At 39.8% G+C, this 144179-nt stretch overlaps 1 protein-coding gene across 1 annotated transcript; it reads left to right on the forward strand.

Annotated features, from left to right (window-relative positions):
• The first annotated feature begins 13905 nt into the window (after positions 1-13905).
• Positions 13906-106132, forward strand: LOC102235152 (vertebrate ancient opsin-like). The gene is made up of 4 exons (XM_023336001.1): positions 13906-14333; positions 29314-29642; positions 89773-90006; positions 105012-106132. The coding sequence occupies exons 1-4, from the start codon at positions 13961-13963 to the stop codon at positions 105294-105296; spliced, it is 1221 nt and encodes a 406-aa protein (XP_023191769.1). The 5' UTR covers positions 13906-13960; the 3' UTR covers positions 105297-106132.
• The last annotated feature ends 38047 nt before the right edge of the window (positions 106133-144179 follow it).

Genomic DNA, 144179 nt, shown 5'->3' on the forward strand with positions numbered 1-144179 from the left:
TAAGAAATTTATAAAAAGCAAAAAACACCAGTAGCTCAGAGGCCATGTGTGATTATTTGGAAACGTGTATTCCTTCGAGGTCGCCGTGTGTGCACTTGTTGTTTGCTCTCACGTCTTTTTATGTGAAATTGTTCTTAATGACTTACACATCTTAATAACCTGCCATAACCTTGATAAATATGAAGAAAGTTCTATGTGACATTTTTGTATGATATGTATGATATATATGCATGACTGGACACTGTCAGGGACTTGGGTCGTTTTGGATGTTTCTGGGTTTTCAGTTCTGATCATCGATCGATTCACTTCTAGACTTAGTTTGCTTAGATTACAATTAGTTTTGTAAAAGTATTTATGCTTGGTGAAATTGTTCACAATTTGTCACATTAGAAACATAACATGTTATGTATTTTATTGTATTTTATTGCACTGTAATGAGATACAGTAACACAAAGTACAGCGTAATTGTCAAAGTGACCGTATTCAATTCAAACCATTTTCCATTTAAATGGAGGTAGCATGTGGAGGGTGCAGCATTACTTTTCTTCCAGACGCAGTGATTTTTATGGCTGCTGCTCCATACATTACTTGTTGCTTTTGCAGGAATCTCATTAAAGGTCGCTCATTTTATTTAGGGGCATTGTGGTAAAGAGGACTAAATGCTTACTGTTTGAGAAAACGTGAAAACCGCCTGTCACATTTCGATCCTGCCCTACTCTGTGTCGGTTTAATCACATAAAATCATAACAAAACACAGTAAAGTTCATGGTTGTAACAACCAATTGTGGAAATGTTCAAGGGGTGTGAATACTTTTGAAAGAGACCGAATCTTTCTTTTCAACGTGTCATTTCAGGCGCAACGTTTCCGAAGCGCGTCGCCCTCTCTCTGTAGCTCCGCCTCATCCAATATTCCAGCCAGGATATCTCCTCACCAACAACAAATATTAAATCATTCTCAGAAACACAAACTCCAAAACAATGAAAGCGCCTGGTTTCGGTGACGGGAAGCTCAATTTTGCGGCCTCAACCCGCAAACGTATTAAATGCTGAATCGATAAGAGTTTGTCGCCGACAAAGAGCAAAGGAAAAATTGAAACATCTCAGCGTGACATTTTGAAAACCGTGAGAAAAGCGGGGGGGGGGGAGAAAGGAAGTGATTAAAAGGAGCACAAGTTGATTATGAATCAGTTAAAAAGTTGTCGGGGTGGAAAGGTTGTGGCCCAAAAGGTCTTCTCCTGTTTTCAAGTCTAAAAACTTTGAAGATTTGATGGAGAAAAGACTGTTTTAGTTTTTTCTTTAATGTTCACACACCATTCACTCAAATCAAACAGAACTTATTTTTTTCAGCAGATTGAGTCGTCTTCAGGGATCGTATCTTTTCAGCAGGAAAGTTTAAAGGTGACATTTTCATGGAGCGCAGAGCTGCAAGAAAGATTTTACGTCTCTTCATTTAAATATTGTCTGATGAGACGACTCCCAAAGGAGGGGAGAGATTCTCTCCAAAGCATAGCTGGAACAATAACACAAAGGTTTCGAAAGAAAAAAGGCCTAAAGTGCCTCTGATGAATCACGGCTGTGCAGCTTTTTAAAAATCGGTTCTGATTTCCTCTGCACGGCCCACGGCCTCAATTCCCAGTTTAAAAATCCACCTGGACTCTTTTGGTATTTCGTCAGTCTTTTGGACGCTTGCCGATTTTAAGGGGGCAGAGTCGTGCAAAATGGACTTTCTTGAGCTTTATCGTCTCGTCAAAAACACACCTGGAGTGTTGCCTCGACTCTTTCGTGCAAGTTTCAGAAATCCTTCAATCTCCCGTGGCAACCATTCAGCTGATGCAAAACGTCTGGGTGGACTTAGCTCCGCCTTCGAGGACAATCCTCCTCCTCAGAGTGCCGGTTTCCGAGCTAGCGACGCCGCCACTCAGCTCCTTCAGACTAGCCAGCAGAAATGAGCCAACGCCTGGTGGAGCTGAGCATCTGCTGAGCTCGTTATAGGAGCTACTTCTCACTGAAATGCTGGTAAAAACGTTAAACCACGAGCAATGTGGTGATGACTTCCCGAAGGCGGAGTTTCAGAATGAGCACGAGTTCCTTAAAGAGACAGAAGCCCAATTTCAAAGTGTTAAATTATGAAGTTAAACTTCCTTTAAGTGATATTTGATATATACAACATTTCTATAACAACTGAAGGTTGCATAGTTTTGATTGTGCTATAAAATAGCACCTTGTTCCCAGATTCATTTTGTTGTTGTTGTGAGAAATCTTTCAAACTATTTATAATTTCTCTTCCTAATCAAACCAAACTAAGACTAGAACATATGAATCCTATCTACAAAAATGACACTTGCTTGGATGTCCTTCTGTAGCTCTGTGTGCTAGCAAACTCGCGCTCCCATTGTTTTAATCACGTCACTTTAATAAGCCGCAGTTTGGCTCGGGAATATTGCTGCTCCGCAGAACTGATCTGACATTTAGGTGACATTCCTCAAGGGTGTACTCACTCCTGTTGTGTATTGTAACATATTCAAATGCCATCTCTTAATAGGATCCTGGCAGATTTGAAATGACTCAGATTAATGTCCTAATCTATAATAACCTAGTGCTGTTCAGGTGTGACGGGTTGGAAATCAGGGTTTTGCAGAAGTACAAGGAGACTAACCCCCCCCTCCACGTCCTCATATGCAGCTTATTACTCAGAATTGGCTCCATATCTGAGGGTCTACAGACATGGAGCCACCTGGTCGCCTGCTGGTTTGTCCAGCAGGTCGTTCAGATCCGGTCTGAGCTGATCTCTGTTTTCTGAAGTAATCACTTCGGATAAAGGAGACGCATTCTAATATGGTGTTATTTAGCATCTCTTGGTGCGCAGTCCTGCGACTGGTTTAAAAACAGATTGCGGTTTAAGAGATTTGTCCCAGAAACTAGGAAGGAGGCATTATTAGAAGAGTTATTCATACAAGAGTCCATTTAAAAAGAGAGTAGAGCACATATTTATTATTAGGACACAAAAACATCTGGTTCTTACCAACTTATCAAATTACTTGAAGCGACACTATGATGTAAAACAAAACAAAAAAAACTCAAAAAACATTCATGAAAGAAAAACTAAGCATGATTCAGTAGTTTGTAGAGCTACGTTTTAGTCTGGCTTTTATGGAATTTTTTCTGGAAAATTTTTCTGGAATTTGTTGTATTTTGTTCGGGCTGCCACTTGTAAAGTTACACAGTAAATAATTAACTAGCAATACTCAGGTTTATTTAGCCTGTTAAAAAAAAGAAAATCCATGAGTTCATTTTTCAAAGTCAAAATTTCACAATTACTCATACATTAATGAATTTCAGAGTTAAAATCTAAACATTTAATTTGCAAACTAAACATTTAGCATTCAAACTAAATATTTGTGTTTAGTTTGCAAACTGAATATTTGATCCCAAACCAAATTTTTAAATATCAACCAAATATTAGGCTTTAAAACTAAATATCGAGTTCAAAATCTAAATATCTAGCTCCAAATCAAACATTTATTTTGCCAACTAAGTATTTGTCCCAAACCAAAATAAATAAATATATAATATTTAATATGAAAATGTAACTGTTCAGTTCGGAAAACAAACATTTAGTTACCAACTAAATATTTAGTTATAAAAATGAATATTTTATTTATGAATGCAAACTAAATGTTAATTCGCTCACTAGATAATTTTTTTTTTGAAAGCTAAATATTGACTTTCAGAACTAAATATTCTGAAACATTTATTTAGGAATAAACCAAATCATTAATATTTAGTTTAGTTATAACCAAATACTAATGATTTGGTTTGTAACTCTGATATTTATAAATGTAGGAATTACACGGTGAAAATGTGAATTTGTTTTCTGCAGCAGGCTAAAAAAAATAAAATTATGTTTTACCGTTAATGTTTTACTCTGTAACTTCACAAACGGCACCCCATTGGCTCGTGTGTAGGAACTTTGACCTTTGTCTGCTTGTTGTAAGAGCAAAATTCATCATTTTCACGCTCGTTTTCAGCGTTCGTAAACTCGTGCACACTCGGTTCCCTTGCCCCGGCGCCTGCGGGCCTATAACCGAATAGTGAGAATTACGTCTTTAAACAGCACATTTACTCAGCGGTGCCGACACCCACATGATTTATTAAAGCTCTCTGCCATTAACAGATGTGCAGGTCCGGGAGAAAGCCAGCACAAATCTCACTTAATGAGCAGAAACACTGTACAGCTCATTTTGTGGAGCACGATACCGTCGTCCTCACGGGATCTAGTTGGCTTAAATTATTCCTAACAACGGGACATAACTGAAAACCAGAAGCGAGGGACTGTAATATTTTATTTTTAAGACAATCTCTCGTCGTCCTCCGCGGCCCTAAACCCCGAGTCGGGGTCAACATCCAAGGACGAGCTCCTCATTTGACACCTGTGGGTTTGCAACAGAGATCCTGCGCCGCATCGTGATTTGCTTCTCACTGTCTATTCCCGGACACCGCTTCCATCATCCCAGATAAATTTCCCCTTCCCGTATCGTGTCACGGCGGGCGGCGTGTCGAGCGTTTAAAAGCGAGGGTCTCCAGTGACACGAGTGGCCAGAGGAACACCGGGGGGCTGCGAATGGACTCGCGCTCTGAGACGGGCGGATCATAAATTTAGATGGTCTACAGGATCCCGTCTCTCCTCCAGGCTTCTCTTGAGTTGAGCTGCAAGGCCCCAAACAAGGTCAACGACGGAGGATGGAGGCCTGGAACGTGAATAAGACCTGGGTCGGGTGGAACGGCATAAATGTGGGACTGATGGGTTTCAGACTCAAAGAAAATGTCTCCCACTGGCCGTCAGATTGCCGAACAATCCCATCGCTAAGACTGCCTGAGACTGCTTGAAAATGCTAAGTAATATATATTTAGATAATTATAGGCACACCTTGTCTTTGTGTGTGTTCTCCGGTGACATTTCATCGGCAATTTCACCGACGTGTCTCTGTGCGATGACAAAAGTCTGATCTGAAATTGTGACGGATTGGTGATGTACTTTGAAATCAGATGTTTGCATAGAAAGAACCACACGCCTTTTCCTCACACTGTCTGAGGTGAAAGTAATACAAAAAAAAATCACCTTGAAGAAAAATCTCTTTCATTATTCTGCAATTTGGCAAATAGGAAAATATTTTTTTAACCCTAGCTCACCTAAAACTGGAAAAGTTTATTCTGATTTCACAAGAGACTGTGTGGAAAAAAGAGCATGTATATATATATATATATATATATATATATATACAGTATATGTATATGTACTGTATATATAGTGCATGTAAATCTTTGGTTTCAACTGTATCGAGAATACTGATACCAAGTCCGTTTCAGATCAGTATCGGTTGACACTAGCGTAGTAGGGTTGATTTTTTTTTTTTTCTTGAAAACATATTTTATTTTTGCATTGTAGTTTCTCAACTCTCCCTCAAAAATTTTTTTGATTTGCTCTCAAAAGAAATTTTTTTGTTGCTCTTTTTTCATTTCATAAAAATGCACAATTAGTTTCCCCCCCCAGATCCCTCTCTGTCTTCATTTAAATCTAACCTTCAAACTAATTTCTTCAAACTGGTTCATTCTGCTTAATGTCATTTCTATCTACCATTAATTGTGTTTGACACATTGATCAATTACATCAATATATTAGCGATACAGGCCCTGTAGAGCTCAATAAAGTAAATTTTACATAATGCTTCCCCTTTATGTCATAATACGACCCAGCGTCATATTTTATATTGATCCACTGTGACACCAGAACCAATAAGAATGGCAATATATGCTTATGTCTCCTCTAATGTGTATTAAAAATCATTATTCAAGCAAACCAATAAGAAAGTTTGTGAAAAACACGACTTTTGCTTCAGTGCTTTAGCAGATCCATCTCCAGTCAAACCCTCCTTGTGCCTGATGACCTTCAAATCGCCGGTTTTCAGCCTGTCATCCCTTCCTCCTCGACTCTGTGACACCTTTGTTTGTTTTCTGCGCGCGACAGCGGCAGGATGTTGGCACCATTTGCATCCCCTACACACTCCGGTTGCATGTTATTCAGATGCAGGCCTCTGACGCCTGGTGACTCTTTGACCTTGCAACGTCTGGCCTTTGGGGCGCGTCGTGTGTTGCTTTAAGCCCGGCAGCGAGGCTCCCTTTAGTCTCGCCGTGTGCAACGGATAAACAAATCAAGCGCACCCTGTCCAGGCTCAGCAGTCCAGAGTACAAGACGGGTTTTCAGGGCCTCGCATAAATATTCACATCGTCGACTTCTCCACACTTTGTCGTGTTGCGACTACGAACTTTATTTAATCTCATTATTAATTCATGCATCATGTAACACGCCGACACAGAGGGGTTCGAAGTGGAAGGAGAGCAAAACATAGTGTCAGAACTGTTAAAGAGTGACTGAAACCATGGTTTTACTGCTACGAAAAGATCTTCAGTTTTCCAGTTTTCAAAGTGACTGCCTTTCTTTCAACAAAGAAATCACACAAAACCTTGATTCACACATTCTTTTCCTATTAAAAAAAAAAATTATACTGCTTGTATTTTATTTGTTTAATGGAAATAGTTGATGCTTTGTTGTTGTTTCTGAGCAGGAACAGAATTCCCATTAAAAGATCTTAGAGTTTAAGGTGTTGTTATTACTATTATTATTTTTTACATTTTTTGGCTCTCCAGTAGCCACGTAGCGAAAGGTTTGGACACTCCCGGCTTAGACCCAAAGCGCATGTCAGAAAGGCCCAGTCAAAGTCCGGACCTAAAATCCAGCTGAACATCTGTAGAAAAAGGGCAGAAACTGACGTGTCGCGTTCAAACCGACTCAGTCTGGAGCCGTTTCAGAAAGTCAGTTTGCAAAAGATTTCCAAAAATCTCCAGATGTGTCTCTATTCAAAGTTAGTCAAAAAAAAGAAGACAAAATGTGTCAACATTTTAGACAAAAGGAACTGACCTGAAGACCGTAGAAGCGAAATAAATTCGATTTCACCCAGAGGATTTACGCTTCCTTAACGGTGAATACAAAAAAGAGGCAAAACACTGAAATCATGTACGCTTCCTTCACACAAGGTTCCTGCATTGCAGTAAAAACATGGCGCGTCCATCTTCTCCCTGCTTTGCAGAAATCTTTTTTCTTCTAGCAAAAAATAATAATAAAAAAAACACACATAATGCATAAAACATGGTAAGATCTGTCATTCTGCTGCTGTGGCATAGACCAAGGCATCTATAAATACATGTGCTGCCACAGCGGCTCCAAAAAGAAGCAAAACAAACAAAAAAAAATTCACAATGATTTCAGCTTAATCCCAACTCTAACTAGAGAGGTGCTGAAATTTTTTTTTATTTTTTTTTATTTCAATTCATTTAAAGAGAAATGTGAATTTTGAGGGATTTCAGTCTTGTTTCAGTTTACTTGCAAGGCGAGTATTCACTGCTTTGTTTCGACGCCGCTAAACGTTTGGGAGCTGAAGCTGCGGGAAGGAAATGTTCTTTTTTCTTTTCTCTCTTTACTTGTGAATTCAAACTCAGAACCGAGTCTCAACGCGGCGGGTGTTCCACCACGGCACAAAATATTCCAGTTTCACAATAAACGCTCAGAAATGTTCACCTGTCCCGTACAACTCTTAACTGAGTCGTAATGCTAAACTATCATGGCTCAGTAGTGGCAGAAATCCTGAAAACATGGCGCGCTGCCTTGCATCAGGCTGCTTTGGTCCAGTTTCTCCAAAGGACATTGTTCCAGGAATCCTGTGGCTGATTTGGGATTTACTTCGCCAAAATAAATCGTGCGACTTTACAACTCTACAAAACAAGCTGCACTCGCAGCATTCCTTTGATTGTCCCGTCACGAACCATAACTGCTGAGGCCGACGGCGTCTTCGATGGGAATGGTGTGTTTAAATTTTGTTTTAATAGCTGCAAGTGATTCCTCCTTTAAAGTTTTCCGTCTGTGAATATTTCGGGACGCACCGATCCATTGTTTTCACTTCCGCTACCGATATCTGAGGGTCAGCGTCAGCCGATAGCGATCCGATGCAGAAAAACAGTTGAACTGACGTGAAGGATTTTCATAGAGTTGCTCATAGGGCCTCTAATCGGTTTCTGCTTTACCTCTTAAACCGACGGGAGAAGCAAAGATCCACTTTTTTAAAAGTGGAGGGTGGAGTCTGTGGTGTGCTTCAGCCCCTCCAGGTCCGATTTAGATCATCTCAGAACCTTTGTAAGGGCTAGATCATCCTTATTAGGTCCTGATACTAAAAATAAAAAAACACAATTGGAAGGTAGTTTGATTGTGGTTTACAACATTTAATATATTCCTTACAAAGCAGCTGTAAAGAAAATCTGGTTTATTAGCAGAAGCGAGACGGATTCCACTTCTGGGAAATGTGATATTAAATCTGGGTTTAAAGTTGGCTTCATCCATCAGGCTTTCTAATAAGGAAAAAAAAGTTGAACTGACAATGAAATCAGTGAGTCCTTCCCCACTTTTCTTTTCTTTCCCACATCAGAGGAATTTCTATTCGGTATACAAGCGGTGCTGTGACGCCAGATTTTCAGCCGTTCCCAAACTGAAAATGCTTCCTCCTTGGATCGGGTGATTCAGCCGTTTGATTCTGGTGTTTTGGACCACTGACCACATCTAAGAGCTGCAGGACACCAGACCTCCAGGCCTGGATTTGAACAAAGACCCCCCCAGACCAACACAAAGTAGTGCGTACATTTTTAAGTGGAAGGAAAACTCTACATGATTTTTAAAGTTCGGGGTCATGTGGTCTCATCTGACCTCGTGACCTTCTCCCAGGCCTCCTCGGGATCATCCATATGGTCACTGGCAGACTTCAGACAGGCCTGGACATGAGCTGCCTTGAGCAGGGGAAACTTGGACGCTGCAGAATGTTAACTGGGCTGACCCCTCACCTTTCTCGTGATCATCGATGCTCGGCAAGGCGATATCTCACCTGGATCCGCAGTCCGAGGTAAACTGACAGTAATCTGATGTTTCTTCCATTTTCTAATCTTTGCATCAACAGTTGTCGCCTGCCTTTACCTGGAGTCCGCCCCAGCTCTGTGCAGCTCTACATGTTTCATTCCCGGACAACGCTTGGTGGAGAAGTTGGAGTTGGATTGGTTGAGTGTGTGGACAGGTGTCTTTAAACAGGTAATAAGCTCAAACAGGCACTACAACAATATTATGGAAAAGGATTACAGCGTCTGGGAAAAGAAATCTGCCTTTGATCTCAGAAAATTAAAGTCAAAAAGTCCTTTTCTTTCCAGTGGCCCTAATCTTCTTCAGTAAAATACTGACTTACTTTAAGATATATAAAAAAACCGGTAACACTTTATTTGACGGGGTGTGCATAAGACTGACATAACACCTGTCGTGAATATGAAGGAGTATTTAAGAATGTTTATCACTGTTGTCATGACGTGTCCTTCGGTAAACGATGACGCTTTGAATGCAAAGTTGTTTTAAAAGTTGCATTAAAGGGCCAACTTCGCATGACTTAGTAAATAATGACACTTGAATGCAAATTTGGCACTTTTAATGGATTTTCAAGGCGACTTGCAGAGCAACGTTGCATTAAAAGTGTCATTATTTACCGAATGACTTCAACATTCATAAAGACTACAGGTGTTATGTCAGTCTTATGCGCACCCCGTCAAATAAAGTGTTACCAGAAAAAAAACTGAAGAGCTGGGGATTTTAAGCATAACAAGACAGCAAATCAAATGAAAGTGCATGTGACGTACAGTTAGCTTCACTTCACCGCGAGCTTTGACTTGCCTGCCCTTCGTGTTTCTGCTCATCACCTCCGCACACACCAGGCTGACCTAAACACCCTGTTAAATACCAGCGCTCCAGTGTCCCTGTCCAAGAAAAACGAGGATGGTATTCACAGCGGCGCCCACGTCTCTTAACTCAACTCAATTAGGCCCGAATACGAGCAGGAAATGTCACCGTCCACTGCTGGTGGGTAATTACCTTCGTCCCAGTGTGACGAGGGGCCTGTTTGGTGGGGAAGACTCCGGATCATTCCACGATGGCGACGATAAAGTTTCCCTCTCGAAATCTTGAACTTTTGTTTTGTATTCAAAGAGTAATAGAGGGCACATTCTTATTACCATAATTGGGGGAAGTCGCTGTTTCACCGAAAGCCAACAGGGATTGGAAGTCAATTAGCAGTAAATTGCTGACATTTTGAACTTGCGCTCGACTCGTTTTAAAGCTAAGCGGGAGATCCCGGCACGCTGGTCTGCTCCTGATGCCGTATTCAGCCTTCTCGCTCCGTGAACCTTTTCACGTTCCGTCACGGTGTAGCCAAAAACTTCTCTTTTTTAATGTTGTGATTTTGTTTGAATTTGTGGAAAATTTAAATTAACACAGGACGGCTGCAAACTCTCGACACTAAATGAGCGTAGCCGGAGGAACGGCAGCTAGGCGGGGAATCTACAAGGGACAGAACAAACGCCAGTCATCACCAGGCGTCCCACAAAGCTGTTGTTGCAAAAAGTCAATTTCCCCGCTGTGTGGGCTAATAAAGATAAGTCTGGTGTTTGACCTAACTGATACGGCTGCAGTGGGTCTTTGCCCTTTTTCCTTGTAGGCGTCTGGAGACAGGCCTCCTGCAGGTGTTATGTTTTGCCCAGATTGGTGCTCTGCTGCTTTAAAGCTGCCATGCATGCAGCAGAGAGGAGGCTTTTTCCCCTCTCCCTTCTCAGAACCCCATTTGGTTTGGTTTGTATCATAAGGTCGGGGTTTGTTAGGTTTGTTTTGCATTTGCTTATTTCTGGTGGGTTATGGGGGTTTTGCATGAATCTATTTTGGTTTCTCATTTCAGGCATTTCCCTTTTCAGGTTTTATTACTTTAGTACAATTTAATAAATTCAATTTTCATTTGATCAGAAAATCCTTGCGTGGTCTCCTTTAATGTTACCCCACCAAACGAGCCTGGTGGACGTGACATAACGTGCCGGAGAGCGTCGTCTGTGTGAACAAAACACTTGTGGAATAGAAACAGAAACGCTGACCCCTCGGTCCGCTGAGGAATTTTAAAGTCCATATGGAGTCGGATCCAAAAAGTTTGTCCATCCCTTCTCCGTTCGTCCTCTCTTTGGTTGCCTTTTCCTTCACAGAAAACAGACCTTATTAGAACGGTTGACGGCGTTCTGGGGATTGAAGCCGTTATATGTAACTTTTATAAATACTTTAAAAAAACGAGAAGTCCTAAGACTGTCACAAGCTCCTCCTCCTCTTCCCAGTGCTACTACTTCCATCTAGGGAAATGCAACGCGCCCGGTAAAAAGCAACCAATCAGAGCCAGGAGGCGGGTCCTGGCACTGTCAATCATGCTTGTGTACGCGTTGCTAAATGTGCTAATGGCAGTGGAGCAACTTACAGGAAATCTGTTTACCTGCCGTCAGCGGCGGCCATGCTAACTGGCTTGAGCTGTAGAGTTAGCAGAGAGCAAGGAGGAGGGTGTGAGCAGCGCCTACATGAACTGATTGACTACGCTAAAACCCTCCCCCTGGCTCTGATTGGCTGTTTCTGATGACGTGTTTTATTTCTGTAGTTGGCCCTTGATTTGGTAGAGAACTTGTTTTGTTTTTCACAGATTATCTATCTCATACGTCACAGTGACAATTTTAACCAATATGTAAAATAAACACATACATATATATATATTTTTTTTTTTAAAAGGCTACGTATTCCAGCTTTTGTGTTCCATACAACTTGTCAGAAGTGGGATCTCAGACACGGGAATGATGTCGCGCTTCAGTCGAACATGTTCTGGCGGTGTATAAAAATTGCGCCTGGTGATTGAGTTTTCAAAATTTTCCAGCCAAAAGACGCAACTAGAACGGCCCCGAAGTTTGAATTCTGATTCGGAGAGTCTGAGGTCTCTCCTGAGGTCCATACCTTACATTGCTGCCGTACATATAAAACATACAGCGAGAGTCGGAGGTATAAAATATGCAGTAGTATTTCTGGCAGCTCATGTTTCATTAAGCAATTGACACACACACACACACACACACGCACACACAACACTGTACAGACTCTATATGAATACATGTTATTCTCATGTTCAAGGGGGGGGGGGGACAAAAATATGTGTAAACCTGTCTCAGATGAGAAACGTTTTTGTTCTTTTGGTCTTCTTGCAAAACTAGATGAAAGTCTCGCAACGGAATCCGTTTTGGGGGAAAGAAACCAAAACAGTGTCGACGCACGGAGGAGGGCCTGATCGCGTATGCTTGGAATTTATATTTGTAGAAAACTTGATTTTTCTTAGACTTTTTTTTTTTTCCTTTGCCAAAATGTAAGTTTAAGTCTTGGTCTTCTGGACTTCTCTTCATACTTTTCACAATGCCATTTTAAAGTGCATCAAATGTAGCTAATTACTAAAAGTAAACTTTGTGTACACTGCCTCGTTTTTAGGCTAAAGTAACTATACTGGCAGTAGACGCGTTTAAGTCGCTTTTTGCTAAAGGTTGTGTTGATTTAACACAAAAAAGCAAAACACACTGAGGCTTCTGAGTCTAATATGACAACGTGTTTACAAGTTTACGGGGTATGAATGCGGGAATCAATGTATGTTTGAAAGATATTCAAGAGTCTATAATAGGCCTGCTGGAATAACAAATATTTCTGAACAATAAATTGCCCCAGAATTTTCGCGATAAACGATAATGTAGTTGTTTTGAGCTCATTTTCAAGTAATGTAATGGTTATGGCATAATAATCCAAGAAGACATTCTCACAGATCAATAAGCTGTAATTTCTGACAAACATTTAACATCGAAGCCAGAAGACATTTTAAATATCTGAAGTAAATAAAACAGAAGCGACAAATAAAACCAATTACAGTATATATATATATATATATATATATATATATATATATATATATATATATATATATATATGAGTCTGTGGACAAAATTGTCCTTCAGAAAAGGGCCAGTTGAGACCAGTGCACCAGACTGGAGACTTTTATCATCCAGTATTTGGTAGAGAGAGACGAGTAAAACGATGAATTATGCAAATGGATATTATTAAGCTCGTTTTAATTTAGCACGCGATTCATTGATTTGTTGCGACACGTCTACTCTATAATGCAAAGTCATCTGTACTGTGGTACTGACGAGGCTGGGACCGTGTTCAGCACCCTGGACAGCGCCAGGAGAAAGAGGAGCAGCTCCTGAAACTTTTAAGGCGGACTCGGTTAATCGAGGCCTCGGCACATCAGCCGTCTGCACAGAATCCTCCCTGAAGCGCTGGATGGTCCCGCAGCTGGATTTCCAAGCGGCTCTTTCGTTAATTTGTTTTGGGGTTTTTTTTTTTCTCGTTTTTTTTAATTTTATTTATTTTTTATTTCTGTTTCCCGCCCAACCGGTCCAGTCCTCCCCCCACCCCCGCCCCTCCACTCCGGGAACGTCAGCTGCCGCAGAGCGGGGCGGCGGTGATTTAAATACGGTCCGAGAAGGGAAGGCGACTGGATGAGATACGGCAGCGTCTCTGGGAAGGATGAGAGTTAAGAGACTGCCACACGGTGGAGCAGAGCTTAACTAAACTTTTCTCCTGCAACATTTTTACAACACCTCTCCAGATCCCCCCCCCCTCCCCTCCCCCTCCCCCATTTCTCCTCCCGTCCCCACGAACCGACCAAAAAGAAAAAGAAAAAAGTTTGAAATTTCCCACCTGAACAGCTTATGATCTGAAATCTGCAGGTTTCTCCAACTTGATTTTGACTCTTTATAAAATTTTATTATTATTATTATTCTTTTGTAAAGGAAAGCGAGTGGGTTCATCTATTTCTCCACAAAAACAAACTTCAAAAAAAAAAAAAAAAAAAAAAAAATCAGAAATGTCGCCGCCTCATTAGTCGCCGCGGCCGCCCGGTGTGTTTCCGCCGCAGTGACACGGACCGCCATGCTCGCGTCCAACGCGAGCCTCGGCGGCTGCGCGGAGTTCAACAGCGCCCTGTGCGCCGGAGCCGGGGAAGGGCAGCCGGGGGGCGGTTCGCTCCGGACCACCCTCAGCCCGACGGGGCACCTGGTCGTGGCCGTGTGCCTCGGCTTCATCGGAGCGTTCGGACTCCTCAGCAACCTGCTGGTGCTCGTCCTGTTCTGCCGCTACAAGATGCTGCGCTCCCCCATCAACCTGCTGCTGATCAACATCTCCGTCAGCGACCTGCTGGTGTGCGTGCTCGGGACTCCGTTCAGCTTTGCGGCCAGCACGCAGGGACGCTGGCTCATCGGAGCGGAGGGATGCGTGTGGTACGGCTTCGCCAACTCCCTCTGCGGTGAGTGAAATGCGCAATATTGGAGAGAAACAAAGAGAAAACAAATCATAATCTGCGGGGTTTGTTTTGTAGCCTTCTTCTTCTTTTTTTTTTTTTTTTAACCGGGTTTATGTCACTTGGATTGAAAATCTCATTTTCCAAGAGAGAGAACCTGTCCAGGAGGAACATTTACCTAAAACCACTCGTATCAAAACCGAATAATGTTTGTTTCGCGTCTTTGTGTTTTGTTGTAAATCCACCTTTCGTGTCGCGTTGTTTCCGGTTTGGATGTGATTTGTTTGGGCACTCCGGGCAAAACGTCTTCGCAACGATACCGACTTGTGGTCGTAAACTGTTAAAACGATTAGAAGAAACACTTTCAGCTCGGGAAACTAACGGGCGGGGGAAGAGACCAAATTGGATGATTTCTTTTTATTATTATTTTTTTTTTTAATTATTACCGAGTTCAGCTGGCACGTGCAGGCGTCGATTTGATCGCATACGAAGCTGAAAACATGCTTAATTTAAAAAAAAAAAGTTATGGTTGCATATCCAGCGCTGATTATCTTCTCTTAATAAAAATAACATTAGGTGCATAGGCGGTAAATTTCTGCAGTTGGAGGCTTAACGGGTGCATGAATACTGTCATCTGTAGCAGAGAATACTTCATAAAAAAATCAAACTTATTATTATTGTTATTATTATTATTAGGAAACATGAACTATTGGGACGCGTCGCTGGTGTGTAAAGTGTTGCCTGGTCTGGCTCCGCCCCCACTGACTAATTTCATTAAACAGAACCAGAAGTTGTCCAGGAGGATCTGTAAAAGAAACAACTTTACAATTTACGGGAAGTTCTCCAAATCCTTACAATTCTGCTTGGTGATTAAACTTGTGATGACTTGGACATCAGTGTGTTAAACTTAAGTCTTGAACTTTTTCAGTCGTTATTTTACAACTTAGAAAATCCTGCTATGTATTTATATATCATTTTAAACCTCTTTTCATCAACCTCCCAGAATTGAAACTCTTTGGCAAAAAATCTCCAACGTTTCCGTGATGAAGCTTTAGGACTATGGTGCTTCCGTTGAAAACCGAGTTTATGTCAAAGCGTGAAACGGTTCCAGTTCAGATCCTAAAGCGAAAGATTCCAGTCAGGCCCAAATCAACCTCAAACTAATTTAGTTCCCTTTAATAAAAACTACTCATATTTTCACATTTAGACTCAGTGACAGACTTGACCCTAATCTAATCCAGCAGAGTCGTTTTAACGGGTCCGTTTAGGGATGCTGTGTGAAATGTTGGGCAGCTGAAACGCATTAAGTCGCTGCAGCCACTGAGATTGTAGAAATCTGTCGCCGCGCCTCTTCTGCGGATGCGGCCGATGGACAGACTGTCGACTCGTTTCCAGTCACCAGTGCGTTCAGAGACGTCGTCAGGAACACAGATTGTTTGGCTACTTAGTCTGACGATGCCTGGTGTGCTGCTGGCTCTGGCGATGACCTGTTAGCAGGTCCTCCGGTTGAATAAAGGTCCACTGAGGGCATTCTGAAGCTTGTAAAAATGACATCAGTCTACCTCATAACTCAGGTGTGCTGAATGATGATGAAACTCGGATTGTGGGCCGTTTACTCGTATAAAAACCATGTCGAGATGGAGAAGAGAAACGTGATCGGAATCGGTGATCGGGTGTCAAACACCATGTTTGTGTGCGAGATGCTAAGCTACATCATGGTAAAACAGACGGATGCTAAAGCACAGCAAAAGAAAAAAGTATGACCAGCCTGACAGAAGTTGGGGTTCAAAGGTCACTACTACAATTTGCCACACCAACAATAAACCCACTGACTTTGTAAATACTGATTCAGGGGCGTCTCCAGAAAGTTTTCAAAGGGCTGGCCAGATGATGATAAACAATCATTCATGGTGATTAAACATCATAAATGAGTATTTAAATCAAAGTTTTCTCTTGCCTCATTTATAGATGAATCTTTTTCCATCTACATGCATATTGTTTTATTTAAAATTTAGGTCACATTGTAAATTACCTACAATATTACATTTATGTATATATTAACATTTTTATAAAATAATTTTAAAAATCATTTATGGTTATATTTGTATTTAGCATTTATAGCGCAGTAGCTTGTGAACAAATAATACTAGTCTATAAATCCATGTTTTTTTAAGTAGCTACATGTAAACCAACCAAGATGTGTTTTTGGGTTTTTTTAAAATAATACACCAAAAACTTTTCCTGCTTTTCTATGTTTAAACATTTTTCTCCAGCTCACGTAAAGTTTTATCTTCTGTGACCTCTGTGACCTCAGCTACTTCTGCTCATTTCTGGCGTAAATAAACAATCACAGTAAAAAAAACAAACCCCAAAGTTGATCGTAACATGATTTATTTATAACATGATGTTCTTTATTCCTGCATTTTTTTTTCTCCAGCTCAAAATAAACCTTCCAAAGCAAGATCTGTTTTTTTTTTGAGTTAATTATATATGTGCTGCTGCTAATTTTTAAAAAACATAACTTGCTATTCTTCTTCACTTCTTCACTTAAAGGTTTTAAGCACTTCTTCTTACTTGTTTTGTTTTTTTTCTTATGATTTCTTTAAAAGATTTCCACTGAGACAACCTTGGAAGAGCAGGCGGTCTGTGATATTGATTTTTAAGCTCTGTTTTATCCTCTCTCTCTCTGACATTAGTACATTATAAGATTCTCAAAGTCTTTTTTTTCCCCCCTCTTGCTGCTCTTCAGTGGATGTTTGACAGGTTGTACACAAGTCTGGAAGGCTTTAGGATAAAGCAGGGCAAGAAGGAAAAGATGAATTTTGTATCAACTTGATTCCCCTCTGCGTTCGGTTCTGTCTGCTCAACGGTTGTCCAGTTGTAAGGCAGATCAGGTGAAAAAACACCTGCGCAGGAATCGTTAATGAGCCCTAAGGCAACTTTTACGAGGCAAAAGTTCGATTGTAAGAGAACCTGAGATAATTTGATCACCAGGAGTTCGTAGCTGAATGGCGCCCTGCGTGTGCGCCGTCTTCTTGTTCTCCAAAAAACAATCTAAAAATGATCGACAAAAGGAGTAAACATCTAGTTAGTCTCAAAGTTTTTCAAAGGAATCCGCAGTCTGAATAATTATTTTTAGGTTTGATCAGGCGGCGTTTCAGAAAGGGACGCACCGATTTGCTTTTTTTCACTTCCGATACCGATATCTCAGGTTTAGAATCGTCCGATACCGATCCGAATTGACTAATAATGGGTTTTTTTTGGAAACACAGTCGAAAATATACTAAATTATAAACGTATCTCACACCTCTGAACTAGTGCAGCACACTTGGATACACCAACAGCGTCACAAGCTTGGTCAAACGTGTGAAAACAACACGACTTTAATTTGTTCAGTCCGCATAATTAGGAGTAAAACAGACAATGTAAAGTAAATAAGTAAACTGACAAAGACAAAAGGTCAAACGTGTAAAAAGTAAACTGCAATAAAATTTCCTTCAAATGGTTCAGAAAGTGGAATTAGGAGTTCCACATATAAAGTAAAAATAAATAATAAATCATGATGTCACTCAGAGCACAAAGCATAGAATTAGACTAAATAGATCTGCCCCCACGACTGACGTCAAAACCCAATCTAGAATTTCTTTTCAATATCGGTACCGATACAGATCGTATCGGATTGCTGCATCTCTAATTGGATGATCAATTACAGTTTAGATTGGTGGGGAAAAAATAAGAACACAAATAAACACATTTTAGCTAAACTCAGTGTACCTGAGTTTCACAGCCATATTAGTTTTTAGTTTTATTTATTTCAAATACCGTAAGAAAATGTATTTGATAACTACTTGTTTGAAAAGTAGGCAGCCAGACGTATAAACTTACTTAAACGGACAGGTAAGACTTGCTGATGCTCACAAAGTAACAAAAAGCTGTAAGAGCATCAAAAGTCATGTCTTTACTCTTTCATAAATACAGAATAATATTAGAAATAAATAGAAAATCAATGTAGCAGAAGTGGCAGTGATAGGCAAATGTTAACTAATGAAACATATTCCTTACAGTAAAGTTAGTAAAATATTGCAAGTTAGACTGAAATAATTTTCTTTGGAGAATCTGAGGTAACTTTCAATATTCAATATTTCTCTGGTCTTGTTTTCAGCAGTTGTGCTCACTTTCTTCTGAAATCCTGACGTTCATTGACCAAAAATGAAAACATGTCAATCTTTTTTTTTTTCCCTTTTTCTTTTTTACAAGTTTGAGAAATATTTTTTTGGTCAAATATTTTTGAGCTCCTGAAGCCTCAGCCTCTGTTGGTAACGTGAGAGCGGCTGAAGGTCGGTGCTTTTCAGAGCGTCTGTTCTCCCAAAAGTCAAACACTCAGGCTAACTACACATCGGAACTTCTAAATCTTTTCTAATTTTAGATGTTTGTTTAACTAGTAGGAAAGAGATTCATCTTGCAAGAATGTTGGAGCCGTTTGAAATATTTCACATGTTGTAACGTTACGGCCACAAACTTGATCGATTTTGCAAGCATCTGACATAGCAAACCAGTGGATGAACACAAAGATAATTTATCTTTGTCTGCTCAACATTAACTTAAGCGCCCAACATTTTGTCAGCTGTAAATCATAGATTTAAAATATTAAAAGGATCTTGCACATTTTTTGTAAAGAAAGGCCTAGAACAGGGGCCGGCAACCAATGGCTCCGGAGCCACGTGTGGCTCTTTCATCCTTCTGTTGTGGCTCCCAGTGACTTTGGGAAATAGAATATTTTATTACAATTAAATCATTAAAAAATTATAAATTAAAGTCATACTAAAATAAATTTCTAAATCTGAAGATTATGGTAAACTTGTAACATTAACACAAAAAGTTTTGAACATTTTTAGCACCCAAAATATACGTCATGTCCGCCGATGTGCGACAGGCATTCCTGTCTGGCAGACCGCATTTTTTTTAGCGCACTGATTTATTGACTTTTTGATCCTTGCCTGGAAGATACAGCATGAATAAATCCAAGAAAAGGAAACATTCTGAAGATGGCAGAACATTTAGTGCTACGTGGACAGATCATTTTGCTTTCAGCGCTGATGAAACTGGTTCACCAGGCTGCTTAATATGTGGCGAAAGACTGGCAAACAACAAGAAGTCAAATGTTGAAAGACATTTCGAGAACAAACTCTCTGTCTTTGCTAAAAAATATCCCGAGGGAGAGGAGAGAAAAAAGGCCGTTTCAGAGCTGATGCGAAAGGCTGAAGTGTACGGAGCCCCCTAGGGGACATGGGGGATTCTTTTTCTTTTGCGTTCCCTCGCAAAACTGTACTGGTCAGTTATGCAGCATAATTGAATACTGTAAGCCTTTCTTACAGTGGGTGCCGTATTTTCTGCTTTAATGGTTATGTGAGGTTTTTCCATGAATGTTAGTATCTTTTTGTGAAATATCTGAAGTTTTATATCTTTCTTTAGGATAGAAAGGCGCCACAAACCTACGATATAAACAGAAACTTTCCGTAAGTAGGAAAGAAATAAAAACACATTATAATTTGGACTATTTCTGAGTTATTATCATAAATCATCTGACAGTTTTGATTGTGTCTCTGTTGTGTTCTAGTCTGAATGGTTTAAAGAGCTGCTTTCAGTGCCGCTCCATCTTAGCCTTAACAGACATAAACATGCAGTAAAAAATGAATCGATTTTCAATCAGTGTTTTGCACCAAACAGTTAATAATAATAAACAAGTTTTCACTGAGGCTCTGTAAGAGCCATATGAATGAAATAAGTAATTATTGATATGACAGGAGCAGGAGGCTTTGACACTTAGGTGTGTCGACGTGGGAGTGACGTCACCAGGTATGAATGGGAAGGATACTGGCCTTGTGTGTATGAGGAAGCGGTGAGCGGGGCGGTCAGTCCTGGCAAAGTTTGGAGCCTGATCATCAAAATGGAATAAATCGATAATTGTGACAGAACAAAGAAGAGGTTTGGAGTTGATTGATACACGGACAGATGAGATTCCCCGAGTTAACCCAGAGTTAATCCCTTTACCATCATTAGTTTGTCGTGTTTTTAATAATAAAAACTGTTTGGTGCAAAACACTGATTGAAAATCGATTTTTTCCTTTGTACATGCCTAATTTCATGGGTCAATTTTGGTCAGTCAATTTGAAAACGGCTGTCTACGGGAGTGTGTTTCGATTCTTGAAGGCATGTTTGAGGAATCCTTAAATCTTAAATCTCCCGTTCAAAATGTGCTAAATGTTAGAAATGAAAGTTTCTCGACCTTTGACAGGGCATACTTGTACTATTATGCCGTTGCCTTTATATTACTTGAAAATGAGCTTAAAATGAAAATACTATTTATCGCGATAACCTCTGGGACAATTTATCGACTAGCAAAGGTTATCGTGACAGCTGTAGTCGAATGTTGAAGGTGAACTTTTCCCCGACATGAACTCTGATGGAGCGCAGCAGGCAGAGCTCTTAATCTGGACGTTTGTTCAACAATGGCGTTTCATTTTGATGATCGTCCTTCAACGCTAGATTTGGTTTTTTCCTTTCACTTCATAATTCATAATTCTATGCCAATATGTATTTGTCTCGCATGGAATTGCAATAAAAGTTTTGTAACAAATTTTAACTTGACCGTGCATTTTGTAAAGGATATCAAAATATTCATTCGGTATGAACTTAAACCCTGATATTTTAATTCTTTTTTAATTCCATGGAATTAACTCCTGCCACTTTCACTTTTCCAACAAGAAGTTGTGAATTTTAACACTTTTCATGAGTCGTGTCACAGTGAAAGAAAACCCAGTCGTCCGATTACTCGTTCATTCATTTGGCGCCAAGACACGATAAACATCGTCTCAAGGCACTTTATGAAAAAAATCATTTCGATTCAATTGCACGTCAATTCCAGTTGATCCAGGTTACCAGACAACATTAAGCTCAATTAAACATTCAAAGTAGTTACAAAAGTTTCCATCTAAGGAAGCCCGGCGGGTCAGTTAAAACACGAGCTCTGACTATGTCCACAGTCTGTAACTGAAGGAGGACCGACATCCACAAGGAGCCAATTTCTTGAAGTCTGCTCACCGGAACTTTTTAAATTTTTAACAAACTGAAACCTTTCCGAAACACAGACGGAACGCCGAGCATGTGAAAGACGGCGAGAGCTGCCAGACATGGTTAGAGCCGACATTGGTTAGGAGCCAGTAATTCCTCAATGGGCTCATAAAACAGGAGCGAAGGGGAGAAATGAAGGTGGATCTGAGAAAGGAAAGAAGAAGAAGAAAAACTGATTGTTTGGATGAATGATGCTTGTCAGCGAGCTGTAGCAAAGCGACTGTGTCCATCTTCACTGAAAATCGACGACGCTTCCTCCAGTGATCAATGCTCCTCCGTCGTGAGAGACGCCGCGAGGCGCCAGGACGGTGCGTTCGTGCGCCCTCGTTCAAATAGATTTCTGCTCTTCCTCCTGCTTGTGAGATCCTCCGCTCTGGCAACTGACATTTTGCAACGAAATTCACCTTTTTCTCCTTTGCAATAATCCCCGCTTTGTAACTTTTTTTTTTTCTTTTTTACTCTTTCACCTCTCGTCAGCTCCTGTTTGGTATTCTCCTTCTGCCTGTCTGGCTGAGCTAATATTTTCTCCCTCAGTTCTGAGGAGGAATGGCTCCGAATTCCCATTTCTGTCTCTGCGAGCGTGTACCTGCATGCAGCCGGCCGCCTTCTGCCACAAGTGGACTCTGCAAGCCACCAGTGAATTAACCTTGCACCACTGAGCCAATGTGCAGCATACTGAATCAGTGCATACATACACACACACACACCCACACACACACGCAGGCGAGAAGAGAAATGGCTCGAAACAAGAGAGGAAGTGATTATAGATGTACATGGTGTTGGCAGAAGCAGCACCTGACCTAAGTGAAGTTAATTTGTTGTGGCGGTGCGGAGCACAAAGAAGCAAAAGCAGAACAGCAGCGCGCTGGCAGAGCAGCCAGAATGACGAGCCGGGCAACGGGAAATGAAATATGGTTTTGAAAAAAAAAATGGAGTGGAAAGTAGAGATGCGAATCTTTCAGAAATCGGCTTTGATTCTGATTTTTAGTGTGTTAGTGATTTTCACTATTTGATTCAGAAGTGATTTTTGAGAAACAATTTTTGATTCAGAAAATGTTTGATTTCGAAACAGTTTTTAATCCGGAAAAGATTTTTGATTTGGATCATCAGAAATTATCTTGAAGTCAGAAACGATCATTGAGTCAGAAACGATCTTGGAGTCAGAAACGATCATTGAGTCAGAAACGATCTTTGAGTCAGAAACTAGTTTTTCTATTTAGACTTGCTAGAGATTCTGTTTAAATGACGTGGCTGACAAGAGAAAGTCAGTGTAAACAAATACATTTGTTTAAAACTCTTCCATAAGGTTCCATGGTGCATCAAATTCCATCAGCTTACCGGTATACTGAAACAAAAATAGGTTTGAGTGTCAAATTCTGCGTCTTAAATCCCCAGTGTTAGGTTAGCTTAGCTGCCTGGCTTTTTCTCAAGTTAAAAATAGTAATTATTCAAAATTCATACAGTTGGAGAGACGGCCTTCTACAGTGTCAGAGTGGAAGCGTAATGCAGCATACACTCAAATCGGAGCGGCAGTGACGTAGAACATAGGGATGTTTTGAATCGATTCAGAATTACCAGGATGAGGAATTTCACTTTTCTTTAGAATACATTTTTTTTCTGCACCTGTAACATAAAGTGTTAAGAGTGATGATAATGCTGAATTTGTGTGCCAAGCAATTCCAAATGTTCGAATGCTTTCAGATTGATGGATGTACCTGTGATGACTCAGGAAAAGAGGCTGGCGTGAGACTTCCAGAACAATCCCATCTTTCCTCAGTCTTGTGTTTTCCCATCGAACCGTCTTTGGATGGATCAACACTTCTTCTAAGTAGCTGACATGAAGACGCACAGGCATGGCGACTGGGGCAGTTCTAGAAACAGTCAGCTGTTTTGATTTTATTATCACGCCGTAAAACAATAAGACGTCCTACGATTCAACTGCTGCGTCCCATTTAGTCAGAGTGTTGCCTTTCACAACCATATTACATTCCCTCGGATAAAAGTGTTTTTGTCTCCCACATAGCCTGCTGCGTAACCAGACACATGATGAAATCCTGAAGAGTGAAAGTACTCTACGTAACCAGCTGAGAGAAAAGTGTTTTAGAAACTGAGGAGTTCCCATTAGCAACAGTATGAAGCCTGGGAGCAGAAAGTCTCAATTTGAAGTTTATTTTTGCATTCAGTCAAAGTTGACACTTATGGACTGCAGGGATGAGTGTGATTGTTACGACCACTTCATTCTAGTCCGTCTGCGGTTGTCGTTTGGTAATGGCAGCGGAGGAAGTGAACAAAGTCAGTCTGTGTTGGCCGCACTTCCAAATATCACGCAGTTAAACTCGGAGCTAGAGGAAGGTTTAATCTAGGGCTGCAACTAACGATTATTTAAGTAATCGATTTTTCTGATGATTAGTTGATTATTCATATAAAAAAAACTATCACATTTTAGACTTTTCACCCAACAACTGAAGTCTTTTTTTATACAATATTTGAAATGCAGTGAAAGACGCAAGTAAACTATTAACTTCCATTTGTTTATGGAAATATTACATATTATCGTTCTTTTAGTAAACGCTTGGTCATTGGTAGCAGAGGACGCTGAGGAAGCTCAGCCGTTTCTGCTTGACTTAGCATCACTACACTGAAGGGCTAAAGTGTTGATTTTATTTTGTACTAACCAACTAATCGGCTAGCAAAAGGTGGTGTGTAATTTTTTTTTTTTTTTTTACTGAATTTAAACCAGGATGAAGCTAAAAACTATGCGACTGGAGGAGTTGTGGTTAGAACGTATTTACAGTAAAAATAGTTTTAAATCTTAAACGCAAAATGTCTATTTTGTATAGTTTTGGATTAATTACAGCTTTGACTGTTCTGTTAGAAAATGTTTATTTTGTTTTGAGTGTTTACTCCAAGTAACGATTAAGCGATTACTAAATTAGTTCATGATGATGTGAATAATCGATTCTTCACGATTAATCCGATCAATTGTTTCAGGTCTATTTAAGACGTTTTATAGCTGGCAAAAATGTGGTGGCCCTACTCCCTACGCAGATGGTTGTTTTACTGCGCATGCAATTTCTGGAACGCTTTTCTTAGTGTAGCTTCTTTTACGATTGATATGGCGCATTACAAACATCACGGCTAAGTGTTAGCAATTAAGGGAAAATCATAAACAATTGTTTAAACTTTCGACAGAACCTTGAGGAAGCAATCATTTCTCAATATCCGAGAGTCCAGACCCTCTGAACGAAGCGAAGCGTAGAACGAGAGGCTGGTTTTCATAGGGCCAAAACTTCCAATCTGATATTGTTATTCATCAGTCAGACTAAAGGGAACACATTTAAAAACTTTCATATTTTCCCAAAAGTTACAGAAGATTTTTCTAACATTGAGGGCCACCAGACTATTCTCCAAAGAAAATGTTTTATAACCCAACAGCGCTTCCACCCTCCTAAACACTCAAGTGATTTTTGCGTCCGCAGTACTCTTGTAATTTAGCAATGACGCTCGGCTGTTAACACTCCCGCTAAGTCTCCGGTTTGACGATGACACCAGCTTGTCCGTGCGCTGCGAGCAGACAGTTCTGCCGTTGTCTTATTTCACACCTGACTGAGAGGAAGCGGCGGAGGACGAGCTGGAGAAGCTAAGCGCAGAGCCGGGCGTCTTTCGTCAAAAACATATTACGTCTCAAACAGTTTTCAAGCTGCTCGCAACGAGTCACGGCAGATCAAACAGAAGCTCGTTTCTGACGCTGTGTTGACTCTTTGCTTCCACGGAAACTGAACTAATAGGAGCCATGAGCAATAGAGGAAAAGACAACACGAGTTTAATACAAGAGAGCAAACAGACCAGCGCAACTGTGACGCTGCCATGTTGGTCGTTTTTTTCCACTATGCAATAAAAATATTCAAGTTCCCTTTTTTTTTTTCCACAGTTGTCTCATCTATAACCCAAATGTCAAACAATCAATCAATCAAATGTTATTTGTATAGCACATTTCAGCAGCAAGGCATTTCAAAGTGCTTTACATCATTACAAACACAGAAACACAAAGCAACATAGAATCAATAATCAAAACACGACATTAAGTCAAGATCCATCAATAAATTTGTAATTGATTATGTTTCAAATACAATCCTAGACAGGTGGGTTTTTAGTCTAGATTTAAAGAAAGTCAGTGTTTCAGCTGTTTTACAGTTTTCTGGAAGTTTGTTCCAAATTTATGGTGCATAGATGCTGAAAGCTGCTTCTCCTCGTTTGGTTCTGGCTCTGGGGATGCAGAGCAGAACCAGAACTGGAAGACCTGAGAGGTTCTGGAGGGTTGATACAACAACAGCAGATCTTTAATGTATTGTGGTGCTAAGCCGTTAAGTGATTTATAAACTAACAACAGTATTTTAAAGTCTATTCTTTGAGCTACAGGGAGCCAGTGGAGGGACTTTAAAACTGGTGTTATGTGCTCTATCTTCCTGGTTTTAGTGAGAACGACCAACATAAAGCATTGTAATAGTTGGTGGAAGGAAAACAATACATAAATTTAAGTTAAATAAAGGAACTATTACATTTTCATTAGTATTGGGGAATGATTGACACAAAACAAGCTCTCACATTTTGCTGAAAAGTTACTTGTAAGTTAGTTTTGTCTTGTTTCAAGTGTACTAACCTACTTGCGTTAGAAAGTAGACCAAAACTACTTTGTATGATTTTGTACTTTTGCAGTCAGATTTTTCAAACTCTGAAAGGTTTGGTGTAGATAATGCCTCGTCACTGCCGTACGCCTAAATAAAATCTATTGCTAGAAAGTCCGGTTCCTTTGGGGAGGTGTGAACGCGCAGTCGAATTCTGACACGGACCAAAACGGCAAACACCGGTCCGCCTATAAGCTCAGTTTGGTTGACGTAAACTCTGTTACGGCTTGAATGCACATGTGAATAAAAGCTGACCAGAAACCACTCTTAAATCAGGAAGCAAACTATAACGCTGGGCATTCTGGGTAAATACAACCAAAACAAACAGCGAGTCTGTCAGGACTCTGGGTTTTTGGGTTGGTTTTGCTTTCCATTTTGTTTTGCTTCATGTTTTAGTTCACTTTAGTTTAGCCCTTCATGATCCTTTTGATATTATTATTTGAGGTATTTAGTCTAATTAGAATTGTCTTATTGCTTTCCTTGTTTTCAGTCCTTTATAGTGTTTCTAGTTAGGTTTTATTCTTTAGTTACCTTAGCATGCTTTCACGACTATAGTTTAATTCTATTTTATCCTTCTAGTTATGTCAGGTCTAAATACCTACTAGAGAAAATTCTTATTTCAGCCTCCCTGCAGTGTTTCTAGTAATGTTTATTTCTTATTTCATCATCCTAGGTTCAGTTATTCTTCCATGTCCTAGTCTATATTTCTTTAGTAATTCTAGTTAGGTTATTTCTTTGTTTAGATCTTCTAGTTTCTCTAGCTCTATGTTCCTTAGTTCTTACTGTTGTTAGATCAGCCTTGTTTCTATTTAGGTTTGGTTATGATTTCCCTCATGTCTTTCTCTCCTAGTTCATCAGGTTTTCTTTACTCTTAGTGTCTTTTGTATTAGTAGTATTTTTCAGTTCCCCGTTTCCTCCCTTTTGTGTTCCCAGCAAATCTCCTTAGATTCCCTGTGCCACCTTCTCCCCGCCCCTCAGCTCCTGTGCCAATTACTCACACCTGCAATCACTCCTCTCATCTAACTGGGCCATTGTTCCATTTACTCCCTCCCAGTATTTAAGCTCCTCTGTCCCAGTCACAACTTGCCAGTCTGTCTCGTCACTACCCATGTTTCCCTTCCTGGATTACCTGTTGTTCCCTCGTGTTTCCAGTTTGTTTTGTTCTTGTGTTCTTGGATTTTTGATTTTTTGTCGGTTGATTTTCTTCATTAAAACATCCACTTATTTCTACGTTTACTGCCTGCTACGTTTGGGTCCACCGCCACACCTTGACAACGACGAAGGCAAAAAAGAAATCCTACAACCGCTAAAATTTGATGAAGAAGGAAGTTGCGCTCAGGCTGAGTTTTTTTTATGAATTTATTTATTTTGTTGCTTCTGTCAGTGATTCTCGGTGCAGCGCCACCACAGGTGAGGAGGTGAGTAGGCTTTTCAGTTAGTTTGGATTGTTTGACAGTGCAGTGTGAAAGGGAACCACACCATGTGGAAATGTAGCAAAGGTTGTGAATGTGATCAAACCGAAGTTACTGGACTATCAAGCGTGAAAACACCCTAAACTTGAGGCCATAATGTGACAAAATATGGAAAACTTCTGCAAGGTGTTATGTGATCAGATGGCAAATTGTTACCACTTTGACTGGTGAGCTAAAATTTGTTTCCATCTCATTGTAATGGCTCTCACTTCCTGTTATTTTCCTCTTCCCCCTTTTGTGCTGAGTGGCCGGCAGACTGCTTTTGTAGAGGTGCTCCCACTTTAAGTCTCCTTCGCTGCCATTGAAAATCAATGGGCTTTACTGACAGCCCCGTGGATCATTATAGCTTCAAAACAAATAGCGTGCAGGATGAAAAGGCCAAAGGACTGGAGTAAACACTGAGCTCAACGCCCTCGCTCTTCAGTGTCAGAACCACAATGCAATAGAGACGCGGGGAGAGCCAGAAAAGGCACAATGAAGATGTTCACTGAGCGATCAAAAGAAGACATTAAAGACTTTATAACGTGTCGTTTTTGACGAGCTCCTACAAGAGACAGCTCGGGTTTTTGCCATTGTTTGATTTACAACAACTGGGATCCGGTGCAGACAGCAGAAAGTGAACGAAAAATGCCGGCCTGTTAGAAACAGTTGAACCGCTCCGCACACCCAATTTAAAAGAAACATCATAAATCCCGTGTTGGCAGCGTCTTTTATTTATTTTTTTATTATTATTTCAGAGAGAGCTGTGAAATCTTTTCAAGGCAGTGGGAGGATACACACTTGGACATGCAGTGCGATTCAGTCTCCAGTTTATGATCCAATTGAACAGACAGAAGAACAAAAACATTGTCTGCCGTACTTTCTGCCGGGCCCATGTGTTTTGTTTTCCGTTGCTCGCCGTTTGTCTGAAGTTAATCCATTCCGTCTTCACTGCAAAAACACAAAGTCTTACCAAATATTTTTAGTCTAGTTTCTAGTGAAAATATTTTAGTACACTAGAAATAAGACAAAACTAACTTACATTTCATCACAATGTAGGCAATTATTTTAAGTCAACAATTCCTTATTGTTGATGAAGAAGTGTTAGTTCCATTAGCAGATTATTTAACTTATAGTAAAGCATTTATCCCTTGTGTGGAACTAGTAATCTTACATCAATATTAAGGAATTATTGACTTAAAACAAGCTCCTATATCTTACAGAAAAGTTACTTGTGAATTTGTTTTATCTGGTTTCAACTCTGGGTGTTTTCACATCTGACAATCCGGTGGGGTCTGATTAGATTTGGGACCAAAATTGCGTTCCACACAAACGACCCAAACCCTTTGAAAAACCTGTTCACCTCCTCGCCTGTGGTGGCGCTGCAACCAAAAACTACTGAAGGAAACATCCAACGTTTGTTTTAGTTGTATTTACCCAGAATGCTCTGTGCTGTAGTTCTCTTCAGTGCACTTCTTTTTTTGGGGAGTGGGGGGAGGGGATTGTCTCAAAGTTCGATTGCACATTCACACCTCCCCAAACAAATCAAACTTTCTAGGCAAATGAAGTAGAGTTGATTAAAGTGGACTGAATAGGGCTAGCGTGAATACACCCTAAGATATTTGCAGTAGAAACTTAACAAAAATACTTGGATTTTTTGTTTTGGTGATGGTGAGACTACATTTTAAAATAACTATGTAACCTTTCTGTGTCCTGTAGGAATCGTGTCCCTGATCTCCTTGGCTGTCCTCTCCTATGAGCGCTACAACACCATGATAACCCCGACCGAGGCCGACTCCTCTAACTACCGCAAGACCTCCCTGGGCATCCTTTTGTCCTGGGTCTACTCTCTCTTATGGACCCTTCCACCGCTCTTTGGCTGGAGCCACTACGGTCCAGAGGGCCCCGGAACCACCTGCTCAGTCGACTGGACAGCAAAGACTGCGAATAACATGTCTTACATCATCTGCCTGTTTGTGTTCTGCCTCATCGGACCTTTCCTGGTGATCGTCTACTGCTACGGGAAACTGTTGTACGCCATCAAACAGGTGAGTCACACAGGACAGCCGATGGGTACCTTTCTTAATTATATGGACATTTTAATTGACCATGTAATTGCCCAGTTTGACATTTTGGAAAATACATTTGCTTAACAAACAGGATTTCTCCCAGGATAAACCCCCAGGCCTTACTTGCCACCCTACCACGCTAGGTGTTTATTTTGAACAGGGTTTTTTATAGACCAGCGACAGTAAAGACAGTGACAGTTAAATGCGTCAACTAACTTATAGTCTAACCTACAGTTGATGTATTGAACTGGGCCAATTGTGCCATCCCTGCACCTACCCATTGGCCTCACATGCTATTAATTATAATGCCTGCTTTGCATTTACAATTTTTTGTAACTTTTAACACTTTTAGCTGAAAAGCACGGTTAGCTGCTGTTGGATTGCCCTAGAATCTCTACCACCAGGCTTGATAAAGCATGTTCTCTGGGGGAGAAAAAAAACTCTCGTTTTTTTAATAAAACATTTTGCCAATAGGACAAAGTGGTTTCCAGCCATATCAAAACTGGTTTATACTGCAAAACTGCAAAGGAAACCCTTTTTTTCCCGCATTACACGAGTCATGTGATCAACAACCGGATGTTGCCACTGGTGCAAACCATGAAGAAGAAGACAACATCAGAAAGTAGTTGGAGGATGATGGCGTGATAATGACTCATCGGGTAAACAAACTTATTCAGGGCGTGCCGTGGTGGCGTAGTGGTTAGCGCGACCCGTATTTGGAGGCCTTGAGTCCTCGACGCGGCCGTCACGGGTTCGACTCCCGGACCCGACGACATTTGCCGCATGTCTTCCCCCCTCTCCTTCCCCGTTTCTTATACTGTCGTATAAGGGACACTAGAGCCCACAAAAGACCCCCTGGAGGGGTAAAAAAAACCAACTTATTCAGAAGTTATTTTTATTGTGTTTCTTATTAGCGGAATATTAACAAAGTTTTGCACACATTTGTATATAAACGCAGTCAGTGGCTGAAACATATTTTACACAAACAAAGGCTAAAGTTGTCCGAAACTTAGCCAACATTTCTGCCCTTGGTCTTGTCTGCTAGTGGAAATGACAGCAATTACATGAAAATAGTACTGCTCAAGTTTCATTTATGTACTAAATAAGCACATTAGCTTTAGAAAAATATTTCTTTTTATTCTGAAGGCAAAATAGTAATTTCAATTCAGCTTAAGTTAGCCCCAACTCCTAACAGATGCCATCTCAAGGCACTTTACAACATAGATGCAATTCATATGCAAAAAGTTATTCCACTCAATCAAATCACATTGACAAACTTATATTCAACTAAATGCATCCCAATTTGAGTCTAGTTATACAAGAAGATATATAATATATAATAAACTGATCAAGTTCAGTTTGATCAAGTTCAGTTTATTATATGGGAAAGAAATCTAGATGGGGTGTCTGTGACGCTGTTCCCAATCAATAAGAGCAGATCTATTCAGTCACTGACTGAACAAATGAAAGTTACTTTTTACATGTTTGACCAAGCTTGTGAAGCTGTTGGTGTGTTTTGAGTGTGCTCTTCTGGTGCAGGGTTATCAAGTAAATTTGTTATTCAAAAAATTAGGTCAAATCAGCTCTGTTTTTCTCTTTCCAAACCTCAGATATCTGTACCAGTTCATCCCTGGTAGTAAATGCTTGATTTGTCCAGCAAAAGGACAGTGCAAATGACATCCTACTTAAAGAGACATTAAGTTTTTGTTCCTATTAAGTCAGCCGATGGCCGCCTCCATGAAGGTTTCACAGCTAAACATAAATGCTGGAACAGATGTTAACTTTTATGATGAGAAAACTTTTTCAAATAGAACGCAAAGAGCTAATGGCAGTAATAGTGCAGATAATGCACAATCGGAGCAGAATAAGAGAAAGTAATAGTGAGTGAGGTCAAGTGGTCAGTGTGTCCTCAAGCAGCCTAAGCCTATGCAAACATAACTACAGTTGTGTTAGCTACTCAAGCTAAAAGCTTTACTCAAAAGAAAGGTCAAACGCTTATTTTATGCTAGTAACGGTAAAAAATATATACTGTATATATTCTTTCTATACTTTGACATACAGTATATTTCAGACTTTCCAAACAGTACAGGATGTGTGTTCTGGTTTGTTACGTTAAAAAGACATACTAGCTGTTCCACCGTTGTTATGCGCTAAATGAAGCTATCCCGCTTGATGAAAAAAAAAAGATAGCTGAAATCACCTTGTTCTGTTTGAGCTGTATTGTGAGGAAGCACAGTACTTCATGAACTCTCACGTTGAGGTGACAGTCAAGTTATTGTCCTTAATCTCCAATATCGTTTCTTCTTGTTCCCAAATGTACTCTTAACAAATAAATCCATGCTAGCGCTCACTTGAAGCCACAGCCCATCAACTAAACCCCAGAGTTGGCCGACGACGCAGCTTGTGCAGCAGATTTAGTCAGGTTTGTCTGAAAGAGTAATGGAATTTTTAATAGAACTTTGATTTAAATGGAAAGTCACAGTCACACCATTTGGTTCACACATTTATTGGAATCCCTTTAAAGGAAAAAGTAGATTAATATGGTTGGAAGTCGAGCAGTCTGTTTGATTCGGCTGATGATTGTTCCCTAGCATGATTCAATCATTGCGTTGCCTCTATTCTGTCCTGCCTCGTGTTGCTGTTGCCTGAATCAGTTGGGGAAGTATATAAAGGTCACTGGTACCAATTGTTACCAAAGCGTAAAGGTACATCAGGTAAGTGTGGCTAATGTCATTTTGACATAAACGTTCGAATTCTGGCAACATTTATAGAGATTTTGGTTTAATTAACCAGATGAAATCTAAATACTGCAAGTCTTGTTGTATATGTGAGAAAAGTCGCCCCCCCAAAAAAGAAGCCGTTCTAGTTTATAAAACAAAGAAGAGCTTAAATCGTCCAGTTTCAGTCGCCAACTTCTTGATGCATATCTGGTCGAAAGACGCCGATTAAACCGGACGACAAAGTTCTGTTATGTTACAGGTTGCTTCAGTGAAGGAGCCAATGATTCAGCCAGGGGTTTTCACAGTGTCTACAAAAGGCCAAAGAAAGTCATAAATTCAATTTTGAAACGTCCACCCTGCCTGAGCAGTGCTTTAAATTCCATTTATTTCAGTCTTGAACTCCTTTCATTCATTTGTTTTCCCTTCAACAATATTTTCATGGAAGACATCTTTAAAAATAAATGTCTGGCTTACTGCTTCAAAAACTATTGGGCAATCTTCGGCTTCAGTATAGACTAAGGTTTGTACTGTAGTAGTCATAAGCTTGACTTGACTGTCAAACGATTGAAAAAACTTTTTGGGAAACCTGTTCCCCTCCTCGTCTGTGGTGGCGCTGCAACAAGAACCATTTAACACAAAAACCTCAGTAAAAGACTTGACCCAAACTCCTTCTTCACAAAATGTGACAAAATGGAGTGCGTCAGATTTTAGTGGGTGTAGGATTTCTCTCCCTTTTTTTTCCTTTTGGTAAAGGACCACAAAGTGTTTCAGCCGCTAGCACTAGACTCATTGTTTGTTTTGGCTGTATTTACCCAGAATCCCTTGTGCTAAAGTTCACTTCTTGCTTTTGGAGCGTTCTCCAGTCTGCTTGGCATTCACATATAAATTCGAACTGCACCAGAGTTCACTTCAACCAAACCAAGACCTACGTTTTTAGGCGGACCAGAGTTCGATTGTGCTGTCACACCTCGGACCTTCTATGCAAACGAACCAGAGTTCAATTAAAGTGGAATAAACAGGGCAGAGCGTGAACCGCAGCAGAGTGACATCTCGAAGTCACAGAATCTCTATGACAACCATTACACTGTTCATGTACAAATCTCTCCCAAAACTTTATTCTGTTACATGCTACGTATGTAAAGGTGGATTTGAAGAAGAAAAAAAAAAACAGGACTTTAACTGAAACTGCATACTTTGGTCTGATGAGAGTAAAATTGAGCTCGGTGAAGAATGAGTGATGCTGAGGGTTTGTTTCTGTTCTGAAGACTCTTGTAAAGCACCAGAACATTTCACATTACGAACATTTGTTTGTCTCCACCAGAAACCTTCAAATTAATCATCATTAAATCATTAAAACAACATCAAAGAAACCAGTCTGAGAAAACAAAGTCAAACTTCTTCCATAGAAACTAGGGACTCTGAATGATTTAGAGAGATCTTTTAAGAGGAATAGTCAAAGGTTTATCTCTGTGTGCTCCAACATTGTGGATCAAGTGCTGTGTACTGGGAAAGCCGGGTTACTTAACGGTTTGTGATTTTGTTAGAAGCAATTATTTCTTATCATGGAATTTGTTTTACTCTGAATAAATATATCCTGATTAAAGTTTGTTTCTTTTTAAAAAAAACAAAAAAACAAAACATCTTGAGTGTAAGGTTATGCCACTGGAATAAATGATTAACTTATTATTAATGCTGCTAAAAGAGCCAGCACTGTATTTATCGCTTCCCGATTCGGAGACGCCACCGTTTGAAATCCTCCGAGGGATTCTCAGACACTTGATGAATATTTGACCTGATGCGGCGCATAAATATTCAGCAGCAGTCGCCTCGCTCCGAGTAGCGGATCAGACCATGTTTTCCCAGATTTGCACCTTTTTCCCCCTCGGCTACAAACCGTAGCACGAGTTAAACCAGTGTTTGGGTTTCCGCGCTGACTCACTCACCCCCCCACACACACACACACACACACACCCACACACACACACACACGTCCCGACGGCGGGTTTCCCCAGACAAACGGTGAGAAGTGAGTCTGTGGTAGATTCATGGGAACGATGTTCTCCTTTGGTTCAGATGATCAGTGCTGCCTGGTGTCAAGATATAAGGCAAGGAGATAAATTAAATTTACAGAGCCTGATGACATGGAAGGTAAAAACAAACCAAAAAAAATGTGTGAACAAACATGACTTTTGATGAACTCTTTCTCACGAAATAGGTCTTTCCCATGAGACATGAAGTCGTGGGCACAAGTTATCATGGTGCATTCACATCAATGCATTATGCATGTCAAAAACTTGTCCAACGCTTCGAGTTTGACGTGTGCGCACTTTGAATGCAGACACTTGACATTTCACTCTACACCACGTATGTCAAACTCGAGGCCCGTGGGCCAAATCGGCCCTTCGTAGCTTTTTATGTGACCCTCTAGCTTCTATACTAAACACTAAGTGTGCTTAAATATTATGTTATCAATCAAATCATTGCAGTTTTTATCTGTTTATTGCCAAATTATATCAATCAGTCCCTCCAGTTTCTTGGGAATTATCGTGGAAATTCACATAAAATCAACAAATCCCTGCACTTTTTTGCACTAATACATAACATTGAGCTTATTGCAGATTTTTCTCAAAAATTGTCAAAAACTTTCTTTCTTGTACTAAACAGCTGCCTCAGCCTTAATTGATGTCAGATTATAGTCTATGATCTAAATAAAAAGTTGCATTTACCATCATAAATAAATTAAATTGAAAATATTGCAAATATCTCCAAATTAGTACCACAAACACTTTGATTTCTATTGCAAAAAATCACAAAAAAGATCACAAAATCCTGGAGGAACTGAAAATTTGTTCAATAGCATTTAATTTTAAGAATTCATTGATATTCTAACAGTTTGTGATCAGGTTTTATCAATACACACAACCGGCCCTTTAAGAGCATTCATGATCTTGATTTGACCCAAAATGAAAACTAGTTTGACACCGCTGCTGTACACCTAGCGTTTTGCGCGTCTGGTTTACATTCAAAGTCTATGTGGAGGAGCGTTGAGAACGCATCGGATGCGATAGATCTGGCTGTTGTTTTCCGTTGGGCGCTCTTGATGCGTCAAACACGCCAAACTGTTCAAATCACGCCGCACTAGACGCTCAAAACTCACCTCCATGGCCCTCGACGCGCCTCCACCGACTAGAATGTAAACCAGACGAGCCTGACGCTCAAAACATGTTTGGTGTGAACGCACCATGAAGTCGTTTCGACAAAATTATGTTGTTTCCACAAATTAAGCAAGTTGTTCCTACAAGTGAAGATTTTTAGTAATAGGCACAAATTATACTGTCATTCCCACAAGATATTAAGTCATGGCCACAAATTAAGGAAATTGTTCCCACGAGTCAATTCGTGGACATGAGATTTTAAGTCGTGGGTGCAAGGTATTCTGTCGACGAAATATTAAGCCATTGTCATGAGATATTATGTTGTGCCCACAAAGTCTTGGGCAAGAGCTTGGTCTTTCCCACGAGATATTAAGTCATTCAATTAACACACAGAAACATTTGTGAAACCAAACCAGTGGTGTGTTGCTCCCAGTTCCCCAAGACAAGACTACCCTGGGTGGTGTAGCTCTGTGTCAGGACGAGAGCAAAGTCGTTGGTTGTTTTTCCACTGTTCCGAAAGGAATAATCGACCCAGATGGGGAAGGTAACTATTCAGAACAGACAGTTGGTTCAGATATCCCAGATGTGGTGAGGACAGAAGACACACAACACGGACAAACGGACATGGAAAACACAGAGGAGAACGTCTTTAGATTTCCAACAAATTCCGAAATAGATGGGTGAATGCCAGTTTTCAAGCTATCTTTAACCTGACCGTTACTAGAAAGTGTTCTGATGGAGCTGAGAGACAAAACTTTCATCAGAGGTGGGAAAAGAGTTTGAAATAAAATGCTTACTGGAATCTGTGTTAGTCTGTCTGGACTCATTTGGTGGCAACACAGATAGAGAATTGTACCTAGTGTAAACGTGAGACAGATTTCTTAGAGCTCCTGAGTAACAGCCCCCTGGTTGTCCTTACATCGGCAACATCTGTCACCAACATAGCTTCTTTCTTTAGCAGTTGGGTAGATTTGAAGGGCAAAACTTATTGTTCAGGTTGCAGGTCAACCTTGAAGAAAAAACACGGCCTTACTGAGAACAATCTGGTCGTCTTTTTTCTGCAACGGTTGGCTGGGTGTAGGGATGTAAATCAAGTGATTCCCAATCCCACCATTGATGTTCCTGGAGAATGTGGGACTGAGTGGTACCACATGTACTCTGTGGTTTGTGGTGATTCTGAACTGGACCACTTTTACAACTATTTAATTATTGGACAACAGACATGACAAACATGTCTTCACTGCAGGTAGCCGCTGCAGTGAAGACATTTATAAAAGGGGATTCATCACAATACTCGACAGGAAATCACACCTAACAGGACGGTTTCTCCAGGACTCATCCCAAAGGAGAAGACCCAAAAATATTTAATTTGGAAGACAAAAAAAAATCTCAGAAGACTAAATAAGCGACCATTTTGAGGCAGGAGAAGTTTAAGTGATTGGGACAGAAAATATGTGTAATGATGTTTTCATTCACGACCAGAGAAAAGAAAATTTATGGGATAAAAGGGCAAAAGGATTTTACAGTGTTCCTGTTTGCAGGTTTCTCTCTGGGCGCTCCGGCTTCCTGCCACAGTCTAAAATCATGACTGTTTGGTTAATTCAAGCACAACCACAAGCCGAGCAGAGATTACGTTAAAAACATAACATTCAGTCCGCTATGATATTAGGTTTTCAGGCCTGGTATTTATTTTACGGTAAATGATAGGTTCTCTCCTGAACACAGAGGTGGTTGATTAGCTAATTTAAACTCGGTCTGCGTTTCGCCTTTTTTTTTTTTTGTCTGTTTTTTTTAAGTTAAATAAAATAGAACCGAAACGCACAGAATTGCACAGCACCTTGTTAAGACAATAATTATTGAGATCATTATCCTTACTGGGTCATTAATTTGAACACGTTTTGTTAATTTAAAAAAAAATTCTTTAATAAAGTTACAAATGTTTTGGATCTCGGTGAATATTTTGATAAGCGCGTCAGAAGGGGACGTGCTGGTTTCAGATCTACGTATTGAGCTCCTTTGTATTAAGTCGTGGCCACAAATTAAGGAAATTGTTCCCACGAATCGATTCGTGGGAACAATTTCCTTAATGGGCTTGAAATTTTAAGTCATGGGCACAAGTTATTCTGTCGATGAAATTGTCATGACATATTATGTCATACCCACAGAGTCTTGGGCAAGAGTTAAATCAATCCCACAAAATATTAATTCATGGCCATTAGTTAAGTCGCTTCTACAAGATTTTAAAGTAATTTCCACGAATTGAGCAACTCGTTCCCACAAGTTAAGTCAAGGGCACCAGTTGGCCACAAGTTATTTTGTCGTTCTCACAAGTTAAGTCGTAGCCACAAGTTATTAAATCGTTGCCACGTTACTGTTTTTATTTTCTCCCTTGAGAAAATAAAAACAGTAACGTAGACATTAATCAGTCGGGAATAATATTTCTTTCACTTTGCTTTTCTTCGCATGTCATCTCAGGACTTAGGATTTTGCCTTTCTAAGCGCACCCTATTTCTACGATTTTGCTTCCCTTTTTTCCATCCTTTACTCATCGACAGTAACAGCATCAGCTTCTATGTCTTGCATTTCTTGCATTTTGTTCCTTTTTCGCGTAGGCTCACGTGAACGATCTTTGCTTGCACCTCTTTTTAATTGCTCGCAATGCAGCTCCCTGGTCCTCTCACAATGGAGAGTCTACATAAAAGAAACCGCTCCAGCTCTGCTGTCAGGCCACATGGTTTAGCACCGGCTGGGCCGGATAAAAATAATTTCTCACTTCCTGTCTGAATGTGGAGAAAAGAAATGGACAGGTACACAAAGAGAAAGGGAGAGACACGCCGATAATCAGCCAGAAAAGTGTCTGCTGGCTTACTCACAGCTGACAGTCAGAGTTCTCCTTTTCTTTATGTCACTCCTCCCTGATAATGAGAGTGAGGCTTTTTATAAGAGCGGAAAGCAATTCCAGCAGTGGCAGGCTGTGCGTTTGCTACCTGGGACTTCAGAAGGAGTTTACTGATTTAATCCACCTCTTATGACACTACAAGTTATACAAGCCAACAATAGTGCCTCCAGAATGTTGAGATGTTTTTTAATGATTGTTGTGGCCTAAAACTACAGATTTTTTCCGCCCCCAGAAGCTGGGCATTTTTATTTAATCTATATTTTTGCCACAACATGGTCTTACAAAGAAGTTGAAATTTTGTTGCACATTACTTTTCCAAAATGGCAGGATTTTAACATAGTTCAAATTTAATAAATGTAATACAAGCGCAAATAACATTTTCAAGCACCTTCTTGAAACAGCATCCATAATACAAATCATGTCCTGAGGAAATCATAAGGTGTAAAGGAAGAATTTCCCATTGGTTATTCAAGTTACCATGAACTGTATGACAGTATAAGCTGAAATGTATTAGCTAATAAATTTTGAGATGTATAAGGTAACATCTCAAAATAGTTTTTCTAAATAGCCTCACACATGCTTTTATCTTACAGATTCGGCTCTCGAGAGACATCGTGAAACAAGAAGTTATATTAGAAGGGAGCTGAGGGGATTGGTCAAAATTCAACCGGGTTGCAGTGATTGGCCAGAAAAGGAGGAGATACAGAAAATGCTGACGTGATTGGTCAGATTTGCCCTCAATGTGTCATTCAAACCTGGCATAAAATAAAAACAAATGAACAATTATTGCTGAGGATGTGCTTCGCTAGCGAAACATAGGAGTTATACGTTGGTTCTGACTAGATGATCAGAGAGAGAAAAAACTTATGTCACTTTGGTTCTTCTAGCAGGATCTTTGAGGCTAACCTGAAATGCTGATTGGTTTTTGAAAAAAACAGTTACACTGCTATTGCTGGGTTTCAGATGACGTAGTACTGACGTCACCCAATGCAGATGGATGGCCGGAAGTAAATGCAGCCCATTTATTTTTTAGTTGATCCAGCATCAAAATGTCACCAGAACAACCAGTTACAGTGAAGCGACCAGTTTCTGTAGAACCAGTTTCAGCAAGGCTACCAGTTTTACCAGAACAATCAGAGGAATTAGAAAATCCACGGTGGCAACCAATACCTGAATGTTTCCATTTCGTACATTGTCTGGAAGGTACACCTGTACCTAGTCTTTTGAGAGTTGAATTGGTCCCTGACTCTCCTGGTTCTTCATCTCCTGCTGCTCTTCGTCCTCCTCTTCCTATTCAGCCAATCTTTCCTTAAGCCGAGTATTTTCAGACTTTAAAGCCAAGTTTTGTCCACTAAGTTTCTCGATGTCTTCACAATCTCTCTCGTGCTGGCTTTGGAGATTGTCTAATTCATCTGAAACACTCTTGAGCTCTTCGGATCGCATTTCCATACATTGCTGTGTCTTTCTCAAGGCCATTTGAAGTTGCTGAAGTCTTCGTTTCAGAGACTGTAGTGTCATTTCCAAGAAACGCACTGCACCTCTCGTGTCCTTGTTTTTAAGATGTGTCTTCTCAAGAGCTGCACGAAGAGATAGGAGCTGTGGATAGAGTGCATCATTTTCATTTGCAAGCATATCATATTGTGCTTGCAGGTCTTGTTGCCTGGTACTTCCCGCCGCTTTGGAGCGCTCAATTTTGCGACAGAGATTTTCTATAATCTGTTTGAGTTCTTCATTCTCTTTCTCCAATCTCTCATGCGTCCTGTCAAGAGAAGGCTAGCCAGATCATCAGGCACACACCGGTTACAACCACCTTTGGCCACTTTTTAAATTTAGCAAATCGTTCCTCTGAAATGCGGGAATAAAAAAACTATACTTATCCATACCTGTTTGAATCAGTTAGTGATTCGGTGGAAAGTCTAAGATGTGTTGGCGTATTTTGTTCGTCAGTGTGAATGCAACTTAACATCTGGAACAAATGATGTTCCAGATCATTTGGTTAAATTTGTTTCACAATTATTCAATCAAAAAAAAAATCTATCTCAAAAAAATTGAATTGCGAACAAAACTTTTGGAACTGCCATCATTTTTTTTTAAAACAAAAATATTTTTGTTAAATATATATATTTTTATTCAAGTCAAACATTTTGTCTGAAGTGAGAAAGTTATTTGCAAAACAAACTTTTATTTGCGCATGTCAGAAATCCTTGTTAGCGATTTTCTTTTTTTTTTTTTTGGTTGCGCTTCTCAAACTTTTGCTTGCGATTTTAAGTTTTTGCTTGCGAGTCAAAGTTTTAGTTTTTAGTTTTAGAATCTCACATGAACATCCTGGGCAGGGCGTAAAGTCGAACATTGCAAATAGAATTATATTAATGTAGGCAAGTCAATTATCCAATAGGAGTGCACCGATTTATCGGTGCAGATATCCTTCATTTTGGGAGATCAATGATCGGTCAATTTTTACATGTGAAGCCAATCTCATTCATCGATCTTATCTAGCTTAGCAAAGGTATAAAAATCGACAACTGTCCTCTTTTGTTCTCTGGTGATAAAGGTTTGACTGAGAGATCGGCACACCAAGTTATGTCTGCACGTTTACAATTAACAACGATTACCCAATTTTTGTCAAAACGACTTAATGGTGCCAACCTAACAACTTTCCTGCTATATTGAGCAACATTTCAGACAAAAAAAATTGGTATCGGCCAAAATCGGACTGAGCAGGTGCAGTTTTTAAAAGATCGGTTAACGGCCAGAAAATTACAGTCGGTGCACCCCTCGTATCCAATGGTGCTGGTAAGAAATAATAAAAATATAACTTGTGATGTCAGCAAGTCCCTGGGTCTCAGGAAAATGGAATGTGTGGTAGAGTTTCATAAGTGCTGTAGTTTGTTGGTTCCAATGAGCTTTGTTGCTACCGGTCTTGTACTAATCAGATAAGCCTCATATTAAAGATATTTGATTGGTTAAGATGCTATGGCAAAGTTGGTTTTGACTGGACAAATGTAAACAAGAGCATGCATATTTGTTCATAATGGCACATTGTTTATGTTGTCTTTGGTTGGGTGAACAAAATCCTGCCTAAGAACAGAAGGCTGTTAGTGATCAGTAGCACTCTGTTGGCGGATGTTTTGTGTTATACGAAGCAGAAAGCTGACATTGTTGTTGTTTCTCCCTACATCCACTGGGTGGCGCAGGTTTCTACAATCGATAGTAGCCACACAGGCACACCGCTAGAAGGAAACAAATGCACCCAGTGCACCACACTTTCATTCTATTGGCTGAGAGGTTGCCAGGCGACTGTGCCAAAAGACAGTTTTATGTTTCGTAAGCGAGCAGAAAGTCCGAGCAGAGACTAAGTGTGAGCGCAAGGAGAAGTTTTGAGTACAATCGTTCAAGTTTTGAGAAGAACCACGTGAAGTCCTGCTTTCAAAATGAAAATGTGTGCTCTTGGATTATGGCAGAAAAATTCCCCTATACAATAGGTGAACTGTAAAAGTTGTGAACGATTTCCTGCGCTGCTTTTATAATTATAGTCAGCCTATAGTTTTAGCAGAAAGTGAAGGAAGCCATTCAGTCCGTGTTGGACACGTTTCCAAATATTGAGCTATTAAATTCTTAAGAGAAATGTTTAGGACATTTTTTTGCTTATTAACATAATAGTTTATTTAAGTTTGTGGTTTTATGTCATGTTTTCTGAGTTTTAAAATATTGCATTATTTTCCATTTCCCTTCAACCTGGGCAGATATGCAGCTAAACGCCTCAAGACAGCCGGTCTCCTTTCGTTTAGACAATAATAAAGCACCAAATCTTTATTGCAGCAGACTAGGATCGGAAGATATTGTGCGTTGCGCATTCACAATCTCCAAAGCAAGATCGTACCAGGAAATTAACATATAGACAATATAAATATCTCTGAAATGAGCCTGGGGCTTAAAAGGGGGATTGAAAAATATTATCTTAATGCATCTGGAAATCCCTTGTGTGAAGGAAGGAATCCGGACAATTTCTTTGAGCATAAACAATAACATAAAAAAAAAGCAGAGTGGAATCAACATCAGCAATTGATGGCCAGCACTTTCGAAAGACAAATTACAGGGTCTGCACTGAGGCAGCTGATTATTTCATCAGTAGTTGTTTAATCTTTGATTGGAAGCTGGTTCCACTGGAGACTGTGTGTTTTTTTTCTTCTTCGTCTTTGGTCTTTATGAACGGCTGCAGCTTATCAAAGCACTGGAAGGGCGTTGCGGACTGTGGCGACACATTTTGTTTTCTGCTCACTCTCGAAGGAACGCTGTGACTCTGTGTGGTTGGAAAGGGAACACGCTGAAACACAGAGGCAGGAATTGTGTGTGCTCTGTGCACCACAACCAGATCACTATTAATTAGCTTCAGTAAAGTTGCAGCAGACTTCCGTTTTGTTTCGTTTCTTCCTCGTCTACGTCTCATACCCCTTTCACACTGCTGCTTTGAGGGATTTGAAAGGCTTTTCACAGTGAGAAAATGATGGTTGCTGATTTGCTTCCTTTGCGTTTAACTTTATAAAATCGTACACCACCCCATGTAGAGGTAAAGTACTTCTGATTGGTTAGGGGTTAGGTTTCTATACCTAACTCCTAACCTTAAAGGGACACTATCATGTAAAAATGGACTTTTTTTGCTTTGCGTTATGTTATTATATTATTCCCTCCTCAAAAACAAATCTGGACTGTTGCTTTGATTCTTTCATACATGTTTTAGAAATCCTTTAATCTCCCACGGCAACTATTCAGCTGTGCAAAACGCCTTGTTAGACCATCCTGCAGGATGTGGGACGATGGAAACCATTATTGCTCTGAGAATTATTAGACTACTTTGTGTCACTTCTGGAATGTTGAAATTCCTTTTTCAGATTATTAGTTTATCCTCTTATTTTGAAAATAGTGACAATAAAACAAGAAGCTGATGTTGTGGAAAGTAACACACCCGGTCACGAAGGAACAGGACACTGTGAATTTCCCCCCATCAATCTCCAGTTTCCGTAAACCTTTCACAGCATGAGAACATCGAAAGTGACTTTGGTTTTTGTAACTCACCCTTGCCATTGAGCCTCACATATTTTCAGTTGGGTTTAGATCAGTTGAACATATATGATGGTCCAAAAGACTAACATTTTTCTCCTCCATAAACTGCCGGGTCAGATGTTGAAATGTCGTGTCATCAGACGAGGGGCCCTTCGTCGCCCGCTCACACTTCACCCGGTCCCATGGCAGCAGCAAGAGCCGAGCAGAAATGCGTCCCTGATCTAATCAAAGTATTTGTAATAGACCTATTGTTTCTGCACTTTAGGCAAAGCTCAGGGGTTCAGGGAAAAGATGTTTGCTCAGATACTTACTTGATTTATGTTGAGCGATTTAAAAAGGAATTTTGGTTTAGTTTAAATTCGGGCCGACCTTCGGAAACAGCATAAGCAGACTCACAAGACGGGAGGCAAAATGGATTAAAGCTGAAAAGAGAACCAATAATGCTGGTGCTCACATGTGCGCACACACACAGGCAAGTTCATATTTCTACCAATATTAAGACTGTTCATGAACTTTCATTCATTTTAGTAACTGCATTTATGCCTAACCCAGACACTATCCCTGACCCTAACTGTTACTAGTTTATTGACCTTAACCAAAACTTAATTCACACCATATTTCTAAACGTAACCCCCAACTCTTAAAGGGACAGTAGCATGTAAAAATAGACTTTTTAGCGTTACTTCATGTTATTTTATTCTATCACCAAAAACAAACCTGGAGTGTTGCTCTGATTCTTTCATGCATGTTTGGGAATTCCTTTAATCTCCCATGGCAACCATTCAGATGGTCCTCATAAGTAAATATACCAGAAATGGTACAAAGAAGAATATCTAAACAAGTGTACGCACACACACACACACGCGTGCACACACACACACATATCAAGTGGTCTTTGGTGAGATAACCAGCACTTAATCGCAGCATTGGCATCTTTACACTTGGTTTGGATTTGTGTTAATCGTACGTCACTGTGGGTTTACTCCTGAGGGCTGCAACATTTCTTCCAGGTTCTGCATGTGGTGGAAACATGTTGGCAGGTAGGAAGACAGAATAGAAATGACATTTATTCAGGCGGACCAGCAGCAAACAAGGCACTCGAGGCACTCACTTCAATCCAGCAATTAAAAAGCAAAATATAAATGAGACAAATGAGGACACATTTACATCTTTGAGAAAGATGGAGACATCAGGAGCGAGCGAAGAAGGCAGTAGGATGAGAAGGTTATCTTACTAAACTAGTTTACTGCTGCTTGTTGGTGTTGCCAAGCCTCTCAGTGGGACAGATGTGCTGGTATCGATTAGCTGTAGCTCAAATGGAATTTCATGGCTTCCTCACAAGTCGCCCACTCTGCTTTGACTTGAAATCCATGTAATAGTGAAAGCTTGATCATTTATTTCTATCCCACTTGAAATGTCAAGATCAACTGAGTACAGATATCCGTATGTGGGTCTGAATGTATACACTTCCCAAGTCAAACGATGTGGTGCGTCAATCTGAGGTGAAGTTTCACAAACCAATGTTTGCTCGGTAGACCAGGGATTTTGTTAGCAAGAAGCTTGAAACACACATCGGGAGAGTTTGAGAGAAGATCATGTTTGATTACAGCACGATGACAAAGCTGGTAAAAACACATGAAGCAGCAGAATAGTTTGAGAATGGATCGTTATTGTTGATTCTCTCCATCTGCTTTGGCTGTATTTTACTTGCCATGGACTTCAGTTTTTATAATACTAGTAAAAATGTCTTAGTATCCGTTACGCTGACGAGGTACTGTTGTACATTTGATGCACAAAATTGATAAAAACAAACTTCAAACACCTTCTAGAAAGATCTGTTCTGATACTGGTTATCCTAAAGGGCTCTGCACTGTCCCTTGGCAAACTTTTCCTCCCCGTCTCCATGCTTAACATTTGTATAATTGGTCTGAATTTAGTTTTTTGTGTTTGTTCATGTGGAAAACACCCCAACTACTCGACTTCCAGATGTTGGCTTTCCAGCCAGAGATTAGGACGGATAGTTTTGAAGAGCACATTGACCAAAGCCATGAGGAAGTACGCGCTCGGTTCTGGTCCGACATAGTGGGGGGAACATCTCACTGGTGCCTTTGTTTGTTTTTTTTTCTCTCTTGTCTTTTGATGACGTGAAACGGACGTAATTTACCAGCCCGTCAATTATTATCTCCTCCTCCTCCGGACTTGTGAGGGAAACCACAGGAACTCGACTCGGTGGGTCTCGTGGGCCGTGAAGGGTCTGTGCGAAAACAAACATCCGAAAAACTGCGCGAGCGCTCGTCAACAGTCCAACTTTTATCCAACCGTTCTGGGCCCACAGGATCCAGAAGATAAATTCTGAAAGTGCTGCTCTGAATCAGATGTAGCACTGGGAATAACGTTTAGCTGAAAACGGATTTTGTCTCGATCCATCTTATAATTTTATGGCCTGCTGTCATTTTTCCCCCTCTCCTCCCACCCAAAACATCCCAGCCAGAGTTGACTTGTGTTTGGGGTGATTTCAGTGTAAATGAATTGCCACAGTTGGGATTAGGAAATTTCTCAAATAATTGCTTGCTTCTCTACGTTTCTTTCTTGCCAATGGCAGCGGGGAAAACTTCCCCAACCTAATTCACATCTGCATTTTATCTGCGTTTTAGTCTTTACAAGCCAGGGAAAAGATTGTAGGTTTCTGCACCAGAAGGCCTCTGATGTTCTTTTTTTTTCCTTTTCCTCCTCAAACTCCTCATAAAATAGAAACTGTTGGTGCTTCACCAGTCTTGCCTGTGTGTGTGAATAGGTAAATAACTGAATGTTGGGTAAAAAGCTACACAAACAGCAGCCATTCACCGTTTCCCATGTCAACATATTGACATTACCTTGACAGTGCTTATTGCTTTATCGAAATGTGTTACCATGGAAATGCAGACGGATCAGTAAGGCAAATGAGAGAAAAGTAATTAGCATTGGCTAATCGGGTTAAATCACTTAAAAAAATAAAGGACTAGAAACTTTCAGACCTTGGGTTCTGAGGAATTACTACACGCACCTTTAGAAATCTTTTCTTTTTCTTAAAAATAAGCAAACAGGTTTTACATATATGCGAAGAAAGGAAGATATCTGAAATTTCTGCAAAGCCTTGGCCTAAAACGAAGGCATTTGTTGGATACTATTTGAGAAAAGCTTTTCATAATCAAACAGAAGTGGCAGGTTATAAAAATGGATAACGAGACTTTTTCTTTTCTTGAATTAACCTGGAAGTATTTGCTGTTACAGATGAGTTTTATTAAGGTCTTTCTTAACAAATGATCAAGCAAGCACAGAAATGAACTCAGGACTCCTAATACATTGACAGTTAGCATACTTCCTAAATTGTCAAAGACTTACTCTGTAGTAATCCTTAACACCTTCAGCAATTCTCTTAATCATGTACATCTACACAAAATAAATTCAGCCAAATGCATCAGTATTGCGTGGAGAAATCATTACCTGTAACACTTTGTGACTGTTATTTTACCACCGATTAACTTTCAACTAATAGAATAAAAATTCTGGTTCAATGTTTGACCTAAATGTTGGGACCAGCTGAAAACTTTTTTTTTTTTTTTTAAACAGCAAACTGAAACATCAATGACAAAGACCACAATGCAACATTCTGTGGTTCGACTTTAACAAAAACGGAGAGGATTAAAGGGACACCATTTACCTTTGCATCATGTTATAATGTTATTCCCTCATCGAAAACACACCTGGAGTGTTGTTGTGATTCTTTCATGCATGTTTGAGAAATCCTTTAATCTCCCATGGCAACCATTCAGCTGGGCAAAACGCCTGGGTGGATCTGGTGCTCCTTCAGACTAGCTGGCAGCAATTAGCAAACACCTGGTGGAGCTGTATGTCTGCTGAGCTCATTATAGGACCTGCTTCTCTATCAGCGCTCCTAAGAATGATGTTAAAGACTTTTTAAGCAATTTTGTAGGGCTTTTTAGATTATTACAATATTAAAGGCCTTTTTCAACAATTCTAAAGGCCTTCATTTTTAATAAAGGCTTTTTAAACAATGGTAAAGGCTTTTTTTTTAGCAATAAATGTATTTTTGACAATGTTAGTCTTCTTTTTCCACAATGCTAAAGGATTTTTTCAAAACATTGTAGGCATTTGCTACCAATGCTAATGTAAAGGCTTTTTTGTAATAAAAATGGCTTGGAAGAGGAGCGGTGTGATGACGCGCTGAAAGCAGAATGTCTTAAAGAGCAGGAGCTTCTTAAAGAGACAGAGGCCCAATTTCAAGTTGATTTACGAAGTCAAATTTTGTTGAAAATGCTTGATTTACACGCAATTTTTATAACAACTGAAGGTAACAAAGTTACTTGATTGTGTTATAAAATGACACCATCTGACTAGAACATCTAATGACTTATGTGAAAGTTACTCACATGTGACTTTAATCGCATTTCTTATTCATTTCGCAATTGAGAAATAATTTATTTTTGGGACATTAGCACAATATGAAAGTCTTGCGCACATTTGTGATGGAAACGCAGCTAGTCTTGTCTTCCTATATCATGAATCCATGATATACTCCAGGGTCCCTGATCACACATTAGAAGGAAAAAAAATAATAATCAACAACACACTGATGTCTGTGATAAGTTCTTGACCGCAACGTCTATAACAGGACCTCGACTCGTAATGGAGCTCCTCCCGTTAACGCGAGAGACACGAGGAGACGCAGCTGTGTGTGTGTGTGTGTAGGGGGGGGTTCTTGGGAAATGCTCTGAATGAAAACCACTAACACTCCACTTGATACGAGGGGCAGGATGTTGGAGGCTAGACGGAACAATTCAAGCGGAAATTGGTTCTCAGATGGTGCTGGGATGAATCCCTCGCTCTGTTTATCCGTGATCCATGAGTGGCTTGTGTGACGATGCTTCTTGGTACTTGATTTTGTGTTTCTTGTTTGTTTTTTGGGGTTTTTTCTTTTCCTTTTCAATCTTCTTTTCTAAGTGTCTAACTCTGATTTCATTTCAGCCCCTTTGATGTTTTAGACCATAACAACCGTCACGCGTGCGTTTTCTCAGTTCTACTTCCTGATTGCTCACGTTAAAGCCCTCCTTTTGGGAATCCTGCGTACGCGCCATAAACCAGCAACTCCCTTCATTTTTATACGCTGACAGCTTCAATCCATGCTCTCCTCCCTGTTTTTTTTTTTCTTTTCTCAATCTTCCCGAGGCTCCCTTGCTCACATTTTCCTTCTCCGTTCACACGGGCTCCCCCTTTCTGTGCCATTATCATCCATCTTCTTCACCTTGGTTGTCGTGGTTGCCATTATTACTTCCATTCCATCTCCACCCCTCATCGCCTCTGTGTGAAGCAACTCGAATTGCACGGTTTGTGTTCAGGCGACACAGATGATGACCCCAGATGGCAAAAGTTTCTCGTCTGGGGTTAGAAATAGTGCAAAAGTGTTCACACCCCTGTAACTTTGACGCATTTGATCTCATGACGGAAACGAACTTAAATGTGTTTTATTGGGATTTTATGCAACACATGGTAGAGTATCAATTGATCAATCAGTCAAGTTTATTTGCAGAGCACATTTCAGGAGCAAGGCAGTTCATGAGGCTTTACATCATGGAAATATAAAAACATAAATGCATTGTACAGCCAACAATTGTGAAAACCAGTAGCAGACATTACATTTTATCAATCGCCATCGTCAAAAATCATCAATGCACATCAAATTCATTGCTCAATGTTTCATTTAGTATTATTCTGAACAGGTGTGTTTTTAAGTCTTGATTCAAAGGAACTCAGTGTTTCAGCGGTTTTGCAGTTTGAAACTGAAATGGGAGATGGTTTCCAGAGTTTTATTAACAAGGAATCTGAAAGCTGTGGCATTCGTTTCCTTCCTTGTTATTCCTCCGAATTCAGTCGCTTGCCTTCACAAGCGGCCGCGCTTGTGAACCGCTTGTGAAGGTCAACCATATTTAATTTGTGAATATGGCTGACCTATTCGTAAAGAGCAAGGGACCCAGTCGACAAGGTTAGGTGACAAAACAATGTGCAGAACTTTGAATTTCTCAAAGTCTCTGCAAACCGTTTATCTATGACCGTTAGTTGTGCAGTACACAAATCAGGTCTTTGATGAAAACTGAAAAAGAATAAATGAAAGGAGCGAGCTATTGTTGTCGAAAGCCAAAGAAGTTCAATTTCATGTTTTCCTCCAACCTCTTACACAAAACCATCACTTAGCTTTTTGGCTGACGTGCAAAGCATTAGGGGAAGCAAAACAACTAACGCCATATACAATACCATGTGTCTCTATGTCATGAGAGTATAACATGAGATAACCAGTGAAAAAAAATCTAACTTCTCTGGCTTCTTCCTATGCTCCTATCTACTGCTGAAATACATCACTCAACCAACCAAACAGAGCCAGGAGGAGGGCTTTAGTGCTGTCAATCAAGCTTGTGTACTCATTGCATATAACTTTCTCACTTTCTCTTTTGCTGTAGCTGGTTCAGCGCAACATACCGTGTCATGAATGCTAAGGCTAGTTAGCCTAGTCACTGATGACTACAGTAACTAGTGCATACACAAGCATGATTAACAGCGCTAAGACACTCCTCCTGGCGCTGATTGGTTGTTTTCGACCACTGACACATTTCTTTTTAAAGTTAAATGAATCAGTGTTCCGATTCATTTAACTCCGAACCTAAAATTTGTAATTTCTTGACATTTTTTTATCCATAATTTGCCTGATCAAAGTCAATTTCTACAAGTATTTAAAAAAACATTTTAATGAGATTATAATGACGCTCAGCAAGTAAAATTCATTTATAAAACTTGACTTATGAAGCACACTGAAGACTACAGTGTAGAAATTGGTGATAGTGGTTTGTAATGTACATAAATAAGTTTGTAATAAGAATTTATGGGTCAAATTTTCAGGTAAAGAGGCAGAATACAGCCTTATAATTTGTGCAACATGTGGAGAGAGAATAGTAAAAGTATTGCAAGATGTTTGCGTAATGTTGTGATGATGATGATGATAAGATGTTGCCAATTACTGTGAAAAACCCAAACAAGGAACTTGGAGCACACTTCTGACCCCAGTCAGTGTCACTGATCTATGGTCCAGATATTAAGGTCGGATCAAAAACTTTAATGAGACGCTCAAAATTCAATCCAGGCTGGATTTAACTGCAATTCTTTATGTTTTTGGTGAACATGACATAAATAAAATGATCTTCCTTTGATCTGATCCATCAGCAATCGATCGCAACAGTTTCAATCATTTTCTCGAGGAACGTTTAGTTTTTATTTATCTGCTGTTTTCCAACGGCAGAGCTGTGAACTGCACACTATACAAAACCCGGCTTCATTGGACACTGTTATTGCATCTTGAATTATATATCACTGAATTAATGTTTAGTTACTGCGGTGTGTGTTGCTTTGGGGACGCTGCACAGAAATAAGATGCACTCAGAAAGATTGTGTTTGGCCATTTCGCAGAGGTGCCACGTAATCCAAATAAATCTGAAAAAGAAGAAAACAATCTTTATCTACATGCAGACGCAGCTCTACTTAAAGACGAACTAGTTTGTGTTGGATTCTGCTAATGGGTTCAAGATCAGGTCAAAGATTTTTGACTTTTAAGTTGGAAGGAAAAGCAGATGTGCCACACATAAGCAGAGCCATCCCTGGCATCATGGACAGACTGTGGGGTCGGAGCGCTGAGCTAAATGGACGCTGAGGGAACAGCTGGAGCGGATTTTATGACCGGAGCCAGGCACGGTTTGATGAGCCAGCAAGAGGAGGACAGATCCAAAGTCACTGACGACTATGCAGCTGTAATCTTTCTTGAACGTGATTTTTGTCTATTAGATTGTCCAGGAAACTTTCCTACTTTTTCTTTACATTTGAATTAAATAGGGCAAGTGTGACACACAATCCCCTGGTTGTTGCCCCCACACTGTGAAGCTTTAACAGCTTTACTACTTCAGTGAACATTGTCAAGGTTGAGGTGTGTTAACGTGCTTCATCCACCCCTTTTGTTGGGGTGACAGTGGCAAGTTCCAGGGTAGCTGTGGCTACAATGTAGCTAACCACCATCGGGGTGTGTATGTGTGTGTGAATGACTGGGTGTAGTGAGAAGCACTTTGGAGTTCTCTGGACTAGATAAAACCTTATAAAAGTACATGATTTCATCCAGAGGCATGTATTTGAGGTCAGACACTGATGTTGGTCTGGATCACAACTTCTGCTTTAATTGATTGCAATTGTGTTCTGTTTAAGACTCAGTCAAAGCTGGTTTGCAGAGACTTTCACACCAAACTTACTCAAGCCTAACATCATTGACCTTGTTTTGTGTATTGGCGCAAAGTCACGTGAAGACATGAAATGGCCGCACGATCGTTCATACAAAGTTATGAGTATGAAATTTTTCAAAATGTCCTGGCATTCTGAAACATTCAGAGACTTACCTAAGCTTCTAAAAAAAAGGCCCACCACAAAATCTTCCCTCCATCTAAAGAAACACTTGACAAATGACTTCCTGGTAATCGCCAAACCCAGTCATGCCCACTGGATTTCTTGAGAAGCGTAACTTATCATGCCAGAGAATTTGTCTCCACTGCTCTAGAGGTCAGTGGTGATGTGCTTGTAAAACCTTGCTAGATGATGGAAACCACTTGCATAAAGGTCCTTAAGCAACGTCTTTGTGGATGCGAGTCTAGGGTGAGTCGAGAAGTCTCGTGGCACATCCTGAGCATCTAGCGCTGCACATTTGAAGCATTAAAAACATTCAGTGTGCGTCAAGCACATCCAACATGGCTGTTGCTAGAGTTGGAAAATCTGAACTTTTGCCACTGGACACGGAGCGTCAACCAAGCAAAAAGACTAATCAAACTGGATTCGGGTGAGATGACAGTAGCGCTGAAGGCAACCCTCGTCACCACGCATGTAGGTCGTGAAACACGTAACACCTCTGAATTATCTGGAGAATTCAAACACACCCCACAGCATTCTCTCACTTTCAGTAAATAAAGCCAAGACACTCCGGCAATATTTCATCCACCATTGTACAAAGAGACCGGTGGAGGAAAAGAAGCCAAGAGGTTCCTCCCAACGGTCGATATCAAGCGTTTGACTTCAAAGTTCACAAGCGTCCAACTCGAGGTTGGAGGCGGAACACGTTCAGTACGAACGCAGCATTACACAAATCACAGCAATGGAAGTTCAGAGTTTCAAAGACCTAAAGGGCCAAGTCAGGTTGTATGAGGGTGCAGCAGTTTCAGCAACTGGTTGGCTTGTCAACTACGGACCTGGTGCCCTCTTCTCTCTGTCAATCGGGAGAAACTTCATCATCAGCATAACTAAAGACAAATTTGTCTCCTCCTAAACAACCAACCTCTGATTGTGCTAGGCTTTGACCACACACTGCTAGTTACTGTTTCTTCAGGGGATGATTTCCGGATTCTGTTTCAAAGTTTCTTTTTCGAAGGTTCAACGTCTTTTATTCAACCAAGAAGCTCAAGATGTTTCGTCCTTACGAGGTGCCAGGATGAAAGGCAAACTTTCTGTCTATGTGTCGGACTTTATATGTCAGTGACGTCAGCAAAGTTTCTGGCACCATAGTAAGTGCTTGCAGATTTAGTTTGATCAGTTTGTTCTGTTCACCCCGTTAGATGGGTGTTAAGGAGAAAAGTTATTATGTTAGCTTAAATTTTGGAAAAGCATGGCTCTCCTTTTCCTCCTGTTACCCGGGTCGAGCGGATGTCATCAGGGCTGCAAAAGTACGGCGAAACAGAATGACGTCACAGATCACAGAGTTTAATTCATACTGAGCAATCGACAACAAAGCTGCAGAGATACAGAGATATGCATTTTCTCATAAAAATAAAAACACACACAAGGGGTAGACAGACAAACACAAAACACATAAGACAGACAAAGGCGCCCAAAATGTGGAGGAAAAGATGGAAAAACTCTCTCAGCCACTCTCCGGTACTGCCCTGAAATTTTAACCAAAGAGGCGTTTCCCTATTTAATATATGCAAAGGAGGCGCTCCGTTGTCTGACCAATTAGAACTCCCTCAGACCCCCAAAGAAAGTTGGGACTTCCTGATTTATAGCAAAGGTATCTGTTTTTTATCTAAGTAAAGGCGGACCACTTCGTGCCCATCTCCATCCGACCCGGGCCGAGAGGCGCCAAGAAGTCTCTGACCCCTTTCGGACTGTAAATTTTATTACTCTGTGTGTCAGCGGGGGAGAAAAAGGGCCCCGCCTGAACGTCCGCCATTGTGAGCTCCCCCATGCTCCACAGAAAACTGTTCCAAATAAAGTGTTGGCTATCCCTTTACACATGTTGTAAGATTAAGTGTATTTTTAGCATTAAATAATCATTTTCCTTAGCATGGGCCAAACACATTTTTGTCTCCAAATGTCCACTTGATCCTTAAATATGGAACAAAATATGAGAGGGTGACATTGTGTAACCCAGATATAATTACACACTGTGAATTTTACACCTTACATCACAATACTCACACTATTCAAGACGGGCTTGCGTCATTGCCATGGGACTTGCTGTTCCTAACAATTCACTTAACTTTCTCACATTTAGGCCCGTATGACATTAGCTTTTTTTAGATGTGCCAGCAGACGTTGCCAGAATAGAAACGGCATGACAGCAGTCAGTCAGTCAGTCAGTCAGTCAGTCAGACTGACTGTCAGTCAGTCAGTCAGTCAGTCAGAAAAGCCACCATCCTGGGGAAATCTACATCCTCAAACCTTAAATCTGACGTAGATTATCGTCCGTTTGTGGCAGCTCGTTAATAATGCGATAAAAAAAATGTAGAAAACTTTAACATAATGTTTTATGGTCCCACAAATGATTTCATAAATCCAAGATTAAACTAATTGTAGGGCATTTCAGAAGTTCAAGGTGAGGACCTGGCAGAGGGTTGGACACACTCTGCTTGCTTCTTTACTATTCTTTACTCTTTTAAAGAACTAAAACTTCAAATCTAAGAGAATTACTCATTTAACATGAAACAAACATTGGTAATTCTTTAGAAGTAGGGCTTTTTATTAGTAAAGACGACTTCAGTACACAGTAAAAAACGAAGTGTCATTTCAACACCTATAGAGTTGAATTTAACTCTGTTTCAGATAATATTTGGTCCCACTCGAAAATAGTGTAAAATGTACTCTATAGCCAGTGTCAAATTTTCAGAGTTAATTTTACTCATTTTAGTGTCAAAATCAACAAGTCAATGAGTCAAATTATTTAACACTATTGTTTGTTTACACTCTTCAGAGTAATATTGTTATTTTTATGGAGTTAATTTTACACTGAATTTACTTAAAAATGTACACTTTATTGTGTTGTTTTTTTTCTTCCTTTCTCCAGTTTTTTTTAAATAATGCTAAAAATTTAGCATTGTTTAGCATATAATGCTAAATTTTAGCATTATATGGCTTTTATAAAATCTACCAATCACAATAATCACAAAGTTTTAAGTTCACAGTCACAACATTTATTCAACTTTATGATCCAGTGACATAATTACTGTAACAGTGTCAGTTTAACCATCTTCAAAACAATGTTCACCAAAGATAGCAATATGGGACAACAAAAAGAGCAGTGTCATTTGCTCCATATGACATTTGTATGTCAAAGGGCTTCGGATAACATAGATGGTTGACATCAAACACAACAAAACCTTGCATCATTTTAGTAACTTCATAAGCATGAAAATGTTCATGAAAAGATACTGTACATAAAGGCAATGTAAGCAGCAACAATTTGTCTTTAACTATAAACACAGACTTGATCTGGTAAAAGACAGGCATTTCAGATTCAACTTTGCCACAAATAACCAGATGAGGACGGTAAATAAACCCACTGTGTTTTGCCCAGTTCACTTTCATAACTTGAACCTCAAGAGACACTTGCACTGCCTCAGAAATGTCAGAACCTCCTTTTACCATGTTTAAAGATACCATTTTCCCTGGTCCAATGTCCAATCGATTAAAAGTTGATGAAGCTTGCCAAACATGTGCCATATAATTTTGATGTTTTTTAGCAAGTGTTTTGGTAATGTTTTTAAATGACTTTAACCGTTTCTTAAAAAAATTGTGTTTACCTTCATAGCGCATGCACCAACTATGAAGTACAGGGCCAATTTTCTGAATGCACCTAGGATAATGGATGAGAAAATGGTGCTTTGGTAAAAGTTTTTTCTGTGGATACAACTTTTTAAACAGTTTGTGATGATCCACAATCAAATGTTTTAAATATACACACAGACCTTGGGTTAACATTGGAGAAAGAACAATATTTACAATTTGTAGTAGTAAAAGGAGGAGGCCCCAGTGTGGATTCTCAAATGTTACCAGATCTCCAAACATAAGAGGAACATTCTTCAGCAAGCACCATGATTGAACTGCATTTAGTCCCAGATCATTAGATTCTCCACATAAATTCACGGCCACTGGCCTGTTGTTCCTCTCCATGAATCCATAGTCAAAAGTTAGTATTCTCAAATTCAGTTCCTCCAATGTAATGTGTTCTTTAAAATACTCAAACAAAATTTTCAACTCATACTGGCCAATACCTTCAAAAATGTCGTGCATCACATCAACTGAGAAGTTTTCAGTTGTGTGAAAAAACATGAGTGAATTTAAAATACATGAACGCTTCACACCAAAAATATAAGGAAGAGAGGGATTGTAAGACATTTCTTGGCAGTGTGCAGTGTGCATTTCTTTGGTGCGCAGCACTATTTTGGAAGAATCTTCGGAAAATTCTGTTTGGAAGTCACCTTTTTCAGCCAAACAAAACCTGCAACAATACCTTGCACTGAAGGACTCAACCAGGCCAAACAAGCTATGTAGGCCTAAATTATCCCCAGTAACCTGCACAATACTCCCACGAACATGGCAACCGTACAGCGGAATAAAAATTCCATCAGTTTCCAAAACTCTAATGTCTCTAACAATAGGTGCAAGAATTTCACTAAAGCCATACCGTTTAACATCTTGTGCATGAAACAAGGCACAAAGGTGTATGTTAGCCAAAAGAGAATTCCATTTTGGAGAGAAGTTACGTAATGTAAAATATATTGCACCCAATTTGTAAATACCTCGTTTGGAACCAAGAGGGTTTGCTACCTCAAAATCATCATAAAACATCTGGATTTGCACTGAGTGCTTTTCAGTTGAAAACAAAGAATGACCCTTAAAAAAAGATCCATCATAAATATCTTTAAGTGTTGAGTCATCAAAAGTTGAGCTTTTCAACATTTCAGTAGAATATGGACTTTTAAATATAGACTCCAAAGTAGATAGCAGTGGAACATACATGAACTTGTCTTGAACTACCACCTGATCATATGTTCCTGTCTTCTTATTTCGGCTAGTATCAAATCTTGATCCAATTACACATTCAATTGGTTTTACAGTTTCCCACTTGCCTGACAAAAATTTTGATCTTTTGTATTCCGAGTTAAGAATTGTGAAAGGATTCTCAAGTGCTTCAAAACATGCTTCAACTTTCTTGCACATTACAGTGTCTCTTTCACTGCTAAATACATTCTTTATTACAGTTTCTTTAGTGTGATGTTGGATGTCTTTTACAATCTCTTCCATGGAAATCACAACAGAATTCACCAAACTTTGACCAACACCTGCAGCCTCCATATCTGAAATTACTGATGCACAACTATTTACAATGTTTGTTGAAGATAAATCTGTGTCAACTTCTAAAGATTCAGTCACCATTTCAACATCTCTGGCATCTCTTGTGTCCATAACATTTTTGTAAGGTGAAAATTCCCCATCTTCTACAGATTCAAATGAACCACTAAGATGACATCTATTTAGATGCTTTCTAAAACCAGAAAAACTACCAAAAGAACGTGAACATCCTACTTGACCACATTTAATATGGAGAGTCCTGCCAGAACAAAGACCATGGATTACTTTAAGGTGCTTAACAAGGCTGTTTGGTGCATCACTGTCACATTTGCAGATGAAACACTTCATTGTTTGATGTCACACTAATGGAGCATTCTTGCTCTCAACTCTGCAACTCTGGGAGTTTCCTTTGTTTCTCCAACATCTATGTTGTAAACAGTTGTTTGGAGAAAGGTGAAGAAGTTGGTCAAGGGAGCACTGTATGACGTACCAAACACATAATGGGCCTTAAAGAGCTCATCAAGAGCTCCAACTGAACATGTTGCCTTACATGGAATAGCATAGTTGTCGATCACAATGAAGAATGTGTGAATACTGCTTTGGATGGATCCCTGGGCAAGGAGGTAAGGCTGGGTACGTTGTGTGATTTTGTCAAGATGCAGCGGTACACTGGTTCCAACCTACATTAAAAAAATAAATAAAAACATGACAAAAGTATTTAGTGACAAATTTCTGAATGAAGATCAGACAGAATAACATTTTCAAATGTAAAAATAAAGAGACTGAATTATGCTTTTGTTTTATCTATCAACAACTGTTTAGCAGTACCTTTAGAAATCTGATGAGGTGATCCACTGCTTGAGATGCAGACATCTTACCCGGCCTCTTTCGTCCTTGTGCAGATGGTGGTAGCAGATGCAGCAGAAGCAAAATAGCAGACATGTCACTATCCCAACCTACAGACCAACAGCTTCAGGTTACCATCATCCCACTAACATATGAATTTGTCACAATTATCTAGAGGACCAACATACCATTCTCAGCTTCAGCAGCCAACTCTGCATTCCGCAATAAATTTAAGAGCTCAGTGGTGGGTACCAGGCCATGGCTTTCCTTTATAACCTTGGATTTGAGACTGGTGGGCCACTTCTCCAAAAATTTGTTGGCAGTGCCTTCGCCAAACAGGAGTCTGAAATCTTGTTCTATCTGAAATGCATAAATAAAAGCATTTCACACAGTGATAAGATGGTAAATGGCCTGTACTTGTACAGTGCGTTATGAAGTCCAGAGAACCCCAAAGTGATTTACACCACATTTAGTCATTCACACACTGATGCTGGTGAACTACATTGTAGCCACAGTTGCACAAGGGAAGACTGACATAAGCAATGCTGCCCGGTGCTTGTGCAACCAGGCCTCCTGAACACCACCAGCAGGCAAGGCAGGTGAAGTGTCTTTCCCAAGGACATAACAATTTAGAAAGAGTTGTGGTTCAAACTGGTAATACACAGGTTACAGGACAAACTCCTATGACTGTTGCCACTGAATATTTTAGTAGTGTAAGAGATAAAGCTGTCTTACCAGTCCTGGTGTGTCCAGAAACCGTGGAAAGACAGAGAAGACATTTGCTGCTTTCTTTTCATCATTGACCATTGAATGACGGTAATGGAAGGTAGCCTTCATCTTCTCACGGACAGTGTCATCATCAGCAGAGTGTTTCAAAACAGCAATAGCTGCTTCCACTTCCTCATCTGACAGCACTTTGTCAGCAGTGAAAACCCTGGATTGACCATAGCCTGGTCCACCACCTTAAAAAAAAAAGTTTCTAACTCCCAGCCACAGATTTTACATTACTTTACATATACTCACTATTGAGAAAACGTACTTTTGGGAGATTTGCTACCTGAGGCACCCCTTTCCTCTGCAGTTTTTCTTTGAATGGTCTTTAAACGCCATGCAAGGTATCCTGAACCGCTCTATGGATCATAGTAATGCTCCTATGTCAATAAATACAAGCAGACTTACCATTCCATAAACATCTTTGAAGGTAAATATATATGCTTAATGTTGCTAAGACCCTTTTACTTACATATCCATGTTTTGAAAACGGGTCCTCCAGATAGGGAAATAGGGCAACAATCCCCTGAGCATACATCACTCTGACACTTTTAGGAGGGGATGATCTAATATATGATCAAACAATGAGTCACTAAACTGATGTTTGAAAAAATAATGAAAAACAATTCAAAGCCAAAATGTTTCCTTATAGTTTAAGTGTATGATTCTTACCCATGTGCTTCTGTCATTGCAGCTGTAAGGATGTTTATCATCTGTCTTCTGGTTGCATCTGTCAAGCATTTAGTTCTTGCATACTCTTGCATGATATGCTCACCACCAGGCTTTGTTGTCAAGATTTTTTCAATCAACTTCAATTTCAAAGAAAAAAAAAAGTAAAACTCTTGAACCACTAAACCTAGAAAGTACATAAATAATGTTAAATTAAATGTAATAACTTACCGCTTGCGCCTCATAATTGATGTGACGTGGCCTTTTAGGTTGACTTCCTTCAGCAGTGGTTTCTTCTTCTGATGGGTCACACATTGTGAAATTCAGAATGATAGTATCATCAGATGCGACAGAAGATGAAGATGATGACGATAGAACAGCACCTGCAAAAAGTAAAACAACAGCCTGTTTAGGAGAACTCTAATGCTCCCAAACCAGCTTCTAAAATAATTATAAATACATCAGTGAATTGTTAGTGATTACCAGGATCTTCTTTGTTGCTCAACATAACTCGAAAGGTTCCAGGTGACTGATTCACTATTTCTTCAAAAACATCTACATCAACTTCTGTATCAGATTGGTCATACACCTTCAGATCTTGCTGTCTGCCTTCTGGAATGTTGAATTTCAGGCACACTAAAGTAGAAAGAAATATTACTGAAGTGAAAATTAAAACATTTACTGCTGACAAACAAAGGGTGAAATAAGTAGAGTAACCCAACTAATTTTACAAAATGCCAATGAGTTCAATCCAGTACAACATTTTAATACATGTTAAAGCAAAGAAAAAAATTACTTAATGCACGATGGGTTTCTTATGCAAGAAAAAAGTAGTGAGATTATTTTACTAACGTACTAACCTTCTCTCAGGAATGCATCAAATGTTAGGTCAGAAAGTTTCACGTACTTCTGCTCCCCACCAAACAAAACACGCAGTAGCATGGTCTGTTAAAAAAAGAACGAAAATAAACAACCATGACATTTTAATAGTTAATAAATGTGCTTCAAAGTAAATGCCATTTGAAAACTGAGTTTATATTCCCGATACACTTGAACATAATCTGTACAAGCAATATGGCGCCTGCCGCTACATCCATGGTGCTAACCATGCTAACGTGACTCGGTGGGTGCTACGACCCGAAGTACCCACGGAATCTGGGCCTATGGCATAAGGCACAGTGATTAATACTATTACAATTTATAACAGTTACGTATTCTTACCTTGACAGCCTTCAGAAAAAATCTGAGCAAATATTTTGAGGTGGACAACGTGTCTAGCATAGGGCTAACCCTCGGTTCTCGCCCTAACACAATACAACTTTCTCCCGCTCCCCTAAATAACAACGGACTAAAACGGATACAAAAATGAGGAGACATGAAGGGTTGTTTTTTTCCACCACTAACAAACTAAACCATGGTGCCAAAACCATTTGCTACGCTAGTATTCACGCATAATAGTTGCGAACATATTTAACGGATAACAACAGAAGCTATAATATAATTCTTCATCACAATTAATATTAAAATAAGTTACCAACACCGGATTGTTAAAAGTTACTTACCTTTTCTGTAGCACAATTCCGTTCAGAATCCAAAATGGAAACAGCCTCACGAACTTCAGAAAACTGGTGCTTCGTCTTCTTTCTTCCTCCTCCTCCTCTTGGCGGTTGCCAAAAATCTTTCCTGGCGCGTTATTGACACTTGATAGAGTCAAAAGTTTCACTGCGTGAATGTAGCATTTTACTCTGACTTTTAACTCCGACGTCAGAGCCGATTTACACTCTATATAGTTATAAATACTCTATTTAGATTAAATTAGGTTAACACTGAAATATTAACACCGCATTTTTTACTGTGTAGGCGACATGTACGATAATGTTTCTCTGTGTAGATTCAGGGAATAGATTCTCTTTCTCTGACAGAACAAAATGCCCCGTCTCCTGTTGTTCAAACATGGCTGACGAAGTCCATGTAAGCCTTCCATACACTGATGACCTTTTATATCTGTCGGTGCAATTTGACAATTACAGTTTTATTCACGTTAACAAGCTCTTACCCTAAAACCACCTTCATCATTCCAGTGTATTAACAGCAAAAAATCCTTGAAGAATATGTCCAAGTTGGGTGTCAGTAGAATCAGTCTCCAACCCGGTTAGGTCTGTGGATTTTTTTTTTCATTTATTTTTTTTATTGGGTTTGCACTGCTTAATTGGACTTGAATCTCCCTGAAGCCTAGCTGTGTCCTTCATGCATGTCAAGGTGTCCTGGTTATCCCACAGAAGCTGTGGTGCCGCTAAGAAATATTAGATCAGGTGAAGAGGGGGAGATGCAGCTGATAGTGATGGTGGAAGTCAAAAACAAACAGCATCCTGTTTGTTTTTAATGCCCTTAAAGGGATTGTTTAGAATCATAGGAGTGAGGTTTGGTTTGAAGGTTGAAAGCGATTAATGGTCTACCTGTGGCAAGGATCTCTCTTGGTGTCCATTTTCAATGAGATGTTGATGCCAGAGACTGGTGACAACAAGTAGTTCATGACGGACACAGATTAAAGTGGACTTCTACTGTTTTAAAACCAGAGAAAGCTACAAAACTTTACACCAGTTTATGCAAACCCAAGGTTATGAACTCTTAAAGAGGCAGTGTTACGTGTTTTAAAGCCACAAACACCGTGTTCCACATTATTATGCAAATTGGATTTAAGTGTCATAAAGATTACATTTTTTGTTGTGCTATTAAATGTATAGATGGTATTGTGTGTCAGGGCTCTTTGAATCACTATAACTAATTTTAGAGAGCTGGTTGACTAGTTTGTCTGGTGAGCTCAATTAAAGGAAATCTGCTTAAGAAGGATGTTCCACATTATTAAGCAGGCCACAGGTTTCAAGCAATATGGGAAAGAGAAATTATCTCTCTGCTGACGAAACTCATCAGATAGTGTAGTGCCGTATGACAAGGTATGAAAACATTAGATATTTAATGAAAACTGAAGCGTTGTCGTACTGTGAAAAGATTTGTGGCTGATTCAGAACAAAGATGGGTTTGTACAGATAAAGGCAGAATGAGGAAGTAGAAAGCTTTCTGCTTTACACCTTCCCTCTTCAGTATTTGCTTCGCACCGCCTCCTTCCTCCACTGCATAATCATGGCTCTCTGCTTAAATAACCGCTCAATGCAAATGTGAGAGCTGCGTAAAGATTGATAAAAACAGCTTTTGCATAAACCGCTGAGATGTTTCATGATTGAAGTTGTCTTAAGATGATGGACATCTGCTTCGTTCTGGGCCTCTCTGAGACTGGCGGTCAGCTTTAGTCTGTTTGACCAACTATTCTAGTTTAATACTGAATGAAGAGGCCAAAAAAAGAAAAGAAAAAAAAAAATTACGGTAACTGCTTCTAACATTGTCACAGATCACACACTTGTACACCTTTAAGTTTTTTATGAATTAATTATTACATTCATAGTAAAAAAAAATAAACAACAAAGAAGCGCACTCATTTCACACACATTTCCATCTTAGCTAATTCTAATGTTATGCTAATAAACTTTGTCCTGTCTGAATCTACGCTTGAATAGGAAACAGAAAACCAGTTTTAGATCAATTTCAGATACAAAAATTATTTATATTTCAGTAGGCAGCTATTGTATTTTGAAAATAATAGCAATGAAAAATGCGTCCTTAAGTTCATTCATCTGAACCTAAGGCTTTGAAATGTATTAAATCCATTTAAAAAAACTAAAAGTTGGTCTTAAATACAGGTCTTAAATTTTGTCATGGCATAACTATTTAATCTTGTATATTGTATGTAACTAGGGTTAGCAGTGTATGTAAATATTGGTCTCAACTGGAGATATATATACAGTATATATACATGAATAATAATAATAATCACATTCAATGTGATTAACAAAAAAGTACACTTGTTGGCTCAAAGACTGTTGGGTAAATTAATTAGACTTTCCTATGATGTAAAAGTTTCAAAATAATGAGATGCATTTAGCTTAGCAATTCCCATGCTCGGTTGTCAGCGTCATTCCTAGTGAGATGGAAAGTTTTCTGTATTTATTTATTGACCCAGGAACTCAAATACATTCACCACTTGGGTAAAGCAGCTTAATTATTTATAACTACGCTGCATTAATTATTGACACTCAAGCCAGGGCCCTCTGCCCAAAGGTTAAAAAATTTGCAGGATGGCCTCAAATTGTATTTTTTTTTTTTTTTTTTTTTGAAAGCCGTTTGCAGGCAGCGCACATCTGGTAATTCCCATCGCATGTGTTCTCACATCAAACTGGGACAGGAAAATCTGAAAATATCAACCCCGTTCTAGCTTTGCCCACGCTTTCATGTGGCGTCCCAGAAAGGAAGCTGAAGTTGGGGCCTTCAAAGTTATAGGGAAAAAAGTAAAAAAGACAAAAACACTCTCCAGTTGCATTATTGAATGATCACATAGTTTTCAAATTTTTTCAGACGCAACGTCCTGAAGTTGTACAGTCGTTAAAAATCTTACACACCAGTTTGACGTCGACTCTGGAATGCTCGTCTTTTGTATGCTAGCCTAAACGCTCACAAGCAGTCAGAACAGTGACTAGCATGCACAAACGTTCAAATAACTCGGTCAAGATAATAAAATCTTATATTTGTCATGTGACCAAATTCATTACCGCCCTGCGATAAATGAGAAGCCTCGGGTCGTCGTTTTTCTCCGTTTGGCTGTGGATTGAGGAACGCCACGTTTCTCCAGGAAGTCGGCCGCAATGTATTAATGCGTTGATGAGGAAGTACTTTTGTCTGGCACTGCCAACTTCAGGAGCCATCTGTCTGTAAGACATAGCACCGTTGCAATGTTTGGCTGAGGCGCACACCTCACACCCATTTATTGAGCAGAACAGATGAACACCGAAGCCTTCCTTGGAATTATTGCTGACTCCCATCGCTATATCTTACAGGCCACAAGTTTATTAAGGACGGCTGCCTGCTATTGTGATAGAAAGGCGCGCTGCCTGTTTTTTGGCAAAGGTTACAAACCTGCCACATTCAATTTGGAAAGTAGAGCTGCACGTTTATTATGTCTTTTGGAGTCTTAGCATTGATTTGAGTTGCTTACTTTTTTCTCTCAGATAATCTTTAACACATGTATGTACAGTATTCTGTTTCACACTGCTGCATTATACGGCTGAAAAACTTATCACAATATGAGCATTTTACATAAGTCTATATCAATAATTATTGATTTGTTCTTTTGTGTTGTAAATATTTTAAACGCTGCCGAACTGGTGGCGTGTCCTTTTCTCTTTCAGTCACAGATTTCACTCCATGACATTGTTTCATTTTAAGTAGTTATGTGGCACAGCAGCGTAGCATGAAAGGGTTCGGGTTAGGCAAGCTACTCAACTTGCTGTTGCTACGTAACCAAAGAGCGAGAGAGTTAGTTGATGCCACCAACCTTGCTTAGCTAGCTGTGGGAGGTGGAGCAGCTAAGGTCATTCCTCTGCCTACATCTCCCAAAGTGCTGTGCTGTTCTGGATTGGAGTTCAGAGTCAGATATGTATTATCTATTGATGGATCACGTTTCTATTGTAAAATATATCATTGATTTGTTGTCAAGCCATACACACTTGTGTTACAAATTATTTTCACTTTTTTGAAAGGTCTGAACTAGTTTTTTGTTCAGGAAAGACTTTTTTTCTCTCTGTTCTCTAAAGAACCTCAACATAACTTTTTAATGGATGTAGGATCCCTAAAAAGAAAAGCTATACTTGCTTGCTAGTATAGCTATGCTAGTATAGCATAGCATACTAGCATAGCTATTATGTACTAGTATAATATAGCATATTAGTATAAAATGCTATACTATATTAGCTAGCTTTACCTGTATACCTAGCTATGCAAGCTAGATGTCTAGCTAGCATAGCTAGCTGTACTAAGATAGCTAGTATTCTAGAATAGCATACTATTGCTAGCTGGCTCTGCTATACCAGCTATGCTGTGTTGTGTTAAATTAGATAAGTCATGCAACTTCTAGACCCGTGTTGAAGCAGAAGAAACTGTTCAAAACCCCCTGCAAAACTAAATATTAATCACACTAAATAAATAAATATTGTGCAAATGGTTCCCTGGTGAAATGCAATAAACTTAAAGTTATTTTTTTTATTTTATAAGAGGAACTTATAAAATAATAGCTTTAATATGAAATGTGTGTCTGACACTTTAAGTACAATAACTCCGTTAGATACCAGACTCGTCTGTTTTTAAGAGCTGCAACAGATTACATTACTTTGAATAACTCGTAGTTATTAATCAGTTGCACAGTTGAAACTGTGTACAATTAGGTAATCTTCAAGGCTGACTTTGTAAAATATGAAACTCTGATTAATAAAAGCATGAAGAAAAAGTGAAGGTTTCAGGTTTAGGCGGCTTATTGAAGGCAGATAGTTTCACGTTTCGCACTATGCTGCTCTGCATTTTGACTGTCTCTGCTAGAGATGATTCCAGGCTCCCTTAGGGGCGCCTCAGCAAGAACAAATAGTTTGTCGTAATTACATTTGTTAACCTAATGAAAGATAATTTATAACTCTGATACCGGATGGATTATGAAACACAGGAGGAGAAAAATCATGACCCACAAACGCCTGTTATTTCAAAGATTGACACACATTATTTCTTTAATATACTTTAATCTACTCTACAAGAAAAACGTGTAATATGTAAAATCCATTTTCTCCTGGTGTTGCAATAAGAGCCTGTTTTTGAACTACTTTTAGAAAACAAAAGCATGCAGTTTCTCGCTGGTGTCTTTGACAAAACGGCGGCTCTAGCTATCGCATTTTAAATCTGCAATCTGTTCTCCAGGAAAGCCGTTCTTTCTCTTCGCTCTGAAGTGCAGCTCAGTTAAATCAGGAATTGTCTGTTCCTACACTGGAACAGTTTGCACCTTTTCTTTTTAACAACTGAGATCTGTTTGCCTATATCCCGCCACGTTAGCAACATCTCCAAATGACTAAACTTTCAAATTAATCCTCTGGTCCCCCCCCCCACCCGCCCACCAGACGTGCTGGATGAGTCCAGAGACGTATAAATCTTGAAGTCACATCAGTAAAGTCGCCGAATTACCATTTCCACTATTTTTCTAAACTAAATATTCTTCCAGATGATTAATTTCCTTCTTGCAACTTAACGTCCCCCTGCGACATTAAAGAAGTTCTGTAACAGGAGCAATCAATTACGCTCAACCTGAAAGGTGTTGCAGCGGCGTTGTGGGCAGAACTCCTGGTTTAGTTTGTGTGTGTGAATGCGCGTGTGTGTGTGTGTGTTAGGCAGTTCCAGGACACACTGAGTGATGAGCTGAAACTCCCTGCTGTGAACTGATGAAACACAAGGAAATAACGGTTATCTTTTGTGTTTGTGTATTTATATGCACATGTGGCTTGAGTTGGCCCGTTTGAGCGTGTGTGAGGGAGCAGGATACAGCTCCATGCGGTACACCCAATTAGCAAGGGTTTCGTTGCGCCAAATCGTTAAAGGGGCATCCCGTAGATTCCACGGATATAATTCATCCTGTCGGCAGACGCCAATGACGCCATTGAGCAATTTCTGCATCAAAACCTCAGAAAGATCAACAGACAAAAAAAAATCTCTTTGAGGATTATTTATGAGCGCCCCAGTGCACTTTGCATGCAATCTAAAATAGTTCTGATGAAACTTTTATCGCCTCAGAGCAGAAGAAAGGTTGTTGTGAATTGTTATAGGCCAACGCCAAACTATGGTTTATGATTTCTAAGGTTTTATTTTTGTTTATTCGAGCCACCGACTCATTCAAGCTGAAAACAACGGTGGAACAAAAAAGATTCATTTGTGGACTTCTGCACAAGGTGCGAGGCAGTCATTTCGTGCTTTCGCTCAACGTTGTTGCATACGAAACGGTTCGATGTTTACACCGTTTCCCGCCAAGCAGCTTCCTGTAGGCGGTCGTTCAAATCGACGTTTGTGCGGACGTGTCTGGCGAAGTCGAGTACGAGCGGACGTCCACGCAGTGAAGTACACCCGAGTATGTGGGTGCTTTACGCAACAGGCATTACGCCTTCGAGAGGAAAAGAAAAGTTTGTTCAACAAATCTGAAACCATTTTTGACCCTCTCAAATCAAATGTAATTGCACACCATGGAATTGAAGTATTAACCGGTGTACTTTGTACCGAACTTTTCACCCTAATGATCACCCAACCTCCCTGTCAAACGCATGTAATGCTGCCTATGAGGCGTCCTCTGTTTCTGCTGACCTTCATTTACTGTTTTCATCGAATGTCAGATCCTGGAAAAACATCACTGGACTGGCGATGCCTCTACGGTCCCCTGTGGTGCCGTCCTAAATGCGCCAGCCTCTTGCGAATGAAACCAGCTACATCCGCCTCTGGTCTGCAAGAGCGCTAAATTACCTGCCAAGAAACACCTTCAAGGGAAAGCTGGCGTAGTTTGGTGGCAATGCCTGGATATTTTGGGATCTAAGTTTGAGGCGTTTACTGAATGTCAGAAATGTTGTGTGCGCTCGCTGAAATTAACTCATCTTTGACACCTTTCATGCAGCCGGCGGACATAATTCATTTTGTTCTCAGTGCTTTGTGACCCCTATAAAGACTTCTGACATTGAAAAGAACATCAGTCTGTTCCTTTTTTTCTTTTCTTTTGCTCCCCAATCTACAGTCCTGTCAGCACTCCAGGAATCTGGACAGGAGGCAGGATCTCCAGACGCTACCAAAAGCAATCTAATGGTGGAAAAAAAAAAGGGTCAACAATTGAACAACTCAATTCCACAGCGCCCTTACAGTGCTCCTCGCTCCCCTCTGTCCTCAGAGTGTTATTACTCTAAATGAAAATGAATGCACCCGTGCTCCCCCTCCACACCGAAGGCACACGCGCGCACAAACACATGCAACTTCAGAGCGTGAAATTCAGCACATCTGGTCCTGCTGCCCCCTGCAGCCAGACAGTCTCACCATCAATTTCATTCCCGAGTCATTCCTTTACAACTTGTTTGCCTGTGAATGGAGACGGTGTTGCTCATTCTTTCTGCCTGCCAGATGTAAGTTCTCAACTTTCCCTCATTCAATAAAACTTTATCACTTTGCTCTTTTTTGTTGTTCTTTCCTTTTTTTTCCCCTGAAATCACGGACTCCATGATGGGTTTGCAAGCGGAGGAGCGAGGGTCACGGGTATCCCATCAGCGACATTCCTGCCACTTTTGGATTATGGAGATGTTTTATATATGAATGCTTCGACCAAATGTCTTCAATCATTAAATACTGTGTATCATTGCGCTTTAAGATTTATAACCGGTAGTAGACGTCTGATACATCATTGTGATTTGTACACAAAAGCTGAGTGGCCTCCTTTAAGTGTACGGAGAAACAATCATTTAATGATCCTGATGTATAAATCTTTACTCGGTCTAACCCCAGCATATTTATCCACTCTCCTACATAGAACTGTCAGTTCTCGTTCTCTTCGCTCCAATAACATTATTCTTCTGCATGTCCCACGCTTTTGAACTGAAAAAGGGAAGCAGGCATTCAGTGTTTTGCCCCCACAGCGTGGAATCAGTTGCAGTCTGAACTTAAGATGTCGGAAATGATTTCACTGGACTTATTTCGCGCAGTTCTTAAAGATAGGCAACAAGATTCTATGAAACAGTGTCGTTGTTTTTAAATTGTTTTTATGGTTTTAGACTTGTGCATATGTATTAATTGTTTTTAACTTGTAACCAGGTTGCTATGTATTGCAAATTTTTTGCTCAGGTCCCTCTTGAAAATGAGATCTAGATCTCAACGGGGTTTACCTGATTAAATAAGTAAAGGAAAAATCCCGCAGTAATCCGGCAGACACAGTGAGGCGTTCGGGATTCTAGCTGAGAGGGGCGCTTTGATTGCTGACAGGCAGGCACGGTGTTTGCAGGCCACGCGAGGCTGACGGTGTTGGAAGACAAATTCAGCAGAAGCGCATCCTACAATCAATCAGATTTAGCAGTCGACGACTTTGCAGGCAGAACGCCCAATCAGAAGCCGCAGAGCTCAGGCGAAACATGACGGTTGAAAGTGCTTCATTTATGTCTTTTCAACTTCTACTTGTTGTGAGATTGTGTACTCTCAAATTGCCTTTGTTGCATTTCTGATCCGAATGTTAGAGATATGTGTTTTGGTTTTTAGAGCCAGGAGCATGTCTGTTTTGATCAAAGACAACTTTGACTTTTTTGCAGTTGATCATCAGGTTGATTTTTTTTAAGGATTTTTTTTTACTCTGGTGGCCTTTATTTGACAGTGGATTGACAGGAAAGTGGGTTGGGAGAGAGGAGGAGGAACACGTGCAGCAACGGTGAACAACCTGTGACGTCCGTGTAGAAGGCTTTGTACATGGGTCGCTTGCTTTGCCCCAGTGCCACTGCTGCACGCTGGTCGTCAGGTTTCCTTTAGGTGTCATGGCTGCCCCTTGGCAACTTAATGTTTTAGCTCCCCATGTAGATGTTTAGCATGACATGATTGAAATCTGGAGACTGGCAAGGCTGCCCCATGACCTTAATGTGCTTTTTCTGAACCACTCCAAAAGTGCCTTGAATGTTGTTGGGCATTGGTTTGTTCTGGCTGAGATGAAAGAAGTTCTTTCCAAGATTTCATGGCAGATGGCCTCTTTCTAGCTACTAAATAATATTGCTCTACTGGAGACACAGCAGAGGTGCTGATGTGGGAGTTCTTACTTTTATGGAAGGGAACAATGTGTCTGGGCTGTTCAACTCATCTCTCTAAGGCAAGATTTTCCTTGGCCACATTTAGGGGCTTAACTGACCCCTAAATATGGATAAATCCTCAGTACCCTTTGCATATACCAAAGTTTACCACCTCTATGCTTGACTACATGGATGGTGTTGCTTGAGTCATACTCAACCTTTTCCTTAATCCAAACATGGCGGGTCAGACTGACCCGCCAACAAAGGGCTGTTGTCTTGTTGTCTTATTATTGTTATTGTTGTCATTGTCTGATTGTGGTTTCTATTGGCTTCAGATCAGGTTGTGGTGAAGTTCAAGAGAGGTTTATGTCATAAAATAATATCCCAAATTTTGAACTTCATTGAAAGACAACAGATCCCAGTAGAAACTCCAAGACTCGGGATTTAGATCAAATCCTATCCATGTTCCACCCAGTCAAAGTTCAGAGATAAATCAAAGTGAGGAATTGCTCATAGATACTCTCCAGCAAGCCTAACAGAGCTAAGAAATATTTTTTGCAAAGAATGGAGACAAAAACTCTATTGATGTGTAACTGCAGGAAAAGATTGTTCCACTAAGTTTGGACTCCACAGGCCTGAATACAAATCCTCTCTACACTCCTCTGTTTCAAAGCCAGGTGTCACTTAATTATGCACTGCTTTAAGTTAGTCTGCCATATAAAATTCATATAAGTTCAAATGTTAAGGGGGCATTAATAAATTGGCAAGACACTATACTGTACTGTAGGAAGTTGAGATCAGGCGTAGCAGCCATTGATTTACTCTTGGTGCCACATGGGTAACACAGCAACTATAAAACTAACAAGAAACTATTTTTTGTAAGTTGGCAAACTCACAAAATACCGCAGGAGATCAAATTATTTCACCAATTGTCCACGGATCCCACAAAACATCATCTTGTTGCAGTTGTGTTCAGATGATTAACAAATCATCAAGCTCCCTTCTGCTAAGTAATTTCAGACAAATGTCACCCTCACAATCACTAATGGGTTTTCATGTGACTCCCTGCGTCGGCTGAAATGCCCCGTCTCCGCAACTGCGCTTCCCCCTCCGCCGCCCCTCTGGCAGAGTGGGGAAGGAAGTTGATGGAAGGGTGAAGAGTGTGATTAGATTGGCGAGCGTGTAGCTTTCCGAGGCGTTCGTGTTCGGCTGCCAGCATTCGACTTTAGCTTTGATGTCGCGGTGACGTTACGGCCGTCTCAAGTCCTGCCAAAGGCCTGGAATAACTAATCACACACAGATACAGCTTCTCAACAGAGATGTGCCTTTTTAGCTTTAGCTTAAATCTCCAGCTGTCATATGGATGCCTGAAACAAAAATGAGTTACATTACATTTATAATTCCAGTGCTGCGGGTCTTAAAAAGCTCCGGCTGTCAGTCAGAAGCCAGGGAGGAGGGGGGGTATTTTGACAGAGGCACATGCTTCTGTTAAATAAATTATCGGAAAAAAATGTGGAAAAAAAGACCGTAAGTTATGAGGAAACATGTTTTTTTAAAAGGGACAGTTGCTGAAGAGTAGTGAAGTTAAAACTGAACAAAGTGCAGAAGTATGTGTGTTTTGCTCCTTTTTTAAAATAAAACTTTGGATCATAGCATGACAGTTACAATGCTGTGGAAAGGTTTTAGCTCCCTTATGGATTTTGCCTGGTTTTGCCTTTTGTCACCCTTACACACTTATTAAACAGCAAACCATCTAACTGACACCATTGCAACTTGTCCTTACAAGTACTTTTTTGAAATGTGTTTAGTTTTACACTAGATGTAAGAGAACACACACCTTCCCAAAGTTTCCTCCTTTGTTTCGTTAGTCCAAATTTTCCCAAAATGTTTTTTGGGACATATGAGGAATGCCAATGGAACCAGAGACTTCTCCAAAAGCAGGAACCGGACTATAGCACAGGGCATTCTGGGTAAATACAACCAAAACATAAGTGAGTCTAGGGCTAGCGGGTGAATTAGTCCGTCGTCTTTTACCAAAGACGAAAAAGAAGTCCCAAAATCTGACGCCACTCCATTTTCCTTTACATTTTGTGGAGAAGGAAGTTGCGCTCTTGTCTTCTTTTTTCCTTCGGTGGTTCTTGTTGTAGCGCCACCACAGGCAAGAAGGGGAACAGGTTTATTGAAGCGTTTGGTTCATTTCACACTGCAGTGTAAAAGCGAACCTCACCAGCTGAAAATGTGATTTTGGCAATTTATGGACCCGAATCGAACCGAGTCTACCGGACTGTCAGGTGTGAAAGCACTCGTGTAACCCTTTCCTGATGTTGATGTTAATGATTCTCGTCTTGAATATTCTGCTTTTTGAGATCTCATGGCCTACCTCATGTTGTCAGGCGGGTTTTAATTATGTCAATTATTGACCTGAAATTGTTTTAATTCATGTAATTGAGCCAAAAATTTAATGAATGGGACATTTTTATTTGAATACTGCAATACTTAGTCTTGATCTCGATATTTATTGCATTTTCTGAAAAACGTAAGAGACAATGTTTTACCATAGCACAGTAGACACAATCAGCTGACAGACTTACAGGGAAAAAAGGAAACAGTTTTATGTAAAGACAGGAGATAGACAGAATATACGGTAAATTGCTTCTACTCCTTTCTTTCCAGTTGAGCTAACATCAACCTGCTCCACTTCACCTCTCCCAGGGGTTGTTCCGGCGCTTCCAGCACATTCCAGCAGCAAAAGAAAAAAAAAAAAAAGAAAACTCTCCAGGTGTGGTAGATACTAATTGCCTCAAATCACCTGGCTCTCGTCCGTTTCCCTCGAAGGTTACGAGGCGGTTATTTGTGGCGGCTTGCGTAGTGAAGAGAGTCTACATGACAGCCCTGTCTCTTAAGGTTGAACGGCCGTGTAGCCGGCGAGTCGGCCGTGACTGCTGCGCGTTTCTCTGCAGTCAGCTAAATCTGCTCACACTGGAATCCAAACCCAGCCTGTGGCGGCGCGGGCCGGACCCCTCATGACAACGCTCCATCCAGACAACCGCGAAGACGGCAACGTGGGGGGGGGGAGGCTTATCTGCCACGACACCTCAATGCTAATTTGATGTTAATATTTGACTCAGGAGAAGTTGGTTACACACCTGCAAGGACTTCCTGCCGTTTCCCCTCCATCTCTCGCCCTCTGGGAAATCCACTCTTCCATCACTCCTCCTCTCGTTTCTCTCCACTTCGCTGTTCCCTCTCCTTCCCGCTGTGCACATTTTCCTCTCTTTGCCCTATTTCACAATTTGATTCCCCCTTCCTCACTGCCTTCACTTTTCTCTCTCTGTTCGTCCTGTGTAGTTTAAGTTTCAACCTCCCTGGTTTCTGGTTTGCCCAGCAGACCAGAACCCGGCCAACATGGCGGCTTTATTCTAAGACCCAATAAGTAGTTGAGTTACTTTTATTTTATTTTTTATCTGTGCTTGCTATCCACTGCTATAGTGATGCTTGGGTTTTATCAGTCTGGTTCAGTCTCCTTTTCATGACATGTCAGTAAGTCTAAGTTACAAAAATATTTTTTTCCGTTTGTTAAAACTGTCACCGTTTTGTGACAGTATAATATGAGAAAGATCATCTGTGAAAAGATTGATCTCCTCCCCCTCCTTCTTTTGCTACTGACTGTCTGAAGAAAAGTACAGCTCCCGGTCAGAAACAGCCAATCAAAGCCCGGGAGAGGGTCTTAGTGCTGTTAGTCATGCTCAGGTATGTGCTGCTAACTGTGCTAATGTCGGCGGAACAACTAACAGTTCCAGGAAAATAGTTTAACCACCGTCATCTAGCCTTAGCTTTCATGGTAGGCTATGCTGTTGTGAACCAGCAGTAGCGTAGATTGACAGCGCTAAGACCCGCCTCCTGGTTCTGATTGGTTGATTCTGACAGAGCGGTGTATTTGTTCAGTTGACAGCAAGTCAATAGGGAAAATCAAAGGAGCTTCATTTTTTATTCTTTTCAGATTATCTCTCTCATGTGGTCACTGTTGTAACAAATATTGAATGTGTCAGTGTGTGAATTTGTCTGATGAAGTAGTTAAAAGTTATCTATATGGACTGCTGGGTGTGAAAACGTGTGTTGAGGGTTGACATCACGTTGTTTCTGTCTTTGAAACTCAAAATGTGAAGTAAGAAAGGAAGACGTTTTTGACTTGCTCTGTTGTGTGCACAAAGTTAGCTAATAAAGACTGCATCAGTCACTGATGTATATGTATATAATGCTAAGCTATGCAAATGCACTCACCTCAGCATGTTTAATGCTTAATTGTTGAACCCATTGGACCACTCCTAGGTTGTGTGTGAGGCACTAAATTTTCAATCTGACATGTTGAGTCTATTAATAAACAGATTAGTGACATTACAGTAAAAATGTCACTAAGCTGAAGGCAGAGGACCTGCAGCTTCATACATGTCTTAATTACGTACTATCAAAAATAATTTAGCAATGCAAAAAATTAAGTCATATATTTGTAAATAAGTGTGCAATAATCCTCTGTTTTGATGTTTATATTAGGAATGTTTAATATGTCATGTTTTCATGCCCAAGTTGAGTGGTCTGCTTTATGAACAGAAGAAGTCTGTTTGCTTTACAAACTTTTAAATTGTTCTTATACACGGCCCCTCGCCTGGGATAGGTGATGCTGGTCGAAGGAAAACAAGTGGGGGAGGGGGGGTCTTATTGAAGAGCAGGCGTCCACAGAGAGTGGCAAAGTCTTTAGAAACAAAAGCCGCATGTAATGACTGGAGTTCTTGTCAGAGCTGTCTCTGAAACGGACATGTATTGATTTATTTCTACAACACAACACCAGACCTATAGACTCACCTGGAGACCCGTTCTTCTGTGTGATAGTAACATGCTGAAGGTGAGTTTTCTTTCTAAAGAAATGCAGACTGACATGCTGTGATTCTCTTTAAAAAAATAAAATGCAATTTAAAGAAAAGACGAATGCACCATGTAAGAAATAAGAAAAGTCTCTATCATCTAACTTCTGGTGAGTATTATAATGGTAAAAAGACATATTGTAGTACTGTAACATAACGGAGGGAAAATACCATGGTCTAACTGTATTCCAGTATTTATCCATGGCATACATAGATACCGGTAATTGGCCCATTACTAAATTATTCCTTCCCAATGCCAGGATGAGACTAGTGATCAAGGGGGATATTTTCCCATTTTCAGCTGTTTTTGTCTAAATATGACTGATGAGACTATTTGATTATACTTATTGATGTAAGGATAACCCAATAGTCCATTTGTCCATACTTGTATAAGAAGCAGCTGATCCCATTCATGGGTTTTGAGGCTTCTGGGATGATTACAGGCCAACCCAAGTGAATGCATACATGAAACTCATACATGAAATGATGTGTGCTGGAATGAGTCCAAACGACGTCTATGTAATATATTGCCTCGCAAAAGTATTCACACACTTTGTCACATTTTGTCATATTACAAACACAAAGTACCACGGTAATCAGCACCAGTTTCCTTATACGTAGTGGAAAGATGTTGCTTGTTGGAAACGTTAACGAATCCTCAGAGACGTGGAAGCTAACAAGTCGAACACACAGCTAACTTTTAGCTGACTTTAGGTTACAATGATGCTATATTAGCCGATATTAGCATTTCCACAGTTTCTCAACAGAAACGTTTAGCTGCCGCGTTGCCTTTAGCCAAACAACTTATGTGTTGCTATGTGAACTTACATTGCTTTATCGTGCAGATTGTATACATTTGCCTTAGCGGCTAATTTGGCTGAGTTGATTGAGTCTACTAATATTTTTTTTAAACTAGCAAAGAACAAAAAAAATGGCATTGTGATGCAGCTGTACATTTATAATAATCAATAATCAATTTTTAATAAAAAAAAATATTAATAGATGTTAATAGCCAAGCCAAATTACATTTAATTAAAATCAATGCTTTTGAGCTTTACATCATGTTATAATGTTATCTCCTGATCAAAAACATTCCTGGAGTTTTGCCTCGATTCTTTCGTGCACGTTTGAGGAATCCTTAAATCTCCCGTGGCAACCATTCAGGACGGCCAAAACGCCTAGTTGTACAAAGCACCACCTGTTGACGTAAAGCTCCTCCCTGGAGCTACAGTCTCCTGCAGAGCTCTCGCCATACAGACCCTCTAGACTAGTGGCAGCAGCAATGATCAAACACCTTGTGAAACAGAGCGTCAGTTGGAAGCGACATAACGAAAAGGCATTGTTGTGATGACTTCCTGAAGGCGGAGTGTCAGAAAGAGTAGGAGCTTCTTAAAGAGACAGAGGCCCAATTTCAAGGCGTCAAAATTCAATCAAGTCGTATTTGGCATATGCAGCATTTTTATAAGAATTGAAGGTAACATAATTATCTTGGTTGTGCCTGAAAAACACATTAAACTTTTGTTGTTACCGTTTCAAAGCTGTGTGCCAACGCAGATGTGTATTTCTATTAGCTTTGACACAAATGACTTTCTTAAAGAAATGTATTTGCTCTGATGGATCAACCCTAGTCCACACAGTGAGCTTTTTAATGAAAACAAATCACTGCTCATTCAGCAGTCCCTCCCTCCCTACGAGACAGCCTACACCAAACATTAAGCACAGTCAGGAATTCTCCAGAAGAAAAAAACACACACACACACACACAGTGGATCTCGTGATTCTGCTGCAGCAAGAAATTCCTGCTCTGATCTCATAAGATCAAGTTTGCACGGTGTGACATGTACAAGTTGTCTCTGTTCCTGAGACCACCAGCAATCAGCAGCCACCGTAGAGGGCGCAGAGCCGAGGAAACGTTTTTTCCCTCCAGGCAGCTTTTGCTCTCGACTCGGCGCTCCCTCACGCCCGGTCTCAATAAACAACCTTTTATGGGTCGCTCTGCGGGACACTGGAGAGAACAGTGAGTAAAGCAGTCCAAGTGGCATGCTTCCCCTCTGGTGTTCTGTAATTTATGTAGTTCATCTGGCAAATTAGAGGTAAAAAAAAAAGAAAAAAGATTAGTCTAGGTTTTCTACTGGCTTTCTCGCAGATTAAAAAAACCAGAAAGGAGAGGAAATAAGGACAGTAAAGCTTAAAGGCAAAAACAGAGAGAAGCGCATCCAACTATGGAACATGACCAAGTATGAGTGGACCATGCTTAGAAAATGGTCATAAAATTACGAGAATAAAGTCATGATATCACAAGAATAAAGTCAAAATAATATGTGAATAAAGTCGCAGAAAAAAGACAATATTACAAAAATAAAGTCGTACAAGAATAAAGTCGAAATGATACAATATTAGCAGAATATTACAAGAATAAAGTAGTAATGTAACTTTATTTTTGTAATACTAACGACTTTACCGTACGACTTCTCGTAATATAAGCTTATTTTTGTAATTTTATCACTTTATTCGGGTACTTTTAGTATTTTATTTTCTTAATTTTCCTAGCATTGTCCCGATGCTCCATTGTGACTGAATGACACCAGAGTCCCAGAATTATTTGATTTCTCTTTATCCAACTTCTCCCCCAAACTGTGCAGGCGAGGAAATACTTGTCAGCCAACAACAAGCGATAAAAAAAACAAACAAAAAAAAACATTCTCTTTGGGAAGCAATGCTGAAAAATAGATAAGGTGGATGTCAGGACTCCTGCCTCATTTTTATGTTTTATTTATTTATTTTTTTTCTGCTCCTCTGGACCTTTCCATCACCGCTGACAAAACCTGCAGGAGTTCTGACTTGCCTTCAGACAAGGAAATGTCAAACAAAGCATCCACAACCTTGGGATGGAGTGTTTTCTTCTTTTTTTGTTTTTTTTTTGCTTTCAGTGAAACATATGAAATCTGATCCCATCGCCCCGTCAGTCCGGTTCCGTCCTGCTCTTTACTGAAACTTTAATCAGCCCCAGGCCTGACCCCGGCTACAAAGCCGCGCTCGCCGCTTCGCTTTGGACTCGGTCCGCGGCGCCGCAGGTCATACCAGACCTTCCGCCGTCTGCGCTTTGAACGCGGCGACCTGCTGCCTGACGAGGCTCTTCGCATGTTTCGCTGCTGATTGATTGTCTGCCAAAAAACAAAAACAGACTTCCGCTTTCTGGTTTTGGTAAACATCTTCATGCCAGTGAGCCGAATGCCTTCTAAATGCGCAGAACTTAGGAGGCGTTCATAAAAGCATTCGCACGTTATAAGAATGTTTGAAGTTTGCCAGAGTTTATCTTCTTACAAACCACAAACTATGCGACGCACTGACACAGATTAGCAAATGATTAGGAAGTGGAAGAACAATGGCACAGTGTTTATTTAGATTTATTTACAAGTGTATTTAGCCTCCTTTACTCTGATGCCCTTAAATAAAATTCTACCAGGCAGCTGGTAGAAATGATGCTAAAGTGTTGATAAAGTTACTCCTCCGTCTAATGGCTGATTTTTTTTTTTTTTTTTTTACCTGTACTTGCTGTAAAACAAACAGTTTACGTGAAATGATGTCTTAATGTGTAGTGTCATGTACTTCTGCAGTTGTAGCCAAATAATAAGTTGAAGAGATTTAATTATGTATTTAAAACAAACAACTTAGTACTTGTAAGTACGTATGTTGTACGTTTTGAAACTTTTGCAAATGAATTCTGCTGGCTTCGTATATGTATCGTGTGGAAATAAAAGTAGTTTTCAGATCGTTTTTAATCCAGTTTTTATATGGTGAATTTTAAAATAAATAAATTTTTTTTTTTTTTTTACCCAATTATAGTGGTACAAAACCCCTTGTGAATGGTTATGAGTTTCAACCTAAATTTAGGGTAATTTTAACGTTAATTAATTGTCCATTTAACCCAACGTTTGGGTAGTTTACCTAACCCAGTATGTTGGGTCAAACCATCAACCCAACCCAGTTGAGGGAAAACGCAGCGTTGGTACAAATTTGACCCACCACTGGGTCACAAATTGAGTTGTTTTTAACCCAGCAGGTTTTAGTGTGTAAGTTCTTCATTAGTTAGTGTTATTGGGGGGGGAAATAAGCCCGATCTGCAACTGTTTAAAGAGCCAGTATTGTGTAAAATCAACCTTTTTTTTTTTTAGCTTGACATCATGTTGTAATGTTATTCCCTCAAAGACAAACCTGCGGTGTTTCTACGTCACTCAGACGTGCAGTGTCTTCTTTACCTACAGCGTGAACAGCCTGAACGCCTCACAGCGTCGCGTCGCTGTCAGAAGCTCTGGAGCCACGCGGCGTCACGCGCCTCCCTCACTTCACGCGCCATTATTCTTTCTTTCTGCGCGTGACAAGCTGTGATTAGAATAGATGGCTTTGCCCACAGACGGGACATTTCTGCTGCGCGTCTCCGTGTGACAGACAGACAGACAGACAGACAGACAGACAGACAGCGCAGGACCACGGAGGGAAACGTCTTTCTGCCCGGCTGACACGTACTGAGAGCAGGCTGTTCATGTCGGCTTCATTGACGTCTGGAAGGGAGAGAGAGAGAAAAACGCCCCTCCAACAGAAAACTGAACCACCGGGGCAGGAAAAAAAAAGTTTCGCCGCTCTCCTCATTCATTCTGAAGTTTAGTTTCTGACACCACACCTCATCTCTTTTTTTCTTTTTTTAGCCAGTCCGACTCGCGTTAACGACGACAACTTGTCCGTCGATGCTGTCACGTGGGCACGCGTTTTTACACCCTCCTCCTTCACGCTCAGCAGTTTGTACGGCCTCTGCTCTGCCAGCGTCAGCGCTTTCATGCGGGGCCTTTTCAGACGGACGGCCTGCCGCACGTCGCTCAAGCCGCGCCGCAGGAACCCGGCCGGGGCTCGTTGCGCTCACGGTTCTTTCACCTAACCCAGGGGCCGGCAACCAATGGCTCCGGAGCCACGTGTGGCTCTTTCATCCTTCTGTTGTGGCTCCCAGTGACTTTGGGAAATAGAATATTTTATTAAAATTAAATCATTAAAAAATTATAAATTAAAATCATTTTAAAATAAATTTCTAAATCTGAAGATTATGGTAAACTTGTACAATAAAACAAAAGTTTTGAACATTTTTAGCACCCAAAATATACGTCATGTCCGCCGATGTGCGACAGGCATTCCTGTCTGGCAGACCGCATTTTTTTTAGCGCACTGATTTATTGACTTTTTGATCCTTGCCTGGAAGATACAGCATGAATAAATCCAAGAAAAGGAAACATTGTGAAGATGGCAGAACATTTAGTGCTACGTGGACAGATCATTTTGCTTTCACCGCTGATGAAACTGGTTCACCAGGCTGCTTAATATGTGGCGAAAGACTGGCAAACAACAAGAAGTCAAATGTTGAAAGACATTTCGAGAACAAACTCTCTGTCTTTGCTAAAAAATATCCCGAGGGAGAGGAGAGAAAAAAGGCCGTTTCAGAGCTGATGCGAAAGGCTGAAGTGTACGGAGCCCCCTAGGGGACATGGGGGATTTTTTTTCTTTTGCGTTCCCTCGCAAAACTTTTGCGTTACCTCGCAGTACTGTACTGTTATGTTATGCAGTACAGTATGCAATAATAATAAACAAGTTTTCACTGAGGCTCTGTAAGAGCCATATGAATGAAATAAGTAATTATTGATATGACAGGAGCAGGAGGCTTTGACACTTAGGTGTGTCGACGTGGGAGTGACGTCACCAGGTCTGAATGGGAAGGATACTGGCTTTGTGTGTTTTAGGAAGCGGTGAGCGGGGCGGTCAGTCCTGGCAAAGTTTGGAGCCTGATCATCAAAATGGAATAAATCGATAATTGTGACAGAACAAAGAAGAGGTTTGGAGTTGATTGATAGACAGACAGATGAGATTCTCCGAGTTAACCCAGAGTTAATCCCTTTACCATCATTAGTTTGTCGTGTTTTTAATAATAAAAACTTGTTAATAATAAAAACTGTTTGGTGCAAAACACTGATTGAAAATCGATTTTTTTACTGCATGTTTATGTCTGTTAAGGCTAAGATGGAGCGGCACTGAAAGCAGCTCTTTAAACCATTCAGACTAGAACACAACAGAGACACAATCAAAACTGTCAGATGATTTATGATAATAACTCAGAAATAGTCCAAATTATAATGTATTTTTATTTCTTTCCTACTTACGGAAGGTCCTGTTGATATCGTAGGTTTGTGGTGCCAATTTCTATCCTAAAGAAAGATATAAAATTTCAGATGTTTCACAAAAAGATTCTAACATTCATGGAAAAACCTCACATGATCTTATATTAAAGCAGAAAGTACGGCGGCCACCGTAAGAAAGGCTTACAGTGTTCAATTATGCTGCATAACTGACCAGTAGAGTATTGCGAGGGAACGCAAAAGGTTTTGCGAAAAAGAAAAAAGAACGCAAAAGAAAAAATTCCCCATGTCCCCTAGAGGGCTCCGTAGAAGCGAGCAGGAGTCGCTTCAAGAAGTGGATTAAGACGCAAACTCCACTACATGTGCCAGTTTCGTGGCTACTCAGGAAATAATCAAGCATGGTAAGCCATTTACAGATGGAGATTATCTACAAATATAAATACATAACTATATATTGTTAAGTGAAATAGTCTTTTTTTTCTTTTTTTTTATTCAGGAGGACAGGTGACCGCACACACGCGATGGGACACAGAAGCAGACTGCGCATTTTTTGGTTTGCTTGGTTCGTTCAGTGCCGGTGGATAATATTTGGATAAGTTTTGATTTTTATCTATTCTGTTTCTATTTCTCCTTCAGTGCGGTTTGGGTAGGTTTCGATTTTTATTTCTTAAATACAAAGACCCAAATAGACAGGGGGTATTTTGTTTGAAATTGAGCATCAACAAAGTGTAAAATGCGTTTTGTTACATGCAGAAATAAAATTTTGTGTTCTCTGCAGCAGTTCGTTGATTTCATAAACGCAACATAGTATCGATTTTTGTACATAGCATATAGGTTTTATACATATGACGTCAAAATGGGTTGTGGCTCCAAGTGCTTTGTTTTTATTGGGAGGCGGTCCCAAATGGTTCTATGAATAGAAAAGGTTGCCGACCCCTGACCTAACCTAACAAAGGAACCGCTGCGGCTTTGACCAGCTGACACAAACAAGCTGCAAGTAAAAAAATAATAATAATAATAATAAGTTAACAGCCTTTGTTTGGTATTAAAAGGACCGCTGTAGAATATATAGGGAGATTGTGAACAGCTGGCCAATATGAACTGGTAAGGCGCCAGACTGTCATCTGTCCATATCACCTTCCACACACTTTCACAAGTCCAGTTATTATTCAAGAATCTGTTAAGAACAACAGGTTTTCTCTTAAATTTACCTTTGAAGGTGTTGCTGCTCTGTTCTATGGCACATACTGATCAAAAGTGAAATCTAAGAAGTTTTTTTTTTCCTGCTGCAAATGAGAGGAAAGTAAATTGCAAAATCTGAGCTACAACTTAGGTTTTCTGTTTGTTTTTTGCTTTAAAGGTGCAGTGTTATGTGTTTTCCAGCCACCGAGTATCATTTTATAGCAAAATCAAGTGCAATAAGGGGGGTGGGTTGGCCATATGGAAATTAGTTTATTTCACAAAATTGCAAAGAAACACTTTTTTTTTCACATCACATGAGTCACATGATCAACAACTGGATGTCGCTACTGGCAGAAACATCGAAGAAGACGACAGGAAGTAGTTGGAGGACGAAGGCATTGCATGTTTGTTGTCAACTTATCGCGTGAACAAACTTATTCACGTGATTTTAACTGTGTTCCTTGGTTAATGGAAAAACCAAGGAACCTTCCACCGTCTGCTCTTTGAACGTGGCTCTGACGTACGAGCTGGTCGCTCCGCGGAATTGCAGAATTTTGTTTATTCAACATAAGAGGAATATTGACAAGTAAACGCAGCTACTGTTGGTTACTAAGAGAGAACATGTAACGTGCCTTGTTACATTCTCTGTTATTTCGTAAGCGTTGACTGCTGAGAACATATTTCAGTACTGAGAATTTAACCAATGTTGTGAGTGCCCGCATTTTTTTTTTTATTATTGTTAATATTTTAGTACAAGATGGTGTATAGAACTTCGATCATTACTCAGTTTTTCCTTTTCTTTTCCCAAAACAAGCAACTTTCACATAAAGGGACAAAGTACAACATGTTAAAATTTCTTCCAAAGTAGACTAAAGCTTAGTTCCCAAAAACAGCCAAATCTGTGCATATAAACAATTTAATAAAGAAGGATCTGAGGTTCCATGATGGCAGCATCAGGCCTTGTGAGGAACGCCGCCTCAGCTGTCTAGACGTTTCGTTTCTCCCTGTTGTTTTCCGTCAACAGGTAGTTGTACAATTTTTTTAAATCATTTTCAACTTGAGCCTCACCAGGCATTCAGACATGTCTGCTCTGCTCAGCGGAGCGTTGATGCCATTTGCCTGTGTAATCCTCAAGGTAAACTGATGGAGGGAAAAAAAATCATTCATCGAATATAATCCGCCATAAACAGCAGCTGAAACCTTCGGCTGCGCAGCATCATTCAGATCTACGATAGAGCAATAATGCTCTAATTTCATATTTTCTCAGTTTGGACGGCACCGCAAATCCACAAATCTTTATTCTCGACCTGACATTGAAGTTTGTTTCATTCTCTAGAGCTTGTAAGAATGTGTTTATTGGCTATTTGAGTGCTGCATTGAGTGGAAATTGGCAATGTGGACTTGGAATCCTGTCATCATATTTTGAGGTCTTATTGTGATATTGATATAGATTATGATTTTTTAAAAAAGGTAATTGTTTCTTTGGCTGTGTCTGTACGGCACAGCATTGTTCTTTAAAAACATTCCCATTTGAAATAGGCTCCATCAGGAGCAATATACTTAAAAAAATAATTTTATTGACGCTCTCATGGAACAAACAGCGGAGAAAATGGCAAAAATTACATTTCCCATAATACTGTCAATTCTTTTGCTTCAAATTTGTAGTGACAATGATAAATCGAATTTCTTATCATAAATAAGAAATTTTTCACGATAAACAATACGATAAATGCCCACCAAAGTATTTTTGGTCTAGTTTTTAGTGCAAATATCTTTAAATGAGATGAGACCAACTTGCATGTAACTTTTCATGCAAGACATAGGAACTTGCTGAAAATGGAACAAAAAGTACTAGTTTCTCTGACAACATGAGTAAAATGTCTTGTTGTAAGTGAAATATTCGGCCAGTGGAACTAGAAATGTTCCTCCAATATTATTATTGACTTTAAACAAGCTCCTATGTCTTGTTAAAAAGTGACTTGTAAGTTAGTTTTGACTTATTTCAAGTGTACAAAGATGTTTACACACGAAAGTAGGCCAAAATTACTTGGTAAGATTTAGTGTTTTTGCAGTTATCTAACATCTTTCCTCATAAAGCAACAATAATTTGATTTTATTTTCCCCACCAGTTTTTATGGTGAAGTGAATGTGGAAAAAACTTTTACAATTTCCTACTTTTGTGAGGATTCTAGTTTTCTCCCTGTTTTGGACCCAACGCAGTTAACAGTTCGTAGCCACATTTAAATTTTTTTTTTGTACCCCTCCAGGGTTTGTGGGCTCTAGTGTCCCTTATATGATAGTAGGCTGACAGGAAAGGGGGAAGACATGCGGCAAATGTCGTCGGGTACGGGAGTCGAACCCGCGACTGCCGCGTCGAGGACTCAAGGCCTCCAAATACGGGTCGCGCTAACAGCTACGCCACCACGGCACTCCCCACATTTAAATATTTAAGACTTCTTCTCCACATTAAACCAAAAACAAGTTACCAAAAACTCACCGTTCGCATATAAACTCCGACCGTCGCGGCAAAATCTTCTTGCTTCCCGTCCCCCAGAGCCGACCATTGTAAACCCATCGTTTGTAAAAGCGGCTAATCCAGCAGCCTTTCCACAAACCTTTTCAGAGAAAGTAAACACTCGAGAGTTTGAAGTTCTGCACAAATATCTTCCTGAGCAAAACAAAATCTCCACTTCAGACGGTTATTGAAGACTCTTGGGGGGTAAATGAGAAAAATGTGAAGTGGCTGTCAGTCCCCGGAAAAGTTTGATTAGCCTGCCACAATGGAGGAGCGTTTATCTACGCAGGATCTCGCTGTTCAACAAGTACAAACACACCTGTCTGATGAAAAGCCCAGCTCTGGGTATGAATGCTAAAAGAATGACAAGCTACAGGCGGCCAAAACCGCACATGGTGCTACTGGCTCTTCCTTTAAATGGGAACTGGTTTTACTTTCAATTCCTTTGTTTTCTCACATGTAACGGTCAAGTGTCTTTCTTGCGATTCGTATTTTTGTTTCTCTTTGGGTGTTGGAATGTTTCTTAGGACCAGAGCCGCAAACGTCGGTGAAATGCCATAAAACAAAGGCTGCCACAGCTGGAGATCTTCTTGGAGGTCGTGACCTTTGTCATTTCGGCTAAGAAACGAAGTGGCAGAGCTGGCCATCGGTCGGTGACACTGATGGATAGAAGCTCTAATTGTGCCGGAGGGAAAGTGTTTTTGAGCGTGGAAGTGTTTCACGTCGTGGTTTATGTGGTAAGGTTTTGTTTTTGGCAGCTTCCTCTCCTGTTTTTCAGTCTGGTGAGGAAAAACTCCAGTTTAAAACCGTTTCCTCCTGACTTCAACTAGTACATTTAGCAAAATAAAGAAAAAAAGCAACTACAATTTTCTCAGAATTTTTAAAGTTGTTTTTTTTATATATATTTCTGCTCTATTGACTTGTTCCCAGCTTTCCCATGGCACATTTTACTTAAATTCATATTCAATCAGTTTGAATAAGTTCTGCTTGTCAGATTAAAAGAACCTTTTCAAAATAACAACCATTAAGGCATTAAGCACTTCTCATCACGCCCACATTTCTGTTTTAAATGTTATGTGGAAAATCACAATTGACAGAAACAAAGGCTTTCTAGTATCCATCTGTGTGCAATTAATCTATGTAATGTCTCACTTAGTGATAAAGTTTCTAAAATAAATCGGCTTTTCAAAAATGATCTAATTTCTTTCCCTCATAGAGGATCTTTGGTGAACAGAAGAGTGCCCACTCCGTCTTTTTATGTGAGCAAGCAGTTACATATCCATTTAGCAAAATCCTGTTAGAAAGCTCTGCTCTGCTGACAAAGCAAAATTTAAGTGTGCCCCTTTTTTTTTTTGAAGTAGCAATGCCAACTTTATTTATCCTGCAATTTACAACAATCGAGTTGCACCAAAGGACTGTACAGCAAGAGCAAAATAACTGGTAGAAGTTGTTAAAAAAAGAAAAAAAAATAACAGTAGATATGAGTTAAAATAATTAATTAGCTTAAAAAGTAAAAATTAAAACGTGTAAAAAAAACAGAACTAGTTTAAAAAATCAAGTCAAAGAATTCTGGCGATTGAGTTAAACTAGCTAATGTCTAGCTGAGTTTATTGAAAACATTTGATCATTTCATAGTCATGTTTCACCAGGTGTATTTGTGAAGCCCTTTCTCCTCTAACGTCCAACATTTCACCGTCATCGTTTACCTCCAGCGAAACCTGAGCTCTCACTTAGCAGGTTAAATGCTCTGTTTCCGTTAAGCGCGCGCGCACCCACACACACACACGCACACACACACACACAGTTATTCTGTTTAATGCAAAATCACATCCCTTCCTGTGAGAAGTGGCGATATCCGACTTCACAGCTCGAGCACTGAGCTCATCCTGATTGACTCTGGGGAAGGACACACTTATTAGAGGGATTGGTTCCAAAGTCACAACGCTGAATGAACTTGTCTCCAGCTTTATTGAGCTAATGTAATATAGCAACTATTATTATCATTAAAACATATCTGGTTTCTTTCAGTGTACCAGATTACATATGTACACAAGTCTTCAATATTCTGCTAATGTCAAAAATTCAGCATTTGTGACTGTAAGAGCCAGTTAATGGGGAATTCATATAGAATAATAATTTAGATTAAAAATGTATAAATATGCTTAATTTAATTTTAAGAAATTCATTTTGAGTATATTTTCTAAAATGTATAACTTAGTTAATATAAAGGGATACTTTTATTGTGAAAAGTAATTTTGGCTTCCACTACGTAATGCATAACATTAACATTGCCCGTATGCATGTGTGAGGGCAGATTGCAGTTGGATACGGTGGAAGCAACACAATTTTTTGACCGATCTGTACCGAGCCTTTCATTTTTTCTGTAAGTGTATTTTTGGAGTTCTTTAAGTAAACATCATAAAAGAAGACTTGGTTTCAGTCGAGTGATTCAAATATTTGTTGCTAGACAAACTGCAAAGGTGGTACAACGAACTTTTGGGACGCAGAGTGCCACTACAGTGACATTATCATTAAATAAGAAATGAAATTTAAAGTTACACGTGAACAAGCTTCCTCACGCGACGAGTCGTTACAAATCGTGGCGGCAACAGATGTAAACAGTTACATCAATTAATTCAACATTAGTAAGACCAGAGAGATGGTGATTGACTTTAGAAGGAAGAAGATACCTTCACGGCCACTAAAGTAGTGATGGGATTTTCGGCTCCTTTTCGAGATGCGGCTCTAATGGCTCTTCTTACTGTGGAGAGCCGGCTCTTTCGGCTCCCAAACGGCTCCCCATGTATATTTTTGACATTATTAATTAATTAATTAATAGCTTAAACCTAATTTTATAATATTTTGTTTCATTATTGACATTGTTGAGCACTTATGATGAGTAAAAATGCCGCATAACAATGCTATAGCAATACCGATGCGTGTGATGTCCGCATGTGCCTGCAGGTTGTTTTTCCAGCCTGCACGATAGGAAATGCTGACTTTGCACAGTCTGCACTCTGCCCTGGAGCTTGATGTAGCATTAAAATGAGCCCAAATCTTGCTCCGTTTTCTGTCACTCATTTATTTTCACCTATTCAGTTCTCACACTGACTCCCCTTCTTTCTGTGCTTCTTGACCGCTGAGTGAGTGTCTGTACATAAACACCTGCCGACGAATAAAAATAAACCATCATACTCCCACTACTTCCTGTCGTCTTCTTTGTCGTTTCCACCAGTAGGAACATCCGCCTGTCAATCTAGCAACTCATATGATGCGAAAAAAAAAGTGTTTCTGGTGAAGTTTTGGAAAATGCATCAATTTGGATATGACGAAAAAAAAACGACCTCATCCTAACCCTCGAATTGTTTACCAAAATACAAGAGTTTTTTTTAAATTGGTGTTTTCGTTAAGCAAATTTATTATTGTAATTTCAATTTGAGTAACTTTATGGTGATCAAAAGCACATCTAATATAAAGCAACGCCTGTGCTTCTACGTCATTGGCGCAATTTTTGTAAACTTCCCAAAAACGCAGCATCAGTCTCTTCAACAGATATAAACTACAATACCCACAGGCCCACAGGACGTTACTAATAACGTATGAAATATGTTATTAGTATTTTATACTAATAACGAGTATTTCATACGAGTGTTTCATACTCGTATGAAAGAGTATGGATGCGCATTAATTGTTTAAGAATGAGCCAGTGAGTGCTAAGAGATACCAGGTCTCCCTATCCAACACACTCTTCAGTGTGGAAGTTGTTACTGAGTGAAGAAAACTCAACTCAGTGATCAGTTACATGTTAAGAAAGGAAGACAGAGGAAGAATCAAAGTGTGAGTAGCTATTAAAAGAAAACTGTACCACATAAGAAGGCATGTCAGTTGTTTCTTACAGGCAGATCAACAGAAAGTGTGAATTTGTCTGACCTTTTCCATCCTGAGTGACCTTGTACTTCATTAGTTTTCATCGTTTCATACTCAATTGTTTCAGTATACAAACAGGACGGCAGTCATACCCCTGATTCCTTTATTGAATCAGGACAGAGAGAGAGAGAGAGAGACTCGGGCAGAAAACAGGAAGGCTAAATTCACATTCAGTCTGTCCTGGAACATTCAGTATTTGGATATGTTGGCAACCTTTTTTAAAACGAGGTGAAGGACTGCGTTCACTTTTCACAAATCTGAAATTCCAAAGACGGTTTAAATTGTAACTCAATAATCATTTTTGCTCTTTTTTTTTTTCATAGTAAAACCTTGTTTCACAGGTCTGTTCCTCACAAACACGATGTAACTTCTGATTCTTTTTTTGCTTTGTTTTTGATTCTGATTCATCTCCGTCGGCTGGCAGCAGGACACTAGCAGGAAAAAAACAAGATATAATATCGACTGAACGAAACAAGGAAGCTGTTCAGCTTTTGTTATATAGTAAGTGTTGATTTTTAGCTAAGCTCTGAAAGCATCTTATTTTTGTCAGACACATACGAATAAAAAGGGTAAGAAGTATTTTCTCTAACTCTCAAGTCATCCTTCAGTTTTCGCTAACATCGTATTCCTCTGGATTCTCCTCTTACTCTTCTTATATCCTCCTCACAAACCTGTTCCTTCTCACGTCAGTGTTTCTGATTGGCTCTTTTGTCTTTCGTCCATCAGCTCTGACAAGCGGCAGACATCCAGCCATTAAAACCTAAACCTAAACAGATCCCGTCATCTCGGGAGGGGAGTCTCTTCTGTCCTTAAGCCTCTGATTTCTCTCCTCTCCTCTCCTCTCTTGTGCCGCCTGCAGGTGAGCGGGATCAACGCGTCGCTGAGCAGGAAGCGCGAGCAGCGCGTCCTGCTCATGGTGGTGATCATGGTGATCTGCTACCTGCTCTGCTGGATGCCGTACGGGATCATGGCGCTGTTGGCCACCTTCGGGCCGCCCGGCCTGGTCACGCCCGAGGCGAGCATCATCCCCTCGGTCCTGGCCAAGACGAGCACCGTCATCAACCCGGTCATCTACGTCTTCATGAATAAACAGGTGAGAGGTAGCAGAGAGCGAGGATTCGAGCTGAGGCCACTGTTTTTTTTGTTGTTGTTTTTGATTCTTGGTTTGAAACTCTTACAGCAGCTTTCTCAAAAGGTTTCAAGGTGTTTTGATTTAACATCTGCTTTGTGTTTCTGTAAGGATCTGTCTCAAATGTACATACTGAATAATTTACATTCCCATGTGAGCAAATAAGATAAAAAGCTGGTGTTTTGCTGTTTCTTATTTGGTTAAAATAAAATGTGCTGAAAACGCAACTTTGAGGAATCCCAGTCCAGTAATTTGGAATGTGATGGCGATAAAATCTATATATGTCCATCATTTATATCTGTATTGGATATTGAAAAGAAAATCTAGATTGGGTATCATGATGATGTATCCGGTCCATCGGGACAGATCTAATTAGTCTAATTCTGGGCTGTTCTACTCCTAATTGCACTGACTGAACAGATTAAAGTTGTTTTTACATGTTTGACCAAACTTGTGAAGCTATTGGTACATTTAAGTGTGCTGTTCTGGTGCAGTTATCTAATTCATTTGTAATTCATTACAGTTGTTGGGGGGCATTTTCAGTCAATTCTGCAGTTTTCCTGTATCGGATCGGTATCGGCCAATACTAAACTTCAGATATTGGTATCGGTATCGGATGTGAAAAACGTGGATCGGTGCATGCCTATTAATCAAACAATAATCTTCCCATTTCCATAAATCCCAGGTCGCTTTGAACAAATCTACTTAATAGATTTTGCTGTCAACGTATGGACGCCCTTCCTGTCATTCCACCAAATTCATGGTTTGAAATTCCCGTCAGAACATTCTGGCTGTGTCGTGAAAGGATTCATCATCCAAAGTGTTGACGTTTAAATTCACACTCTGCCTCGCTTCATCTTGTCAGACGTCCTCTTAAAATAGGAAGTTAACTTTCTATCATTCAGCCATATCACAGGGGTTCCCAAACTTTCCCAAAATTGAATGTAAACCCACAGACAATTATGTAAAGACACATCAACTTTCATAATGTTTACTTTTATTAATGTAATTAATACCTATTGTAATAATGCAAACCATTACTTTTGGGAGAAATGAAGTGTGATTATCACTTAGAAATATGAAAAGTACACCATTATTATGAGATAAACAACCGAAATGATGCTATACCTTTTATTATATATATATATATATATATATATATATATATATATATATATATATATATATATATATATATATGGATGCAGTACCTTGATTACATTAGCTTAAAAAGCTAATGCAGAAAAAAAAGTTTTAAGTTCGACATTCATAATCATGTCGAAGGGCAAAACTACAATTTTTTTTTTAAGTTGAATTGAATACACAAATTACTGGGTTCTGGTAAACAAGTCGGTCTCGGCCTGGCTTATTGTTTCATGACCGAGGAGCTGTAGGGTGACGAGATGAAAACCGAAACAACAGAAAGAGCTGGGAAACGAACTCCAACATCAGATATTTTCTCCGGCGGCACATTTGATGAGAAACCAACTGTATGCACACACCGAATGGGAAACACAAAGACTTTGAGTAGAAATATTCAATCACAGCCGACCATACAAGCAATGTCGCATAATTTTATGCACTTCTTGCTCGTTTTTTTTTTGTTGTTTTTTGTTATTTAATTAGATCCAGTGAGCAATGAAAACAAGCCTGTTTTTGTTCCATAATTCTGCCGGATTTCTCTTATCCAGCGGTTTCCTTTTCACCCAGGAAGGGAGTTTGGAGGTCAGAAAACAATGGCCGAGGCAGATCCGAGAATCTCCTTACTGAAAATTAGATTAATCTCTTTTGAGGAGAAGATGTGCTGAATATAAATCGGATTTACTGACCCTCGTTGACTTATTTAGACGAATGCTCCTGCGGCGAAGCCGCAAAGAAAAAGTGGGGAAAAGAAAGAGTTGTGAGCAGGAATTGTTGAAGCAGGACTCCAGTTACTTTTAATTTGGTCTCATTTGTCAGTCTTGTTCCTTCATGAAAATATATTATTATTACTGATAATTGTTGATGTGGCACCTTTGTTCTCACAGGACAAATAAATCTTTTTTTTTCTGTTCTCCAGGGTCTCTCAGTAATGTCAACTATTCCAGCTGTTTTTCTTAGTGGACTTCAGAACATGTTTTCAATTTCAGGGCTTTTAAAAAAAAAAAAAAAGAAAATCCTTCACGTGAAGAGCTCTTAACCTGCTGTGTAGCTGTAGAAATATTTCCTGAATAGTTGAATGCGGTCAGAACCTTGAGAGTTCTGGGAATCTTGTGGGATTAAATAAATTTTAAGAAATAAATGGTTAGTGTAGCAGTTTTCAAATTTAGATTAACAAGCTAAATTACAACAAGCTGTTTATCGCCTCATGCACAGAGTCCACATGCTGCAGAGGGCTAATGACAACATTCTGGTCTGGTCGGGTAATCTTCAATTTAGTTTTGCTTATTGTTTGATTTTTTTTTCTCTCCTCTGGATTCGTTTGATTTTTTTCTTTTCTCCTCTGGATTCTTGTGCTGGATTCTGTTTTGAAGTTGTTTAAGACAGTGGCGTTCAAAGTCGGGTCTCAAGGGTTTGCGTACTATAAGTTTTAGATGTCACCGTAATTGTCTCATTACCAGCCTGGTACAGAACTGGAGAACATGCTGATTAGGTAATTTAGCCCTTTAAATCAGCTGAGTTGGAACAAGGACGCAACTTAAAGCTGCAGGAGGCTAACTGTGGAAGACCGGAGCTGGACAGCTTTGGTCTAAACACACAAGTGTGTTCAGTCATAGGACAAAATCTAGGCAAAAATACAGTCCAGTCCAGAGTGAGTTGGATCTCCAAAGGTTGCCTACAAAGTATAGATGGGGCACATATAGGTGAGCTCAAAAGGTTACCTACCTCAGCCCTGTCTACGTGGAAATGAACACGGTAAACTGAAAATGTGCATCTGGTAACACTAATTGACCAGTAGCGCTGTACCACTTCCACTGAACGATGTGCAGAAATCGTAAAACACCGAACAGCGCCATGTTTATGTGTAAGAGTGAGGTGCCTTATCACAGGGTTCATTATTATAGGTGGAGAAAATATTATCACACATTATCTCTCTAGTATTGTACCAACACATCATGGTGACAGGTTTGACACATTTTTATAAAAGTCACATTCCTCAGCTTTAAAAGTGATGCACAACTTGTTGGTCTTTCCCTTGCTATCTAAATAAAATACACTGAAGTTTCTTGTTGTGATGTGATAAAATGTGAAAAGGTTGAATGGGTGTTCACAGCTTCACAGATTGTCTGCTTTTTCTGTCTTTTTTTTTATGGGGCATAAAGAGAATGTCAGCAGAAAAATGCAGACACAGATGTGGTTATTGGAGGTATTGTCACACCCTTTCTGTGCAGAGAACTGATCAAAAATCCCAGCAAAAGAGTTTGTAGTTAGTTATTTTAACCATTTATTTTACACAATTAAATGTAGATTTTCTTATCCCGTCGGAACAGATGACTTGTATAACTCGCTAAGGGACTTCGCACATTTAATTAGAGATTATGTCGTCCCAGATGTCTTAACACCACTTCTGCCAGTGAGACGAAAAAAATGTTATGAAGCAAAATTCAGCAGCCTTGATGACATAAAACCACAGCAAAAATTGAAACTCAAATGAATCACACTATCCAGCTATTGGCTTCCTGTTCTTTTTAGTTGTTTAATGACTTCTTGAATGATTTTATAATGGGCCTTTTTATCCAAAGTTTACTGCTCAGAATTCCTGCTGCGCTTGCTCTCTACGCCTCCTTTTCAAGTTGCTCTGTAAAGCAAATCCCTTTGTGCCAACCAATACATTTAGACACATGATTAAAGATGTTTTCTTCCCCTTCTGAAATATTGTTCATCATGGTGAGAAAACATAATGGGAGATAACTGAGATTGTCCCGCCAGAGCAGACGAATAAAACATTTTCCTCAACGTAATCTTTATTATCGCTTCCAAGTGAAGCTCAAAAAGGTTTAGAAAAATATTCCCCTCAGACCTTGTCAAGACAGATTTATACTGTACCAAAAAATAAAATAATGTACAGTTCTCTGTGCTGGAAAAGGAAATCTCATCTCCAAAGCCATTTGAAGTGTAAACTTTCTGCTCAGTTATAGTCAATAGTTTCATTATTGTACAGACAGAAAGTTGGAAAAAGGAAAAAAGACATAGTAATTGTTTCCTTTTGGGGTGACAATGTTAGCTTGTCAGCTGACTTGCTGATTGACCTCAGAGAGACACTGGAGTCCAAACGCCATCGACCTCGAAGCAGCTCAAAGAGACGGGGGGGAAACACAGAATGTCCTGTATGTCATTTTCAGTCTTCAATTCCTCCCAGCCCGTTACTATGGAAACTGTGAGTTGAGGCGAGTTGAAGACTAAAAATGCTGTACAGATACAAGTAGCAGCTGGTTTGCGTTTGTCAGCGGCGGTCACGGCGAAGAGGCCTGGGGATGAAGGGTAAGTTTTCTCTGAATCCTTCTGTGTGGTCTCTGTGTCAGCTGTGCTGTTACAAAGGTGTAAGTGTTTTTGTCTGTGTCCTACCAACTCCTGTTTTTCCTTCACAGCCTACAAATGTGTTGGCTATATAACAGTGGGGTAGACTCTGACCACAAGGGGTCTCTAGGAGTGAATTTGATAGAGAAAAAGAGATTTTTCTAGGAAATTACTAGCCTGGCCTTTAGCTTCCTGCGCTATTCCTCTGTATTTAAATCTACCTTCACAACACAGTCTGGGCTTTCTCCCGTTTACTTGAATTCCTTTTGGTAGATTTGTATGTATAATTTTCATTTATTTATTTTGCATCGTTTTAGAATTGTAGTCTGCCTGTAGTTTTAGCAATGGCAGCGGAGGAAGGGAATGTAGCCTTTAAGTCCAAATGTTAAATCAACATTAACAGTCACTTCGTTTGGATTAGCATTTCTCTCTTCGCAGTGGAGGGAGGTTGTTTACAGCGAAGGCAATTTCCGGTAAGCTTCTTAGCGTCGAACTGGCATATTACTTACGTCGTGGCCAAACGTTAGCGTTTGGGTAATATTTAAAACTTCAACAGAGTGCACACTTCAGGAAGCAATTGTCAATAGCCAAGAACCCAGACTCTCTGTACGAAGCGAAGCGTGGAACAATATGCTGGTTTTTACCAGGTTAGAAAATGACAGACTTAAGAACTTTCTGTTGTTTTCCTTGACTGGTACAGCGGTGGCCACATTTATGGGTGCCCGAGGAAAAGACGAGTATATTTCTTAACTGAGGCCAACATTAAAGGTGGAGTATTATGTAAAATCAACTTTTTTGAGCTTTATGTCATATTATAATGTTATTTATTATAAATATAATGAATATATCCTCAAAAATATAGCCGACCGTTGACTCTTTCATGCATGTCTCACATGGCAACCAGCTTCCTTCTTGGATACAATAAATACAACTAACAAAGACATTGGGGTAAAAAAAAATACAAATCATAGTTTGTTCTGATGTTAATCCCAAAACTATTTATGGAGGCTCTGTAGAAGGCATTAACAAATTAGAATGAACACACTGTTCAGTAGTTTTAGTCCCATGTTTAAAATTTTACACTGTGCTCTTGGTTTGAATGGAGACATTTTCTGTCAGATTTCTGTCAGACATTACAGCTTAAATATTGAACTCCACAACTTGCTACCCAGAGATTCTCATTCATGATAAGTTAAAAGGACGCCTGAGCCTTCTGAAGCTCATCTGCTGTGTCTCTGGGAGATGTTATGATTTATCTTAACATCTCCCAGAGACACAATATGAATGAATATATGAATACATCAGTATTCATGTATTTATTTTCTTAGTCGGGAAAGAAACTTGATTTCTAATCCTATCTTTCTTTCACATTTTCATCAGCTGGAAAGAGGAATCCCTCATACTATTGACTGATCTTAAATCAAAGTGGAGGAACACACAGATGGTCCTTTTTTCACAGTTTGGGCAGGTTTTGGTTTCTGGATTCTCTCATCACAAACCAGTAATGGAAAATTAAAAAGTAAAACTTGAGGACTTTATTTTTAATTAATTAATTTATTTTTTAAAAAGCAGGTTTAACTTTAAAAAGTAAATTTTTTTGGTTCTCAAAAAAGAAGTGGTGCACTCTCAGACAAAAGAAGTGACAAATAACCTTGCTAAGCAGATAAAGTTGGAGAGATCCAATCAATATGCTTGGAAGCATTGAAGCAAATCTTCTGTTCGCATAGCAAAACTTCTGGTAAATATAAAACTCCAGGATTGTTTCAGTCAGAGAAAATGCCTTATTTCTGGCTATCAGCAGGGCAATAATGTTTGGAGCCGAGAGTAGAGTCCCAGGAAATCCCAAGAGGAAGTCAGATGATTCATTCTTTTCACTCGTTCCAGTGTGCCGGAGCTGTCGGATCTATTAATTTTTCCCGTTGCACTCGGTGGACCGTGGGCTTTACCGCTACAACACTGGGGAGTTTACAGAAACAGATTAAGTCAAAAACAATTTTCAGGTAAGGTTTTGGGTCATCTGCTGACACCCGTTAAAGAAAGTTAAAATTCTTCCCATCATGGCGTCTTTCTGTCGTTTCTGTCAGCTGCAACAAACTTAATGAAGAAACTTGTAGAATCATTTCTGCTCCCAGCTACTACAAGTTCACCTCAGCGAGTCAGTATATAATTAAAATATGTTTCTGTCAATTCAGTTTGTCAGAAAATTAAAAAGTAAAATTTTAAGGGGTTTTAAAGTACAAGTCATGCTATGACCTGGACAATCACGGAAGCAAAGGCAGACTGGACAGCAGTCCAGCAGACGGTCATTAATACCCAGCTTCAATTGGTCACTTCTACTGAAGCTAACGCACTTAATGCTGCATCAAAAGGTATTGAGAGAAAATAGAGTGGAAGGAAAAAGTAGAAAAATATGCACAAGGAACAAGGATAAATGTGAATTAAAGTTTATTGAAGAATCTAGGATGGATGAGTGAAGGTATCAAAGGCCTCAATCAGATCAAGAGAGACAAGAATGGATAAGCAACCAGTCAGAAGCAAGAAGGTCTTTTGTCATTTTTATCACGTATTTCGGTACAATGAAGGAGTTGAAAGTCAGATTAAAACTCTTCATTTTATTTGATAGGTTTAAATTCAAGTGATTAACTTTTTCGAGAACTTTGGAAACGGCGGGTAGATCTGATATAGGACGAAGAGTATTGAAGTTCAAAGGGTCGAGACCCGGTTTCTTGATAGTGGGAGTAATGGCGGCGGATTGAAATGCTGCAGGGACGATTCCAGAAGACGGAGAGGAGTGGATGATGTCAGTGACGATGCAGAGAAGAGAAGGAACAGGTTTTAACAAGGACTGTAGGAAAAAGATCGAGCTGACGAGAAGAGGACTCAGACTGGAGAATAATATCTTCATTTTTTAGCATTAGGGAGAGAAAAAACCAGAACAACATCTGCGTTTCTTCTGCTAAGTTGGTTTTGTTCAAACTTTAGAAGCATCTAACCTGGACTAAGGAGAAAAACTACCAGACTGTTTCTCTGTAGTTTAAAGTCCTCTTTCCAGAAAAGAATGAGTTTTGCATTTTCATTGGTAATTGATTTGGAAAGCCATTTTATCTTCTAGCAAAACGTATCAATGCCTGCTTTAGTGGCCAGCAAACTGGACAGATTCTCATCCTGCAGGAGTACTGCCACGAAAAAGACAAGAGACAGCAGAACAACAGTTCTGTTTCAGCAGCTGAAAGGAACTACTGAAACATCCTCAACGCCTCGGTAGACCCAGACGCTGATCACGTCCAACACGGTATCTTAATTCATTTCTTGTTGGACACTTAATCTGGAAACACTTTAAATATGTTGAATTACTGAAATAAATCAACTTTCATTTGACGGAATATAGTAAAATAATGGTCTTCTCATAGAACAACACTCTTCAATCTTCGTGACAGGCGAGTCACTTTCATAAAAGGCGAGAGGCGATTCGTGACATTTTAACCTTGTACTTTTTCTCTAGCTGCACTGCAGTAAGCTGTGATCCTAGAGAACACCGTATGAACAAACTGCATGCGGATAATCTCAGATGCAACCCTTCCTTATGTGTTGTTTCCAGCACAAACCCCTCTGTCCAACACTTCCTGTCAGTCCACGTCTTTGATCCGTCTCCCTGACATGCTCCGTGTCATCCGTCAAAGTCTTCACCTTCGTGTCCACCGCCTCCAAACAAATGCTTCTCAACTAACTTCCTCCTCCACCATTTACCTGTCGTCTCCATCACACTTCTCTCCGTCCTTCCCACCTGCCCGTATTGTGGCACACGTGGGTGCCGATCGTCTCGTTTTCCCTACACCTCCTCTCGCAAGCTTTCCTTTTCGGATGACCTACTGGTTGTGTGCCGACGGGCGCCGGGGATGAACGTGTTGCTTGTGCAGACGGTGTGAGGAGATGTTTTTGTTAGATCCTGGGGCACTTCTCGCTTTCTGTCCCGCCGTGCATCCCTTCCCACACAGAACACACTCGACAGAAAGCAGAATGCTGGAGAAGCTCGGTGTTGCGTCAAACAGCTCCTAATTCTCAATAAGGTAATGAGTAAATGTGTTCCTAAGATAAGTTTGTGGCAGCAGCGCAGAAGTTGTAAAACTGTAAACCTTTACATGGTTATGGCTTTACATAGCCTGTGTTAGATAAGTACTTTTTTGTATCCACAGGTTGTATGTAATAAATGGAAAAACTTCAATAAAAAGTCAGTGATTAAAACATGTAAGAAAAAATTCCAGGTATGTATTTGATAAGAGAAATAGCATAACATGACATTAAGCTAAAAAAAAAAAAAAGTCAATTTTAGATGCTACTGCCCTTTTAAAGACGAGAGGTAAACATGCCTAAGAAACATTTTAATAAACCCTCTTCAATCAGTCTTATTGATTGAAGATTGTGTCTACAGCCACTCTAAATAGTTAGAACCTGCTGGAAATTGAACTTAGTTGAAATGTCCTTCAGACTGCAAGACTTAGCTGAGATATTTTGGGTATCTACAAGATTCTTGCTAGAAATTACATCTAAGTAAGACGTAGTAAACAGTCGCTGACAGAAACATAAAATAATCGTCTGAGCTTTCCCAAACTTTTTAGTGTCGTAGAAATCTTACCGAATGTGAAACTCGAGTTTGAAAATGATGAAATTTTCTTAGAAAATGTCCAATTCTGGTGAACCGAAAATAGAAATGGTTTCGGTGGTATTGACTGACCTTAAACAGAAAAAGTTTAAACCAATGTAATGTTGGGGAAAAAGGGCTTAATATCTGGTTTCTACTCTCACTATTACGCTTTAGAAACATGATACATTTTTTACTTTTCTCAGTACTACACCACACATAGCGCCCGCGAGAAAATGTAGTAGACTATGAGTATACGTGAATCTCTGAAAGTATACTAAGTATACTACGTTTACTTGAGAGCGGTTTCTTTTCCACCTACAGGATCTTGGCAGGAGGAGCGGATAAATTGTGCGAGGCGTGCTTCAGCCTTGACCGTGTGCTGAGAAGGTTTGTCACGGACGTGCCAAGAATTTAAACGTGGGAAAGCATTGTTATGCTTTCAACCTGTCGCTGTGGCCCTCACTTATTTACAATCTTCCTATCTGTCCATCATTACGGCCAGGTTCTAGCTGGGGGAACACCAGGGCTCTGTTTTATGCTGGGGGGTTTGTTGTAGAACAGGAAAATGTGCATGAAATCACAACTTCAAATCTGTGAGGTTGAATGTATTGTGATATAAGGTGTTTGTATGTTTTTGCCCTTCATGTCTGTCTTGAACGTTTCCTGTCCCACTCTGATGGTTAATACAGTTCAGAGCTGAATTTTTGGTAGGTTTGAAAGCTAGCTTAAACCAGCTATCTTTCCCTAAAAAAATCCCAAGTTTTTTAAGGGAAAACTTGGGATTTAAATGGTTTAATTTGTTCAAAGTGGCGACTCACCAATCTATATGAACTTCAGATACCGATATCTGAAGTTTGGTATCAGCCGATATGACACAGAAATTATGCTGACTGACTTATATTTCTTTTTTTTTTTTTTTAATAAACACGGACATACTCTCTTACAAATTAATTTGATAACTCAGGACCAGTACACCAGTCTTAAATTCTCCGCTAGCTTCACAAGCTTGGTCAACAGTACTGTTGTCTGTAAAACAGCAAATGTTTGACTGGCTTTATCACGTTTTTATAAAATGTTTTATACCAGATGTCTTAAAAAAATAAAAGCTTTGTCAAAGGTCTCTGGGATCATAAATGTTTTTTCCTTGATTTTTCCCAAATCTAAAACAGCAGTTTGTGTTCTTTCTAGTTAGGAGTGGTTTAGTCTTCTGCGGATGATAATTTTGACTTCTTCTTGTAGTCAAATCATGACTAATGACTTAAACTAATACAAGCGAGGCCTACCGAAATTTAGATTTGGTTCTAGATTCCTTTTTTTAATCAACGAGATGAGATTTGGACTATTTTTGGAAGACCGGCCTCATGTTCCCTTCATCTGTAAATAACGGCTCTCATTGTTATATGATGAAATGATTTTTCATACTGATTGATGTCAGTAGCTTTTTCTCATCTATTGCTGAGTTTTTTTACATTCCAACATGGTGTGGCGTTGTTCGGGAACCTTTAGTCTCCTTGTAGACGTACAGGCCTGACAGTCCTGGGTGAAGCTAGTGGTGTATAACACAATTTTCCACAAAAGAGGAAATAAATAAATACATATATACAGTATATATATATATATATATATATATATATATATATATATATATATATATATATATATATATATATATATATATATATAAACAAAAATGTTTTGCTTTTTATCCTTTTAAGTTCCAAGTGCCATTGGAGTTCACAGGCTCAAATGGTTCTAAGTTACTACATTCATTTTTCTTTTTGAAAAAAGATCAGTAGTTGGGTCTGAAAATTATCTTAATAGTTACAAATTTAACAAAACTTTGGTCCATATCTTGACCACAGGAAGTAATTATGTTGCTGTGGTTTCCACCCCGTTTACGTCCCAACGCTGCGACCTCTTGGCAACATATTCAACTACGATTGCGTCTTTTTTTTTCCTTTGCAAAACCAAACACTACAATGCAAAAACTTAGTCTCACCAAGTATTTTAGTCTATTTTCTTATTGAAAATATCTTAATACACGTGAAATGAGACTAAACTAACTTTTTTCAGCAAGACACAGGAACTTGTTTTCAGTGAATAATTAATTTATATTGATGAAAAAAGTGCCGTTGCCACTGGTGGATTATTTCACTTATAACAAAAGTGTAAAATCCGCCTGTGGAATTAGTACTTCTTTCATCAATATTAATGAATTATTTACTTGAAACAATCTCCTGTGTCTTGCTGATAAGTTACTTGAGTCTTATTTCAAGTTTGGTAAAAATATTCTTAGTAAAGCCTAGATACTATAAAACACCTGGTAAGCTTCTGTGTTTTTGCAGTGTAACTGGTTACTGTCAAAATTGTTTTCTATAATAAAAAATACAAAAACTGGAAAGAGCAGCTCAGTGTTGAGAGCAAGGAAACACAAAAAAGGAAAGTATGGAGAGTAAAAAGATCAAATTGTTCTACTTGAGTTCACCATCCCGAACCTTCCTGGGGTTTTGTTCATTTTTTATTTTTTTGTTTCCCCCACAAACCGCTGTAGGTTCAATCTATTTTCTCGTAAGGCAGACCACACGTCGATCCGTTTGTAACAGACTTTTCACACGTTTCCCATGCAGCTGTTGTCTAACCGGAGCGCCGTGCTTTGCCCGCTCTCCTCGTCGTATTCAGCCTCTTCGGTGCTACAGAGTTGCGGGCACCGCGACTCTCAACCTCTCATCTCTCAAGAGCTCTCGTGTTTTTCCACAGCAGCACAAACCGCCACGAACGCAGCTGCCGCTTCACACCCGATCACCAGGAGGCCTCGCCCGCCTAATGAATAAATTATCCAGGTCAGGATGGTGGCAGCGTCTGTTTATTTTTCCCAGTTTCGAATTCATCTTCTTCAAGTCGGCCGTAACTCGTGGTTTTTCTTCCTTTAGACGTCCTCTCTGATTCCTGAGAGGAATCCATATTCAGTTTCTGAGCTGCTGACCTAGATGAATCTTCCACATATATGTGAGACAGACGTCTGAAAGCCCCAGGCTTACTGGCGGTTAAACTTGCCTAACCTGTGTCACACGGTCTTCTGGGTCGCTGGTAGCGCGGATGTTAGCGGTGCCCCCGCTGCGTTTCTGGGCCACAAACACGAGTATGATTCATGAAAGTTTGGGGGAGGAAATCCAGCGAAAATGAGGTCCCTTAACTTTAAGTTGTTTTCCCCAGAGGAGCCCAGAGGCCAACAGAGCAACTATATTTAAAAGCGATCCATACATAATTACTTATTAATATCACTTCTCTCCCTCCTCCGTCTGCTTCTTCTGGTCTGGGTCATCTCTGACAACTTCCAGGTGTGAAACTCCTGGAAACCAGAAAAAGAGGCCAGCGCTCAGAGAGACCTATCTGGTTTTAAAAAAGAAATAAAAAAAAAAACTTGTTTTGTTAAAACCCAACAGAGAAGGTTGGATATGAAGGACTTTCAAGGTGCCCTCTTCCTGTTTAATTCACTTCTTGTGGCAGAAATTGTTTCAGTACTACGTTGAATGAGACCACACACACACATTCAGATGGATAATACACACTGTGCACATTGTATCGGGGTTTGCAGCTTTGTAGCTGGAGTATGTAACTTTTATAAAAAATACTTTTTTTTAACATATTTGTCGAAACTGTCACTTTGTCTTGACAGCATTGTATGAAACAGAATATCTGTTAAAAGAAACAAAAATAATCTTTTCTGCCTTCTCTTGGTGCTAAGTGAAAACAACCAATCAGAGCCAGGAGGCGGGTCTTAGCGATGTCAATCATAAGACTATTTAGCATGGGCACTGATGACAGCTTGTAAATGGTTTTTCTGTAGTGGTCAGTTGTTTTATTTTTGCCATTAGCACATTTAGCAGCTCACACACAAGATTGATTGACAACAATAAGACCCTCCCCCTGGTTGGGAGCTGCATTTCTTCACATGGCGATAGCAGCACAGAGAGAAGATGGAGGAGATCAATCTTTGTTCAGATTGTCTGTCTCATATTGGAGTCACAATACGGTTGTACTATTAACAAATATGTAAAGAAAAAAAAGCACTTTTTATTAATTTTTTTTCATCTGTTTAGAAATTCAGTAGCTGGATCATGCATAAAGTGTTGATTCCACACATAAATCAAAATATGTTGCCTTTTTTTTTCTTCTTATAATCAGTTTTTATTGTGAAAAGTCTGGATTTACTGGAGCTCAGCGGTGGAGTTTACAGAGTTCCTCTGCTTCAAAGATGGATACAAAATTTCTCAATGACATCACGGTTGGTTGGTTTTTTTTCCTCATATTAAAGGCTCAAACTGACCAAGGTGGCCTAGTAAGTATTAATCATGGCTTAAGTTTCACTTTCAGTTTAGGTTGGTAATAAAAAGATATTTATGAAGATCTCTGTATATTTTAGAAGTTTACATAAGTAAGTGATATTTGATGTGACAACCCTTCCAAAATGACATTTGTTCCTGCGTAAACGGTGATTTTACATATGCTAGCATTTGTCTTAAGATAAGAATCGGTAACATTTAACAAAAACTCATACTATTTTATGTTTTAACATTCAGTAGCTTTTTGCTCATTTCTTTTAAGCAAAGGTTTTCAAACAAGGCGTAAAACTTACACCTCTCATCAAAAAGCCTTTGTAATGGATCTGAACACCCACTGAAAACGCTGAACGTACATTAGCGCTCTGCTGCTGGAGGTGTCATGAATAGAAGAGAACGAGGCGTTTCTCTTTTCAGCCACACTAATAAGAAGCATACACTTGCACACTGACTTTTCTCTTCTCATTGCGAACGTCATTACCTGATTAATTTGGGAGCAAGTAATTTGTTGCCATTGGTGTATTGTTCCGCAACACAAAGCAGGCGACACAATTATCCCAATGAGCAAGTTTATAATGAAGTGTGTGGAACACGGGGAGAAAGCAGAAGGCTGAGGTTGGACATAATTAGTTGCTTTTTGCCCAAAGGGTGAACAATGAGGTGTGCAGAAAATGCAACTGAACATTCTTTTTGTAGAGACCTACTTTGGACAAATCCGAGCTAAATGTTTTACTGAGCAAAAGCACACTTTCCGTGTTCATTCGGTGTGTTGAGACGAAAGCTGCGTTTCCATTACAAACGTGCAAAACTCTTGTTTTCGCTAATTAAAAAAAAATAATACAATTTCGCAATCGCGGTCTTTCCAATAAATAAGAAACGCAATTTAAATCACACGTGAATAGGTTTCATTAAAAACTCCTGCCATCCTCCTACCACTTCCTGTCGTCTTGTTCGTTGTTTGCACCAGTAGTAACATCCGGTTGTTGATCACATGACCCATGTGATGGGGGGGAAAAAAGTGTCTCCATTGTAGTTTTGTGAACTAATCAAATTTCGATATGGCCAAAGAAAACGGCAAAATGTTTTATCGAGAAACACCTTTGTTTTTCTTTTTCTTTTTTTTTTATTGCAGTGTTTCCAGTAACACTCCCACAGCGTTAGGCTGGGGGGTCATTTAGACCCCACGGGATTTTTTTCCTATGTATGGATGTATGTCTGGCTGGGTCGCACTGTCCCCGCATGTGCTTTTATGAGTTTCTGTTTCTTTGTGTGTGGAAACAGATGGTCTGATGGGACAACACCCACTTCCCCACCGTCCAATCGTGACATTTGCTGCACTCCTCCTGAGCGTCAAACTAAAACCGCGAGAAGCTTAAGAGAATTCATTTTCGAAATGTCAAATTGCGTAATTACATGGCCAAAGGAAACGCAACTGAAATTGGAGATGCTTTATGTTGTGCTCTAACTTTGTGTTTATGTGCTTGCCCCAGTTTTACAGATGTTTCCGAGCCCTGCTGCACTGTGCCGCTCCTCGCAGAGGCTCCAGCTTGAAGAGCTCTTCCAAGGCCGGTACCAAAGCTGTGAAGGGAGTGGCGGTGACCGGCCCCCGCCGGACCGACGACTTGTTGTTTATGGTCGCCTCTCTGGGCCAGCCGGCTGCCACTGTACCCCAGCTGGGCCCGTCCTGTGAACCGACCATTGACTTCACCAAAGCCCCGTCGTCTTACAACCAACCTGTGGTTGTGGTTTCACTGGTGGCCCACTCTGAGGGCTGACACTTTGCTATTGCCGTGAAAACGTCAAATCGCTGTCCTGGAAATCATTAACAATGTTGTAGGGCTGCTGACATCATCTCTGCCTCGGCCTGCCTGGTGGTAGACTGGTAACAAATGGAAACCATGAAATGCCTCTGGACAACGTGAGCAAAAACCCACTGCAGTGAACACACAGAACCTTTGAGGCCTTTGTTTATCTGCAGAACATTTGACTTTTCAACTTTTCTTTCAAAGAAACATACAAAAAAAGGAGAATTATCTGGTCCATTCAAAGAGCCTTATGTGTTTTGAAGCTGAACATTGACTGAGGTATATTTTTTGATTGATTTGTTACTAACAGCACAAGAAGAACCTGGGCAGTTTATGACCCAAAGTATTTTAAAGTTTTGTTACTCAGAGGTAAAGTTTTGACAAAATGTTTGAGCACAAGAAAAATACTGTACAAATTATTTTAGACCTCTAATTATTTAAAGCTTTTAACCTGCTGCAATTTCGCGGAAGGACTTCAACCTGCATCAAAGCACCTGGTTCTAAATAGGGACTTGCTCTATATGTAGCACTGCTGATGTAGCATGCTAACGACATTAAAGTTCCTCCGGTGCAACATGGCTTTGAGTGCCGTCTGCGCATGGACACTGTTACTAGGAGGAATGGTAGAGCAAGGTTTAGGAATGACGAGAAGAATCTCAATAGCTTCACGTAGTAATCTATCCCCAAGCTTGCTTTTTAAAATCATTAAATAAGGGTTAGGATTAGCAAAACAATTTGTTAGGCTCTCAAATTGATTGTTTGAATGAGTCATGTGATCTAATCTCAGATAAACAGGAGAGAACAGAGGACATTTCCCCTTCTGTCTGACTGTGACATCTGACATCATCTTCTACTCGTTCATCTGTGCACCACTTTATATCGCCAGCTGTGTGTGAGCTTCTAAGCTTGTAACTTAGCGACTTGCTTTAAAGGACCACCAGACTGCACAGCCGCCCGCCGTGCCTGTTCAAAAATCGGACACCACTCTCGGCAAGAATAAAATGTCTAAATCTAATTACATAGTCAATTAGAAAAATGCTTTGCGGTCCGGCCTAAACCCCCCTCTGGGTCCGGATTTGGACCGCAGTCCAGCGAATCCCTGATCTCGATTCATGGAGGGACTTTAACGTGTCGATTTCAACAGAATAGGTAATTACATTGTTAAATGTTTAATCACACAATGAATGGTATGTGAACATATCTGCTGTCTGAACTATTTGTTTACTTGACTAATTGAAGTGTTGGGTGATTAACAGTACTGGATAGGAATGAGTGTAAGTGGACTTTTAAGAGCAAACTGTACAGATAAATACAGTGTTACTGCAGGTCACAGGAACACATTTTGAACTCAAATGCATTTGGATCCATAAGGTTGGATGAACAGCAGCATGACAACCTTTTAGTTCCACAAGCCCCAGGTAGAAATCACTATTTATCTTCATAATACAAACCCTATGTTAACTGTTTATTAATAATAATATTATTCCCACAGTTAACATAACATTCATCCTGCTCGGTGCAACTGAAACAACAAAAACGTTGTTTGGTGTGTGTGTGTGTGTGTGTGTGTGTGTGTGTGTGTGTGTGTGTGTGTGTTAGATTGACCTCGTAAAATTACAGGGGATTAAAAGAAGCATACTGTGCAAAGGTATCAGTCAGGAAAAAGATACAAAACAATTTCTAACGCAGACCTTTGGTCTTGTGTAATCTCTTGTATTGTCCACATGTTTAGACTAAGCAGTAGGGTTTAGAGTCAGAAGCCTTTTCTCCTGCACATCTGGATTAAATCCACCAGATGTGCAGGTGGACATCTGGTGGATTCTGATGGAAACACACCAAGCTGTTTTAAAATGTATTATGCTACACTTTATACAATAATATAACATTACTAAAACTATGCTTTGGATAATCGCTTTAAAACACACTGCATGCATTTATAAAAATGCATATTTTAAATGTGTATATATGTTATATACTGTATGTATGCTAATGTACTTCAGATGGCATTTTCAAATAGATTTTGTGTATTTTCCTAAACAGTTTTTAATCATTCTTAAGATAATTATAAGGACTCTTGTGTTATGAAACACGTCCAGTGGTGGACATGATCTTTCTAACATAGTATGCCTTATTAAGTGCCTTAATTGGTTATGATTTTGTTAAAAAAAAGAAAATTGAGCAAAATTCTTATTAGAATTACTGTAAAAAATATAGGAGACTTTACATTTCCTCACCTTTTAATCTCTTTCAATACTGACAAAGGAATAGCAAATAATTTGTTCATGGCTCCTAATGTCACGCATTTATGTCTAGACAGAGCATCTACAGCAAATCCATAACTGATCCTTAACACTTCATTAATCAATGCGGAAGGTGTCTTCAGCTCCACATCTGTCTAAATATGATCCGTTTTCTTCAGTTCTTTAAAAAAACAGAAGCCGTTTTCTCCAGACAATCCATTTTCAGATATAAAATCTACTAGTGAACAGCATTATCTCCAGTACACACTCCATACCAGTTGGCGGCAGTAATGTACGCCTTCAGGTTTTTTTTTGAAAACCGCCACAAAAAAAATAAGAAAAAAATCAACTCTACCAGAAGAACAGGATCACCTACAACAGGGAAACAGAAAAGATTATTTCCTTAAAATTCACCATCTTTTCTTGTACAATTAAACCTCATCAGTAGAGAGCAGCTTGATGGTGGGTTATGGTTTTGGTAAATTCAAGAAAATTGCTACCCAGCTGGATTTAGATAATACCTAGCTAACTAAGTAGCTACCTTGCTAACTAGATACCTATTACTAGCTGTCTATTTATCTAGCTAGCTATTTATCTAGCCATCAAACTAGCTGTCTATCTAGATATATATTTCCCACCACAGCAGATTGTACTACTGTTATTGCAATGAATCTTCTCTGCTTTTATACTTAATATTATCCTAGTCTGTTATTCTCCTCAGTCTGCTGCAGTGAATGTATTTTTTACCTGCGCACAGTAGAGACAAATAAATAAATCATTATTTTAAAAAAAAAATGTGAGCACAATAAATGAGCTCTCAGGTGAGAAGTGGATTCCAGCCTTCATGCTAATGAGCCCTGGATGAGAAACAGACGGGCACAGTGCTGCATAGATAGCAGCGGCTGATGCCCCTTTTACCAAAACACCAGTGCATTCATAAGACGATGGGCTGGAAAAAAATGCAACAGGCGGTAAACTTGCTGACGGTCTGTATGCCTGAGCGTTCCCTCTGTGACTGATGGTGTGTTCTTTGGGACTGGCGACAGAGAAGTGGGGCAGCGAGGATATTTATGCATGTGTGTGAAAGAGAGCGCAGGGAAAAGGTGGTGAGCATTGTGTCGGAGGACCCCGAACAGACAGCGCAGGCCACATTTGTTTGCACCGCTGGTAAAAATCCTTAATACGAATTATTCTTTTATCACGGCAACGTGCTCTCCCACATAATTTTTTTAAAAAGTAAGCTGTTGATTTGAGTATACTTTTTCAGTGTCAGGAAAACAAAATCGTAGGATGACTGTTTTTAAACGAGGCGTCGCACGCATTCGTACTTTTGTTGATGGCGCACTCTGACCAGCAGGGTGTTCTTTAAGGCAGCAGTATATAACTCATAAAAATCTAGATGTGTTTTGTACATTTGCTAAAACTGACACTGTCATAAAAGCAAGCTATTAGACAATCTGAATAAAATCTAACAAATACGCTGCTGTATTTGTTTGTCAGAAACAACCAATCAGAGCCAGGAGGGGTGGGGTCTTAGCGCGGCCAATCACGCTTGTATACCCGCCACGCACATTCTCACATTTTCTCTCTGCTACACCAGCTGGTTCACCACAACAAAGCCCGCCATGAATGCTAACACTACTTAGCATGGCCACCGATGATAACAAGAGACAAGCGGTTTTCCTGGAAAAGATAAGTTATTTCGCAGCCATTAGCATATTTAGCAGCACATACAGAAGGCGCGCAAAGACCCTCCTCTTTGTTGTGATTGGTTGTTTCCGACCAGGAGCGGCGCATTCCTTCAGACGACAACAATAGTTCAGGAAAGAGGTGGAGGAAATCGATCTTTTCACAGATCATCTGTCTCACATTAAACTGTCACAACATGGTGACAGTTTTAACAAATATGTAAAACCCATATTTTTGTAAAAGTTACATACTGTAGCTTTAATGTGCCACCCTGTCGGAGCATAGAGAGAGGATGTTCTTTGACCATTCCCCTTAATGAATTGATGTAAATTATCCATGTGTTGATTTATCTTCTCACTTATTACAGTGATGATCTGGTACCAATTTTCTGGCTGAGAATAAAACTTTTTTTTTTTTTTTTTTCTAAAATGGACAACGACAGCAAAGGTCACATTATAAAACACTCGGTAGGTCAAAATCACAACCATGCTGATGCGAACAAGTTTCCCAGGATGCTTTGCAGAGAAACGGTCTCACCTCATCGTGGATTCTTCGCCATACTCGACGGCAAGCATAACACGCTTTTCCGCTTTGGTTTCACATCAGTCCTGCTGTTTGTTGCTAAAAACCTCAATCTTTGTCTCATCTTGAGGTTAGCAATTTTAACAAGTGAAAACAATGTTTTATCCTCTGGTTTTATTTTTAATAGCCTAAGGTCTGCGTTACATTATGTCTTTGACGGAACAAATTATTCTACGTAGTAGCAGGCTCTGCCTGCAACTGCATTTTTTTAAAAAGAAAAAAATGGTCTTAAATAACTGCAATGGTCTTCAAGTATTTTTATTCCTTTGTTGCTATTTTGTTCATTTTATTTAAAATGCTGTGCACCACAATGCTCTGGCTTGGCTTTGACTGTTGCTGGTAGTTCATAAATACATTGACATGTTGTTTGATGTCTTTCCACACTTTATTTGAATGTACGTGACCTGTGTGAGTTTTCATTAACCCAAAAAACTTTGGGCATGTATGGAGCAATCAACAAAATGCTCTTCTTTACTTTTTTTTGTACCTTCCTTACTGTAAATGATGGCAAAGATAATATCCAGAAGCATTGTGATGACTTCCTGAAGGCAGAGTTTCAGAAAGAGCAGCAGCTTCTTAAAGAGACAGAGGCCCAATTTCAAGATGTCAAATTACAAACTCGAGTTTCTTTTGTCGTAATTGACATATGCAGCATTTTTATAACAACTGAAGGTACTATAGTTACTTGATTGTGCTGTAAAACACATAATACCACCCATTTAAAATAATGTCCCCATTTACTAAATCTTCTCATATTGAACGGTGAATTTTTTAAGCTCTAATTTGAATTGTTGGGAGCAATCCCTACAATTCTGTCACAAACTAGAGCTTAAAAATCGCAAACACTCTCAGAGAAAAAGATTTTATTCGGCTGCTGGTTGTAATATAAAGCAATATATTGTCTGTAGTCACTAATGTGTTGGTCCAATCATAATGTCCACACTTTAGAAAGCATTTGCCTGTTCAGAAGCACCTCTGCAATTTTAAAAAAAATCTCTGAATCAAAATGAAACTTTATTGAAAGTGATTTTTAAAAAAAAAAAAGGAAACATTTTACCTTTTAAATATCTATTTTCCGGGGAATGATTTTGGTTTGTATATGTTGTTTGCGATGCATCTTGTTCACTCTGTTGCTTTTTTCATAAGATGTTAGAGAAGCGGCAAATGTTGTGCAATTTCTCGCTGTAAGGTGTAGACTCTGTGATTTCTTGTGCTTAAGTTTCAGCACCAACTTGTATATTATTAATGTACATAAGTTGATACCAAAGCAGAGAACATTTCAATATTTTTAGAAGGATGTTCAATAAAGCCTTTTTTGTTTGTTTTGTTTTGTTAATCTGATGCAGTGGGAAGTTTTTTTTTCAGTGTTTGGCAGAATTTCTTTAGCAGCTGGAGAGTTCAGAGAATTCAGGAATAAAAAGGCTGTAAATGTAACGTGACTAAGTGGTACTACATACAGTAATTTCCAAAGTGTTTTGTCGGCATGAACAAAGGTGAGTGTTTTTGTTTCAGAGAGACTTATATTTTGACTTTAATACAACAAAATGACGTGTCCTGAATATTCAGTGTCTCAGAAGGTCCTGGAAATCTCTACAGCAGGCGAACAAAATAGCTACGTTTCCATTGATTATAAAAATTGCACAAATCAGACTGAAGAAAATAAATCTGCTTAATAGAAACATCAATTTTGGAGAAAAAAATTTGTTACTTTTTGACGACATATTTTTTATGCCAGCATTAGGTGGTTTTTCGGCCATATTGAAACATGGAAAACAGCCAGATGTTACTACCGGCTGAAAAGAAGAAGAGGAAGACAGGAAGTGGTAGGAAGATGATGGAACTGCGTGTTTTTTTAATGGCTTATCACATAAACAAACGTATTCATGTGTGCATCAATCACATTTCTTATTTATTGGAACGTTGCAGTTGTTTTATTGTCTCTGATAAAACAACTGCAAAACTGTTTCTTTTTGACATTAGTGGAATATCAACAAAGTTTTGCTGCAAAATCCTAATAGGAATGCAGCTAGTTTTGAAATTCAGTAAGATCTTTGTTCAGCTCTTTTCTTTGTATTGAAAGCAGCTCCGGTATTTATTGAAGCCAGCATGATGAGTTCAGTGTTGAAACTGTTAAAGCTGATGTTTTTTTTTCTCTTCCAGAGCAGGACTTTTTCCAGATTTTCCTTATGACCAGAACAGATTAAATGAACCCAAACAAGCCGACTCTGATTATCCTTGAGCTGAATAAGTGCCGATAAGGACGACTTCTCGACATGAATTTATTTAGACTCAATTTTTAAGTTTTTTTCTGTGTTCCCTTAACTTTAGCTGAGAATAAAAATCCCAGTATTTTTCCCCGTCAGCTGGCCTCACACCGCTACATCCAGTTTGTTTGCTTCTTCATCTTTACCAGTGTTTCCTCTCGGCTTCTTGCTCCCGTCTGTCACCGCAGAAGCTCGTGGTGTTGAGCCATAACCTGTTGACCCTTCGGCCTGAAGTGGCAGGCGTATTTGTTTTGTGTGTCAGGGAACAACAGCCCCAAAAGAATCAGAAGGCCTTTTTAGACTCCATACGTCGCGTTTAGTTATTCTGCTCACTAAAACTGATTTGAAGTCACTTCCAGGCTCCGGCGTTCCTCCAGGACTCTCCTGCTAATTGTTCCTGTGTAATGTTTGGGCCAGAGCCTCCCCTGTTTACAAAAAAGCCCCTGGTGGAGCGCAGATAAGAGGCACCTGAATAAATGAAATATGCAAAACACGACATTTTCATTCCAGAGTCGTCTTTACAAGACGTTTTCTGCTAAATAAACCACCTGTGGTCCCGAAGCCACACAGAAATACTGTTATTTTTTAAATTACTTCAGATATTAGCTGTGTATTTTTAAAAAAATCATTTTAAACTTTAAGTGAGATGCGTCATTGTCGGAGCAAAAGAAGTGCACGTTATCCCACAGACTCAAAATTTGTGTTCTTATATTTATGAAAGAGCATTTTTAAACCCTAAAAGTTTGACGTTTACAGACTTGACAGTTCTGAGTCTAGTCAAAGCCCAAATCCACCGTGTTTCCATGACAAATGTGGGCAAAACGTTTTCCATATTCCGCTAATGTTTAAAAAGAAAACAATGTGGCATTTCCCTTAAATAAGAAACTAGAAGAAATTAAATCACACGTGAATCATCTTGTTCACGTGTTAAGCCATTAAAAAACATCCAGCGACATCGTCCTTCCACCACTTCCTGTCGTCTTCTTTGTCTTTTCCACCAGTAGTAACATCCAGTTGTTGATCATGTGACTCTTGATGGGGGGGGGGAAAAAGTGTTTCCGTAGCTGTTTTGCGAAATACACAAATTTCATTGCGGCCGGAAAAAAAAACCACACAAACATTTTAGTAAAAAACGTGATTTACATAAAGCGAATTTAGTTTCCTAATTCCAATTTGCCCAAATCCTATGATCAACGGAAACGCAGCAGCGAGATTCTGGAGAGCGACTTCACTTTCCTCAAAATGTTTATTAAATCTTTCAATGTAAAATTGGCCACAAATTCCATCTGATGCCAAAAAAGATTTAAGAACCACTTCAATTATGACGCAAAAACAAAACTACAATGAAAGCAAGTAAAATCCTCTGCAAATAATGAATATAATAATAGCCTCAGCAGTAATCAATTTTATAGTCAATGTAATTTTTCCTTTTAACATTTTTGATGACGTTATTAATCTTTCCGACAACGCTTGACTGATCTGAGGAACATACAGAAGAACAAGGAAAAGTACCAAGACGAAGTTTTGATTTTAGAGTGAACATTTTCAACTTTCATTCTCCCCACAGCAGCCAAGCTAGAAGGTGGGACGGCTTTCATCCTGCAAAATATAAAATATACAGTGTGTGCTGGAAATAAATATTCTTAGCATCCGACGGCTTTGTGTTGCACTGAAAGCCTCATGCCTGGATTGCCGAACCTGTACTCAGCAGAAATCCGTTTCATGCGCCTCGCTCTTTGGATGTCATCCCTGCACCGCCTGGCTGTTCAACAAGCCTGTAAACTCGGCTGGAAGGTGATAAAAATGTCAGGTTTTTTTCTATGACGAAAAATAAAAAGATGCTGGAGAATATTCTGTTGTTTCCCCCCCCAAAAGATACAGTTTCAAAACTGACTCCGCCCTTAAAAAGTAGAGGCCATAGGCACCTCATCTGCCCTGAAGTAAACATTTTGCCGCAATGCTGAAACAAATTCAAGCATTAATCTATTTTCATTACGTATATGCGAGACAAAACAGCACAAAGTTGTTCTTGTAGTGGAAGGAAAACGTCGTGTGGTTTCCGAGTATTTTTAGAAATAAAAATCAGATGTAGCGGCTCTTGCTTTCAGAAGTCAACCTGTATATAAATAGAGGCACCAGGATGTAAGTTTGAACATTTCTCACAGCTCGTTGTTCGATTTTAAACTCCTCGGTCATTTGTGAACCTGAAACACCGACGAAGAGCGAAGTGAAACACTGAAACCAGTTGTGTGTACAACTCAATAGAACTCAGACTAGATGGAAGAAGACAAAAACCTAGAAATGATCCGAAAACAAACCCAGAACTAGCCTGGAGATTTCCTTCCTGCGCTAATCCGCTCAATTCGACTCCAGCTCAGTCTGGGTTTTTTTTCCCCCCTTGACTTGGATTCAGTCTGGTAGATTTTAAACAGCGATTGGATGAAATTTTAAACTTCTCTCCATACGATGTTAGTTGTGCTTTCTTTTTATGAACACCCTTCGTCTTGTTGTGATAGCGTTGACTCCTAATGCGGAATAAGCTTTAAAAATTGATCCATAATTTTCCCCGCACATTATTCTGTGCGACGTCGACGTTCTGGGAATGCCGGGCGCTTTGTGAACGTAAATGATTGAAGTCTGATTGTGGTCAGGTTTAACTAGTAGCCTGAATGACCAGGCAAAAGCAACAAAAAAAAAAAAGTGGTAATGACACAAAAAGTTTTAAAAACAGCAACAGGAGAGCCCAGCCATGGACTACAGCTGCGTTTCCATTGACCATACAAGAACTGAAATTAAGAACATACATTTGATTAATAGAAGCACGGCAATTAAAAAATATAAAATAAAATATAAACAATTTTGCGCTAGTAAGAGGTGGTTTTTCACTTGAATATATCTGCTTCACTAATGACATATCTATTTTATTAGGTTTCACTAATGAAATAGATATATTTCGCAAAACCGCAGTGGAAACACTTTTTTTCCCACATCAGGAGTCACTTGATCAACAGCTGGATGTTACTCCTGGCGAAAACGACAAAGAAGATCACAGGAAGTGTTAAGAGCATAATGTTTTGGTTTTTTTTGGGGGGGGAGGGGTGTTGTTATGTTTTTGTTTTTTCAGAGAATGTGCAGCTGGCTCCCTTAAAAGGTTGTGCGTCGTTTGTGTTGAATCCATAGCTCTTTTGTAAATTTGCCGACTACAAATTCACCCAGAACGCAGCACGCACAGCCGCTTCTTGCTCCAACGCCTGAATTAGACGCCGACGTCTCCTCTGGTGGCTGACAGATGATGAGCGCTAGCATCATGGTGGAATTATGAACACGTCTCATGTAACCATTTACATCAGCTGCTTCCGTGAGCTTATTATGTGAGCAAGCTTAAATTTCTTCTTTAATGGAAACACCGCAATTGCGAAATAGTTTTTTCTGTTTTTCAACGGTAGCAGAATAGCGACAGAGATTTGCGCCCAAGAGAAGAGATTATATATAGGAGACAGGATGGAGAAAGACATTGGATGCAGGGGAGCCAATCAGATACAGCCGAGACAGAGGGAAGGTGAATGATTAACACACAGGAAGCTACAAAACCAGGGAGGGAAGACTAACACTGATTTAGAAGGTTAAACTAACATCAGACTGAGAGCAGAATGCAAGAAAAAAGCAAGCTGAAGCTCAACGTATGAGCCTGTGTGGGAGCACTTGTCTAATAACAATGTAGAGAAATTAACTGCACTTGGCCGAACCTTTCAAACACAAATAAACAAGGATCACAACATTAAACGGGTCGATTCGGGTGCGGTGTTTTGCTTCTGCGCCATCTCTATAAATCCTAATAAGCTCTGTGATCGCGCTGTCACTTTACCAGATATCCACTGCAAGCCCGCTCTGGTCTCATTAGAACCCCGGTACCAGCCGGCGTTTCAGGCCGCCGCTCGCCTGCTGCAGGTAGGACACCAACCGCTAACCAGTCGCAAAACCTACACTTTAAAATACAACCAAACAAACTTTTTAATTGGAGAAATTGTGGGTGCTCTCCACCTGACAGCTACAACTAGTTAAAAAAACTTAAAAATAGCACCCAAAGTTGAAACAATACTGCATCTAATTGGATGCACCGGTTTTGGAGGTGCTGTATGTCTTATAACAACCAATGATTTTATATATATATATATATATATATATATATATATATATATATATATATATATATATATGTACCATATGTTTGGGACCATATTTTATGCCGTCTGCAGTAACCATGGCTCCACTATGCAAACTAAGCACAAATAACGGTAAGTCCAGTTTTTTTTTATAGCAACATCAACTACTTTCAGGATAATACCCGACGTTTCATTAGTGACCATAGTTACGCTCCGGCTGTTGACCGCCTTGTGGAATAGAAAGTCCTCTGCATTGTGATGTGTTGATGATAAACGCTGTACCATTAGGTCTCTCGTGTGACAGAATGACGGAGAGCATCGCGGGCCTTTCAGCCGACGCCAAACTTTCCCCGACTGTCAAATCTTCATCATTAGAGCTTGACTGTGCGCTCCCATTAGTCCAACCCGCTCGCAGCGCACTGAGGGCCAGCCATAAGATTTTAATTAGAGCCGAGGGATTCGGATCGGGTCATAGCTGTCTGTGGTTAAAACCACATATTTACTCAGACTGTATAAAAAGGCATTCTATGTATTTCCCCTCTCATTATTGACATTAATACATTTCCTCTTTTTTTTCCAGCTTAGTTATAATTAACCAAATAATTTGGACTGGCAAATGCCAGATAAGCTTTTCGCAATCAGCAATTCATCAATTAATCGCTTGATAAATTAAAATTAGCTCAATTTTCTTTTTGGTTGTTGTGGTTTTGGTTGGGTTCCTTACAAAATGAAAGTTTTGGTCTTTAAGAGGGTCATTGGATCATTATCGAGATAAAGTGGTTTCAAATAAAGTCTCCATAATCGGGCTTTGAAAGTTTTATATCAAAAGCCAATCAGATTCCATCATTGTCACATTTTGGCTAAATTCGGCATTTTGGACTTTTCTGATTTTATAAATTATAATCTTTTAAAATTGATTTTTAAGTGTTTAAATGGATATGCACCTAAATCATTAAGTGATTGCATAAAAAGACTGCAGGGCAACAGCAGATCTACTAGATCAGCTTCAGATGGAAATTGTAAGGTTCCCTTTCGAAGAACCACTTTTGCTCAAAGTGCTCTCCTGTCCGTGAGAGGATCTGCAGTTTGGAACTCACTTCCTGTTGATTTAAAGTCTGTAACCAGTTTCAGAATGTTTAAGAAGCAAACAAAACTCTGGTTATGTCAAAAACAGAACTGTACCCACTTTTGATGTTTCATGTTTCACTGTTTGTTCGATTATTACTTTAACTTTTAGAGGTTTTTTTTTTTTTTTAAAAAAGCCCATCTAGGGACAAGTGCTGCGAATTAGCTGTTGCTATGGCACTATGACGTAAACATGGGACTGCTGTTTTGTTCAGCTTGTCTATGTCGCTGTATGTCTGTCCCTACCAAATAAACCAATTAAATTAAGTTAAAACAACAATATTATTGTTTACCGTGAAAATTACTGGAACAATTTATCATTCGGCAAAAGTTGTTATTCTGACAGGCCTACTGCCTGAATACTGAGAGAGAATATTTCTTTGTGTACACACATGTATATATATACAGTATATATATATATATATATATATATATATATATATATATATATATATATATATATATATATATATATATACTGTATATATAAACTTATGCTGCGACAGACTGGCAACCTGTCCAGGGTGACCCCACTTCCCGCCCAGAACGTTAGATGGAGATCGGCACCAGCACCTCCCGACCCCACTAGGGACAAGGGTGTTAGAAAATGGATGGATATAAACTTGTGTATTTGAAACATTAATAGTCTTTAAAAATATGCTATTATTAATAAATATTGGTCATCCTAATGGACCGAAACAGGAAAACGTTAAGCCTCATTTAATGTCAGACCGTGAGAAAAATGGTTATCTGTCTTTTTATAGTGTGTGTGTGTGTGTGTGTGTGTGTGTGTGTGTGTGTGTGTGTGTGTGTGTGTGTGTGTGTGTGTGTGTGTGTGTGTGTGTGTGTGTGTGTGTGTGTGTGTGTAAACATCTGTTTTCAACTATAGATTCCATATTTAGGTTGACATTTAAAAAAAAGCTTTTGTAATTCATTACAATGCTAACACAAACACACAGACTGAGACACTTATTTACAGAAATAGTGTGTGCACACATTCTCCTCTCCACTGGTGCCGTTTCTGCATGAAGACGTGCCGCAGCACAACAGCCTGAAAGCAATCAATTTGAGCCAAAAAAAGCAGATTAAATGAGTTACCTTTCGTCCTTTGTACAGATGTCATGTAGATTTATGTCGAGCTTGCATCGTCCCTGGAATCATCCGCGAGCTTCGGGTTCGAGTTCATTTACTGCGACAGAAACTAATGGGGCCTTACGGAGGTAAAGCAGCAAAAATGGAAGGTTATTACGCCATGCTAATTGTCCCATCTGGTATTATAGAAGTCCATTGATATAAAACAAAACCCTGGCTGGAAATAAGCCCCAATTAGACACTGCTCACACAGCCAGACTCAGAGAGCTGGATGGATGGCGAAGTGAAGAAAGGTTTGTACGGACGGCTGAATAGGAACGGATGGGGAAAATGGAATATTTATGGAATTATAGATATTAGATTAATGTATTAGAGCTTACTGTAACTCGAGTGGGCTATTAAAATAAACTCAGGGAGCAGACAACGTGAAAACAGCGTAGCACAAAAGATAATTTAGAACAAAAAGAAGTTCATTTAATTGGGGGGTTTTGGCCCAATTAAATGAACTGAGCCCAGTGAAACTTTTCAGTCATTTAGAAACACTTAGCATATTATTGGTCCTCGTTTCTTAATCTGTAGCCAATGCAAATCTTCAGCTTTCGCTCACTGTTGAGTTTCATTGACTTGGACAAAAACTCCTGTTGAAACTTTTGAATTTGTTCAGTTTTGTTTTAACCAGTGCAGCATGGGGAGAGGAAGGAAAAAAACCTGCCGGTTTTTTGATTTTACAAGCAACAATCCATAAAGTTGGGTGAACTCTGATATATTCAGCCAAATGTATTACAATAACCCAATTTTACTTAAGTAAAAATTGTGACCAACTCTTTGGGTTTTAAAACTAACATTCCAGATTTTGAACATTTTCACAAAAAGACAAACCTACCAAAACATGGCCGTCCACCTCGACTGGACTGACTCAGAGAAGCTGCCATGGTAACTCTGGAGGAGCTGCAGATATCCATAGTCGTGTCCTGTTTATTATGCTTCCTTTTAAACAAGTTGGGATAGATCTGTGCAACATATTCATTACATTTTTTGCATGAAACCATTATCAGATAATGAGATTTCCCCAGCTCAGTTCTCCCCATTTTGTACTTCATTCCGCTGTGCTAGAGATCTGTCACTTTTATGCAAATAGGCTGCTGCTGGCCACGCCCCCTCCAATACAATCACTTGCAGTTAAACGTGTGAAAGTGGAGGCAAACTACAATGGTGTGTATTGTAGATTGGAAAAAGGGGAGGAGTCAATTTCCACCAAAAAACAAGGAACTGTCTGCACTCCAAAAGTCTGATTTTGCTTGGAAAAAAAGAGATGTTATTTTCCATTTCATGTTTGCGTCAAAAGGGTTTTTTACATTTTGCCAATGTAAATTAAGTTTGATAGAAGTAATAAAAATCAAAAATAAAATACATCAAACACCTTAAAAGTCTGTTGTTTTCCAAGCATCTACCATTGCAGACAGGTGGTAAATAACAACAATAATAATAATAATAATAAAAACCAATGTAATACGTTGTATTCCCAGGACAATGATGATGGAGAATGATGTCCAACATGTCGACTTCAAAAAGCCCCATAGGCTGAAATATGAAGCTGTAGCAGAATCGCTGACGTTATTGTTCTCCTAATCAATGGACCCATCATGTTGTCATCCTGCCAGACATGTTTTATTACCCAACAGAGGCGATCACCAGAAACACCGCATTGATTGGCGGGGTGACATCTGTTATTTAACGCATCATTACAAACCAGCCTCCATGTTTAGGCTACCACTGTCTACAAAAACAGGGTAAAAATAGAGTTTTTAACTCGGAGACCCCGCTGCCTCTTGTGTATGTCTAATTTAAAGCGGACGTTTCCGCTCCAAGGCCCCGATTAGCTGTTGCGTCGTTCTCGTTCATCCGCCAACACAAAGACCTCTCCAGCCTCTTCTCAACTCACTTCTCTGCAAACCAATTTCCTCCTTTGCTTGACCTGCCGCTCTGATTTTACCAGCATGAAGCAGAAGTGGCTCACTTGGCCCGACCTAGACACAAAGAGAGATTCAAAACTCTGGCGCCGTTGTAGCTTGTGTGTCAATTGAAAAAAATCTGTTTTAACAGATGCAATGTTAATGGAATTATTCTGCGGCTGCCACGCGGCTACGATGACGTGTTAAAGAATTGTCTTTTTGCCGTCCAGCGTTGTCCGCATGCGCGAAATTTCCTTATGCAAACAATAACATGTAGGGGATCTATGTTTGTAAATATGATTATGATTAAGTCAGTGCCTCACCAAATATGAACCTCACCGCACGTCACTGATTCTGATAGACAATTTATGAATAAAACTGTGACAGTTAAACGTCCTCTCAGGAGTTACAAAGTGACCTGGATGGAATGCTGCCTTCCAGTTGTACTTGAAAGCGGGAAATTCCGACTTCTAAGTCGGAAAGACTCAATTGGAACGAACTCTGAAGGGGAATGTCCCAGTGGGGAACTGGGAGCAACTTCCGACTTTCCTCCCATAACATTCTAACTTTATTCTCGTGATTTTATTATTTTTATTCTCTTAGCGTGGCCCTAATACTCCGTTGTATAAGAAAAAAATTTTTTGTTGTTGATATTTGTCTTAATCCAAACTGGGCTTCACAATACAGTCGATTTTCTTTGAAAGCAACAAGAAACCAAATCAAAATCCCAAAAGAAGTCCCCAAATATCCCTTACTATGAAAAATAACCAGTTTTTAATATTTTCACTCTGTTGACGGCAGCAATAAATGACGATCTCAGTTTTTCCTCTTTTAACCTTCTGTGATAACAAGACATCAAGTAAATGGACTGAACTTATATAGCACTTTACACTAGAGTCACACCCAGTCGCACTCACAAAACACACACACACACACATTTATACACCGATCGGTAGGCAATTTGGGGTTAAGTGCCTTGCCCAGAAGCACATCGACATGTGGCAGGAGGAAGCTGGAATCGAACCTACAACCTTCCGAGCGCAAGACGACTACATAGAGCCACAGTTGCCCAAGTGCAGCCGTTATTCCTCGGTTTTCCATCTTTCCACTTCGGTGTCACGTTTGCTGCTACAAACATCAACAACAACAGTAACTGGGTCCCCAATTACTGAACGTAAGCAGAAAAGCAGAGCAGGTTCGGGGCGGGGAAAGATTCAGACACAGGATAGCGAGAGACCATCTCTGTGTCTGGAGGGGTGAAAGTCCCTGGGAAGACAGATGAGATTCCATACTTCATTAATCACAAGTCAGGGTGACGGCCAGACTCAATTGGCAAGGCAGACAGTCTTTCTCCATCATCCTTCCTCCCCCCTACTCTTTTTTTTTTCGTCTTCATCAGCAGCACTTTTTCTGACCTCTCTACCTAGTTTTACTTGTTTACACACACACACACGCACACACACACACACACACACACACCCTTGTCCCAATTTTCTCCACAAAACCTCCAATCAAACGCTCCCTTCTGATGCCATTAGACCTCGTCTTTCGTCTGTTTGTTTCACACGAGGCGCTTTGTGAGCAGATGTCGTCGGGTGTCAGGTTTTCACAGAGTGTTGATTCGATTACTTTCACGTAAAACCAACAAAACAGAAACCTTATATATATATATATATATATATATATATTAAGAAACAAAGTATCTCAAACAAAAACTCCAAGATGAGACAAAGAATAATATATTTTATAATGAATGAAACAACAAACATGAAACTGTTTTTTTTAATCTAATCCTCTGTTATCAAATGGTAATCCACTGCGCCGTGGAAGCATTTCTGCCGAGTCGACATTTTGTGTTTTTCTGCTGTTAATTTTAGGCGTGAGGCGCAGCGGCACGTCTGCTTAACACAGGCATTTTTTGTTTTTTGTGCTTTTGTTTGCATATGATTTTTAGCATATTTAATTTTTTTATATTCTGGACCCCTATTTGAGTCCCTACATTTAACTATGCATTGTTATACAGTACAGACCAAAAGTTTGGACACACTTATCTAATTCAATGGGTTTTCTTTATTTTCATGACTATTTATAAGGCAATAAATCCCACTTATTAACCTGACAGGGCAGGTTGACCTATGAAGTGAAAACCATTTCAGGTGACGACCTCTTGAAGCTCATCAAGAAAATGCAGAGTGTGTGCAAAGCAGTAATCACAGCAAAAGGTTGCTACTTTGAAGAAACTAGAATATAAGGGCTATTTTCAGTTGTTTTACACTTTTTTGTTTAGTGCATATTTCCACATGTGTTATTCATAGTTTTGATGCCTTCAGTGTGAATCTACAATGTCAATAGTCATGGAAATAAAGGAAACTCATTGAATTAAAAGGTGTGTCCAAACTTTTGGTCTGTACTATAGATTGACAGGTAGCTATATCACTCTTCAGAGCTAGATAGCTAGAAAGATAGGTAGATACAGCTAGCAAGACACATGAATAGATATTTAGCTAACTAGATAGATAGATTAGATAGATGGATGTCTATAGCTCTCTTCTAGCAACCTGCCTATCAATCTATATCTATAGCTAGCTAAATTACTAGCTAGCTATAGATGGATATACATATATGGGTAGATGACAAGTGGTAATTTGAGCCCCTGTTGCCGTTTTTATGTCTAACCAGTCTGCATTGTCCTCTAATTGCTGACATCAACAAAGTAGTTTTAGTCACCTACCTGCCCACTCTGGATATTTTACGTGTTCTTAATAAACTCAGTCCATGAACCCGGTTTGAACCTTAATAAGTCAGGCTTTGCTCCAGGGTTTACAGTCCTTAATCCACTGAGTTGCCACAATGTCATTGTTCGATTCCCTCTCCGTTAACAAGCAGTTCAACAAGTGTGCCTAATAAAGTGGCCAGCATTTTTCAATAAGCGCTTCAGTATTTCCATGTTCACGTCTCACATGGCTCTATTAGACTGTCATCAACATGTCAGAGGATTACATGAAAAGGAACCTTATCAGAAAGTCGTGGATTGGATTTAACAAATTCTCGACTTATTATTCACCGGAGGAGGAAAAACGCCAGCGCCGCTACCCGAGTCATTTCTGCCCCTAAGAGAACATAACGCCATCCGATCGGCATTTCTTCAAAGCTGTTAATTCTGTCAATTTCACTTAAGGCTGCGGCTGTAGCCGGATAAAACTTTCATCAGTTGTCACAGATCTGTTAAATCTTCCGTGTTGCGGATCGCAAGAATCCAAGATGGGGCCATTCGTGGGGGAAGAACGACCTGTCAGCTCAATGAGGTTTACCGACTTTCTTTTCTCCTCTCTGCTGAGAAAATCAAACCAATTACCAACACTGCGGGTCTGACATCTGTCAAAAAGCAGTCGGCTTGTTCACAAGCCGACTCGACCTCCCTTTGTTTTCAGTGTGATCTTTAAAAACGCTAAGAGGAGCTGAACTGCATTAAAATATCAATTATTAGACCATGTTCAAGGTGCTACCGTGAACATGAAGTAACATGTTCAAGTTTTTTTAAATGAATTTACTCACTAATGACTGCTAAACCCCACAGTTCTGGTCATAGGTTTTCAAATGCAGATAGCCGGCAAAAATATCATAATATTTAGCAATATTGTTTTTGAACTGTGAAATGGATGAAGAAGCAAATTACAGTGTCAGTGTGGGACGTTTTGTGGTGTAGTGATAGCGCTATTAGCGTTTTAACATACAGATGCTATAGGAACTATAGCATCTGTTTGTTGCTATAGTGACTATAGTCTATAGTCTATCTAAAGTCTATACTATACTATAGTCTATCTCTCACTTTCAAGACAAAAGAACTAGAGTTTGATTACAGCAACTAAACAGGGCCGGTGTGAATACATCTTCCATCGAACTCTAGTTTGGTTGCCTACAAAAATCCGGTTCCTTTGAGGAAGTGTGAACGTGCAATTGACCTCTAATGCGGACCAAAAAAAGGCAAACTGGTCCGCCTAAAAAACCCCAAGTCTTGATTCGGTTGATGTGAACTCTGATGTGATTCATATGTCTGGAGTCGAACCAAATGAACTCAGATCAAGAGAAATGCAGTCATAACTTAGATTAACTTTGTGCATAAAACAGCTGCTGTTAGTGAGTTTGTGACTCTCACTGTAATATACAAAATGTCTAAAACATCTGCCCACCAGGCTTGCTTTACTTTAATCCCCAACATCTCGCACATAGGAAAGAAATATAGGACTCGACAGGAACTATTAAAAGTAGATTGGGTTGTTTTGTCGCTGCCTGGAGTTGTTTGCATGTAAAGCACAGTGACACTACCAGAGTTATTGCTGTAATGCATCATTTGTTCCTCAGTTAATTTTGTTCCTTGTTAATGAGCCTACAAGGAGCACGGAGCGACCGTTCACAACTCCAAAGTTACTGATGCTCCTGGTTAAAACTCTGCAAATATTGAAAGAGTTGCTTTCTTATGATTCCAACACAGTTATCGAACATATTTCCACCAAACATAGCAGCGACGCATGGCTCGTCTTGAATTCGTTGTGCCTCTGCTTTGAGTCATCCATTAGAGCCCAGCGCACACACTTCAAGGTCAGACCGAACCGACAAAGCTTCACTTTGCTCACTTGATCTGCAAGTTAGACTGCTTTTGTGCATCACACTTCCCACTGCTTGTAACCCTATCGGACCAAAGGCGATCCAACCAAATCTGCGGTACCGTAATTCCGCCACACTTTGCGCTGTCTGAGAAATTCAAACGGTTTCTGAAAGGGGAGACGTTGCGCTTTCCAGCCAATATCGGGTTATTACGGTGATTTCACTCCCGCCGTAGCAGGGAATGAAATTAATCTGATGTGTCACTCTTTCAATAGACGGTAAATTGTGAAAATAACTTGTTTAGTTTTTTACAGGTGTTATGGATAAGTGGGCAAATATATTTACTCACAGGGCGTTTGTAGAACTGCGTACAATCAATATGTAAAAAATATCCAGGCAGAGATTTTGAATTTAGGACTATAGGTTAATAATAGATATTTACACTGTAAAAAGAGAACAGATGATCCAACTTAAATATATTGCGTTAATAGGCCACAAGGAATCAGATTAAAGTGTATCCCAGTTAATTTTCTTAAGATTATTCATTTATATTTATTTTTTGATTAATTGATTTTTACTCTGAGTAATTTATGCCATCTGGAGAGGGTAAAGAGTGTTGAAATTTTTGTAGTGACAAATAAATTAAATTCTACTTCAATCTAAAAATAAAGCTGAATAATATAAATAATATATATTTATTTATACAAATAAATATAAATAAAGCTAAATAACAAATGAGTCTCTTAAGTTGTCATATTAAACAAATGCACAGAAGTAAGTTTGAGAAACTTTTTTCAGTTACTTGTGACCAATTAGCACTTTTTTTTCCCACGTTGGATCTCCATTTTTTTTTTTTCAGTGTATAACCTTCCTCTGGTTTTATTTAAATATACTCATATTTATCTGAATGTTTTACATAATTATTCTATTTTACCAGAAACAGATTTTTTTTTTTTGGTCCCAATCTAAACATAAGCACGCACATTAGCGGACAGCAAGTCATTGCTGACCGTGTGCGGCTAATAAAGTCCCGGCGGGAAGGCCGGGCGGCCTTCCTCTCTGAACCGCAAAATGCAAGGGGCGGAGGGCGTTGTCAGGGGAACGCGACGGAAAGTTAATGAAGAGCGTTCACGGCTGACGGAAACAAAAACAAAAACAAAAAAAAACGTGCGACTTTGGCAAACCAAAGTTTGAGAAAGTTCGCCTCCCTCCCGCTGCCCTTTGTGCCCTCCGCCGCCCCGTCCTGCCCTCCGCCGCCCCGTCCTGCCCTCCGCCGCCCCGTCCTGCCCTCCGCCGCCCCGTCCTCCCCTCCGCCGCCCCGTCCTCCCCTCCGCCGCCCCGTCCTCCCCTCCGCAGGCCGAGAGGAGCAGAGTCGGAGGAAGGAAGACGGGAGCCTGCGAGAACTGGACTGCGGGGAAATCAATGTGTCGTTCCTGAGGTCCTGAGGGGAAGAAGAGGGGGCTCCGCAGCTGTTGGAAGGTGGGAGAAGGAGAGCTTGTCATTTTCAGACATTTAATTACTTTTCCTGCTCCCTGAAGCTGGCGGCTGTGGGATTTTACAGCGAGGGCAGAGAGAGTGAGGCAGGGCCAGACTGAAGGAGGGGAAACGAGAGCCGGGCTGAGATATGCAAGACGCCGTTCGCATTGAAGCCGCTCATGGTTTTCACTGGAAACCTGCTCAAATGGCTTTAACCTGTAAAAAGTAGAGAAACTATAAGAAGCTAAGACATTAAGCTGTATGAAGAATATAAGTAAAGTATACATTTATACATGTGTTTTTTCTTAAAGGGGAAGCATTGTGTAAAGTTGATTTTTCTTATGAGCTTTACGTTCTATGGGATAGTTTTTTTTCTCTCATGCATGTTTTGAGAAATCTTCTAATCTCCCGTGGCAACCGTCCCTCCTCAGAGCGGTAGTTCCCAAGCTACTGAGCTTTTGCCTCACAGAGCAGCTCTCCCCTCCCACTCGGCTCCTTCAGACTAGCCAGCAGCAATTAGCAAACATCTGCTGAGCTAATTATAGCGGCCGCTTCTCAGTAAAAATGTTGCTGAAGGCGGAGGAGACAGAGGTCCAATTTGAAGGCATTGAATTATGAAATCAAATTTCTTTTAAGTCATATTTGATATACATTTTTATAACATCTGAAGGTGACAGTTTGTTTTGCTACAAAATGGCTCTATGGGCCTGGAGACTACATATATACATGTAAGATATAAACAATTACTAGAAACGCACTCTCAATGCGCTTTGCAACGTACAAACCCATTCAATGTATTACTGAAATTCAATTTATTTCATCACCAAATGAAACACATTATATAGATTAATTACACACCGATTGGTGTTTGTTTCTGTTAATTATGATAATTTTCTATATGCAAATTGTGAAAATATGGCATTTAAAGTCAAACGTTTTTTACAGTTAGTTTTTTTTTTTTCTCAAAGGGGCATTTAATCCAACAAACTAACATCATCTGATCTCTTAATTTATTGAATATGACGGTAAATCCAGTTACAAAGAGATGAATTTCTTGGTAAATTTTATTTAAATCGATCCAGATCTTCACAAAACAATTCAGTCGCCTCGACAGATCCAGATTCGGTTGCATGCAGTCCACTATAATACAGTACAAGCAAAGTCCACCATACCCTTTATGGTGGCAGGAAGGTCACTTTTCGGATTACCCCTGAACACACCACAGTAAAACATGATGGTGGCATCATCATGTTGTGGGGAAGCTATATTTTTTTCAGACTTGAGACAACATTAAACAGCCAGAGAGCAACGGATTGGTTCAGAACAAACAACCCGTATTGATGTGTTGCAGCGGCCTAGTCAAAGTGCAAAGATAAATTCAATTGAGAATACATAGCAACATTTTAATTGATATTATATTGCTAATATGAAGCTATTTTGCTGAAAAGACATGGCTCTAGGCGTGCTGGAAGCTTGTCAAATAAACAAAACACTCTCAGTCATAGCAGATAAACGGCTTTCCTTGTTTTCACAGTAACGTTTTGTGCTTTTCAGCGCTCATCTCAGGCCTGGTGTCAGTGGCTGAGAAATTGCGAGTAAATAAAAATGTTTGCATGCCATCATTCTGGTGTGCAGCCCTGCAGAGAGGAGTCTGGAGCGCCTGCGGAGCTGAAATGTGGATCTGTCATGGTCGGGCACACAGTGGCAGACGAAGGACGCTGTGACCCAGCCAGGAAGTTTGGTGCAGATGTGGTGGGACGAGTTCAGACAGCTTTATGCCTACTGCTGGTTGTCAGCGCCCTCACTCAAGTCCTTCCTTGATCACTTTAGAGAGAGAGAAAAAAACGAAGCAAACAACGATAAAATTGCCACAACGTAAACCCTCCATCAGCGGGGGGGCTCGCAATAGACCAGATCTATCGCGTTTAAACTGGATGGAGCGCCGCGTCAAAACGCGTCCTGCGCTCTTAACAGTTTGCGAGTTCAGATTATAAGCCGTTCTCCGAATGCAAATAAGCTGTAACTGTCAGCGCCGTCCTCCTCACATTCAACATCCAGTCTCGCTGTGGTGCTGGCACTCACACCCCGCAAAGTGGCAACTGGCTGCACTTTCCAGGGCATTGAGGTTTGGCTCCTACGACGACTGCCGCTGGGTCGTCCTTGAACAAAACCAAAAGAATAAAGCGGTCATGTCGTGTGAGCCAGCTGGACAGAAGGAGGAAGGAGAAACCGTTAAGGTGGAGTCCAGTGATGGCGCTTATGGCTCTTTGAAGGGAACTTGAAGAGTCTTCAGCCCCGTTTAGTCCGTTTTAATCTAACTCCGGTTCATTTGTCTAGAAAGTCCAGTTTGTTTGGAGAGGTGTGAATGCAAAATGGATCTCTGAACCAAAACATCAAAGTCTGGTGTGATTTCAATTGCTTTTCTTATTTTCTTATAAACTCTGGTCTTGTGAATTTCTTTTTTTCTTTACCTTAGCACAACATTCACACTGGTTTTGCGCACATTTTTAACGGACACTCAGCTATTTTGCTGGATTTTACACTTCAAACGGAATTAAAGGATCTAATCAGAGTAACTGCACCTTCAGTGTTTTGACTCTGGGATTAGTTGATGGAACAAGGCTCTCCAGTTCAACCATTCAACCTTCAGCAAGTCGACGGCGGCGGCAGACGTTGTGTCTGCTGGCACGCGTTCGCCGAAACGGGGAAACTTGCGAGACAGAACTCGCGATTCTCCATCTGCTCCGCCGCTCTCTCGCCCGTGAATGTGCGGCCTTCGGTGATTATTCATTTTGTGTAGCTGAGAAATGTTTACGTTTAGAAATTAGCCAGAGAAGATTTATGGGGCAGATGGAAGTGTCGGCGTTGCCGCTCTGCAAATGACGACGGCGAGGTGTAATTGTGCGCCTGTGTATGGTTCCTCAGATGGGTGGATGTATACAAAACAGGAATCGCGTCGGCTGCTCTCGCATGTGTGCGCAACAATGCGTGCATGAGAGGTATTTGGCGGCAGGGGCGGCTTGTGGCCATGCGATAACAGCGATGAATGGAGCCGCCAAGCGTCTAATGAAGCATTAGTGACACGGGGAGGAAGGGCAACGTTTGCCTCCTCTGCAGCCGCTGCTTTTAGTTTCCATTTTTCATCCGACACTCGAAGGAAGTGGACAAAAGATTAAAACAGAGGCGCAGAAAGCGGCGTGGAGGAGGTGTGTATGACAAGCCCTCACCTTAAGGCAAAGGACTGTCAGCTCAGCGTTAAGCACCAAAACTCTGCATCTCGTTTAATACATTCATTAGCCACAAGCATTTGCTGAATATGCTAAATGCAGAATGTCTCTATGTATCAGCATGACAGTATTGGTTGTTGGCTGAGTGTGGAAAAATGAGAAACGGGCGTAATTGAAAATCCATGTGTGGGTACTACCAGCTGGTGCCACTTTAATGAACCACTGAAAACACGTCGGATACAGACCATCGGGAATGTATTTATAGCTCTCCTGGTTCCCTCATTTTGTTACAACCTCGTTTCTAAACAGATCATCTTCATCCCCCCCCCCTCCTAACTAGTTCTACTTTTTACAAATAAAAGAAATAAAGCTGGGCGACTGTTGGATTAAAATCCATCCATTCTTTTTCTAACACCCTTCTCCCTAGTGGAGAGGTGCTGGTTCCTATCTCCAGCTAACGTTCCGGGCGAGAGGCGGGGTTCACCCTGGACGGGTCGCCAGTCTGTCGCAGGGCAGGATTAAAAATTATTTTTTTAATTTTAATTTTTTTCCTTGGCAGATCCGATTTTAATCAATTGTTGTTGGTTTTTTTCCGCTTGCTTTAATTTCTAATGAAGAAATTGCAAATTGCAGAAGATAATTTGGGAAAAGTGGCTTATTTCAAGCATTCTTGATGTGAGTTGTGTGACGCAGTATCGCTTTTGTGGAATTTTGAGAATATACTCATATAAGCAGAAAAACTGCACAACTTTACCAGGAAAAAAATGTCTTAAAGTTACAAGAAAAAAAGTTATTCAAATGAGAAAAAGCTTAGTTGTCAGGATCTGATATGACCAGGTCAGTTCGTGTGGATTTTTACTTGAAATACTGTTTGCTGAATCCCTTCAAACTCCTGCTACTGATAATAACTTGATGCCTACTTCTTCTGTTGGTCATCAGCATCGAACGGCTAGCATTAGCAATAGACAGGCTAGCATTAGCACGGCTAGGTTGGCATTAGCAACGGACAGGCTAGCATTAGCATGGCTAGGCTGGCATTAGCAATGGTCAGGCTAGCATTAGCATTGAATAGGCAGGCAACTAACATCGGTCGGCTGGTAACCTGTGATGTACCTCATTTTTAAAGGAGAAAACAATTTGTATTTTGTAAAAAAAAAAAAAAATGGTTGGTGTACAATATCTGTAAGCAATATACATTAGATGCATTGACGTGTTCTTTTGACAGAGTTTCCTGTAATCCAACGTGACACCAAGTATATTCATTGGACCATTCATCTACCAATCACCGGCCTACATGTGTATCAACTTATTGTATGTATTTAGGGTGTTTCCAACGCACCTTCATAAACAACCACGTTACATCATTTTGTCAATTTAAGACATTTATTCAAATGGATTCGTTGAGTGTTGTCACCTCTGCAACGACCTTGAGTTTCCCTACCTGCACCTCATTGCCTTCCCCTTCAAAGTGTCAACTATGGACTTGAAATGAGTTACGGCCGGCTGCTGGATCAACATGCGATCTATCCATCATGTTGCTGACAGCGCTTCACTGCTTTCTTGAGACAGAGAGCATCATTCCCCCAAATACTCCGAGCATATGTGCCTGAAATTGACCACCAACTCGCATAAACCCTTGGACAGCCATTCTGAGCAACCTTACCCATCAATAATGTAAAACCATTTGGTCAGGGACAAGGTGACCTCAACAGAAGGAAACTTGCCTTTCATGGAACAAAATTCTACAAAGATGCCACAGTTTGCTACATTTTCTGCTTTCTCACTTTAAAATTTAGTAACCTTTACCTATGTGACCACTCTGAACTTTAAAGATATGGGGTAACTTGATAATACCTACAGGGAACAATGATACTGAGTAACTTTGACCAGTTTTTTAAAGCTAAACACAGTTGGTGTGAACCTCTTTCAAATTGACAATATTCCATTAAGCCAAGATGGGATCGCAACGCTTTCCCCAATTCCCCAATGTCATTTTTATACAAAATAGCCGATTCATCTCATTCCTGGCTTTGTTGGCGTAGCTTTGGTTGTGGGTGCAACTTCTGGTACTATGATGACAGCAGTAAAGGTTGGTTTTGGTACTAACCTTTTACTTCGTATTGAGGGTCTGAACCCATTGCTTCCTTGACTCTGTTGATGTTTTAAATGTTACCCAATCTCTAATGTTTAGCCACGACGTATGTAATGTGCCAGTTTGACGCTATGAACCTTGTGTGCTGTAAACAACCATCTTCCACTGCGTAGAGAGAAGTGCCGATCCAAATGTTAATTAATGTTAATTTAATATTTATAAGTGTGCCAATGCTGAGCGAACGCCTTCGTTCACTTCCTCTGCTGCCGTCGCTAAAACTACGACAATGGCAGCAGATCTTGCAACTAGAAGATGTGAATTGAGCGGATTAGTGCAGGAAGGAAATGGACAAGGTACCTAAAGGTTGGTTTGGTATTTTTCAAGTGACTGCATTGCAATCTTGTCAAACTCTGGCTACTTCTTGATAATCACAGGCTGACAGACATACTGCTGCCAGATCTGGTATGGATACCTTGTTTGTGGCTTTAACTATAAACAGTCAAAGCTGCACCCTTGTCCTCAAGTGTTTGCTAAACATTAACCCAAAGTGAAACTGAATTATTCCTGTGCTCAGTGGCGCATTTTCTTTTGATACGAGCTTCTCCTTGACACATCTCACTGTCTGTGGTCACGGGAAATGTCAAAGATAACTGAGTATTTATATCATTTTACAAGCACATCTTAAGGTTTTCTTTCCCATGATGCCAACATAGCAACCCTTTCCAGTTCTCCTTGAAAGCAGCAACACTTCCCGCTAAACTGTGTCCAGAGACCCAGACTGAAAATGTCTATACTGCGTTCTGTGTTCACTTCTTTTTGCCTGAATCACATTATCAGAATATGACAACTTTAATTTATAAGGTTGGGCTGCATCTGCCTGAGATAAGTGCCTCAAAGTAGTCATTCAGCACAACCCTAATCAGCAAAATGAATAATAAGCTCTCAGGATGGAAACACATGCTGAAAGAACGGACCTCAAACACTGCTTGCACAAGCTCTTCGCTTAGAGAGCAATTTTTCACAAACGATTTAAAGTAGAGCGCTACAGCTCTACTTTAGCAAGTTTTTTTTTTTTTGGTAATTATTCTGGGAAGCAGATCAGTCTAACATCTTTTTAGGAAGCCTTCCAGTAGCAGTGGGCATTGTTTTCCCCACAGAGGAAATAAATCATTCATTCAATTGATCCATTATCTATCCATTCATAGCCAAAAAAAATGATAATTATAATAATGCAAGCTTATCAAATATGAACACTTAGAAATCTAATTGACAAGGCACAAAAGTTGCAACTTTTGGTCCATTTTTTGGGTTCTTTGAAAATCATTTGCTGCTACACAGCTGTGAAAAACTGAATATTTTTGTATTTATCCGATACCAAGTCGATACATTGCCTGTATCACTGATACCAATGCTGATATTTTTTGATATATCACCAAACATATAATTTTCAGGTGTTTTCCTTCGAATAATTTTGTTCAAAATTTGGACATAATTTCAACAAAGTTTATAGGTATCTACAAAATACTTTAATAATATTAAATAATTAAAACTATTGTCATTTGAGAGCGAATCATAAAATCTCTTTTCGAAGTAGAAAGTAGTACCACCAGTTTTAAATTTGGGCTACACGGATCCAACACAGACACTTAGCAACAATAGAAATTTTACCCAGCATACCTTGGGGTGAGAAGTGGGTAGAAACAACGTAATAACAGTTCAGACACGCAATAAATCCTATTTGAAAACAAAATATTTAAAAAAAATCCAGGAGTTATATAACCATGAAAAGCAATGGCACTTGAAAGGCACGGCAAATCCAAAGAGAGCCGTGTGAAACGAATCCCTTTATTTGACGTTACAAAGAAAATCAAAATGGGGATTTGCAACTGAAAAAAAAAATATTCATTTCTTCCCGGGGTGCTTTTGATCTAGGTTCAGAATCAATCTTTTGTATAAAGCAACTCTGAACAACACAAAATAAAATACCACGAAAGGATATTCTGGGTTTTTTGCGACTCACTCAGCTTGACAAAAAAAGCAAAAATAGCCTTTATACTGTGTAATTACTTAGCTGCAGATTCTTCAAGTCTGTGTGAAATTGGATTCTTATTTGAAATTTGAAGACGTATCAGAGAAAGATTTGATGTTTATGTACCGTCTACTTTGTCCTTAAGTTCAATTTGTGCAGCGGCGGTCAGCAAACAAACATCAACTCAAGGCACTTCTTATGACAAAAACATTCAAATAACATCCAAACGTAGAGAATTCAAATAAGCCAACGTTCGACGCAAATAAATCCAATTTTTGGTTAAATTTAGCTCAACGTCTTGTGGTGACGATGTAATTCAGTTTAGCATTTCATGTCAATGCAGGCCTGGTACGTGACAGCAGTCAAAGTGACCTCTCTCCAATAATTGCCAGAGGAATCGAACAACTGGACCAGAACTTACCTTTATAGGAAAGAAGAACAAAGAATATACTGAGTTAAAAGCAAACGCAGGTCCTTAAATTAAATTACTCCACTGAGCACATAATCTTCAATGTGAAGAAAGGTTTTAAGTCGAACTGTAAAAGTAAGTTGCTTTCCTCGAGGTGTTTCTGTGTGCTAGAACTTCTAATTATGGGGAATTTACTTTATTTTTGTTTCCTTTTCGCAGCCTTATTGCTAATCTTACTCGAGTTAGTGAGCCGTTAACCGTCTTCCCTCCACAAGCGGCACAGACCCGCTGTGCTGACGGTAAATCACAAACAGCTGATTTCACCGATGTTAACTCTTCCCATTAATTACGTGTTTTTGTCTGCATCCTATTTCTTCTACTTGTAAGCTTTTCTTTTTGAGAGAGAGATTTTTTTTCAACCGGGAATAATAATAATAGCTACTAATGATAATAGTTGCTGCATTTCTCTCCAACAAACACTTTAAGATTTGCCTTCCTCAAGAAAGTCATCCCTTTCTTTTTTACTTGCCCATTTGCTGTCAAGGTTGCAGGTGCAATTGCAACCAGTCGCTTACCTGGATGAAAACATAAGCGCCTTTACATTTTACAGAGGATATCTGTGTTTATTCCGTGCGAGTAGACAACACAGGAGGGGGACTGATGTAAGCTTCTGCAACACAAAGCACACAGAATATATAGCCAAAAGTATTTAGTTTCTGCAAATCCCTCTGGATGCTGTAATCACAATTGTTCTTTTATCCATAAACTTGCACAAATTTAAATTATGAAAATAAACGTGCGTCATGGAAACGTATTGATCTCGAAAAAACGCGTTTTTCGATAAAAGGTTTTAGCACCAAGAACCTGATGTAGGTCTTCAGCCGAATCAAAAATAGATGTACTTGACAAAACTGCAATGGAAACACTTTTCTTCATGTCAGCTGGATGTTACTACTGGATGTTACTAACCCTGAAGAAGACAACTGGAAGCAGTAGTGGGATGATGGTTTTTTGTTTTGCCTTTCAGACAATGTGCACTCGGCTCCACCAGAGCGCTTGCAGCATCATACGGTTCATAAAAAGTTTCGTGTCATTCCAACCTGTTGAATCCACAGCCCCTCTCTAAATCTGCCAATTGTAATTTCCCCAAAACGCAAACTGCCAAACATTAGAGGCTTGCCGCGCCAACGCCTGAATGAGTCTCCTCTGATTGGCTGTTGGATGATGTTAAAGCGCCATGGCTGAATTATGAATATATATCATGTTTACATCCGTTGCTACCATGATATTAATCAATTTATAACGCGAACAGACGTATCTAATGGAAACAATGGGTCATCAAAACCCAAAGAGCTGTTGCGTTTTGTTGACGTTCTATTCGTCCTCTCCTCAGTCCTGCCATGTCCAGGGTCTCCTCTGGTGTGCAGTTTGTTTTGGAGCATCCACATGGCACCTGAATGGTCATTTTGCCTCGAGGCTGAGAAAGCAGAGCTGGAGTACTGTGACTCTCTAAGGACGGTGTGTATTTGTGTGTGAGGAGTTTATGGTAACTTTATTTAACACACAAGTATATATATGTACGGGATATGAATCGTTTTGAGAAAAATGTCAGTCTATTACAGCATCCATCTACTTTCAGGAGCTTAAAGTTGTCTTTGTCGTGAACTGCAGTTTAGATCATCCCTCTCTCCAACGTTCGTCATAAAACGCATCCGGAAATTTATTTTCCTGGCAACACGTGTGACAGCTGCTAACAGATGCGTTGTTTTCTGAGATTGCACTGTGATTTTCTTTCAATACCAATAAGCAAAAGTAATTTCCCACTCTGTTTATCTACTAAGATGTGTGACTTATTGCAAAATGTGAAAACAGGAATCAAAGAACCTGTTTACACCCTCACCTGTGGCGGCGCTGCACCAAGAACCACTGAGGGAAACGACACAAAAACATCCAAAGAACTGAGACCAGAGACCAGAATCTGTCTTCGCAAAATGTACATAAAAATAGAGCAGCATCAGAGATCAGTGGGTGAAAGATTTCTCCTTTGTCTTTGGTAAGAGACCACGAGCCATTCCGGCGTTTGTGTTGGTCGTATTTACCCAGAATGCCCTTGATCAACGTCAAGACTTTGAGATATTTGATTACTTACGAGTCAATGCCCTATTCAGGTCCATGTTCACAATTCAAGGCCATAGTTGGGAGGTTTTTGTAGCTGCAGAGAAACGATTACATTGATGTGTGATGGCATGATATGGATGCCATATGTTCAGCTAGTTAAATATTAAACTGAATGAAAATGAAACACCACTCTTTATTACTTTAAAAACTGTCAGGTAAAAGTAGATTATGATGGCTTTTTTTTTTTTTTTTACTACGGTTAAGACCGGCTTGGTGTCAAAAGATTCAAGACTGCATTGTTTCTAAAAACTTGTAAAATATAAAAATCTTTCTTTTAATTAATTAATACATTCTCTGGAACTATTTTGCCTGCTGAAACTGCCGTAGAAATACGGATATTTGTGGTAACGTGACACTTCAAGATCAAAGAAACTATCACATCTTCGCCTCGCCTCTCTGAAACAAACAGTCAACTAACTTTCACAAACTGAAGTGGGAAAAGCCACCTTTTTTTTTTCAATTTGTCGACTCCGTATTGGAGTTAACTGACTAGTTTAAGTATAGCCAAACTTCCCTTAAGTTCGTCATGCTTTTAATTATTCAGTTCCCTGTTGGGGTGATGACTGAGACTTGATGCTTCTTGCCGTTTCTGGATGAACTAGTTTGACTCCCTGTGACTTTAGCCGACACAGCTACTTCAGTTCCCAAACTTTGCTTTGTGTGTTGGGACCTTTAGTGGCATTTAGAAACCCACAGAAAATGACCGCCGGTCGCCCTCTGAGTGTAATCGACAGTGTTTAAAAGTTGTTGAGCCATTATTTGAAAGCTTTTGTCCTGATACGCAGGGACAAGCGAATGCTGCAGGAACAATGTGTGTCCTTGGAGAATGGGAGACTGCAGGAGTCATACAGCCTGCATCACAAACACTTCTCGGCGAGTATGACAGGTGAGACACGAGATTAATGGTGTCTTTTTCTTCCCCTCCCCCCCTTATAAAGAAAGTCACCAAAGCAATCGCCGAGAGATTTGAGGTCAGATAGTACTTTGAATCATGTCAAAATGTGAGGCGAGGTTTTGAATTTAAAGGAAAAATCAGATTTATATCAGATGTGAATGCATTGGGCTACTGTAGGTTCACAGTGCAGATTATTTTAGTGGACTAAATCTACGTAACGACGAAGACAGAAAGGGCAGGCGTGTTGACAAGGTGATCAACGTTGTCATCTCGCTGCACGTTCGGACACAGTTAAATCCAATCCAGAACAATAATTTCACATTTATGTACAAAGCGCATTAGAAGCTTTTGTCAAACAATATTCCGAACAGATTTGTACGACTTACAGAAACTGATGTAAAAAAAAAAAAAGATTCAGAACGACGTCGAAGGAAAGATGCTTTTCAATTGAATCTTTATTGGTGAGATTAATAAATGCAAATCTTTCTCCATTCAAAATTATGATGATGAGACATTTTGTTGAATAATTTTGTTTTTGTGTATTTGAAATATGTTTGCAATAGTCTTCTGAGTTGACTAATTTAATTTCCATGCTCTTTTCCATTTATGATTTCCTTCAGTTGTGGGCGGAGCTTGGTAAGGTCCATTGTCACAAGTGTCTTATCCCTGAAACCCCGCCACAGCAACACCGTCACAAACCAGGCGAAGAGACGCAACCAGAGAGGCACTTTGAATCAACCCGGCGCCCTCCTGGCTTAAATTAGGTTTAAGCTATTAATTAATTAATAATGTCAAAAATATATATGGGGAGCCGTTTGGGAGCCGAAAGAGCCGGCTCTCCACAGTAAGAAGAGCCATTAGAGCCGCATCTCGAAAAGGAGCCGAAAATCCCATCACTAGAGGGAAATTGCTTGTTAGCAATGCCCGCCTTCCCCTCCCTCCGTCTGGATGTGTGAAGCTCATAGATTCTGCAGCTGATCAGCACGTAGGTGTCATACAGAGGCACTTTTATGGGATTTATATGACGGCTGCCTGCAAGATGAAGGCTAGCCGCGGCTGGCTGGGTTCGTTTCAGAGGCCGCAGCTGTTCGCTCTCACCGAGTCGAGACGTGACTTATACGAGACAACACCTAGACGCACCTGACCGCCGTAAACGAGAGATTGATGCGTCGCGGATTTTCGCGAACCCATTCGCCCGTTGTGCTTGCAGGGGGGTTTCTATTTATCACTTTATACAATCGGAGCAAAAATAAACTTCTTTTTTTTTTTATTACTTTATTGCGTATGTCTGTTCTTTATTGTGAAAGACGATCGCAACTTTTCTTTGTTCTTTACTACCCAGACCTGAGTGAGACAGTTTGAAATCCTTTCATCGAACAAGCAGGGGAATCGATCACAAGCCGTTGTGCCGCTTCTGCTAAATAAAACATGACTTTTGTTTAAATTTCTCTTCGTCTTTTTCTCCACAAAGCCATGAGCAAATATTCCATGGCATTCATTTGATCACAGATAATAGATTTTGCATTCACGTCTCTCCAGGACGGCAATTCAAGCTTTAATAAATAAAGCAACAAAACATCCGTCGAGCTTTTCTCTCTTTCTTTTTTGTTGTCCTTCCTCAGTTTCTCTAAACTGAGGCGAGTGTCTGCATGTAAAATTAATCTAACAACAAGAATGCATTGCATTAATCGCGTTTTGTATTAACCCGCAACAGAAGGTCGATCTGTGAACACTGGCAGGGAAAATGAGTACGCCGCTTCGTCTCACCTGTAACACGTGAAAGGAGACTTGATTGGAACATAGAAAATAAATGAGAGAATATGAACCACGACATAATTTTTGTTTTCTTTTGAGGAATCCTTTTTTACATTTATTCATTTGCCTACAATAACCAAACTGCAGTAGCACAGCTGAAACCAGGTATTTACATACACTATATACGCTTTTATCTCACTAAAATTAAAGCAGATGTTTGATGCTTAAGGTCAGTTTTGATTATTTGCAATATGGCAAAAATAGTGAGAAATGGGCTTTTATTATTACTTTCTTCAAAATCAAGTTTGTGTGCACCCACAATTAGTTAAAGTCTTCAAGCTTTCCTTTTATTATATAAGTCAGTTTTTCCATTGCTCAGTAGTTTGATCCATTCATTCAGAGCAATCAAATGTTTAGCCTGCAAAAGGCAAAAACTCGCAAGCTTCCTTCTCTAAATCCATCTGGAAAAACGTGCGGCAAAACTGATGCTGCGTTTTTGAGAAAATCTAGTTTCATCATTTATATTTTTCTTAGTAGCTTTAGTTGTGTCTTGCTAGCTTAGCGAGTTGGTTGTGTCAAATGCTTTTAACAGAAGTTAATTTCCTTTTGTTAATAAACTTGTATGTTGGCAAGGAGTTGACTGTTAACTCCATACAGGTGTGGCATCCTGCTGTACAAGATAAGGCCAGACTTATGTCTATTTATTATTATTTTAAAACCTAAGTTCCTAGTTGTATTAATAATTACCATAAGCAAATACATTTTCATAGCTAAAGTACTGAAGTTTAACATTTTTGATGCCTCCGTTGATGCGTCGGCACAACATTTTTATTGTGAGGCGCCCATACAACACTTATGAGATTCTAATTTATGCAAGCTGCACCAGATGTAGTTGAGCTATGAAAACATTGTATTATCCCACATTTTATATTTATATTTATGTAAATACTTTATTTACCCGAGGAGATATAATGAATCAGGAAGATTAATAAGGTTAATTCCAGGTTTTATAGTTTCTTTTGCTTACGGACTGCATCTGTGTCGCTCTACCCGACATTATCCTAATATTCTTACTCTTGTGAGAAACAGAGAGAATGTTACCAGACCTTCACAACTCACCAAGAGATTTGCTTCCTGCGGCAGAAGAAGAACCTGTGGATGGAAGTGCTTTGCAAAAACTTGTTAAAAAAAACTGTCCTTACTTTTTCTATTCTTTGTCTCAGAGAATTTGAGCTACCCTGGCAAATGAAATTGGAAAGCTCAGAGCACAAAAACAGAGCCGCAAACCTCACCGCAGGAACATTTCCCCCAACGCCTCTCTGCCCGGCTGTCAGACTTTTACAAGCGCAAAGACATCACAAACCAAAGAGTCGGGGTTGCGGTGTTTGATGCGACAGATGGAAGTTCTAGACTTGTTCCTGTCTCTGTATAACCCAGATGAAATCTCTTAGTTTCTGGTCGTAGCGTCTATCAGGAAAGAGAGTATGGTAATATCCATCCATCCATTTTCTGTTCACCCTTGTCCCTAATGGGGTCGGGAGGTGTGCTGGTGTCTATCTCCAGCTACGTTCCAGGCGAGAGGCGGGGTACACCATGGACAGGTCGCCAGTCTGTCGCAGTATGGTAATATCATTTAACAAAAAATAAAGATAGTGAGAGTAGCTTGTACCCAGCTGTGGGGAAAAATGCTCAAAAGTACAATAAGAGACCTTTTATCTTGCCTAATAAATGGAGATCTACGAAGTTCAAAGCTTTTAAGCGAGAGTGTTTTTGCTGGTTAAACTCTGACCGAGCCCATGGTGGTGAATGAAAAGGCACTCTGCCTTTTAAAAGTTCTCACACACGGATATCTTTAAGGTCAGTTCATGGAGGACCTTGAAAAGCTGTGCGAGTTTGGCATATTTCCCCTGGGCAGCACTGGTGGAGTGCCGCTCATCAACTAGCTAACAACAAGACGGCCAGGAGCTACTCTCAGAAGATGAGGGCTCCTCCAGCTGTGATCGCTGGCCCAGCGTTTACCGGCGAAGACGCCGGTGGAGAGAGTCTGAGCTGCATTCATACCTGCCGCCTGAAAGTAAAAGTGAAGCTCAAGAGCCAAGTGAAAGTCAGGGGATCGGCGTCAGAACTCAAACTGAAGGCCAAAGCGAACATGTTGACGATTTCGAAGTGCTTAATTCATACGTTCTCTGACAGAACAATCGTTGCTTATTGCTGTGTTACTCTTTGGACACCGCTTTTCTCCTTCTTTTTTTCTTTTTTTACTATATGCCACTTTCTTTCTCTCTGATTGACTCCCTCTTTCTCTGGAGATCTGTCCTTTCCTTCCTGTTCTGTCCTGTCCTGCCCGGTACGAGCCGGATAAATGAAAGACCATCGAGAAGATATCAAGATAAACATAAAAGTACTCTAGGGTTGACAAGAAAATAAGAGTCATCCATCAAAGGGCCAAGCTACTTTCACGACGTGTCAGAAGAAACCCAGGATTCTCAAGGCAATGCCCAGCTCACTTTAATTCAGGACAGTGAACCGGATCAACACGTCAGCACAGCAAGCCTGAGAGATGGAGAATGGGGGGACAAACCCGCCTAAATGTCATTTTTACAAAGGTTACTTCATTGACCTGTTCAGACTCCAAGCATTGTGTTAATTATTTTTGAGAGTGAGAAAAATCTAAATAAAGCTTTTACACCTGTAAAAGACATAAAAAATATGCTGCTATACGGGAAAAGATCTGGAAATATTTTTTTTTATCTTATGTTAGCTGTATCTTACTTGGCATCCACTTGAATTAGATGACACAAATTTTTAAACCCCGTCTTAAAGATAAAGATTTAACTCTTTGTAGTTACGTTCTATTATAAAATATATCCCTCGCCTGTAGTAGAAAAGCAAACAAATCCTCAGACCGGTTGGACCAAACAGCTGTTTTGTCTGATTTTAGCAAACTAAAACTACTCAAACCAAAATGTCCCGCTGTCAGCTCCCGGTCAGAAAGACACATTTAGTTCAGAGTCCATGAGATGATATTCAGAAAGGATTTTTTTATTAATTCATTTTAGTTTCCTCTGCGATGAAATCTTTCAGTAGAGTATATAATGTCTGCCCATGTGCACCAGTCAGGGGTGTTAATTATAACCTGTCAAATGACGGAGGGGCTTCACCGGTCAAATACGGAAAATATACCGTTAACGCAACCTCTCTCATATTATCTATATATATACATATATATACAGTATAGATATATACATAGATAGATAGATAGATATGTATACACATATACATGTGTGTACATGCATATATCGATCTATCAAATAGATAAATCTATATATAGACGTATACACACACACTCATTCTCATTTTGGGCCACGCCCTGGCCCCCCAACTTTAAAGTCTAGCTCTGTCACTGGCCATGCAGAGATCGTAAAAAAAAATTATATATATATATATATGTATATATATATATATATATATATATATATATATATATATACAGTACAGACCAAAAGTTTGGACACACCTTGGGTTTTCTTTATTTTCATGACTATTTATAAGGCAATAAATCCCACTTATTAACCTGACAGGGCAGGTTGACCTATGAAGTGAAAACCATTTCAGGTGACGACCTCTTGAAGCTCATCAAGAAAATGCAGAGTGTGTGCAAAGCAGTAATCACAGCAAAATGTTGCTACTTTGAAGAAACTAGAATATAAGGGCTATTTTCAGTTGTTTTACACTTTTTTGTTTAGTGCATATTTCCACATGTGTTATTCATAGGTTTGATGCCTTCAGTGTGAATCTACAATGTCAATAGTCATGAAAATAAAGGAAACTCATTGAATAAAAAGGTGTGTCCAAACTTGTGGAATATTGTAAGATTTTAGCGTATTGGGGAGAAAATGAGTGCCCAAAATTGAACTTTTTGACAGATTGGTAGAGAGGATTATAATCCATAAACTCCCATTATTCATGGAGCTTACTTCTTAAAAAAACTTATATTTGATCCAAGAGATCAGCTATATATCCTGATGTCAGGTTATATTTAACCTGATCTCAAGAATATAAAATAGTTGTTCATCTTATTGATTCATGTCAGAGATAAAACATCAGTTACACAGTTTTAGCCTCAATATGTGTACGACATTGTTTAAATAAATTTGACACGAGTGAAGCAAAAAAACTTGATTTAATCTCACCCTTTGTCACTTTTTATAAATCATGCCTTTACTAAATAGAAAAAAAAACACTAAGAGGTTCTGTAAGTTGCAGCGTGGGATTATTGAAAAAGAGAAAGTAAACCCAGCAAATCTGTTAACAAGTGACATATTGGAGTGGATTAGTTGTAGAAACCTCATGAATTTATGCGACTCAGAGTTTGCCAAAAGTGGCTGACATACAAGCTCACTTTATGAATCATTACCTGAGTCAGTACTTCATCGTAATGAAGTGTTAACGGCGCCGCATATCAGCATGTCATGTACGCTGCTTCAGTCTGCTGTAGTGAATTGCACTTGGTGATATAATTAAATATTAGTAAGTAGGGGTTACTGCTCAGCATATTTTTGGTTTTTTACTGATGTTATTGTGACTCTCCCAGGATTGCAGAACCCTTCTGGCTACAAATTTTAAATTCTTTATTCGTCTCTATTGCATGGCAGAAGGATAAATGGGTCTCAAACATATCAGAGTTTGGGTTTCTGTGTGGAATCTTGCATTGTAATGAATGCAAACACACGACAGTGAATTCCCGTCAGAATACCTTTACACATAAATAGCAAATCAGTTCTTGGGTTGCATTGTAACGTCAGCTTCCTGTAAACGTGGCCACTATTTTTGGTGGAAAATGCTGCTCGGGTCTCTGACAAATTTGTGCGTTTCGCAGTCCTTCGTTTCCTTTTTTTTAAATTTTTTTAATCTTAGACACCTGAGTTAATTTGCGAATAAAACAGAGCGTTGAATGTCTGTCGGGATATTACAAATGCGCATGTTTTAACTCTGAAAAAAAAAGAAAGGCGTCAGACAGGCTCCATCCATAATGTGTGTCTGTACAGAGACCTTTAGCTGTCGGATGATGAGGTCAGAT

The sequence above is a fragment of the Xiphophorus maculatus genome, chromosome 6, assembly GCF_002775205.1.
Source record: "Xiphophorus maculatus strain JP 163 A chromosome 6, X_maculatus-5.0-male, whole genome shotgun sequence".
In the NCBI taxonomy this organism is placed as follows: Eukaryota; Metazoa; Chordata; class Actinopteri; order Cyprinodontiformes; family Poeciliidae; genus Xiphophorus; species Xiphophorus maculatus.

Coding starts and splice junctions, on each gene's coding strand:
- LOC102235152 (XM_023336001.1), top strand. CDS start 13,961: ATGCTCGCGTCCAACGCGAGCCTCGGCGGCTGCGCGGAGTTCAACAGC. Junction 14,334..29,313: donor CTTCGCCAACTCCCTCTGCG/GTGAGTGAAATG, acceptor TGTGTCCTGTAG/GAATCGTGTCCCTGATCTCC. Junction 29,643..89,772: donor TGTTGTACGCCATCAAACAG/GTGAGTCACACA, acceptor TGCCGCCTGCAG/GTGAGCGGGATCAACGCGTC.